The sequence below is a fragment of the Carcharhinus amblyrhynchos genome, chromosome 14, assembly GCF_965287045.1.
Source record: "Carcharhinus amblyrhynchos chromosome 14, sCarAmb.v2.hapA, whole genome shotgun sequence".
NCBI lineage: Eukaryota > Metazoa > Chordata > Chondrichthyes > Carcharhiniformes > Carcharhinidae > Carcharhinus > Carcharhinus amblyrhynchos.
The window spans coordinates 33,686,086-33,807,981 of NC_137337.1; the positions used below are offsets into that span (position 1 = coordinate 33,686,086).

Sequence of the window (121,896 nt, forward strand, 5' to 3'; positions counted from 1 at the left end):
CATCAGGCAAACTAGCCTCCATCCATTGACTCTGTCAATGCTTCCTGCTGCCTTGGAAAAGTAGCCAGCATAATTAAGGACCCCACGCACCCCAGGCATACTCTCTTCCACCTCTTCCTTTGGGAAAAAGATACAAAAGTCTGAGGTCACACACCAAATTACTCAAGAAGAGCTTCTTCCCTGCTGCTGATAGACTTTTGAATGGACCTACCACGCATTAAATTGATCTTTCTCTATACCCTTGCTCAGATAGTAACACTACATTCTTGCACTCTCTTGTTCCCTTCTCTATGATGGTATGCTTTGTCTGTGTGGCGGGCAGGAAACAATACTTTTCATTGTATGTTAATACATAGGACAATAATAAAATCAAATCAGATCAAATCAAAATCAATTGTAAGTGGGCTGGTACCTCCCTCAGTGGCCTACTTTCCACACTGGTCACCTGCCACCACCCCTCCCGCCCCCCCGACCCCCCACCACCAACAAGGTCTAATCTGCATAGGTGCTCCCTCCCTTCCTGTCCTCTCCACCAATACTTCCACACATCTCCCCACTCCCTGGACCTCACCTCCCCACCCCTCTGTGAGATCACTGACACTTACCTGGTCCTGAACTCCAGGACTTAGATCTAGGGACTGTAGTTCCCAGTCCTAGCCACTGATCCCACTGGCGCTACTGGAATTACAGATTGGGTGTCAGCTCTCTGAGGTGAGACTTCCTTCCTGCATGAGGGGCAGTAGCACCACTTCCATCCAATTAGCACTCATTGGAGCCTTGAATGTATCATCGGGAATGCAAACCTCACTGGCTCTTTGTATGTCGGAGAACAGGAGACTCCACCTAAACCTCCTGCTCCTGTCCCTCACTTTCAACCTATGTCCTGTCATGACAGACCCTTCAACTGAGGGGAACAGCTGCTCCTTATCCACTCCATCCATGCCCCTCTTAATCTTGTACACTCCAATCAGGTTGCTCCTCAGTCTTCTCTGCCCTAATAAAAACAACCCAAGCCTATCTAACCTCCCTTCATCATATAAATGTTCCATCCCAGGCAGCATCCTAGTGAATCTCCTCTGCACCCCCTCCAGTGCAATCACATCCTTCCGATAATGTGGTGCACACAATACTCTGGCTGTGACCTCACAAAAGTTCTATACATCTCAACATGACTTCCTTGCTTTTGAAATCTATGCCTCAAGTGATAAAGGCAAGCGTCCCACATGCCTTTTTCACCACCCTATTAACATTCCCTTCCGCTTTCAGAGGTCTGTGGAAAACACGCCAAGGTTGTTCCCACAGAACTCTTAATGTTCTGCCATTCATTGAATACTTTGTTGTCAAATTACTCCTTCCTAAATGTATCACCACACACTTTTCAGAGTTAAATTCCGTCTGCCACTTATCTGCCCATTTGAACATTCTGTCTACATCTTTTTGGGCTGAAGACACTCAGTCTTTTTTATATTCTTCCCTTTCTCCTTCCACTGGCTTAAAAACTCGATACTCGGTTCTGATGAAAGGTTATTGACCTGATATATTGGGTGGACTTTTCCACTCTGGACCCTCCTGTTTGTGGTGGGAATTGTCATGGGTGGGATGGAATATCTGACAGACCAGCAAAAGGTCAATTGATTTTGGATGAGAATTCCTGGTCCCAATGTTGACAGGCCTGGAAATTCCTGGCCTAAATGCTGTGGTGGGCAGGAAAGTCGGCGCAGCAACAACTGACCAGCAAGGCAAGTTGCCGCACCAGATCGCCAGATTTTCACCTCATCATATCTGTATAAGCAGGGAGCATGTCCTATCTTGTGGCAGGGTACATATGTGCCAGGTATAACAAGGCCAAGACCAGAACTGCACACAGTACTCTAGCTGTGGCCTCACCAAGCTTCTATACAACTCTATCATGACTCTCTGCTTTTGTAATCTATGCCTCGAATGATAAATCATGTGGCTCACCCATTCCCCACAGGTTCCAAACGCCCCACCATTTCTCCCCACTCACCCTGGTTAGGTATGTGCCCTCGCCTTTGAACAGATTTCTCTAGATGTCCTGATGCCCCATGTCAGTGAGACCCCTCCCCATTTCGAGGTCCTATTCACATTGACTTACCAAGACTCACCCCTCTCATAATGAGACCGTCAGGTGCCCTCTGTTAGTTACCATTATGCCTTTCCCAACTGTGACTGTGCCATCTTCCATTTAGTACCAACCCTTCAGCCCTCCATCCTTAATGTGTGAGGGATTGACCACACTCTGCACACCATGCTGCGCTGGGCAGACACGGCACAGACAGACGCTCCCTCTCCCTGGACTGGAACTAAGACACGTGTGCCAGGTATAACAACATAGCATGCTGTGCACTGCCCCAGGGCTGCCTCCGACCTATCCCTCCTATTCCTTTAATAAACCACCACTCCCGCTCCCACCCCCCTCACCCCCATCAGCGAAAACAACCCGAGCCTATCCAATATCTCTTCATGACTTAAACGCTCCATCATAGGCATAATCCTGGTAAATCTTCCCTGCTCCTCTCCAGTGCAATCACATCCTTCTGATAATGTGGCGACCAGAACTGCACACAGTACTCTAGCTGCGGCCTCACCAAACTTCTATACAACTCTATCATGACCTCTCTGATTTTGTAATCTATGCCTCGAATGATAAATCATGTGATTCACCCTTCCCCTCCCAGGTTCCAAACGCCCCACCATTCCTCCCTCACCCATCCCAGTTAGACATGTGCCCTCCAGCCTCTTCCCTTCACTTCTCGCTAGTCTTGTCTGAGCAGTCTTGGCACAATGTCAGTGCAGCTTTAAGAGCAGTGCGGTGACAGGTAAGCGAGCACTGTGCATACAAACCTCAAAATCACAGGTAATTACAGATTGTCAGGTACACATCAACCATATCCAGTCTAATTATCCATCAGTATGGCGATTAGATTGGAGTGGGACAGTGATTCCATGGTGCTGCGGTTATGAATGAGCACTCATGAGACGCAAAGGCAGCAAATTCGGGTGAAATCTCACCAAAGAAAATGGCAGTGTTGTTTCCATGGGAAAATCAGCATGTTTCTCTCCAGAGAAACCGGTCAGTTTTCACTCCAGATTTTATGACATCCTGCCCAAAAAACAAATCAGGAGTGGCATGTCTCACAAAGTGATGGGGGCGTTTGCGGGGGGACCCTCGATACACCAGCAAAACCCGGCTGCACTGACACCGCAACGCCATGTTTAAAGGGCATTCCAATCAGAATAGAAAAAAAAACTTCCCCCCAACACCCACAAGAGAGTTCTCAGGCACCCCACCAGGACTCCCCTCTCCGCCCAATTGGATCCTGCATTCATTCCAACCCTCCAATCATCGGTCCCTTCCCAACCCCGCCCCACAATCATCACACCTCCCCCCCCCAACCCATGTCAAATGGCCATCACTGACATCCCCCTGCTCCTGTGTCCATTCTGGCCCACCACCACATGTAAATGAAGCCCCCCCAACTCGACCCCCCCCATGAGGTTCCCACTAGGGACTGCCCCTTGGCACAGGTTGGCATGGGTACAGTGCCAAACTGACACTGTATCCAAGCCAACCTGTGCCAAGGGGCAGTTCCAGGGCACTGCTTGGCCACGCTCCTCTCCCCTGGTGGCAGAACTCACCTTTATTCCCCTGGGTGGGGTGTAGGGGGGATCCCCAATGACAGATTCACATTTGGGTGAACCTGTTGCAAACCACACCAGCGTGATGTCACATTGACAAGGTACAGAAATATGGCAGGGGAGGGGTCAATATCTGGTGAGGGGATTGTTAACAACATGCAAATATATGCAAATGAATGTAAATCAGGCTCATACCTGTTATGACATGAGTCTGATGACATCACTGGCGAGGGGCGGGAATGATCCGGCGAAATCTGTGACTTCCAGATCTTGAGCTCCTGTGGGCATTATCATGGACAGCCAGAGGGGGCTGAAGATTGCCCACTGCGGTTCATGACATGGCGCAGCTGGCAATTCGGCCTGCCATGAATGTCAGGCAGGGAAAATTGCAATCCATTCTACCACTGACAGAAAGCTGACTCTGAGCTGCACTCAGAATTTTCCAGTCCCGCTCATTAAAATGTCCACTACAATATCTGACACAATCCCTGACACAATGCCCACGCCCAGCACAATATCCGCCACAATATCTGCCACAATGGACACCCGTGCCCACCATCGGGACAGCAAGGGGAAGCTGAATAAGATTATTTATTTGCTACAATACCCATATCCACCACAATACTCCCCACAATATCCGCCACAACGCCTGCCATTGAAGGCACCAGGAAATCCCACCATTAACTTTTGTTTCTCTCCACAGATGACGCCTGGTATACTGAGCATTTCCAGCATTTTCTGTTTTTATTTCAGAGTTGGAGCATCATACTACTTTACTGTTGTTCAAAACTCCATTTCCGGGGGCGAAGGAAGCTAATCCTTTAAAGGAGAATCTTCCCGTTCTGATACATGTTATTGTTTATTGTACATTTTCTAAATTCGCTTAAAACCATTAGGTTTTAAAACACAGGAAGAAGCCTTCAGGACTGCTGTGGTCGAAGCTCTTTACTGGAGTCCCCCATCCTCCCACCTCCCCCTATCTGCCTCTGATTCAAATACTTATTCAATTTTCCTTTCAAAGTTGTAACGTTCTCTGCCTGGGGCAAAGTGGCCCTTGCCCTGTATATAAAAAACTGGCAGTTAAAAAAAAATCATAACAACATTAACAACATCTTCTAAAATCTGTCTGCAATACGTTCCACAGATCCTAAAGGCTAATGTCATATGCCGGTAAATTCTGACTGTGCTTGGAAAAAAATGTAATTAATGATTCATTCTCTCTCTTTTTTGAAGCACTCCAAATGTAAAATCTTACAGTTGATGAATAGCCCAAAGTCAATTCAATGAAATGTCCTTTCAAGTCTACACATCAGTCTAATTCCACAAAATGTGATTGACATTCAATGTTATCTGAAGTAGCCCAGCCATCTATTCTGTTTTAAAATAGTTACAGAGGAACAGAAACTGAAGAGAAGTATAAAGTTGACCTGTTAGCATCTACCCAGGTGTCAGATCAGGATGAGACAAAGTTAATCTCTGTCCAGTTAAACCCACAGAATCCTGAGGAACCAGTTGGAGAACAGTCCCACAAACTAGTCAAGCCACTGCCTGACATTCTCCATTTTGCAATGCAGTATCACTGCTATGCAAAACGGAGCAGACTAAAGATCAATCCAATAACTGGGTTTCTATGAGATCATGTGGGCCAACAGTAGCGGCAGCACTGTGTACAGCCACAATCTCTAACCACAATCTATATCAATGAGGACAAAGTAGAAATGGTCAAAAGCTTCAAATTTGTAGTCTCCAGCAACCTGTCCTGGTCCCTCCATGCTGATGCCATCGTTAAGAAAGCCCATCAATGCCTCTATTTTCTCAGGAGACTAAGGAAATTTGACATGTCCACTACAACTCTCACCAATTTCAACAGATGCACCATAGAAAGCATTCTTTCCAGCTGTATCGGAGCTGCTCTGTCCAAGACCACAAGAAACTTTAAAGAGTCGTGAATGAAGCCCAGTCCATCACTCAAACCAACCTCCCGTCCACTAACTCTGTTTACACCTCCCATTACCTTGGAGAAGCAGCCAGCATAATCAAGGATCCCACGCACCCTGGGCATACACTCTCCCACCTTCTTCCATCGGGAAAAAGATGTAAAAGTCTGATATCATGTACCAACTAACTCAGGAACAGCTTCTTCCCTGCTGCCATCAGACTTCTGAATGGACCTACTTTGCATTAAATTGATCCTCTCTTCATCCTAGCTGTGACTGTAACACTACATTCTGCACACTCTCCTTTCCTTCCCTCTGTAGAGTATGGTTTGTCAATATAGCACGCAAAAAACACTTTTCACGGTATGGTGATACATGTGACAATAATAAATCAAATCCTAAGTTTCTATAAGTTTTAAGTTTATTTATTAGTGTCATAAGTAGGCTTACATTAGCACTGCAATGAAGTTACTACGAAACTCCCCTAGATGCCACATTGTAGTGTCTGTTTGGGTACACTGAAGGAGAATTTAACATGGCCAATGCATCTGACCAGCATGTGTTTCGGACTGTGGGAGGAAACTGGAGCACCCGGAGGAAACCCACGCAGACACAGGGAAAATGTGCAAACAATAACCCAAGGCTGGAATTGAACCCAGGTCTCTGGCACTGTGAGGCAACAGTGCTAACCACTGTGTTGCTGTGCAATGGTTTAGTGAAGATACTACAGAGTTATCTAGACACCAAAAGGGCCAAGTTAAAGCTATCCCACAACTAAAAGATTGGAGCAAAACCTAGTGGCTTTGCATAAACAGTTGAGGTGATGTTAGGACAATCAGACAACTAATAAGGGGGAAGGTGGAGGGGGCAGAGGAAGGCTCCAAGAACCTCACTGTCCTCAACAGTGGAAGTTAGTGGATGAGGAGACAAGGCCATGTTTGTAAGTATCTGTAATCAAGACTGCCAAATGGATAATTTTGTTCAGCTTCCTCTTGCTGTCCCCATGGTACATGCCATGTCCAGTCAATTCAGTTCGCTCTGCATTATCTCACAAAATGCACCATGATGGCTATGGACTCTGCAATCATTCTATCTGTTGTGTTGTTGACCTACCTACTCCTCACCCCTTCCCCGTGGTCAAGTTATTCTAGTACAGCTATAAATCTGGTTCACATGTAATAATGTGGAATATTGCCCAAAGTACGACCTATTCACAAAAAGTAGGACAAATTGAACTCAACTAATTACTATCCTCTCACCATTCGTCCAATCATCAGTAGATGTTGGAAGGAAACTGAGACTCACATTCACTAATAAGCTGTTCACCAACAAACAGTTCAGGATCCATCAGAACCATTTTTCCTGCCGTGCTCGCCCCATGACTGGAAACTCATACCTGAGGTCAATGCACTTTTGCATTGTCCGCCTCCGCCAGTTATGATTTCCGTGGTGGGCTGACGGGAAAATTTTCGTTCTCGTCCTTGACTCAGGCCAAAGAACAGGAGTTAACTGCAAAGGGATCTGGTCTCGGCATCAATGTAATTGCCACGAATGTAATGAAAAAGCCTTTGGAAAACTGCGATCAATGGGAGTCAAACAGGAAAGCTCTCAGTGACTAATCCTGATTGGTATCACAATACCTTTAAATTTAGCTAGTTAAATCTAAAGCTTATACTACATTGAATATCAGTGTGTTTTCTTTTACATTTACAAAAGCTTAAATAAGATCAGGAGCACCCTTTATCTAAATTAAAGACGGTTCAAAAGCTCAGCCATGTAAGAATAACTCAGAAGATCACAGGTTCCTATTTATAGATGCAATTAAAATAAAAGAAAGGAAATTTCTGTTTCAAGCTTTAAATTTGCACACACCATCGTCTATATTTTCAATAACAGTATGCATGAACCAAAGGATGTTTTTTTGTAAATAGTTTGGTGAAACTATTACCATATAATTTCCTTATTTTTAAACATGTTTCAGCAAAGTAATTACTGTAAATATAGCGGCTGGTGATTTAAAGCACAAGACGCATAAAAAAAGTATTCTAAACTTGGATCATCATCTTAAATCATATCGCTTGTACATTGATCAATGAATGGTTCTATTTCAAAGTTCTTCCGCCTGCCCGTTTTACTGTATTATATACAACAGCACTTACAATTAAACCACAGAGGCATCACCATCCAACCAATAAAATGATACTGCCTTCTATGGTTGGCTTTTATAGATTATAAATCAGCAATGCATTTTTATAACCCAATCTTTTATAGCTTCCAAATCTGTTGTAAACAAAAGAAAACCACATACCTTGTTGTTTTTGAATCTTTAGTAGCATTCTTTCAGTCATGTTGCCAAATACCAATGGTTGAATATTCCTTTGTGAACCATAAAACAGGATTTAAGACTTATATAATACATGGTGAAACAACAGGCAAAGTAAGATCGTACTTACTGGAATAGAAAATATGTAAAACCATGGAACTAAACATATTTGTCAAGTATGGACATTTCACATGCTTCATTCTTTATCAGGAACATTTTACTGTATAGTTGATTTGTTCTTTGCTGGTCTCTTTCTACACATCTAAAGATGGCTTTGCTAAATAAGTTATACCTCAACCACTCACAACCAAGAAAATCTGCTTAAAATCCATGTAATCCAATCATATTAAAACCATGAACTTCCTCTGGCTGAGTACACCTGGTCTGCTTACTCAAAATAGGAAGGTAATGTGCATTTTAATCTGCACTGCAGATTAATTCAGGTCTACTCTTGAAATATTATACTGCAAGAATAATAATGGTAACGTGCTTCCTCCAGTTCTGGACATCTTGCTTGAGGAAGGATGTGAAGACATTGAAGAGGCTACGAAGGAGTTTCACAAGAATGATTCCAGGGGTGAAGAATTGTAACTATGAGGATGGATTGGAGAGATTGGGGTTGTTTTCCAAAGAAGGCTGAGAGGAGACTTGATAGAGGTTTCCAAGGTTCTGAGGGTATGGATAGGGTAAATAGTGATAAACCGTTCCCATCCAAGAGCTATAAAGACTCAGAGGGCACAGATTCAAAACAATTGGCAAAAGGAGTAAAAAGAGGTGTACAGAAAAGTGGGTGGTTGGAGTCTGGAACAAACTCCCTGAGAGGCTGGTGGAGGTAGGTTTGATCAAGGTATTCAAAAGGGAATTTTATTGCTACCTGAAAAGAAAGATTGTGCAAGGGATAAGGCAGGGGAGTGGGATTAGGTAGAATGCTCTTTCGGAGGCCAGTACATACTTGATGGGCTGAACAGCCTCCTTCTGCACTGTTGTGATTCTGTGATTCTAAGTTGTCCAAGAGCAAAACCAATTTTTCACAATCACCAATTTCTTGAAATAAACTTGGGAAAATAAAGTTTTATATGCAGCAAAGATGCCGCCTGATTCAATCCTTTAGTAGATCCATATGTGAAATGGAAATAAATTGACCTCATATATACTGTTCCAGTGTTACACTTCTCCAAGAGGGGAAATGGATTACACATCGTGCTACCTCCTCTGGATGCTGATTTCATTATCCAGACCTATCTTGCTAACGGAAGATTCCACAGAGTCCAATGAAAGTAAAGCAAAATCATGTATAACCAGGATATTTTAGACATCTGCCCCAAATGAGCCAGAATTTCCGAGTATGGCTGCATTACATGTTCAAAGCTGTCATAAAAGGCCCAAACCATTTCAGGTGAATTAGAATGGGCAATTAATGTTAGACATGCCAGCAATGCCCATGTCCCATGATAGACTAGCCAGAAGGTTCAGACTTCATTTAACTACATCTAATGAGTTGCAGCCACTGAGCACGTGCTCTACTTCCCACTTACTGGAATCTGGCCACATCCTGCACTGAACCAGCAGGCAGATTGAGATTGGTCGAAAACAACCTCATATATGTGAGTGCACAGGCCAGTAGCAGACCACTTCTTTTGAATCAGAAGTGTGTTAATTGTCTACCTGCCTCAGAAATGTAAAGCAAAATGTTTTGAAGCCCTTTTACTACCAATGGTCCATTTAGGGATCACTGATGAGGCCATGCAAACTGGTCAATTAACACATGCATCCATGCAGAATCCCTCCACTTATACTTCAAAACTGCAAATAGGAACCCAATTTACATAATTAAATAGCCTTCCATCCAAGAGAGTCAGATTTACTGTTTGCCCATTTACAGCTTACCTAAAAATTGCATCAGATGAGCACTGGACTTCCAAAAGCTGTCATGATGTGGAGATGCCGGCATTGGACTGGGGTAAACACAGTAAGAAGTCTGACAACATCAGGTTTAAGTCCAACCAATTTATTTGATAGTAAACTCACAAGCTTTCGGGGTTTGCCCTTCGTCAGGTGAATGAAGAGTTCTGGCCTCAGGCAGAGCTGTTATATGCAGACAGAGCCTGTGCTGTTATATGCTCTGTCTGAGGCCAGAACTCTCCATTCACCTGATGAAGGGGCAAACCCCGAAAGCTTGTGAGTTTACTATCAAATAAATTGGTTGGGCTTAAACCTGATGTTGTCAGACTTCTTACTGTACTTCCAAAAGCTGGCCACTGATACCTTTAACACCCACCCTATCCTGGTTTTCCTGTGACAGTCACCCAGTTCCCAAGCAAACCATTCAGCTGTTGAAAATCGTTCTCATGGCTACAATTTTGTCAGGCAAAGCTGGAAGTGGGTGCTCACCCCTCAAACAGACCGGAATTCTCCAACCTAATGCATCCCATTTCTGCTGTCTGCGAGAATTTGGCACTCAGCCAAATCTCCATACACAGCAATGGAACAGGAGGATCCCGAACCGTGGACGAGGTTGGAGAATCCCGGCCATTGTCCCTGAAATATTCATTACTTTCTTAGGCCAAGACAGAAGATTATGCACTTAGACAGGAAACCACCTTTTGCGTCAATTTGGAAGGAGGAAATTGCGAGGCATCTTGAAGGGAATTGCTTGATAGAGCAGACGCAGCACGGTTTCATTAAAGGGAAGTCGTGTCTGACAAATTTACTGGAGTTCTATGAGGATGTGTCTAGGGCGGTCGATAGAGGAGAGCCGGTGGATGTGGTCTTTCTGGATTTTCAGAAGGCGTTTGACAAAGTGCCTCACAAGAGGTTATTGCAGAAGGTCAGGGGACTTGGAGTTGGGGGTAGGGTGTTAGCGTGGATAGAGGATTGGTTGTCAAATAGGAGGCAGAGAGTGGGGGTCAACGGGTGCTATTCGGATTGGCGGATGGTGACTAGTGGGGTGCCCCAGGGGTCGGTGCTGGGGCCTCAGCTTTTTACCATTTATATAGATGATCTGGAGGAGGGAACCGAGTGTAGGGTGTCAAAATTTGCGGATGACACCAAGATTGAGGGAACGGCAAATTGTGCGGAGGGTGTGGAGAGTCTGCAGAAGGATCTAGATAGGCTGGGCGAATGGGCCAGGAAATGGCAAATGGAATTTAATGTTGGCAAGTGTGAGGTGGTCCACTTTGGTAGGAAGAATGGTAGGAAGGACTATTACTTACGGGGCGAAAAACTGCAGCAGGCGACGGTGCAGAGGGACCTCGGGGTCCTTGTGCATGAGTCGCAAAAACCCAGCTTGCAGGTGCAGCAGGTGGTCAGGAAGGCGAATGGGATGCTGGCCTTCATAGCGAAGGGGATTGAATATAAAAGTAGGGAGGTCTTGCTGCAGCTGTATAGGGCATTGGTGAGGCCGCAGCTGGAGTACTGTGTGCAGTTTTGGGCACCGCACCTGCGCAAAGATATTTTGGCCTTGGAGGGAGTGCAGAGGAGGTTTACTAGGCTGATGCCAGAGTTGAGGGGGTTGAGCTATGAGGAGAGGCTGAATAAACTAGGCTTGTACTCGTTGGAGTTTAGAAGAATGAGGGGAGATCTCATTGAGACGTATAAGATGATGAATGGGATGGATAGGATAGAGGTGGAGAGACTCTTCCCACTGAAAAAAGACAGTAGGACTAGGGGGCACAGCCTCAAGATAAAGGGGGGGCGTTTTAGAACGGAGTTGAGGAGGAACTTCTTCACTCAAAGGGTGGTGAATCTCTGGAATTCTCTGCCCGTTGAAGCGGTGGAGGCTGCCTCGCGAAATATTTTCAAGAAGCGGGTTGATGGGTTTTTGATAAGAGAGGGGATTAAGGGTTATGGGGAGAGGGCGGGAAAGTGGAACTGAGCCACGACAGATCAGCCATGATCTTATTGAATGGCGGGGCAGGCTCGAAGGGCCAGATGGCCTACTCCTGCTCCTATTTCTTATGTTCTTATGTTCTTATGATTCCTCAACACTGGGGGCCAGAGTAGTTTCTCTTCCCTAACTTAGAGCAACATTTAGCAGTAACTGCAGGGTACACTAAAGAAAAAGCAAAGGCACTCACAGGTATATTCTGCTTTGGGCTAGTTTGATTTACATCTGATACATGTCCAATCAGTACTGGTAAGGTGTAAATACATAAAAAGCTCTTATGTTGTCCGCAAGGACAAAAGACAAAGAACTGAGAAATTCATCATGTGGTATTCTCTTTTCAGCTGAATTATATAAGGTCTATGGCCCATCTCTTCTGAATAGTTATTTATCACTGTCTAAGAATTTCCTATATTAAATCTAGGAGAGTGCTTGCTTCAATTTGGCATACCCATTCTTGTGGTTTGACCAAATTGTTATCAGTTTGTTCACATTCTCTGTAAACTCATCCTGTTTTGTAGCCTTTGTGAGCCAATCACATCTACTGAGAATAAACCTCACAGCAGTGACATTGGTGCTACTGGCAGGACAGCACAGAAGCAACAAATTGTTCAGCAGATTCATTACTGAAAATAGGTCTCCTTACAATGCTTATCGTCTACTAATAGACCTTCTCATCTTTGGCCTAGTGGTATTATTGCTAGACTATTAATCCAGAAAGTCAGCTAATGTTCTGAGGACACATGTTCAAATCCTGCCATGGCAGATGGTAGAATTTGAATTCAATAAAAAGTACCTGGAATCTACTGATGACCATGAAACTATTGTTGGTTGTTGGAAAAACCCATCTGGTTCACTAATGTCCTAAAGGGAAGGAAATCTGCCATCCTTACCTGGTCTGGCCTACATGTGACTCCAGAGCCACAGCAACGTGAGGTTGACTCTCAACTGCCCTCTAGTGTTGGGCAATAAATGCTGGCCCAGCCAGCAACACCCATGTAGATAAAAGGAAATTTGGAGGACGTCATGATTGGGAAGCTGGGGAAAGCAAGTTGGCACCAAGGGTGAAATTTTCCTTCTTTTTCTTAGTATTGGACCAGGTGTGAAAACGGGCTGCATGGTTGACTTTTCTCTCCATACTTGCCAGCATTTAGTAAAAGCAAATGTTGGAGGTGTGTCTCACACCATCATGCTGGTAGGACAGAGACTCATTGTGCTGGCAACGTCAGCTGTCCAGAGATCAGAAAGGCCACCCTTTTTAAAGGATCTTAAAGAGACAAAAATGAAAAAAATTCTCCCCCCCCCACAGAGATGGTGATTCCCCTCCCCTCCCATGCACATGCCCCATCCCCTCTCAGGGGACATATCCACATGGAAACCCCCAGCCCGCAGATACAAGGACCCCGCCAGGGGACAGTGCCAGGGTACTAACCGGCCATGTTCCTCCATACCCACTTAGGCGATGATTGATATCCTTTGCCACTATTCCGGAAGAGGAGCCATTGCTCCCTGTACACTGATCAACATATATCATTCAACCATGTAGGGGGATTTCCTGACATGGGCAAAGGGACATGGCCTGCCCCCTGGTTGGGAAACCCACAAATAATATGTTAATGCATTGAAATGAGGTTCCTGACCTTCTTGGGCACAATGAGATCTCGCCGACAAAGTTCCTATTTTTCAGCTCTCACGGGATTTTGTGTCCACAGTGCCAATTGTGCTCACAGCTGATGTGGACACAACCCCTCCAAACCCAACACTCCCAAGCCGCCATCCACCTTCCCATCACTAAGGTTTATATATGGGGCTGGGAGGAGTACTCCCATTCCTCCCAAAACACAGGGACATCAATAAAATAAATTGGATCCCCATTTTTCTGGTTTCACCGCCAGTCTGCTGTCAGTACCTAGCAGAGAAGCTACCATGGTTCAGTGGCAGCACTGTGACCTCAGTACGAAAGTAATGAAGTCAAGCCCCACTCCGGGGCAGAATTTAAGGGCTGCTCCCACCATCAAGATCATCCGCTCCTCCCCGAGGTTATTGGACTTTTGAGCAACTTGCTGGATTTTCCAGCCCCGCTTCCACCAAAATGGGACCGTAAAATTCGGCTCCAGGAAGGTAGCATGGCTTATAAACTCAGCTGACATTCCTGTGTAGTATTAAGGGATTGTTGCACTGTAGGAGATGGCATCATTCAGATGTTATGTCAAACCGAGGTCCTATACGCCCACTTAGGTGGTGATTGATGTCTTTTGCTACTATTCCGGAAGAGCAGCCTGTACACTGATTAACATATATCATTCAACCAACACTAAAACAGTCCACGAAAACAGAAAATGCTGGAAAAATCTCAGAACTTCTGACTGTATCTATGAAGAGAGGATAGAGCGAACATTTCGAGTTTTGGATGACCCTGAGTCCAGACTTGAAGCATTGGCTCTATTCTCGCTCCACAGACCTGCTGAGATTTTCCAGCATTTTCTGTTTTTGTTTCAGATTCCAACATCCGCAGTAATTTCCTTATTCCAAAACAGTTGAATTGTCATTGTAACTGTACTGCACTCAAAAGTAATTAATTAACTGTGAAGTGCTATGATCCAAAAGATGTGAACAATGCTACATAACTGAGTGTTTTTCTCTATTTCATTTTTTCCAGCAGATGGATGTTTGTGTGATTGTATCTATCTGAATTCTTAATCCACGTGCTCCGGTTCTTCAACTATTGTTCCTCTCTAATATCTTCCGCTTCCTCTTTAAATATTATTCCTCTCTAATATCTTCCAGTTCAACCTCTACTGAAATATTTACCCACCTGATATCACTGCAGCTACTGCTGAGTGTTTGCAGCGTCTTCTTATTTGAGGTTGACAACATTGATGTTATTAGAATCTTATTGTATGTCAGTTACAGGCAGCAATTATCTCCCGCAGTAGTACATTCACTTCACTGCAGCTGAAAACTGGCTGAATCTCGGGGACCCATGTGCTTTCAACAAAATTCCAAACACTGCAAATAATTGCTGTTAATAACCTCTTAACAGCCACAATAGGATGCCAGCCAGCAATCTCCCATTATCATAAATTTTTCGGTCAGGAAGGCTCTGGTCTGCCACTGGAAAGGACTACCAATGCCTCTTCTTTCTCAGGAAGCTAAGGAAATTTGGCATGTCTGCTACGACTCTCAACAACTTTTACCGATGCGCCACAGAAAGCATTCTTTCTGGTTGTATCACAGCTTGGTATGGCCTCTGCTCTGCCCAAGATTGCAAGGAATTACGAAGGGGTGTGAATGTAGCCCAATCCATCACGCAAACAACTTCTCATCTATTGACTCCGTCTACACTTCCCACTACCTCGGAAAAACAGCCAGCCCAAAAAGGACTTCATGCAACCTGGACAATTTCTTCCACCTTTCTCTGTCGGGATAAAGGTATAAAAGTCTGAGGTCATGTACGAACCGACTTAAGAGCAACTTCTTCCCTGCTGCCATCAGACTTTTGTGTGGATCTACCATATATTAAGCTGATCTTTCTCTACACCCTAGCTATGACTGTAACATTACATTCTGCACCCTCTCCTTTCCTTCTTTAAGTATAATATGCTTTATTTGTATAGCGCACAAGAACCAAAACTTTTCATTGTACACTAATACATTTGACAATAATAAATTAAATCAGATCAAATCAAAGAGTAACTGCTGCAGAGGTTAATAATTGAGAAGATTTCTCCTAGAAATTCTGCAGCGAGGCCAGACAAGGCAAGAGGTATTGATACCTGCTGATGGTTGAGTGCTGCTCGGGGAAATAGGTCCCCTGTTTCCAGAGGGCCATCGCGTCCGGTCAGGAGAGAGGAACATGGCATGAGTACCAGCAGCATGGCACTGTGCTGGTATGGACACATGGATGCAGCATTGGGGCTGTAAGACTGACAGATACTTAAAGAAGGCACAATGCAGTGCACAGGTTGCGCAGATAAAAGCTCAGCTTCCTGGATCTGTCACAGCATCACTGTCTCTGAAAACAGATGCTTGCTGACCTATGCTGAAGGAGGAGATGTAGCCACTGGAATGTGATGTGGCCATGCAGGTAATTTTAATGCTCAACCTTTTCATTCCAGGGTTATTCCAGGAATCGTCCAAGGATATTAGTGAGATCTCACAAGTGACTACCTAGCATTACAGAAGGCAGGTGATGGATGTTTTGGTTGTAGGACAAGGAAGTAATAAAGTTCTGGACCAATAAATCATCCAATTATAGAATCCCTATGGTGGAGAGTGTGACCATGTGAGCCAAAAACCACCCCAGTATCGGGAACCTGAGGCAATTAGCAAAATCCAGCCCAACATTCTTTAATTTCTCTTGTTCCGCAGAATTCCTCAACCAGATAGAAGTACAGCCTTTTTTTTATTAGTTAAGGATTGATTGTCAGAAAATCAATAATTTTCTATTGATGAAAAGAGCAATTAAAAACCCACTTTTATTGCTCATTGAATTTTATAAAATTTATGCCTGAGTTGGGGCATTGCTGGCAAGACCAGGATTTATTACCAATCCCTCAAATTAGCCACTCACATAATCAAACTAATTAATAAGTGATTAAATAGGAAGTATATAACTAATTCCAATAAGAAGGAATAGTTATATGTGTGGGGTTACAGAGATAGGGCCTTGATGGGATTGTTGTAAGTGCAAACTAGATAGGCTGAATGGCCTCCTTCTGCACTGTAGGGATTCTATGATTTTATGACTCTCCCTCAGCTGCTGCAGATGCAGCAACAGAACCTGGGAATGCCATGGAATTGAACCAGTGCTAATCACTGTGCCACCATGATAGCTGTGCCCATAGTTCATAGCCCAAAAGAAAGAGCTTGAAATTATGCAGTGCCATTCAAATTCACCCATAGCATTTCAAAGCCAATTCAAAACTTCCTGACGTGTACTCATTGTCATAGGTTTACACCAAAAAAGGGAAGTGGACAGAGGATGGACGAAGGAAAATGGCTATGTAAAGGAAGATAAAATTCAGGAAAGACGATTATATGGAAACCAGATCAAAACATGTTTAATCTAATTTTACTTCCCTTATTTCTTCTTGTCCTGCTGTTTTGTTTACTTGAGAATGTCTGGAGAACAGACTCAAATGTCTAAAAACGAGTAATTATCTTTTTGCCTCATCTGTTTCTATCCATAGATAATTCTTCCATCTGACATTTTCATGAGTAGGCTTTAGGATGATCTTGTATAATTGCAATGCTCAAAATCTGCAAGGGATTTGGTGAAATGATGAAAGGGAGGGGCTCCGAAATAAACCAGTCACGAACCAGTTGTCCGATCAGAATGTTGACATGTCAGTTCCTTTTTCTGCTTAAGAAACTCCTCAAACTTATGGCATCTTGCATTCTTGACTTTTGAGTTCATTGGTGAAACACGGGGTGGGGATAGTTTTCTCACCCCGCACACTATGGGAATCGTAGCGGGTGGGAGGAGGGGTCGAGTCATGCGAAGGTCTGTTGACCTTGAGAGGGATTTTCCAGTTCTGGGGAGAGAATGGCTGGAAAATCCCGCCCCACGTGTGCGAGGGTGTGATATGATGAAACATATAAAAGGTGCTAGTTCACAACCAGTTGTTGCAACAATGTCATCCCATGGTCAATCAGGATTTTAAAGCCTTGACGATGTGACGCTGAAATTTTTACAATGAAATTTATTTTAATCAAATATCAATACGTGTGGGCAAGAGTACTGAAACAGATGCATTGCTGAAAGAAAATATTCAAAGGTTCTCGCTCATTCTATTTGCTACAGTTCAGCTGCAGACACAGAAAAGCTGCTCCTTCATAAACAATTGGTTGTATCTCTCTAGATGAAAATCAGTAAAATTCCTGGAAGAAATAATGTAGCTCACCTATGATACATGAATGATAACAAATCAAGAATCCATTACCATGAATCTAGTGTGTACGTCAAGAGATAATGCTTATTTTAAGATGCAATACACATCAGTGTAATTTATATAACATGTGCATGAACAAGGATACCATTTGCAGATCAAATTTTATATTAATCATCATAACTCAAAACAAGACCGTTCCTAAACTTGTGTCTCACCCCAATTCAAGAAGCTTTCAGAATATAAATAGAAATCCCATTGTATGATAAAATCGCTCTAAAACCACAAACACAGGAATAATCAAGATCTTCTTTCCCTCTGTATGATGTCTGGAAAAAGAGAGCTCCTAATTTTAGTAATGCAACTTCCAGTCTATAGAATTCCATTTTTTCCAAATGGTTAATATCTTAAATATATAACGCATATATGTTAAAGCTCTGAGTTCTGAGGTATCTCCTGAAGAACTATTCCACAGCCAGATATTAGGGAACACTGGGCTTCATTCAACCTACTCGCTCCACACTCTAAATGTTGACTACTCACTCAGGCTGGTTCCGACCAGCTCACTGCACTCCCCTGGTCACATGACCCATTCCCTTAAAGAGGCTTTGTCCCAACATACATAACACGTGCTCATTGATACAACTGTTAGATTATGGGATTATTTTTAGGTTTCTTATGAAGTTCCCAATGGCTTCATTAATTCAGACAGCGGACCCAGATCTCCCCTTTTTCATCCCGGTATTGAGTGGAATGCTAATTGGGATGGTGCACTTAAGCCTCAGTATGTCTGGATTGTGGAGGGATAATCACTTTTTGTTCCTACATCTGACTGCTATGGAGTGACTCCTGCAGGAAGGATATGTATGGATGTGGAGGAAGATCTGGATCAGGCTCAGGTGCAAAAGCTCCTGATGTTGACCACCCCGTCTAGGCCCCAAAGTAAAATATTGGCGAGTTTGGGAAGGTTACGGAACCACCTTCATGCCATCCGGATGGTTAGAGAAGAGCAGCCAAAATGTTCCATGTCCAAACATCCATTGATCCTTGCAAAATAAAAGAATATAACCACTCACCTTGAGCCTCTCCCTCTAACTCTTCAGAAAGGGTTCTAGGTTGGAGGGCCACTTTTAGTTTTCTTCAAACCCCGTCCACATTCAACCTCTCAGCCAGTCTGGGGTAATTTTCTCGCAAAAGTTTACAATGGGTCAGGAATATCTTCCTGCTCTCTGATTTCTATGGGAAATTGGCTTGTACATATTTCAGTCACAGGTCCAAGTCTGCTCCTTTAGAGGAATGCTAAGAGTAGGAAATCAGTTGCATAAATCTTTGTTACAGTGCCTAGAAAATGAACATTCTCTGCGTGCTGCAGTGAATATTATCAGGGCTTACATTCCATTCACCACACACGTGTTGTGGTTTTGTAGGAGAAACAGACACGGAAACACCCTTTTGTGACAGAAGGCCAGAAATGAACTAGCATGCAAAACTCCAAGCGCAGTGCACAAAGCTGATTCTAATCAGATTGCACATGTATGGCAAGTTACCAATATTGGCAAATTGATGCATGTTAACCTTTTGCACAGATCTGCTTCATTCATATTTGAGCTTTGAAATGACTGTGGAGCAAAATTGCATTCAGTTTTCTCTTCACATTTTGTGATCAGGTAATAGGAGTAGCAAAGGCTGAGTCTTTCGATAGCTTATTGTCAAGCAGGTCAGCCCAGCTGAGTATATCTTGAAGTTACAAAGCTGTTTCTCTTTTCATTTTTAGCATCAATGTACGTGGGAGGAATTTTCCCATCCCGCTCACTGTAGGTTCCCTGGTGGGTGGGAGAGGAGAATCTGGAAACAGGAAAAGAAATTGGAAACCCACCAGGGTAAAAACAGTTTGCAATTTTCCCGATGGCAGGATGATGGCAGGTCAGTTTTCCTGCCAACCGGTGCCGTGAATGTTATTTGCATTCATTAACATCTCATGAATGCTCATTAAAACAGCTGCTCGCCAGAATTCCATGACATCCGTAACAGGCCAAAGGGCATCTACTCATTGACCAAGAGTAACAGATTGGTCATTAGTAATCATATCTGAAATTGGAACAGAGTTACATTGGGTCACTCATTGCATTCACATCTAATCATCCCATGCAGAGTTCCAGATGTTACATTTCTGGGATGCCATGCTGGTCACCTCAATGTTTGTGCCAGCATCACAGGGATTAAGCTGCATCAGCCAACATGCAAGGTGGACAAGAAAAGTTATAGATCCTCATGGTTGTCATAAGTTTCATATTAAGAGCTTCACTTTAACCATTAATATCTTTAATGTTACATTGCCGAGAGAAGGCAAATGGACTAATGGATCCAGGGCTCAATGCTACATTTGTCAGGGTGATAATACAATGGAGGAGGGAAAGGACGGAGAGTGATGCCAAGTACAGCTCCAGCTGGAGACTCCATTTGAGGAATATGGTCAAGGACGGCCAAAGCATGAAGACATAGTCAGAAAGACAGTCCCAAAGCAATGGAGATTCACCATTCCTCGCATATATCGCAGAAGGATTTCCTATTCACAAATGTGAGAGACATTGCCAGGCACATCTGTGCTTGTCACAAGCTCCGGTACATCACATACGGCAGATTCTTCATGAATCTGACACCACATGGGGTTGGGGGCTAACCCCCGCCAGTGGCTTTGAAGCTGACAGCAATGTTTAATTATTTGTGTCTTGCTTTTTGCAGGAATCAGCAGGAGTTCTGCATAGCAGCTCTCAGTTCATAAGACACAGCTCATCAAGAAGGTCACTAGTGCCCTTTCATCATAGAATCATAGAATCCCTAAAGCACGAAAGATGCCTTTCGGCCCATTGAGCCTGCACTGACCGCTGACAGAGTATCTTACCCAGGCCCTCTCTTCCATCCTATCCCACTCGAGTGAACCACTCCTGGCGGGGGGGTGGGGGGACACTAACAGGCCAGAAAACTTCAGTCCCAGGCCCGCTAATGAAATGGAAATCACGATTTCCATACTGTAATCAGCTCCACACTGGAAGTCTAGAGATCTTAGGCTGGGAGACTCATGGACGTTGTGGCGCCCAGCGGGAAGCCCTCAAAATAGCCTCTGCTGATGTATCCTAGCCAGCTGCGCTGCTCAAGCTTGGAAAATCGCCCCCGTGTTGTCTACTTTAACAAATTTGCAAAGCAGTACCAATATTTTCCATAAAAACATTTAAAAAGGTCTGTCATTCTTTACTTTATGGTGTTTTTCTGGCTTTGTGATATTCTTGAAATTAGATCAAAGAGCTATTCGGGAAATGGGATGTTCTTTTCTAAAACTTTCCCTTCCTGCCATGCCCAGTCAGTTGAATTGAAGTGTGAAACAAAGTTAGCTGCAATACTGAGCCATTGCAATTGGACGAGAGGCTGTTTGTTTTTCTTTCCCATATGTAAAAGTTACATGTGGTCAGCTCTGACTCCCCAACACAACAGATTTATGGAGTTCTACATCAGTGAAGTTTCTTCACATTAATAATACCTAAAGTGAAGATGTGAACTTTAATCATGTGTCTTTGTTTAGGCTCGGGTGATGCCAGGAGTGTGTGTGTGTGTGCGTCTGTCATGGTGGCAGGGTTGGTTCTTGGAATTAAGTGAGGATGAAAACAATGTCATTTTGTGGTTTCTTAATCCTGACAAGTTAAAACAGGTTGTCCAGACTTGATCCAATTACTTCATTTATGTATTTCCTGTGAAACTCTCTACCCACGGCACTTTAATTTAAGGGGATTGTCCTAACTCTTGGAATAGGCTGGTAAAGCTTTGGAATGACATTCCATGGGTGTCAGTCTTATCTCAAGCCTGAGGCTACTGATGTGGTGGGGATGGGGGGGTATTTTTCGGTGAGCGGAGGGGTCGTGGGATAGTCAGATTGGCAGGTAAATCCAGCACTGGGGATCAGACATACCTCAGAAGTCAAGCACTGGCTTTGGAGCCTCAGGACTCAGATAGCAGTTTTTTAATAAAAAGCCTATCTTTAGTGTCACAAGTAGGCTTACATTCACACTGCAGTGAAGTTACAGTGAAAATCCCTGAGTCACCACACTCCAGCGCCTGTTCAGGTACACTGAGAAAGAATTTAGCATGGTCAATGCACCTAACCAGTATGTCTTTCAGACTGAGAGGAAACCAGAGCACCCATAAGAAACCTGCACAGACATGGGGAGAATGTGCAGACTCCACAAAGACAGTGACCCAATCTGGGAATCGAACCTGAGTCCCTGGCACTGTGAGGCAGTGGTGCTAACCACAGTGTCTTTGGGTTCTGCTCTTAAAACTAAACTCTCTCAAGTAAAGTTCCTGAAGATCACCTCGAAGGATAAGAGACAGCTAGCATTGGCTGTGATGGAGACCACAGCCATTCTTTATTCTAATACACAAGGTAGATTCAAGATGGTGAAATGTGTGGCTCCTCTGCACCTATCCTCCATTAACTGAGCGATTTGCACAACAATTAATGACTTCCACACAGGGGCAATGTTCTTCTGGCCTTATTAGTGTCACACATATGCTTACATTAACACTGCTATGAAGTTACTGTGAGAAATCCCCTAGTCGCCATACTCCGGCACCTATTCGGCTACATCTAACCAGCATGTCTTTCAGACTGTGGGAGGAAATCAGAGCACCTGGAGGAAACTCACACAGATATGAGGAGAATGTGCAAACTCCACACAGACAGTGACCCAAGTCGGGAATCGAACCCAGGTCCCTGTCACTGTGAGGCAGCAGTGCTAACCACCGTGCCATCTGTCAAACTGGATTTGCTTCCATTTTCTTTTCTGTCATCATTGCTCGTGGATACAAGGTGGTCAATACATTTGCTGGCCACAGCACGCAAAGAATGTGCCAATAATATCACATGACCCACTTTTCATATCATTTGCACTAGTTTCTCTGCTCAAGCATTAAACAGTTCCCTAGAGAGAAGGCAGAGAAGGGTTTAAAGAACCTACCCATTACTTATAGATAGCTTCGTTATCAAAGAGACGTTTCTTGGTGACGCCAAGTGCTTAAATATCTGTCAACTCCATTATCTGACTCCCACCCCTCACCATTTCCCTCCTCATTTCACCATGAATGTGTTGGATTCTTTAACTCTTTATTTTTTTCAGAATACAACGGGAAGCAGTGAAAGTGTTCTCATAGGAACGTGGGATTTTGGAGCGTGAGTAGGCACTTTAGCTCTTCGAGCCCGCTCCACCAATCGATATGAGCATGGCTGATCTCCATCTCATCCTAGTTCCATTTGAGTGAGAGAGAGACTGGATACAGGTACCCCAGAAAGCATGGCATCTACTCACTGTCATCCCCATCCCCACTAAACTAAGCAGACAATGTAATAGACCTACTGTTGTCAGAGACCTTATAAGGTTTCAGGAGTCTTGCACTGTCCCTGAAGGCAGGAACAAAGTTGGCAGCAAAGCTTTGTCTCAATAATTCCAATTCAAACAAAGTCAAATTCTCAAACAAATGATATAAATAAATGTTGCAGTTTAACATGGATTAAATCACCCATGTCGGGACCCTCAGCAGAGCGTGCGAATGATTCATTTCAAAGCTTTGATCTTCGAGTTACTCACTCTCTTTCTTGCTCTGTCTTGTCTTGTTTATTCTCCACTCTGGGTGGGGTTTGTCCCACCCTGTGCAAAAATTCTAATAACCTATTTCTTATTCAAAAATCTAAATCATCCCCAAACAGGAACAGTTTCTGTGGTTGTTGTTAACCTTATATATGTCAGTAAGTAATGCCCTTTGTTCTGTACTCTGGTATCTTAATGCTTTTGCATGTGGTGGCGCCTCTTAGAGAGAGATATTTACATTCCATTCAGACATGAGCAGTTTTTCAGACAGTCTCCAAAATTCCAGCCTTCTAGTACCAGCATGCCCTTTTAAAATTTGACACAAACTCCCAAAACCCCTCTACTTTGGAATCTTTCCATACTGTGCCCCATCTGTAAATTGCACCTCTTTGCAATCCAACAAAGGAAGGTGTCTAGCCAAGTCAAGGCTGGGATTTTCCAGCCCCCCCCCCACACCCCCCCCCCCCCACACACCCACCTCCACCCCTACCCACCGCCCCCACCCCCCAACACGCCCACCCCACCCACACCCCACCCAACGCCCCGACTCCACCCCACCCAACCCCCACACCTCACCCCCACCCCACCCAACCCCCCGACTCCACCCCACACCCCACCCAACCCCCACACCTCACCCCCACCCCACCCACCCCCACATCCCCCCAACCCCCCACACCCCACCCACCCCCACCCCACCCCACTCCCCACACCCCACCCACAACCCCCACTCCCCACCCCCCCACCCACACCCACCCCCACCCCCCCACACCCCACCCACAACCCCCACTCCCCACCCACCCCCACACCCCACCCACAACCCCCACTCCCCACCCCCCCACACCCCACCCACCCCCACCCCCCCACACCCCAACCCCCACCCCACCCCCCACCCCACCCTTCACACCCCCACCCACCCAGCCCCACACACACCCCCCAACCCCCACCCCACCCCCCACCCCACCCTTCACACCCCCACCCACCCAGCCCCACACACACCCCCCAACCCCCACCCCCCAAACACCCATCCCCCAAACACCCACCCCCCCGACACCCACCCCCCACACCCACCCCCCGACCCCCACCCACCCCCCCGACCCCCACCCCCCACACACCCACCCCCCACACACCCACCCCCCCGACCCCCACCCCCCACACACCCACCCCCCCGACCCCCACCCCCCACACACCCACCCCCCCGACCCCCACCCCCCACATCCACCCCCACCCCCCGACCCCCACCCCCCACATCCACCCCCACACACCACACACCCCACCCACCCGCCCCACACACCCCCCACCCCCCCCACACCCACCCCCCCAACCCCCACCCCCCACACCCACATCCCCCACCCCCACCCCACCCACCCCTCACCCCCACCCATTTTTGGTTTTCCCCTGGGGTTTTTGGAGTAGGGTTTAATCAGATTGATTAGCAGAGGCAGACTGGGTGGAGCAGGTAGATTCTGATTGGGGCTGCAAGAAGCAAGAGGTATTGTTCTCTCTCACTCTGGAGGTTACTGTTTGTGTATCAGAAGACCAGTGTCTCTCTCTCTCTCTATCTCTCTCTCAACATTCTAGGACTAGTAGCTATGTAAGCCTGTGTTTTTTGCTAACTGATTTTGAAGGTGGTTTAATCACATGAGGAATATTGCTTAAGTTTGAACTAATAGAAATAGGTTAGCTGCTAAGAATTGTGTCTTGTCATGTTTAAGTAATTCAATTGGTAAAAGTTAGGTTAATTAATTTGTTATTTTCAAACTTTACTATTAAAAATAACTTGTTTTGCTAAAAGCTTCCCAGTGGGTCAATAGAATCATACCTGGAGTGAAACGCTTTATCCTTACACTAACGCCACCATTAAAAGATAGTTGGGGTCTAGTCTAATTTCACAATATATCTTCGAGTACCTGAACTGGTCCCGAACACCTTATCTAGTCATCTTTCAGCCTCTGCAATGGCCTGTGCCAAAGAGGATGTGTTACTTCAGGCAACAGTGTTTCCACTGCCTGTCAGGTTTGTCACCCAAACTTAATGATGTTTCCCACCGATGCCACAGCAGCAATGCTATCTTCCAATTCCAAAAGTGTAAGCTCCCAATCAGATATGTCTTTCTCAATTTCACTGCATTAAACTTTCAAGAGTCTTTGCTCCTGGGGTCACTGAGCCCATCAAACTATTTCTCTGAGATAGATGGTTCACAGTGCATATAGGTAATGAGACAAGTGCCTGGAGGGAACAGGCCAGTGTAAGCCTAGCCCCAACCGTTTCCAATCTCTGTATCAATTATTTGCCTTCAACCCTGTATTGGAAGTTCACCAATGCTGCTGTTAGCTGCTGTGGAACTCAGGCTCAGATTCTTTCTTAATTAGAGGCAACACTAAAAGATGTTGCAAAGCTGGCCCACTGCAGTAAAACATGGTACCTTTATCCCAGCAGCAGCAAAACAGTCTCCCATATATTCCACCATATATATGCCAGTGCCAAGAGAAAACTCAGCATCTGTTAGAATGGCCAAGAGACTGAATCACAAATAGTATCTCAGTGTTGCCCTTGACTGAACACTGACATATAGATCATATCTGAACAAGACAGCAGCAAAGATCTAAATGTGAAACAACCTCCTTAGCAAATTTGCTGGCTTGTCATGGGTTGAAGATGCTCAAAACTTTAGGACCTCAACTCTTGCCTTTGTCGACTTGACTGTAGAGTACTGTGCACCAGTATAGTACAACTCATCCCAGAATAGTCTTATAGATACCCAGCTCAACACAACAATGCGGCACAGTGATTAGCACTGCTGCTTCACAGCGCCAGGGACCCGGTTCAATTCTCGCTTTGGGTGACTGTCTGTGCAGAGTCTGCACATTCTCCAAGTGTCTGAATGGGTTTCCTCCAGGTGCTCCAGTTTCTTCCCACAGCCCAAAGATGTGCAAGTTAGGTGGATTTGTCATGCTAAATTGCCCCTCAGTGTCTGAAGGTATACAGAATTAGTGGTGTAAATATGTGCTGGTTATGGGGATAGGGTCTGAGTTGATGATTTATCAGAGAGTCAGTGAACATTCAATGGATCAAATGATCTAATTCTGCACTGTAAGTATTCTGTTCTATAATACATATTGTCCTGGGTCCCCACCAATAAACTCAGCTCCCCTGGCTCCCAGTCCTGAATAACATCCCACCCCCTCAGGAGAGAGATTGCACAAAGAAAGGTCCTCAGGAAGGTTTACATCAACCCAAGCCTGCTGTTACACAAGGACCTTACCAATCCACCTACTGCTCACCTCCCATCATACCAGTCTGTAAGATCACTGTGCCAAGGAATAACAATAGAGACCCTGTGACAGCAGGAATGGAACCAACACACCACCATTAAAAAAAATCACAGCCCGCCCACCTGGCTTCAACCTGCCACGCCAACACTAGGCACTTCTCAACCTTTTTCGCACTGACCAAGGGCTTTGTGCAGTAAATTGGCACAGTTTGGGCTGAATCGTGAACCCAGACTGCAACCCAATCACTGACTCAATTCACTGAAAACTGCCCCAGACAAAATTCAGCAGAGGGATTAAAGATCTCCATTGTACCACTGCAGAAACCACTGCCTAATTAGGTGATTACTGCACACAAAATCAGTGAATTAACTTGTAGGCCAAAATGAGATGGGGTAGAACTAATCATCTGAATTCAGTGTTGAGACGGAAAAGCTGTAATATGTCTGGCCAGAAGGTGAGGCGCTGTTCCTTCAGTTTGAGTTGAGCTTCACTGGAACATTGCAGCAGGCCAAGGACAGACATGTGGGAATGGGAGCGGGATCATGTGTTAAAATGGCAAGCAATGGGAGAGTCAGGGTCAGTAGGTGATTGCGCACAGAACATTTACTGTGTGATCCATGTGAAAAAAAGAAGAAGGGGTGTGAAATAAAGTCACGCTCAGAAGTAAACCAACACATCAGCGACGTAAAAGGTATTTTGAAAGGTGATGCTAGGCCTATGCCCCACCCGTCTGATTCTTAACTTTCTCACTTATAATTATCACAACACATTTCCAAATAGATGATAGCACAACAACACAATTCAGAAGCTCTGAGCAATGCAGAGGGTGAGTTAAATAATTTAATGTTTGTATTGTTAATATATGAAATAAAAAAATCTAATTAAAACAGCATAAATAATGCACAGGCTCCAATTAATATTCGGCACACATCACTTTATTTTTAAATCCTTTAAGAAATTTGATTTACTCAGCAACATCTGATTCTTGTGCAGCCCTCAGAGTACGGTGTGGGGAGGGAAGGTGTGAAATTTTTACAATAAAGGATGGAAAAAGAGAGTGCAGCAATTCCATTTTCAGGTACAAGAATTGTTTATTGTTGCATATCTGATGAATATATGCTGGAGTGCAGGAAACAGTTGCAGGCTTGCCAAAAAGGAGTTATTTCTGGAGTTATTCAAGGGGTTTTTTGGATTAAGGAGTATCTCCACTGGTTCTAAAATACACATTCCTATTTAAGTCTGCAATATGGGCTCTGAGGCCTGGATTTTCACTCCCACATTGGGCACATAGATTCAGGAAATGTTCAGGCCTGGTGCACCCACCTCGGGAGAAACAGCCCTGAATGGTGGGATATTGGTTCTTTGGGTGTAATCCCATGCTGGGCATCCCCCAAAACATGTTGAGGCAGCCACAGGGCTGGCCGAGGGCGGAAGTGCAGTTGAAAGACCCGTCTCGGTGCTCTGTTGTATGAGGTAGTTAGGCCGTGAGGCTCCTCATCCTCAGTAAGGAGGGGGGTTGGGAAGAGGGGGGCAGGGAGGGAATAGGGCAACGAGAAGGGGGCACCAGAGATGGGAGGGGCAGGGATGGATGTGGCAGGAAGGGGAGGGGTAAGGAGGGCCACGACAGGGAGCTGCAGCTCAAAGGAGACACTAATGAGGAAACAAGCTCAGTTTCTTTGACATATCCAAATTGCAATGTACAGGATGTCACATGTAACAGATATCTACAGTCTTTTAGAAGCATTGCTGTTGCCTGTTTGTCTTACTGAGCAAGCTCGACCAACAAAGTTACAAATGATCTCTACATTTTTGCTTACGGATCCTTCCAGGGTTTTTTCATGGACATTTCCAGGATCTTCCAGGCAGCTGCCCATTAATACTGGAGACAGGTCACTGATGTCCTGTTTCCTGATCTGGAAATTACATTAGCTTTGCCCATGCTGATATCAGGCAGATAGGGCTGACACTAAGCTTTGTGGCTCTGGTTGGCTGCAGCCAGGTGTAGCACACCATCGACTGCTTACACTGACAATCTGAGCGTCCCCATGCTAGCTGGGAGTGTTCATCAATTCATAGAATCATAGAATCCCTACAGTGCAGAAAGGGGCCATTTAGCGCATCAAACCTGCACTGACAACAGTCCCACCCAGACCCTATATCTATAACCCCACATATTCACCCTGATAATCCCCCTGACACTCAGGGGCAATTTAGCACGACCAATCGATCTAACCCACACATCTTTGAAGTGTGGGAGGAAACCAGAGCACCCGGAGGAAACCCACGCAGGCACAGGGAGAAAGTGAAAACCTCACACAGACAGTGACCTGAGATCGGAATTGAATCTGGGTCCCTGACGCTACGAGGCAGCACAGCATCTACTGTGCCACTGTGCTGCACTGCAAGAGTTCCCACTCCATCAAGTGCAGCTGAAGCCAAACCACAAAGAGAAAAAGATCTGTAACGTGGTTGACTCTTAAATGCCCCTCTGGAAAAGCCTAGCAAGCCACTCAGTTCATGGGCAATTAGGAATGTGCATCAAATACTAGCCTAGTCACATGCAATGAAAGAAATCCCCACCCCAGTAGGAGACTGCACCCACCATCAGAGCTGTGCTGCACCTTTTTTAAATGTATTTGGGTGCTGAAAGAGGATATACCCGGAAGACAGCTCCATTCCATTCTGAGGTGCTGCCACACGAGACCTTACCAAACTGAAAGGTCTCTTGAGGATACCAACACCAAACCGCATGAGAGGAAGTGGTTGAGAGCATAGCTGTGTGTCCAGTTGTTAGCAGAACTTGGAAACAGGCCAGAAAAATAATTGTCACTGACATAAGTGTGCTGTGTAGAGATTTAGCTTCCTTTCACTATATTTTACACGGCACCTCAGCAACGCCTTACTGTCAGCCTGTCACTGCACGCGAGAAATGATTAGCTAGCACCCTACTAACCACACAGGTAACAACATGTCCAGCTTTCACCAAGACACATCCACACCACTGGCAGGAGAAGCCAACAGCGTGGCGTACAATTAAGTAAAGCAAACTTTAAGGATCAATAAGGTGTAGGGGCATAAGCAGGCCATTCAGCCTATCGAGTCTGCTCTGCCATTTAGTAATGACTGATCTGATAATGGCAATTCTCAATTCCACTTAGCCCTATAATCCTCGGTTCCCTTACCAATTAAAAATCAGCCTCCCTTATTAAAAATCTGCCTATCTCAGCTTTACACATACTTAATGATCCAGCCTCTCCACCAACTACTAACACAATATGGGGTGGTAGAGAGTGTGGTTGCGGTGGGGTCAGGCGGGGTGGTGGGGCGGGGGGGGGGGCGGGAGGGTGGAGGTGGTGGTATGCAGAAATTTCAACCCCCAAGAGTGAGTAGAAAGGGGGTTGGGACTGGATAGAAAATAGTTGAATGCTTCAACCCACCAGCTTCTTTTACAAGGAACAATACAGCACAGGAACAAGCCCTTCGGCCCTCCAAGCCTGGACCAATCATGGGTTCCTAACTAGACCATCTGTTTGTATCCCTCTATTCCCAGTCTGTTCATGATTTTTTTCATGGGACATGGGCATTGCTGGCTGACCAGCGTTCATTGTCCATCCCTAGTTGCCCTTTGAAGGCAATTGAGAATCAACCACATTGCTGTGAGTTTGGAGTCTCATGTAGGCCAGACCAAGCAAGGATGATAGATTTCCTTCCCTAAAGGACATTAGTGAACCAGATGGGTTTTTCCTTACAATCAACAATGGTTTCATGGTCATCAGTAGATTCTTATATCCAGATATTTTTTATTGAGTTCAAATTTCACTATCTGCTGTGGTGGGATTTGAACACAAGTCCCCAGATATTTGCTGAATTTCTGGCTTAATAGTCTAGTAATAATACCACTAGGCCATTGGCTGTCCAGGCCATCTCATGTGAGTAACTCACTCACCACAGTCAGGATATTAATCAATGCAAGTGGGTGGATAGTTACTGCAGGAATTAACATTTTTTATTGTTTATCGCTAAATTTAAAATTTTACTTGCCAATTGCTGAAGGAAGGTGGGACTGGTGAAATGGAACAGGCAAGTGCTTTTCACCGCTGTTTATGAGCCAAGAGGAACTGGAAAGATTCCTCTTGGACTCCCAAGCTATCCTAGCAACCATCCATCAATATGGCTGCCTTGATTGAACTAATTACTCCATCCATTCCCATAATGTCTGATCTCTCCCCTTCATTTCTGACCCTCTCCTCCTCCTGTGCTTGATTCCCTCAATGTTTCAGCTTCCCTCAATGTTCATGCCCCGCCAGTGTCCACTTCCAAAATGTCCTACTGCCATTATTCAACACCTCCATCGAAAATTTCCTAAGTTTCAACGTTCCCAACCCCCCATTGATGTTCCACTCACCTCTTGATCTCTCAAGTTCAACTCAGCTCCCCATCCCCGGCATCCAACTGGTCTTCTGACCTCAAATGGCCAATTCACTACCCAGGCCCATGTCCAACATACCTTTGCATCATTCTGGAGAATTTGGCAGGAGTCCAAAAATCACTTTTACAGTGGCGTGAATTTCCCCATGGTACCTTCAGCCAGGTGCCCTTCATGGCAGATCAGGAATCCCACTGATGGCTGCCCGGAAACTGATTTGCATCCCACAATGGGAACTATTCCCCCTCTCCATGCCCAATTGTCCACAATACCTATGGGAAAACATGCCAGTCTAGAATATGTCTGGAACGACGTGGCATGCAGAATTTGGGACTCTCCTGCACAATGCCTAGGGTGGCCTCTAGAGGTCAGGATGGAGGATGCCAGTGATGCCCTGGAACACCAGCACAGCACTGGGTAAGGGTGAGAGGGGGAGTATCTATCTTCCAGCTTCAGGTGCCATGGAGGAGGTCTAACTTCTGGCCTCAGTGTTCCTGAAAATCCATCTCCCTTCTCAGGAGTTCCATTATCTTCCTTCAACAGTGGGGCACTGATGTTGGACACCTTTTCAATATGGCATCCAGGTATGATAGTGGAAGGCATATTATCAAGCTCGCTCTGCCATGGAATAGGTGCTATTCTGCCAGATGTCTAATTAATGAGGTCTGATCAGATGTATGGCATGGTTCCCAGCAATCTCCACAGCGGAAAATACTCCCTATTCCCGCCACAGGACTTAGTCCCAGGTGAGAGAATTCTGCCCCTTCGACTCTGGCGACCACTTGCAATCCCGGTCCTGTCCACCGCAGCTTCTGGTGCTGCTGAGGCTAGAGTGCTGCCAATCAGATTGGTCAGTATTTCTCCGAGGTGAGACTTCCTCCTGGCTGAGGGACACAAATCCCATCTCCGGTCAGTTAATGCTTATTGGAGCATCGGGTAGCTACAGCACAGCTAGTATCGGTGACATCTCCATCAACTCTACAGGTGGGCGACGGGGAAACCCCACATCCATATTATCCCGGACATGGCACCATTCAATTGGAGGAATTCAATGTCACCCAGGTGATGGGCTGGGAGACAGGAGGCCATATAACCAGGCAGGAGGTTACAGGCCCCATTGCCTTGCTAAATCCCCCCAAATACATATGGGGCAAGAGGGCATCCTTGCCAGCCAGGTGTTGATTGAGACCCTTAAGTGGCCTCTTAGGGGCCTCACCTCACCAAAGTTTTTATTCAACCAGAAACAAGGGGAGGCCCTGCTATATTGGCAGCCTGCAGGTAAACCTGAGAAGGTATGTTCAAAGCCTAGTGGAGGGAGTTCCTTCCTACTTGCACATCCCAAGTAGGAGAGACCCCGCCAAGAGAAGAATCCTGCCTGCTCTTAGAAAAACTAACATCTCCTCAGCAGCAACCCCCAACTTCAGCCCCCACTGCACCTCCCCCTCAATACATCCACCCCCCCAACCCCACCCACACACACACACACACACCCACTGGCCTTGACAAGGCCTGGCTTCATTCCTGATTCTAATGATGATCGGGAAGCCCTGGATTCCTGCAATATCAGCAGTGGTCCTGCAATGTTGTCATACTGGAGGGGTTCTGGTCTCTGATTAGTTACCACCTCACAGAGGTGAGAATTGGTGCTGACCACAATGAAGACCCCATGGCCAAACAGCTAAGCGACTGACCGGTGTTAAGCTGGGCCACGGAGACTGAGAATGGCTGCAATAGAGTTACCACCAGCCCTCCAACTGGTGCACAGGCCCATCACTGCGAACGTTAAGTTCCACTCAATGTACTGGCAGCAAAATGTGTTTCACAGGTAGGAGCATTTGATTGCCTGGCACTGTACACACAGTTAACGAGCGCCTACAAAATGCCCTTATTTGGTGTGGATCCTTTTTCAAAAGCTGCAAATCCAAAGATATTTTCTCAGGGGAAATGTCCATATAGGCAGTACAATATGGTATGTTAGTGGAAACAGATGAGCAAGCTGCTAACAATAAAGTTCTTCATCAAAAATGTAGCACAATCTCAGTTAGAGGCCAGAGTGGATGGCAGTGTTGGAAATAAGCCCAAACATGTTGGAAGAGCAATTACAGGCTTGAAGAGGCCCAGAAAAATAGGTTCTAAATGTTTATTTTAGCTTTCCTTGAGGACAGGAGGTGCAGAAATGTTTCCCAGATCTCACAAGTAATGTTCTACCTTTCCTGAAGCCTCCCCAATCATCATCTCTCCCCAGTATCATACCCCACTGCTCAGCAACACTTACCTAATGACCAAGGATTGATTACAGAGGGTTCCTGGCGATGGCCTCCTGCCTGTGCCATTCCAGTACTGCCTGTGATGGATCTACTCCCCACTTCAGGTTGCACCGATCCCCAGTCTACCCCCTTCCCTTCTTCTGTGTTAATAAATACATATGATTGTTTGAAATATTAGAAATATTCGCAAACATGAACAATGCAAAGCATTGGTTTTGCAAACTGCAGTGTTAAGGAAGGAAGAAGTCCAAATTCCAAAGATGTCCAGATTAGGTTGATTGGCCATGCTAAATTGACCTCAGAATCAGGGGAATTAGCAGGATAAATGTGTGGGGTTACAGGAATAGGGCCTGGGTAGGATTGTGGTTGGTACAGCCTTAATGGGCCGAATGGCCTCATTCTGTATTTAGGGATTCTATGAGTCTATGAAATGTTACACAGTGATGGAAAAGTAATCGTACAATAACCAAGGGACTTCATAGGATTAAGGTAAGATTCTCTGACCTTGACTGTAGCTGGGATTCTCCAGTCCCACTGACAGTGATGGCACAGCATGAACATTTGGAGAATTCCAGCCTTAATTTCCTTAACATCTGCCTCTCAGGGAGGAATTCTCCCATCTGGGACTAAGTTCAAAAGTGGGTGTGGGAATATAGACTGGTTCCTGTTGTGAAGGCCAGGAAAACACTCAAATCTTCTGATCCCTACCCTCAATAATTATGGACCCAGGGATTTTGCAGCAAATTCCATGGTGTTGTTGGCCTGATGGTGCCTATCCACCCTTCTATCCGGGCTTGATATTGAAAAGGCATCCAACATCATTGAAGAAAGGAGACGTACCTCCCAAAAAAATGATGGCATGCTGAGGTTGGAAGATGGCTCCCCCCCCCCCTCCCCACTTCCCAAAACACCAAATCTGGAAGGACCACCTGTAAATGCTCCCCCCACTATCCACAGTGCTTGAAGGTCCAAGGTTGCTGGTGGTCTCCATCCTGAGTTCTGGAGGTGGCCCCAGACATTGTTCAGGTGAGTCCCCACATCCACACACCACATTTTCCAAACATGCTTTGCACCGGTGTGTTTTCCCACTGGCACTGCAGAGAATTGGGCGTGGGCAGGGGGAGGCATGAGATTCCAGTCAGGCCTACATCTGGATCCCCATAGCAGGATGCAAATGAGTTTCATGCCAGCATCCGGAGGATTTCCAGATCTGCCATGGTGGGAACCAGTGGAAGATTCCGCCAGGAATTCAGGCCGGAGTAAGATGGATTTTTGGGCCTCCTGCTGAATTCTCCTGATCCCCAAACCCATCGACTCACTTCACAAACTCACCTTCTCCCTGGCTTCTCAAAGTGGCTGGATGTTTGAACTCATCTGATGGACAGCAGCTAATGCCATTAATAACCTTTACTTCTGACCTGGGCACCCACTGTCACAAGGCCTCAGGAACCCACTGCCCTACACTGTCCTCTCCTGGCCTGAGTGGGAAGGTTTGGCAAGAGAGGAGTGGCTTCATTTCCAGGTAAATAGAAAGGAGCAGAATGGCAATCTGAATCTAATTGACACTCTGCTGGAGCTGCAGGCTTTCATATTTTTATTTAGTATTTTCAGTATTTATCTTATTTTTATCCCCAAAGGAACATTGGAATACACCAGGTGTGAGTAATAACCACCATGACCCCAGGGTGACGTGGAAATCAGACAAGATAAACACACTCATGAAAAGGAAACTCATGAAAAGCTGGGCACCATGAGTGAGAAAGGAATATCGGTGCAGTTAGTTAATAGCAGGCCAGTGGTACCAGCTCACTGTGCTAAGTGCTGTTTCTGAAATGTGGTGGAATACAGACTTTGATGGACGCTTCTGAAAGAAGGTTGTTATGAGTAGCCACTTACCTCATTGATCACTTACTCCCCTAATTCAGGGCTTGAACACAGAACTCGAGCCCAACAATCCAGTGCCATACTGGGTGAGTGCTGCATTGTCGTAGGTGGCAGCTTTCAGATGAAATGCCAAAATGTGGCCCCATCTGGTCTCTTAGGTGGATGCAGACAATCTTATGGCATCATTTCAAAGAAGGCCAGGATTTTTCCCTGTTGTCCTGGCCAATAATTATCCCTCAAACAACATCACTAAATCAAATTATCAGATCATACTCACTTTGCCGTTTATGGAAGCTTACTGAGCTTGGTTGCAATGTTTCCTACTTTACAACAGTGAAGTGAATTTCAAAAGTACTTCATTGGCTGGAAAGGATTCCGGGACGTGCTGAGGTTGGAAAGGGCGTGATATAAATGCAAGTCTTTCTTTCTTTCCAGATTTGAAACCTGTCTCCTGATATCAGCTCCAAGTCAAGGACACTGATTCTTGGTATTGCCATTGGAAATGTGATAACATTTATGGATGAGACCTCACTTGCACAGGCCATCAGCAGAGTGGAGATATTTTTGTACCTTTGCTGCATTTGAGGACCTGTATTCCAATTACAAGGTGCAGTCATCACCATTCATTCCCACCAATATTAGTAGTACTTTGATGATATGCAGTTTAATGATCAAACTACATATTGTTAAAGGCATGATAAACAGCTTAATTATATTGATTTAAAAAGTAAACATAATACACTTCAACCACTTATTTGGATCTTTAGGTATTAGTAACACCTGAAACTCATCTGACGTAAGTCAGTCATTAAATAATATTAAGCAATTTATAAATAATGCTAATTAGATTAGTTGTAATGAAATTATAAGAATAAATTATTTATAATTACATGACAGTAGAATATTTGAATGCAATGTAAAGTATTTCTGAGTTTGGCAATTTGTGTCAATGTCTTCAGGGTCTGTTTCTCTCATCTTTAAGTCTGTGAGTTGAGGACGAAACTGCTCCCAAATATTTTCATTTCAAAGTAAAATGAGCAGATTGCATGCCGGACACCATCTCCCACTTTAACTGAAATCAGCTTCTTCTAATCAGATTCACTGAAGACAATAGTGACTGGAACTTCATTAATACTGGATTTGGAAGCAGGTATAGTGACGTTATAGCCATAAGCAATACGTTCTTATTTGGAAGTGCCTAGGCTTCTTATGCGCTTGTAAGCAATTAACATCCACAAAGAACAGTACAGCACAGGAATTGGCCCTTTGGCCCTCCAAGCCTGCCTAAACTAATATCATACGCACTTACAGAGCCTGCATCCTGCCATTCCCATCCTATTCACGTGTCTGTCTAAAGAACAAAGATAAAGTCAACTTCAGTTTCCTAACTGGATAAAACAATACTGCCTTCAGCAAGTCATTGAGGAAAAAAATAGGAATTATCAATTCTAATAGGATTTTTCATCAGGTTTACACGCACAATAAAAAAGCACAACATATTTTTACTCGGCTGTTTATGTTCAATCTTAAATTAGAACATGCAGTTCTGAGATACATTATGTATGTTGGGGCATAGTCCCTACTAAGGGAATGGTTCATGTGACCTGGGGTGTGAGGTAAGCTGATTGGAGCAGCCCTGAGGGGGCCATCAATGTTTGGAGTGTGGAGTGAGTAGACTGAATAAAGATCAGTGTTCCCTGATGCCTGGCTGTGGAATAGTTCTTGAGGAAACACCTCAGTATTCAGAGATTTAACACCATGTTACTCTGAGCCTCTAGATACAGAAAATAACTACAGAAAAACAAAATTATATTTCCCAATATTTTACGGAACTATCATTTCAGTGAGAAAGCCACGGCAAAAGTTTATTTATTTATTAGTCAACAAGTAGGCTTACATTCACACTGTAATGAAGTTAATGTGAAAATCTGCTAGTTGTCATACGCTGGCACCTGTACACTGAAGGAGAATTTAACATGGCCAATGCATCTAACCTGAACATCTTTGGACTGTGGGAGGAAACAGGAACACCCAGAGGAAACCCATGCAGACACGGGGAGAATGTGCAACCTCCACACAGACAGTGACCCAAGCCAGGAATCGAGTCCAGGTCCCTGGTGCTGTGAGGCAGATGTGCTAACCATTGCGCCACCGTGCCATGAAGGGTGTTTTCAATTTGGAGGAAATCTTTGACTTTCTTAACTTGCTAAATGCAGATTTAAGGATTCCAAGGACAGAGATTACATGAATTGGATAGTGCAAATCAGCTCTTCTTCTTCAAAAGAACTACACAGAAAAATCAATCAATTAATGGAGCAAAGTGAAGCAAAAGGCAATTAAATTAAAAAAAAACTAAGCAGACTTTAGTCAGCAACTGAGTCTGCCAATACTCCTTAAAGAGCCTGATCTAACATGCTAAATCCAGACCCAAATATTTAGTTAATAATGCAAAACATTATCCAGTCACAATATTCAACTGGGAGCTAATTTTCATATTGGACATTAGATTCAACAAATACAGGTAAAGCTATTTAATATCTGGTGCCCAAATATTTCCAAGTTTTACCAGAAATTTTAACAGCAACATAATAAATATATACGTAGAAATCAAAAATAATCGCCGAGGACACTGTGGGCCTGATGTTACCGGTACAGCCATCCCACAATTAGGACAAGCAAGCCTCGCAGAATGGCATTCCCCTTTGGCCTCGGGCATAATCTTATGAGCCTTGGGCCATGCCAGTAAAATGAGGGCCTTTGCCTCTTTAAGAGCTGCAGACACTTAGCACAGGATTCCTGTTCTATGGAGCTCTGCATTGTTCTCTGTCTGATCATCCACTTCTATCTTCTGTCATCAAATCCTTATCTCTTTTATTGCCTAACCGATTGGAACCTCAGTGGTTTATTGCAACACTCGGGAGAAATGATGATAAAAGAAGGAGGTTTCTGAGGCAGAATGAAAAAGAAAAATGTCTCACACTTGCAAAAGCCCCAACATGAATACTAAATGGAACTTTGCAAAGCAGAAGGCAGCCAATTTTTGGACTTGCAACAGCTACAACCTTAATTGTGTGACTGCAATAATTTTCCAAATGATTCAGGCAAAATTTTCCATTCTGGAGACTAAGAGCGAAATTTTGTGAAAAAGACTCTTAGTGCCGAATGAGTGTCAAAATGAGAGAATCGCGCCGATTGGGCAAGTTCCCAGTCGCAGTCATACAGTACTCAGGAAAATAAAATGCCAGGATATAATTTTTGCCAGTGTAGCCAGCTGCTCAGCTCTTTGGGCATCATTGCACAGGTGCCCACTGGACATTACCCCCTTGGCCAATCATTACCGCTGTAGAGTTCCCCCAAATCCCGACTGATCACCACCGCACCCCCACACCCCCCACTCACCCTCCCCCCACCCCGCCCAGTCAATCATTACCGCTATAGAGTTCCCCCAAACCCCCACCAATCACCACCACACCCCTCCCCACCCTGATCACCGTCTCTGCAGAGTTCCCCGACATTGCCCTGGCTGATTACCACCAGTGCAGACTCCCCCAAAACCTCCCCCCCAATTACCACCCCTGCAGAATTCACCGAAACTGCACCCCCCTCCGATTACCATCTCTGCAGACTTCCCGAAACCACCCCCCCCACCGATTACAATGCTGCAGAGTTCCCCCACACCTCCCCCCATTACCAACCCTGCAAACTTCCCCAGTCACCATCCCTAGAGAGTCCCCCCAAACCCCATCCCTTGGCCAATCACTACCACTGCAGAGTTCCACCACCACCCCCCTACCCCTGATTGCCACCCTGGGCATCGTCCCCCTCCCCTCACCCCTTCACATTTAATTAATGTTATAAATATTGAGGGCGCAAAGCCAAATTTGGGGGCAAATCAGTGCCGATAAGATCACAAGAGGCAAATCTTCCCAAGTCTCCATGACAATTGGCTGGTGGGATGAGCCAGTAAGATTACAGCCTGAGTATGGAGGAAGGCGTAATAGTGAGTGTACTTGTCACTGGGCAGCAGGGCAGGTGAACACATGATCTTCCCCCTATGAGCTCATTGATTATTCATCCATGAGAAGCTTGGGAAATTTTACAGTGGGGTAGGCAGGAACCAACCCCCATTACCTCATGGGGTCAAAAATCCTGGCACCATATTTAAATAACACCTGCTCAGACATTCACTCATTGCAGGCCAGAAGCTCCGCACTACTCCTCCAGCATCCTTATGCCTGCAGCTCATACTGGAGTAACTGGCAGATCTGAGCAACCAAATCCAGTGACTTACAAAGGCATCTCCAACATTGTCTTTTGCTGAGCTCTAGATAAGAGCACTGCCAGTAATACACCATGGCCTGACCAATGCTCACAGCTGCAATGGTCCATGTTCACCAGTCTCCTGACCTTAGAAAGGTCCTGCTGCCTCTTCGGCTCGGAGCCTTGCTTCTCAGGGCCTTTGCCAACTGGCAATGCACCCTCCTTCTCCTGACCGGGTGGCACGGTGGTTAGCACTGTGATCTCACAGCTCCAGAGACCTGGGTTTGATTCCTGGCTTGGGTCACTGTCTGTCTGGAGTCTGCACATTCTCCCCATATCTGCGTGGTTTCCTTCAGGTGCTCTGGATTTCTCCCACAGTCTGAAAGATGTGCTGGTTAGGTGCATCGGCCATGCTAAATTGCTCCTTAGTATCCTGGGATGCGTGGGTTAGAGGGATTAGCAGGGTGAATATGTGGGGCTGCAGGGATAGGTCCTGGTTAGGATTGTTGTTGGTGCAGACACAATGGACCAAATGGCCTCCTTCCACACTGTAAGATTCTATGATTCTATGATCTAGATGGCAGTTATTACCAAGGCAGGGTTCCCTGCAACCTGCATCTTCGATGCGTCAGGGGATATGTGAACAAATTGAAGCAATACATTCAGTGAGTGCATCCTTTACAGGTTTCCCCCAATCTCAAAGGCAGTGGGCAAGTGCTTAGCCCTTCACCTGGCCTCCCTCCCAGCTATTAGCAGTTACATTGTGTCCATTTTATAGGTCGATGCTTCAACTGCAACTGCTTCTTTCTCAAGATATGCTTTTTGTACTTTGTATTTACTAACATTAATATATTTTCATTCTATATTGGACACAGTGGGGGCAACCAGAAGTTGGCAAAGTGTTAGTCCTGGTGGGAAAACTGGTATAAAGTTCTTCAGCTCCAATAACCAGTTTTCTCTCCACATTTTGAGCCTCATCGTCTGGAGAAAAATGAGTGGGCGTGGTTTACACTTTTAAAGGGTGCCACAATTGGAACACAAAGCTTACTCCCCTCCTCCCACCCACAATCATCACCAGAGCCCGCTCCCCACCCCCCACAAGCCAGCATCTCCCCTCCCCCTAATTATCGCTGGCATCCCCATTCTGCACCCTCCCTCAATCCACAATCATTGCCAGCGCCATTTCCACCCTCCCCCATCCCATGATCTTTGATGGCCTCTCCATTCCACACCCCCCCTTCCCCCAACACACAATCATCACCAGCATCCCACCCCTCGATTTTTGATGGCATCTCCATTCCACACCCTCCCTCCTCCCCCCATCCACAATCATAGTCGGCATCCCCATCCACACACCTCTTAGGAGCTCACTTCCCCCCCACAGCACAAATAAATGAGCCTCCTACAATGAGGCTCCCCCTAAAGCCCATGCCGGCACAGGATGGCAGTGCCAACCTCTGCCAGGGGGTATTGCCAGGGATTGGCCTGGCCATTTCCCTCTCCCCCAGGGGTTATATTGACCTTTCGCGCCTTTGATGGGATTTCCCTCAATAGTCTACACCTGGCCAAACCTGTCGAGAATCTCGCTGACATGGTGAATATTTAGTGAAGGGGGATAATTTGGTGAGGGGATGAGATAATTATATTTAAATTTATGAGAACCTATTAACATCAGGTTCATGCCCGTACCTTGCTGGCGAGGGGCAAGAGAAATCAGAAATCATGAACCACCAGTTTTTAAAGTTTTAAGTTTTTTAAAGTTTATTTATTAGCGTCACAAGTAAGCTTACATTAACGCTGCAATGAAGTTACTATGAAAATCTCATAGTTGCCACACTCTGGCACTTGTTCAGATACACTGAGGGAGAATTTAACATGGTCAGTGCTCCTAACTTGCACATCTCTGGACTGCAGGAGAAAACCAGAGCACCCAGAGGAAACCCACACAGATATGGGGAGAAGATGTGCAAAGATGTGCGGGTTAGGTGGATTGGCCATGCTAAAATTGCCCCTTAGTGTCCTGAGATGCATAGGTTAGAGGGATTAGTGGGTAAATAAGTAGGGATATGGGGGTAGGGCCTGAGTGGGATTGTGGTCAGTGCAGACTTGATGGGCCAAATGGCCTCTTTCTGCACTATGATTCTAGAATATTCAGACTCCGCACAGTCAGTGACCCGAGCCGGGAACTGAACCTGGGTCCCTGGCACTGTGAGGCAGCAGTGCCAACCACTGTGCCACCGTGCCGCCCATGGTTTTCTCCGGATTTTGCACCATCACTGGCAATCCCACACATGGAGATTGCGGGCTCAGGATCCGCCCATCGAATTAGAATTCACGCCACAATTCACCTCGTTCATGCTCTCTCGGATACAGAAATTATTGAGCGGAGAATGTTTGTATGTTTCAGAAAGCCCCTTGAATAACCCTTACAACACAGCAAAAGGATAATAACCTCATTTACATCGTCTAACAATCCACTAGCAGGAAAGTCAAAACCATTTGATGTTTCTTTTTCTATTCCTGAGCGCTTAAAGTGCAGTAGTCATCACATTCCCCACTTTTCCCAACAACCTAACACTGACTCATTTCCAAGTCACCAGAGGAATCAGAGTGTCAGCATTAAAAAAATGCTCAATTGGAAATTGTGTTTGCTCTAGCCCTTCCTGTGAAACATGACTCCTCAGAACCAAGGCTTCATTTGAGAAGAAAATGCTTTGTTGCCTAACATATCATCACAGATTTGACTGGTTTTAGTCAATTTACACATCAGGCTTTCAACTCTGAAAAGAACATTCTTGTTCAGTGCTCAGAGCCGACAGTGTGGTGGAGGTGGAGCCAAATGACTACACCCTAATGAGCAATGCAGCTTGCTGTACTGAGTCGGCTGCTCGGGTAATGCACTAATGCAGGATAAATGACCCAGAGGAAACTACTTACAAATTCGATTTTTTCAGAAAACTAATGACTGCCACTCGAACAATTAGCATTTATTGGTAAGTAGCTGGATTCTCTTGCGTTGTAACTGCGATGCCAAAATCTAAAGAAAATGTTTAGTTGAGATTCTATTTTGATGCTCACTTATACCTAAGTCATCTTGTATAGATTGTACAGTTACTTTGAATAGTTCCGTAACAGTTTACAGCAGAGTTGATTAGTTTGGAGGTTTTCCAACACCAAGCTGGTGCTTTCCTTTTTTATCCGCTTGAGAAAGAATGCTTTGTACAGAACTTCACCAAAAAAACCACGCCCTACGAGTGACTTCTTGAAGCAGTGCAGAACTCTCCTTTACAGTTTACATGTAGTTCACATGATAAGTTGAAAATGAAATGAAGTATCACTGGTACTCAATTATTGCTGGCTAAAATGTTGGCCGTGATATCATAAGAATGCCCTAATGTTCTTCAAGTGTTGACATATCTCACCAGTTAAGTGCACAAGTGGACAAGGTTAACACCTGATTTGAAAAGTGGCACACACCCTGGATACCCCAGGGAAATGTTACCCCAGCTTCTGTGCTCAAACCCTGGATCTTCAACCTTCTGACTCCAAAAAATGAGCGTGGACTGAGTTAACTTTGGGACGGCATGGTGACACAATGGTTAGAACTGCTGCCTTACAGCAACAGGGACCCGGGTTCAATTCTGGCCTCAGGGGTGACTGTGTGTGTGTGTGTGTGTGTGTGGGTGTGGAGTTTGCACGTTCTCCCCGTGTCTGCATGGGTTTCCTCCGAGTGCTCCAGTTTCTTCCCACAGTCCAAAGATGTGTGGGTTAGGAAGATTGGTAAATTGCCCATTCGTGTCCCGCTCAGAAAGGACAGTAGGACTAGAGGGCACAGCCTCAAGATTGGGGGGGGGGGGGGAGCAGTTTAGAACGGAGTTGAGGAGGAATTTCTTCACTCAAAGGGTGGTGAATCTCTGGAATTCTCTGCCCGTTGAAGTGGTGGAGGCTGCCTCGCTAAATATATTTAAGTCACGGGTAGATAGGTTTTTGACAGACAAGGGAATTAAGGGTTATGGGGAGAAAGCGGGAAAGTGGAACTGATCCACCTCAGATCAGCCATGATCTTATTGAATGGCAGAGCAGGCTCGAAGGGCGAGATGGCCTACTCCTGCTCCTACTTCTTACGTTTTCTTACGTAATGTGCAGGTTAGGAAGATTGGCCATGGTAAATTGCCCATTAGTGTCCAAAAATGTGTAAATTGGGGGATTAACGGGGCTAATATGTAGGGTTACAGGGATGCTCTGTCAGAGAGTTGGAGCAGTCTTGCCGAATGACCTCTTACTGTACTGTAGGGATCCAATATTTTAATTATTTTCCGCACAAGAAATGCAAATGGAACAAATACAATGAAGCTGGATTTACATTACCAGCATTAATTTGCAGCATTGAAAGTCTGAATTTATGAAAAATAACTCCACAAATAAAGATGGAACAGGATGTATAGGTTGAGCGACCCACCCAGCACTAGGAATTCTTAACTGTTAGTCAGTCTGTAACTGGTATAATTACTTTTAACCACAATTGCAGCTTACGTTCCTCAAGCGCGTATGTGTGTGCACGATAAAAAACCTTCAGTCGGCAGCAGTCCATCAAAGTCAGCTGAGAATGACATTTATTTCTGTTGTGTCACTTACCCCGTTCGATAGCAAAGCCTGGGCAACTTCATTCAGAAGAGATTACGTTTCTGCTTGTGACAAACTGAAGATCATCTGAAGCAGTTTTCTTGTGACTTGCTCGTTTCAAAATAGTGTATTGGCGAAGCAAGGTTTGCAGAAGGTTCAGTTTCGAATCGTTGTATCCTAAGTTCTGATTGAATAACTTTTCACCACGCTGACAGCATTCAGAGGAGTTGACGAACTTAAACGTCTTAATTGGTGGGGTAGGAATGTGTTGTGTGTGCAATGTGTGACTTGTTAATTCAGCCATTATGAAGCGGATTCCAAAATAACATAGTGCCGTGCGTTATTGTTTAAACTCAGCTCACCTTTGCTGACTAATGTAAAGATTAACACAGGTGTTGCACAGACACGCCTTTGTATAGTAAAGCAACATTCTTGCAATATTTATACAGCAGGATGCGAATACTTTTATTCTGCTCTAAGAGATACTTTTGAACCTTCCAAACATGTCCATCCATTATAACAATTTTGCCGTCAATGCCACATCACTATAAAACTCTCATAGAAATATCCCATTGTGCTGCCAATATTCACCTAACAGTTTCCTGCATTTGGACCGATGTAGCAATGGGTACTTCCCCACAGCATCACAAAAGTAATAGATATTGCACTGTAATTCCCTGAGCTGATGGTATATCAAACCAGTTCATCTGGAATGGAAGCAGATAAGTACCTAGTTACGGAAGAGGGAGATGATCACATTCTCTGCCCGTTGTACCTCTGGTCCAGTACTGGATCTGGTGACATCTTCTACACTACAGGGGTGACGTTAGTCATGGCCTGGGGATGCAGAATCATCTTTTCTACCTGTTGAAGTTGATGCAATTGTCTATCAGAGCGTATGATAGGTGACGGATGTGATAACCGATTGAGGTGAAGTTGAAAAGGAAGAAGTATGCTTATGACCGGCAGAAAGTTCAATGGTGCATCAGGCCCAATTTACAAGGACCAGAGAGCAAGTTAAAAGACTAATAAGAAAAGCAAGAAGGGAGCATGAAAAGAGATTGGCAGTAAACATTAGCATTAAAGAGAATCTCAAGGTCTTCCATAGACATATAAATAATAAAAGAGTGGCAAAAGGAAAAGTAGAGCCAATTAGGGATTTTTAAAAAAGGGGATTTGTACTTGGAGGAAAGAGGAATAGTGGAGATATTAAACAAGCAATTTGCAACTGTTTTTGCAAAGGGAAAATATGCTACCAGGGTCGAGGAAAGAGTGAAGGTAACTGGCACACTCAAGGGATTTACAGTTGAGAAGAAGGAGATGTTAGAAAGGTTGTCTTCACTTAAAACCAGTAAGGTACCAGGACCGGTAAGAGGCTTCCAAGGATACCAAAGGAAGTAAGAATGGAAGTTGTACAGGCACTAGTGATAATATTCCAGTCTTCCTTAGACACAGGGTTTGGTGCCAGAGAACTGGAACATTGTGAATGTTATAACCTTGTTCAAAAAGTAATGCAAGGATAAAGCCAACAACTACACACCACTTTGGTCATAGGGAAACTCCTGGAAATTACTATTCAGGACAAAATCAATTGTCAGTTCAACTGTTCAGTTAATTAAAGAAAGCCAACATGGATTCAATAAGCAAATATCATGTTTAATTAACTTGCCAGAGTTTTTGAGAAGGTCTCAGGGAAGGTCGATAAGGGCAATGCCATTGATGTTGTGTACATGGATTTTCAAAAGGCATTTGATATAATGCCACACAACGCACTTGTGAGCAAAATTTTTGCTCATGAAATAAAAGGGAAAGTAAGCATTTGGATAAAAAAACTAGCTGAGCGATAGGAAACAGAATGGTGATAAATGGCTGTTTTTCAGACTGGAAGAAAGTTTGTAATGGATTTCCCCAGGGCCAGTGTTGGGAGCTTTTCTCTTAACGACCCAGACTGTGGGTAGTCTGGGCATGATCTCAAAATTTGCAGATTATGAAAAACTGGAAACATTGTCAACTGTGTTGAGGATGGTCTCAAACTTTTAAAGGACAAAATGTTGGTGGATTAGAGAGACATGTGGCAGATGAAGCTCGATGGAGAGAAGTGTGAGCTGATTCATTTGGACAGAAAGAATATGGAAAGGCAGTATAAAAGAAAGGGAGAAGCTCTAAAGGAAGTGCAGTAAGAGAGGGACCTCATTGTATCTGTACATAAATCACTGGAGATGGCAGGCCATATTGACAGAGCACTTAGTAAAGCATGTAGTATCTTAGACTTTATCAATCGGGTGATTGAGTACAAGAGTAAGGTCATGTTGAATTTGTATAAGACACTAGTTAGGCCTCATCTGGAGTACTGCATTCAGTTCTGGACAACATACTTGAGGAAGAATGTAAAGACATTAGAGAGAATACAGGGAAGACTCGCAGGAATGATTCCAGAGATAACAAATTGTAACTACGTGGATAAATTGGAGAGGTTGGGATTCTTCCTCAGAGATAACTTGGTAGAGAGATCTGAGGGGTATGAACAGCATAAATATTGAGAAACTGTTCTCACTCAAGGGACAATCAAGAACTAGGGGCACATTTCAAAGTAATTAGCTAAAGGATTAAAACTGATGTGAGGAAAAGTGTTTTCACTCGGAGGTTGGTTGGAGTCTGGAATGAACATCCTGAAAGGGAGGTGGAGGCAGTTTCGATTGAGGTATTTAAAAGGGAATTGGATTGCTATCTGAAAAGGAAGCATTTGCAAGACTATGGAGTTAAGGCAGGGGACAGGGACTGAGTGGAATGCTCTTGCTGGCAGCCAGTGGGGACTTGATGGATCAAATGGCTTCCTTCTACACTGATGTGATTCTGTTTAACTTCTCCACACACTTCCATTTTGGCCTCCCATATGATAGATTGGGATTGGATGCTCGAGAATGGTTTCTATGGTTGGCCTTAGGTTCATGCAAGTAATTGCCTTGAAATAACAGGGCCCTATTTGAATTCAGATTGCAGGACAGTTCAACTTGTACACAGAAGTAACATTGCGTGATTAAAACAAAAGTATTAACAAAGCAAATGTAACAAAAATAATCAGAACACATCAAACACAGAGTGGTTTTTGAAACTGTAGAATCACAGAATTATTACAGCACAGGAGGAGGCCATTTGGCCCATTGTGTCAGTGCTGGTCCTCTATAGGAGCAATTTATCTGGTGCCACTCTCTCCCCTCTCCCTTTAGCTTTGCACATTCTTCCTTTTTGGGTAACAATCAAGTTCCCTCTTAAACGCCTCACCTGCACCTGCCTCCGCCACACTCAGACAGTGCATTCCAGATCCCAACCACTCACTGGACAAAAAAGATTTTCTCTCATGTTGCCATTGCTTCTCTTGCCAATTATCTTAAATCTATGCCCTCTGGTTCTCAAACCTTAGGAGCAGTTTTTCCTTATTTACTGTGCCCTCACCCCATTGCAGCTTACTTGGAAATCCTGCAGCAATAATCTCCCACAGGGTGTTGATTAATCTGTTTGTGGGCTGCATTGTTTGGAAGAACATTAGCTAGAGAATGACCAGAACTCGGTGCTCCTCTTTAAATTATCTTTAATGTCCACTTGTACCAGCGGAACAGGGAGGGACAACACCTCTTAAGTTCCAACCGTGTAAGGCATTCACTCAATTACCTCTCCACTCACCTGATGAAGGAGCAGTGCTCCGAAAGCTCGTGATTCCAAATAAACCTGTTGGACTTTAACCCGGTGCAGTGAGACTTCTGACTGTGTCCACCCCAGTCCTATGCCAGCATCTCCACATCCTCACTCAAAACTGTGCCAGAAATAAACAAAAAGCAAAACAAAAACAACTGGAAATGTTAGAAACCGGAAATGAGATGAAGTGAAAGAGACCATCTCAATGTCTGGCAATAAACTGACAAGTTGACACCTGAAATATTAACTTGTTTGTTGGCCTGGAATGTTCCCTGGAATGTCTGCAGGTCTCTGAGGTTAAACCACTGAATTGAGTTGAAACAGCCCTTTGGCATGTTTTTCAGCGATGCGGAAAGGTATTCCAAATTGCTCTCATACATTCTAGCTGACACTGTCCTGCTGAAAAGGCCAGTGGCCCTGGTACTGTGGCTATTTGGAATATTTAATAATTATTTAACACGCAAGTTTGCTGCCACTTAAATTTCAAGACTTCAGCCTTCGCAACTGAAACACCAATAAGAACAACTTACCTTTATATGGAGACTTTAGAAAGTCTGAAAATTTCACAGAAATTGGATAAAAATTGGATACCGAGACAATAAAAAGGGACTTTTTAAGAGGATCTTAATGCTGGTGAAGAAGCTGAGGTCTCATAACATATATTCAATGGCTCGGTCACACAACCTCAACAATCCTCTAGGGGACTTGCACAGTAACTTCATTGCAGTGTTAATGTAAGCCTACTTATGATACTAATAATATAAACTTTTAAACTTTATCTGTGCATACTGTTCTTAGTTATACTGAAGAATAAGGACCTTACTCAGAGCAACAATGCACTGATGTAGCACATTTATCAATATTTTGGTTGTAAAATTTCTAAGCTCAGGAATAAGTTGATTTTTCTAACACTGCAAATAAAAACTGTAAAAAGACAATAATTCCATTGAGGTCAGTGCTAAAGTAAAATCATTTATGCATTATTTCTACGGAGTATATGTTCATAGAATCCCTACAGTGCAGAAGGAGGCCATTCGACCCATCAAGTCCGCACCCACCACAATCCCACCCAGGCCCCATTCTCGTAACCTGACATATTTACCCTGCTAATACCACTGACGCTAGGGTCAATTTAGCATGACCAATCAACCTAACCTGCACACCTTTGAACTGTGGGAGGAAACTGGAGCATCTGGAGGAAACCCATGCAGACACGGGAAGAATGTGCAGACTCCACATCAACAATGAACCGAAGCCAGGATTGAATTCAGGTCCCTGGCACTGTGAGGCAGCAGTGCTCACCACTGTGCCCCCATGACCCCCCAGCCACTGTGATGTCCCAAGGTTCAGAGTGGAACATTTCTTTCCCCTCCCCAAATCTCTCACCTCTGCATGAAACTCAGGGTCCAATTTTAAGTCCAGTGGTTTTCAAGCAGATGTGTTGATGGGTTAGTGTAAGAGACACTTGTTGGCCCAGGCTGACTATTTTAACTCAGAGGCCAGTTCAGTGTGGTGTTTATCTGTCAGAAATCTCTTCCGAAAGACGTGCTGGTGATCTGAACAGGTGCTGGAATGTGGCGACTAGGGGAATTTTACAATAACTGCATTGCAGTGTTAACATTATCCTTGTGACTAATAAATAAACTTTAAACAGTCTCTCATCCAATTGCAATGGCTCAGTATTGCAGCTAACTTTGTTTCACAATTCAATTCAATTGTCTGGGCACAACAGGAAAGGAAAGTTTTAGAAAAGAACATCCCATTTTACGAATAGTCCTTTGATCTAATTTCACAAATATCACGAAGCCAGAAAAACACCATGAAGTAAAGAATGATAGATCTTTTTAAATGTTTTGTACAGAAAATATCGGTACTACTTTGCAAATTTGTTCAAATAAACAACACACGTTTCATGGTCTGTGATGGACAGATTCAACTCCATGATTCCCTGTCACGATAGCATTGAGAAACTGAGGAGAAACACATTCTGCAGCTTAATGACATTCGGCTTTTCTATCTGATGCAGTCTTCTATGGATTCATCATTTTTATGAGTTTTGCTAGTGTGAAAGTATATTTCTTAGTGTCACAAGTACGCTTACATTAATACTGCAATGAAGATACTGTGAAAATCCTCTAGTTACCACACTCTGGCTTCTGTTCAGGTACACTGAGGGACAATTTAGCATGGCCAACGCATCTAGCCAGCACGTCTTTCAGACTATAGAAGGAAACCAGAGAACCTGGAGGAAAACCACGCAGACACGGAGAGAATGTGCAGTCTCCACACAGCCAGGAATTGAACCCGGGTCCTTTGCGCTGTGAGGCAGCAGTGCTAACCACTGGAACCTAAACTTATTTTTAATCTGCACTGGAGCAAATGTAGCTTTTGCTGTCCTGAAAACCATGAGAATTCAGATTTTCTTCTTCATATTTCTTTGTTAGTTAAGCAATAATGAATGCGCTTTGCAGAAAGTGAAGAGGGTAGAAGCTCATCAGGCAATGTTTACTTACACAGCAGCTTTTATTTATGCTAAACTGGCTGGTAACCTTTGTAGACATAAGAGCAGAAGGACAATTCTTTACAAATTTTAACAAGATCACACAACTTATAATGACAACTGATAACTGGTTCATTCAAATGGAAAAGTAAAGCATTGCTATCATCGCACTATATGACACAATAGAATACGACATTATTGTTGTTAAATCTTGTCAACTTCTCCTTTCCAAATAATTCAAGTCCCAGTAAGGTTACTCTGTTCGAAGTTACAAGGGAGATTTAAAAAGATACTTTACAAAATACACAATGTTGATGGTCAGGGAAAGACTAGCCAGTCCACTAAACCTGGCTCACGGTATCATATTGCAGTTTAAACATCATGACTTGAATGCTTTCCATCCACAGCCATATGATTCCCTGGCTGAAGCAAAAGAGCACCTGACAACAAACACAAAGCCAAGTCAGGAAAAAAGAATTGGGAAATTTCTCTCTAGCTCCTGAAGGTGATCAACAACGATTTCATAGTCATCATGAGACACATCACCCAACGGGCAAGCAATGGCCGAGTGGTACTATCGCTAAATTATTAATCCAGAAACTCAGCTAATGCTCTGGGGACCCGGGTTCGAATCCCGCCATAGCCGCTGGTGGAATTTGAATTCAATTAAAAAAAAATCTGGAATTAGGAATCTATTGATGACCATGAAACCATTGTTGATTATCGGAAAAAACCATCTCATTCACTGATGTCCTTTAGGGAAGGAAATCTGCAATCTTTACCCAGTCTGGCCTACATGTGACTCCAGAGCCAGAGCAATGTGGTTGACTCTCAACTGCCGTCGAGCAACTAGGACTGGGCAATAAATGCTGGTCAGCCAGCGATGCCCATGTCCCACAAATGAGTATTAAAAAAATCCCATTTTATACACAGCAATATTAGCGTCAGCCCTCAGCCAGCTCTATTTCAAACCCTGACATTAAATCACTGAACAAGCTGTCAATTTGTTCCAACATGGCCATCAGTGAAAAGGAAAACTTCCTGACATTTAACCTAATTCTATGCTTACTTAACCAATGGGAACACTATTACTATATCTGCTCCCCTCCAAGTCACATACCATCCTGACTTGGAAATATAGCTTCAATCCTTCACTGTTAGTAGGCCAAAATCCTGGAACTCCCAACTAGGGTGCACCTACACATATGGACTACAACAGTTCAAGAAGGCATCTTGTCACCACCTTTCAGGGGCAATTATGGAAGGGCAATCAATGCTGGCCTAACCAGTGATGCCCACGTCCCATGAATGAAAAAAAATAAAGTTACCTCTGTGAACGTAAGTTATGCTAAACACATAAATACCAGTATACCCTACTTAAAATGATCTCTACTTCCTATTACTGATTGTACATTTTCATTGTAGCCAACCAGTCTAATTTAAATAGTTTATTTACATGGCTAACGTTTAGGCCATTCGGTATTTTAAAAACTTCAACTGAATTTCCCTGAGCTCCACCCTGTCATCCTTTCAGGCCTGATTTGATGACTAAACAGGACAGATGTGACAGTGAGGAAAACCAAGCAGTCACTAGAGCCACAAAACCTGAGGGCAGCAAAAGATTTGAATGAACTGTCCATGAAACTACATAATTAAACAAATAACCTTCAGCGGTGGGAAGGAAAGGCCTAGATTTACTGATTACAAATCCACCTGTACTGACATACATGTAGATTTCCATCTATTCACACAGCAATCATCCCCAAAAATCTCATTCTGCTCGAGTTACAGTTTTACAAATTTGTACATCCACTGACTTCCAAAACTACAAAAACCAGTAAACAGAAACTAGAAACAGGAGTAGGCCATTCAGCCCTTCAAGTCAACTCTGCCATTCATTTTGAACATGGCTGATTATCACATTCAATATCCTGATCCTCCCCTCCTCACCGTCCCCCCCCCTCCATATTCCTTGATCTCTTTAGCCCCAAGAGCTAAATTTAATTTCTTCTTGAAATCAGACAACATTTAGGCCTCAACAACGTTCTGTGGTAGTGAATTCCACAGATTTACCACCCTCTGGGTGAAGAAATTTCTCCTCCCCTTATCCTCTAGCTCTGGAATCAGCCACCATCAGAAACATTCTTTCTGAATCTACCCTGCCTAATCCTGTTAGAACTGTATAAGTTTCTATGAGCTCCCCTTTCATTCTTCTAAGCTCCAGTGAATATATTCTGAACCGACTTTGTATCTCCTCATATGACAATAATATCAAAGAACGTAACTTAACCTTACCCACTCTATCATAATGATTATTGATTGTGTAACTTGGGCATAAAATCATCTGGAACACAGAATATCACATCACGTAAGTCCTATTAGAAATTATAATGCACATATCCTGTAAAAAGTCTTGAACAATGAAAATATACAATCAGTAAAAGGACATAAAGATCATTTTAAGTAGGATATATTTGTATTTATATGTTTAGCTTAACCTATAGTTTTTAAGTTTTAGTTTCACTTTGAGAAGGGGCCTGTCAGTCTCTGAGTTTGTTTAGATGCCAGTCTTTTAATGAAGGTTTTACAACTTTAAAGCAAACACAGGATATAAGAAGTAGGCTGTTGTCGAGTAATTAGAGGCCCACGGAAGTAGCAATGGCAGTTTGCATTCATTTGGAACAAGGTAACCCAGAAACAAGCAGCTTTTCAGGGAAACTGCTGAACAGGGATGAAGAGAGGCTGCAGCCAGCAGGCCCCAAACTAAAAAAAAACAAAGAATGCCCAGAAACCAAGGAATGGGAGAGAGGAAAGTTCCAGGAAGATTGTGAATTCATTGAACAAGGAACAGAAATTAGGAAAAAGAATTTGTTCTGTTAACGTTAAGAGTGGGGAGCAGAGGAACTCCAGGTTAAAGATAGGGCTGCAAGGTGCAGACCTGGGGATGTCAGCTTGCAAGAAGCCAGATATCCAAGGTGATTCAAAGGTTGGTGATAGCTTAATATAGCCTGTGAAGCAGCAATGTTCTATTGACAAGGCTGGATGTCTAAGAGATTAAACAGAGCTTGAATGTGCTTTTAGGCTGATTGGAGGTAATAAATTGTCCCTAAATTAGTTTTCCCTCAGTGTGGAATGCCGTAAGCATTGATAAGGGTCATGGGTGGAGGGGGACTGCTAATGTTAAAATGGCGGCGCAGGCTCGTTGGGCCGAAGGGCCCATTTCCCGGGCTGTTTTTGTTCTTTGTTCTTTGTTCTTTGTTCTTTGAATGCAAATAGTGATCCAGGGTAGAGAAATACCTGAAGGAGTGGTTGAAACCCTGGAGCTGGATCCTTGGTGAAGACTCCTAAAATAGAGTGTCACTTGGGAGGATAAAATCCAGTGTCCCTTCTCAGACCTCCCTATCACCCATGGGAGGAGCCCAAACTGGTACAGTGTACTAGATGAGACCTAATGTTTTGTAAAAGGATGCATATTACTTTATGTCCTAAGAATACATCTGAATACTTTATTAGCTTTTCCTATATTCAAGTGACCCTTTTAAAACCCCTATTCATCACCTAGGTCTCTCGTCTCCTGATAGGACTAAAGTTCAGAACACTGATTGATGTTAGCACGTACATGGATGCATTTATTTACATTAAATACTGTCTATAACAATGGAGGCAATTCCACCACGCATCTAGAACTGCCTATAGTCTTTTCCTCTTCTCCTAGGTTTAAATATGAATATAAATCTTTGTGATACTTGCAGATTTATAGATAGTTCTCCCAGTGTCTTTAGAGTGAAGATTGGTGCAATGTAGCTATTAAGACCTCTGTCATGTATCTATTGGGTGCTTTCCTGAATCTGCCCATGAAATCCTTTAATAGGCAAATATAGTCCATTATTTCCCTTTGATTTCCAGCTTTGATGCTCTGCGTCACTGACAAAAATAAACAGGGCAGCTAGAGAAAATAAGAAGAATTAGAAAATCTGTGGCAAAGAAAGAGGCTTTTCAGCCAACTGTGTCCCTACTAGTTGACAAAAAACTATTCAGCCTATTTCCAGGTCTCAATTGGTCTATGACACTTCAAGATCCTCTCAAAACATTTTTAAATGTGAAGAGGATTTCTACCACCATTTCAAAAACACCAAACTTTCAGACCTGCTACCACCCTGTGGGTGAAAACAGTTGTCATCAGCTACCCCGACCCTTCCTGCCATATCTACACATGCTCCTATTTCTTGTCATCTTTATGCTAATTACTTTAACTCTGGCCAAACTTTTCTGATCTTCTTCACCAGGTCTTCCATTTTCCAGTCTGTCGATGACGACACCCATCCTCCCCCTCACCCCACCTCTGTGCCCACTACAGCATGTTCCTGGTGACACAGAGTGGGGAAAATGCAAAATTTCATAAACATCAGTGGGACTGGAAGATCCCACCACCGGCCAATGGTGGGCTGCCTCCAATGCTGGAAAATACACCATGGGGTGGGAGAACACCAACCTCACCCTGTATAGGTGCCAAGGCGATATGGTGGCAGAGTGGTTAGCACCGCTGCCTCCCAACCTGTGTTCGACTCCCAGCTTGGGTCACTGTCTGTGCGGAGTCTACACATTCTCCCTGTGGATTTCTTCCCAGTGCTCCAGTTTCCTCCCACAGTCCAAAAGACGTGTTGGTTAGGTGCACTGGCCGTGCTAAATTCTCCCTCAAACCCCCGAACAGGCGCCAGAGTGTGGCGACTAGAGGATTTTCACAGTAACTTCACTGCAGTGCTCATGTAAGCCTACTTGGGATACTAATAGAAAAAACTTTAGAAATCTTACAACCCAGTAGGTCACTCATAAATTTATACAGCTCAACTAAATCAGCCCTCAACCTCCTCTGTTCCAAGGGAGACAACCTCAGCCTTACCCCTCTTCTCACCTGGCTAGAATTCTCCAGCCCTGGCGACATCTCTCTGTACCGTCTGAAATGCGACCACACCCTTCCTGTAAAGTGGTGATTTGGACAGTACGCAGCACTCAGCCATGTCCTAACAAGTAGTTTGCACTGTCCTAGCCTCTCCACTCTTACACCTTAGACCTGAATAAAGGCAGATATGCTGAATATCTTCTTGACCATCATATTTACCTGTCCTGCACAGGGATCTGTGCAAATTAAAAATATTAATATTCAATTGCACTGATCACAAAACACTAATGAATAAATGGGAGAGGGTTTTTCCCTGTTTTTATTCCACCCTCTCGTGAAAGATAAATCAACAAAAAACGCTTGCATTTTTTTGTTGCTTCATACAAGTAATAGGATATGATGCCTCGTGGGAAAAAGTGCTAAGAATTTCTCAGTAATAAGTAATGGTTGATCATCTTAAAGGGGAACCACCCACATTAGGAGTTGCTGACACTGTGCAAACAAAATTCTAAAAAATATTTTCACTGGAGACAGGAATGTCTAATTTAGCAGAAATCTGGCAGACATCAAAGTAAGCGCCACTGACTCCACTGAATTTTCTGAGATGAAGGAATCAGGCTAGTTTGAGAGAATTCCCACCCAGTATGTGAAGCCGATCTTAGGAAGAGAGGAAAGAGGAAATGGCAATTTGAAGCCACAGAGTGGATCTTGCTCTGTGATTACAGATGTAATGACTTCAAAGAAGCCCCATGAAGGTGTTCTCTTAGAATCTGAGCTCCTTGATTGGGATAATGCTTCTCTGACCAATCTGGAAGTCTCACTTGTGTATGTATTGAGGAGTGTCAGGGCTATTGGCATTCCAGATTCTGACTAGTAACTGAAGACGTCTTAGGAGTGGAACTGAGTTTGTAAATAAAGGCAATCTCGTTAAAGGGACACCTGTCTCTGAGGTGTTATTTCAAAAATGAAAAAGGTGTTCAAACTCTTTATTGATTGTTCTCAATTTGCCTTTCGTAGGGAGTGAAATTGTGCCACTCGTGCAAGATTAGAAACGTTAAATGCCCTCCCGCACGCTATCACAATACTGGATGCTTACTGTGCCTTAAGTCCAGTGTTTTTGTCATTGCCCACTTTAAATTCAACAGCCATCGTAATCAGTGAAAGAGAGCTGGCAGAACAGCTGCCTGGCACACATCCCACCCTTGTCTGCCCCAGACCCAGAACTCATTGGATTAAGAGCCAGTGCAAGACTGGAGCTTTGGAATGAGTTTTGCATGTTAAGTATACATTTTGAGACTTTATAGTTTCATATTTGCTTTTCACCATGTTTCCTCTTTGCAAACTATTGCTGAAAATTCTGCTCCAAAGCAAAAGCCAGGAAAATGTTAAAATGAAAATTCTCATCAACTCAAGTCTGACATGAAGAAACTTTTCCATGAGTTTATTTTTCTAATGTTCCACTGAGCAGTGGTTTCTATCACACTGATCACATTTCCAAACATTGCATCCAGTTTTATCCTGCTTGTAAACTGGGAAGCAACACAGTGCTCCAAAAGGCAGAAAGAAACAGAACTGACAATCGTACTCTGCTTTGTTCTTGATTACAATACCCAATGGAGCCAAGACATGTCCCAGAGAAATATAAGGGGTGATGAAAATGGAGCATGACTTTCCTTCACATTTGAAGGAGTTAGTGAAGCTCAGAGCAAGTCACGCAGCCTTACTTTTTCTTCTAGATGTCACAGTGAGAAAGAGAAGAGAGAAAGCGAGCTTTAGTCAAATTGTTGCCTCACGCAGGCCATGTTTGATTGACAAACACAATACATAATGTATGGCATGAATGAAATAACACACAAATTGTCATAACCCCCTAGGACTTGCGTGGGTAGGTGTTGATTGCCCTCCCTGTCGGGCTCTCTATACGAGCTCCCTGATTACTTTACAAGGTGGAGCACGTCTACTGAGCCCTACAAGGAGGTCAGTCAATGATTCCCCCTGCAAGTGGCAGAAACAGTGGCAGGAATACAATCCATCAAATGTTTTATATCTGAATTTCTCTTTAAAATAGAGAAGTATGGGAAATAGGATGATTTGGTAGTTCTGAGAGCCGTGTAGTTACAATGATGGGACAAGTAGCTTCCTTCTGTTCCATGAATTTCAAAAGTTTCCACATGAAAATCGGATATCATCCCAGGACTATTGCTGCTAATTAAATCCATTATTTCCTAACATGTTGAATAAGGAATTTTTTGTCTGAATCATCAACTATCTTTTCCCTGCCATACTATCTACTGAATAAGGTAACACACCCTAATTTCTGCTAATCATCAGCATTTCATGATAGACATAGCACATTTAGGTGTGGTTGTTATTCTTCAAATAGGATAAATGAAGTGATTGACAATACTCCTGGGGATTAAAGGAACTATTATATTCTTAGAGAATTTGGTTTACCCAGACCTTGATCCTTGTAAAATATTAATTAGGTTGGGAAGCTTTAATAGGTCGGAGTCTTGGTGTTGAGATTCTACAATAGCCTTGATTCGCTTCTACTTGCAAAACACAAAAGAAGAAAGGATAATAATCAAAAGGCAGAATACATTGTTTTGGCCTAAAGCTGACTGACTTAGCCTCGCCTCAGTGCTAGGCTGAGGGATTTATCTGCAGAATGTGCTTCTCTTTCCCAGTGAGCTGGTGGTACATTCCTGTAACCACATCCTGCTGTGATAAACTTTCAGTAACCGACTACATCACAATGCCAGGGGGCACTCCCCAAGTGGAGGATTGGCTCACTGTTGCAGGAGCCCAAATGCAAACGGATCACACACACACTCAGTCGCTCACACACACACACACTCAGTCGCTCACACTCACGCACACACACACTCAGTCGCTCACACACACACGCACACACACACACATGCACTCAGTCGCTCACACACACACACACACACTCAGTCGCTCACACACACACGCACACACTCAGTTGCTCACACACACACGCACACACACACACACACACACTCAGTCGCTCACACACACACGCACACACACACACACTCAGTCGCTCACACACACACGCACACACACACACACACACACTCAGTCGCTCACACACACACACACACACTCAGTCGCTCACACACACATACACACTCAGTCGCTCACACACACGCACACACACTCAGTCGCTCACACACACACACACTCACACTCAGTCGCTCACACACACACACACACACTCAGTCGCTCACACACACACACACACACACTCAGTCGCTCACACACACACACACTCACACTCAGTCGCTCACACACACACACACACACTCAGTCGCTCACACACACACACACACACTCAGTCGCTCACACACACACACACACACACTCAGTCGCTCACACACACGCACACACACACTCAGTCGCTCACACACACACACTCAGTCGCTCACACACACACACACACACACTCAGTCGCTCACACACACACACTCAGTCGCTCACACACACACACACACACACTCAGTCGCTCACACACACACACACACACTCAGTCGCTCACACACACACGCACGCACACACACACACTCAGTCACTCACACACACGCGCACACACACACACTCAGTCACTCACACACACGCGCACACACACACACTCAGTCGCTGACACACACACACACACACACTCAGTCGCTCACACACACACGCACGCACACACACACACTCAGTCACTCACACACACGCGCACACACACACACTCAGTCACTCACACACACGCGCACACACACACACTCAGTCGCTGACACACACACACACACACACACACACACACACTCAGTCGCTGACACACACACACACACACACACACACACACACAGTCGCACACACACATACACACGCACACACAAAATCAGTGTTTTCCAACTGGCGAATGGGGTGAGGGGTTTAGATGAAGGAAGGGGATGGAGTAAAGAAGAGGAAATGGGGTGAGGAGGGAAAGGGGTGAGGGGGGAATGGGTGAGGGGGAATAGGGTGTCGGGAGAGAAAATGGGGTGAGGGAGGGGGAATGGTCTGAGGGAGGGGAAAATGGTGTGAGGAAGAAGGGATGGGGGTGAGGGTGGAATGGGGGAGGGGGGAATGGGGAGAGGGAGGAATGGGGAGGGGGGAATTAGGGGGAAATGGGGGAGAGAGGGGAAATGAGGATGAGGGAGAGGAAATCAGGGGAGGGAGGGAAATGGGGTAGGGAGAGGGAATGAGGAAAGAGGGGGAATGGAGGAGAGAGGAGCAATGGGGAGGGAGGGGGAATTGGGGGAGGGGGTACTGGGAGGTGAAGGAATGGGATGAGAGGCGGGTGGGCTAAGGAAGGGGGTGAGAGGGGGGGAATGGGGGAAAGGGTGGAAGGGGTGAGGGAGGGGAATGGGGGAGGGGTGGATGGGGTGAGGGAGGGGGAATGGGGTAAGGGAAGTGGATGGGGAGGGAGGGGGAAGGGGAATGGGAGTGTAGGAGAGGGAATGGGAGTTTAGGAGAGGGAATGGGATGAGGAGGGGGAATGGGAGTGTAGGAGGGAGTGTAAAAGAGGAAATGGAGTGAGGGAGGGGGACGGGGGTAAGGGAGGGGAATTGGGGGTAAGGGAGGGGGACTGGGGGTGAGGAAGGGGGATTGGGGGTGAGGGAGGGGGATTAGAGGTAACAGAGGGAGATTGGGGGTGAGGGAGGGGGATTGGGGGTGAGAGAGGGGATCTGGGGGAAAGGGAAGGGGATTGGGGGTGAGGGAGGGGGTCGGGGGTGAGGGACAGGGATTGGGAGGGGGATTGGGGTGAGGGAAGGGGATTGGGGGTGAGGGAGGGGGTCTGGGGGTGAGGGAGGAGGCCTGGGGGTGACAGAGAGGGATTGGGGGTAATTGGAGTGAAATTCATTCATTGACCTTCATTTTACACAACATAATCAATCCTTGGGCTCCACTGCTCACAAAGAGTAATGGCTGTCTGCGCTCATTTCCTTCATGGTCCTATCTTTGGAAGGCTTCCTAGCCCCTGTGTGAAGAGGATCTTTCTCTCTCCTCCTGTCCACTTCCTGCATCAAGGCCTCCAGTACCACATCTGAGAATCTTGAAGCATGCTCTCCAGTGTTACACCCTTTGTGCTCCCCTTCCTGTTCAAAATGTCTGGAGTTGGAAATGCCCCTCCTCTTTAAGAATGCCTTCAGGTAGTGCAGGCTAACTCTGAGTGATATTAGCTGCACATGAGCTTAGCTTCCTTGATGAAGCACACATCCATTCAGCAGTATGTGTAGCACTGGGCTACATGTTGCTATCAGTTATATTAGTGGGTAGCATAAAGTCTGCACGTTCCTCTCACATCCTGATCCGCGAACCCATTTTCAGGCTTTAACCAATTTTTCTCCCACATCTGGAAGCAAAGATATGTTATACTCTCCTGCGGAGCAAGTTGCCTTGTTGCATTTATTTTTATCACAACAAAACACCATTAGGGAAACAGGAAGGAAATAATCTCATATGCCAGAAAACTAAGGTCAATATTATTTCCTTACAGGGATTATCATAGAATCCCTACAGTGCAGAAGGAAGCCATTCGGCCCATTGAGTCTGTACCAACCACAATCCCATCCAGGCCCTATCCCCTTAGCTCCATATGTTCATGCTAGCTAGCCCCTGACACTAAGGGGCAATTTGTAACATAGCCAATTAACCTAACATACATCTTTGGACAGTGGGAGGAAACCAGAGCACCCGGAGGAAACCCACACAGACACAGTGAGAATGTACAGACTCCACACAGACAGTGACCCAAGCTGGGAATTGAACCCGGGTCCCTGGCACTGTGAGGTTGCAATGTTAACCACTCTGCTACTGCGCTGCCACAAGAGAGGAGGAGATTTTTAAGAAAAAGATCATTTGTAATATAGCATTTTCAAAATGTGTGGCAAATGTGCTTCTGTGCTATGCATTTATTTTGTTTACAGCAGGCATATCAATGTAAAAGTTATGAGTACACGATAGTGTTTACTCTGACTACTTCCGTATGTGAGATTTAAACAGATCCATGGACCTGTGTCCATGTAAAATACATTTGTACCGAGAAATGCCAGAACTCAATTGAATTTCAATTGAATACTAAACTTCACTAACTCATCATGCAGTGATTATGGAGACTGAAATTCCTCAAGAAATGGGAAGCAGTAAAAATGCCTTCCCTCGAGTGGGAGGGTTTTTTGAATAAGACAGACAAACAGCTGATTAAAATTGACTGTCAACCACATGTTAAACGTCATCCCTGCCCTCTGACAGCACAGACTTAGGCAGGGCCAGTAGCAGAGAACATCAGCATTAGTCATCATTGCAAAATGGGAACCAGAATGAGGTAAAATAATTGTTTCTCTTAGTCACCTATTTACATATATATTTCATTGATCTATCATGCCGGTTGTGCAAAGTATAACAGGCCACAACCAGTCTTGGGACTGAGTCTTTCTGGGACATATTGAAGTGCTCCACTGGATTTTGACCTGCTCAGTGGTTGCTCGAGTTGTCGTAAGATATCTGTTGTATCGCCCTTCTTTATCTGTGCTGGGATTTCTCACAGGCATAAGTAGCCATTTCTTTAGTCGGTAGCTTTTACCAGCTAATATCCATCCTTGAAGACATGTGGAGAGCCTAAAAAGATGTGGCACCCAGTCTTAGTATGTTGGCATTGTTGCAGCTTCCTGGAAACCATGCACAGACCATTTGCAATGGTCACAAGAGCAGTTGTACACTGAGTGATTGGTAGCCTGTCCTGTTGAAGGCCGTCATTGTGTGATATGCAGGAGCCTCGAGGACCACATGCATGCAGCTAATCGCTCTGAACCTGGTGGGATCCAGTGATAGCCCTGAATTCTATCACTCTCTTAACCTGACTCTCTGGACGGGTGAAGAAGCGGACATACTTGTTGGTCCCCTTGGACATCACATCAGTGACTATCCTGATGCAGCTGCAGACTGGGAGACCCCACAAATCTCTCCAGAAAATCTCTTGTATCGTCCTGAGGCAAGGAAATTCTGCAACATAGTGACCTTCAACCATTTCCCATGAGGTTCAGCTCACCCACCATTACTGTGCACAGCTCACAGACCGTCTCCCTAGACCACCTTCGGTGGCACTGCTGCTTGGACATTTGCAGGAAGTTGAGCCTTGGGCAATAGACTCTTTCTGAGAGGCATCATCTTCTGAGTGCCAGAGATGGCCCTCTTCACTCTTCTCCTTGTTGCCCCCTTCCTGCCTCATGCTCCGAGTGTCTTATGGCTACCACTGCCTCATTCACTGTGGCCCTCTCCCCATGGCTGTGGCCACCATGCTCCCATAGCTGCAGTGCTTGATCACTCACTGGAGTTCTGGAAGGCTGAGTAAACAAGATCCATGGTAAATAGCTGCAGTCAGTGCTCTGTGCCTTCCATCCCCTTTACTCTGTACTTACAAATAACAAGCCTGAGAGAACATTCAAGCAGTAGGCCTATGCTGTGCTAACTAAGTTTGTCCCTGTTCCTGATTGTTGCTGCGTACACAGTTCCACACTCCCTGCCAGGCTGCACTGTCTGCAACCCATGTCAACCAACTTACATTTTGGAACTGGCATTCAGACTTAGGATTTATCCAAAGAACAATATTTATCCAAAGAACAATATTCAAAGCAGTCTTCTATAAACCTCCAGGCCCACAATATTCAGACAAAACTGACCAACACTGTCCTGTCTGCCAGGGGGAATTGTAGTGGGGAGGGGCAGGGGGGTGTGGGGCTGCAGACAATGCAAGGATCTATTGATCTCGGACAGTATTTTCCAGTTTTGGGGTGAGCAGGCAGGGAAATCCCACCCTATGGTCCAGAGAAGGATTGTGTTATCAGGGCATGGTGAGCAGGATTGTTATGTCTTCAGGGGTTGTTCACATTTCACTGTGTGTAGAAGTTGACATTATCTCCACAGGCTGCGTGTCTTGTCAATTCAGGTAACAATGAAAACTGTGTGTCTAATAAGGCTCTTTTTGTGGCTTGGCACTGGAACTGTGAAAAGGATTTGGCTGACTCATCAACAGAAAAAACATCAGGCAACAATCAGGTTTTGAGTCTTTTTTAAAGCTCTGCTCCAGTAAAAAGAAAAGCACCCACTGAAAAAAAATACAATTAGAAGAAAAGGATTAAATATTCTATCACAAAGTTTAAACCATTTCACTGCTTCACAATAAAATGGCCATTTTTATCCCAAGTTCTTTGATGGGATTTCACAATGACAAGTGGAGCTCAAAGTTCACTTTAAGCTTATTAGCAAATATGAAACTGCTGGATTTTCCACTTTAGAACCATAGAATTCCTACAGTACAGAAGGAGGACATTCAGCCCATCAAGTCTGCACCAACCACAATACCACCCAGGAACTATCCCCATACATTTACCTTAGCTAGTCCCCCTGACACGAAGGGGCAATTGAGCATGGCCAATCCACCTAACCTGTACATCTTTGAAGTGTGGGCAGAAACCGGAGCACCCGGAGTAAACGCGCACAGACATGGGGACAATGTGCAAACTCCACCTGAGCCGGGAATTGAACCCAGGTCCCTGGCATTGTGAGGTAGCAGAGCTAACCACTGCGCTGCCGAGCCATCCACTTTAGGACATGTGATTATTGAATCAAAAAAGCCTCTGTGCCAAAGCTGAAAAGAACAGCCCTCATAGTTTTGAGATTAAATCCAGCTCCGGAATGCTCTGTCACTTCTCTGCTTTGTTTGCCACGTGATTTACTGCATCCAGTTTCTGAAAGAAAAATGGAATCTATTGTATAATAGAAACGTTAATGGGCATGTGGCTGAAACACACTCTGTACAGCAGTAATGAATTAGGCGTTAACTCTGACAATGGTCCTGTTGAGATGAGTATAACAGTCTCTCAAAGCTGCTACGGAGCTACAGTGCAAAAACTCCCCAGCAAAACCTTGTCCCAGAGGCCCAGCACACAACCAGCACTATTTACACAAAGAATGTTTAATCTCTCAAATTAAGAGGCCCTTACAAACAAATTTACTTTGCAAGTAAATATGCCTTAAAAAGATTTATACGTGAAGTCTGCTGACTTTTTCAGGAAAGGACGTAAGTTGATCTCTGCCAAAATACACATACAACTGCTGAGGAAGTTCCCTTCTTACTGAACTCTTGCTCAACCAAAATCTAGAAAAGAATAGAAGAATGAGTAACTCTTGCAGATGGTGGGGATTCATTTGACTTAATTTCCTTTTGGAGGTGAGGCCTGATAAGTTAACATCGCAGTTTCTCATTTGTTTTAAAATAAAAACTATCCATCTACCCCTTAGAAACCCAGAAATACCGATTTCATAAACTATCATGGTGGCATCGAACACAAGAAATCATTGGATTGCTGAGGAGGGGGGAGAGGGGGTTAAAGGATCACAGTAGGTGACCAGGGCTTCTAATCATAGGGGTTTATTGGGATGGTTGCTGGGCATGAAGAAGAATCTCCTGCGCATTGTATTGCACTGTAGTGCCAGCCTAAGGGAAAATCACAGAAGTGCTGTCTTATGTATGAGAAACAACGTAAAAGGTCCCAATGTACCACCTGAAGAAGAGCAAGGGAGTTCTCCCACAGAGCCGGGTTTACAATGAAACACATCATGCACTAGCACAGGCCCTCCAAGGGGCAGGGGCCCCAAAATGATGAACGTGTCTCTCACAGACAATCAGGGGCAGATCTACTTTGAAACCCCTTCCAGCATTCACATGTCAATCACTCTGTTGAGCCAAAGACAGGGGGAGGACGGGAGGGTTGTGAGGGGTGGGGGTTCGTGGCAGGGGTGGGGGTGGGGCGGGGGGGGTGGTGTTGGGGGGCACGGGTGCAGCTCTCTACCGACAGAATCACCGGCCGGAAATACATTACAGCTCAACGCCCTCTGTGCTTTTGCATTGGCGAGCAGCAGAATGCAGATGAAACCCAAACTCTAGCTCCTGGTGGGAGCTGTAGTTGTGATGTGCACAGCATTCGTTGGCAGCCACTGGCACCCAGCTTTCAGGGTGCGTTGGTTCATGGAAATGAGTCATAGAGAAGAAAAATAAATTTATTCACTAAATAGCAATCAAATGCCAAAAAACACATTAGGGAAAAAGCAACTGAGCAGGCTGTTTTCCAATGGTAACACTTCATAAGTTCTGCTAGTGGCCAGAAAAGCCAGATAGGTCTTTTGAAAAAATTGGTATGGTAGTGAGGATTGAGGAATGGGATACAGCTGAAATGTAAATGTATTTATTTTGTATTAAGTTTCACCATTGAAGATTATACAGCAGTAGATACAAATGCTTTAGATATTGACTCTGTGAATGTGAATGGATAAATGGACATGGCTTTGTTTGAGGCACTGAGGATTGATCAGTTTGCTGGACTGGATACCATTTAACAAAGAACAATACAGCACAGGAAAAGCCCTTCAGCCCTCCAAGCCTGCACTGATCATGTATTCCTAACTAGACCATCCGTTTGTATCCCTCCATTCCCAGTCTGTTCATGTGGTTACCTAGATGAGTCTTAAATGATCCCAGCGTGTCTGCCTCAACCACCTTGCTTGGTAATGCATTCCAGGCCCCTACCATCCTCTGTGTAAAAAAAATCCCCCACATATTTGTATTGAACCTTGCCCCCACCTTACCTTGAACTTGTGACCCCTTGTGTTTGTCATTTCTGACCTGGGAAAAAGCTTCCAACTGTTCACCCTATCTGTGCCCTTCATAATTTTATAAACTTCTATTAGGTTGCCCCTCAACCCACATCTTTCCAGGGAGAACAACCCTAGTTTATTCAATCTCACCTCATAGCTAATACCCTCCATACCAGGCAACATCCTGGTAAACCTTTTCTGCACTCTCTCCAAAGCCTCCACATCCTTCTGGTAATGTGGCAACCAGAAATGGATGCAGTATTCCAAATATGGCCTAACCAACATTCTACATAACTGCAACATCATACGCCAACTTTTATACTCTATGCCCGATCCAATAAAGGCAAGCGTGCCATATGCTTTCTTCACCACCTTTTCCACTGTGCTACCACCTTTTCGGATCTGTGGATTTGCACACCCAGGTCCCTTTGTCTATACTCCTGATGGTGCTGCCATTTATTGTATAGCTCCCCCCTACATTTGATCTATCAAAATGCATCAATTCGCATTTATCTGAATTAAATTCCATCTGCCATTTCTCCGCCCGATTTTCCAGCCTCTCTATATCCTGCTGTAATCTCTGATAATGTTCATCGCAACTTCAGCAATCTTTGTATCATCCGCAAAATTACTAATCAGACCAGCTACATCTTCTTCCAAATCATTTATGTATATATATCACAAACAGCAGAGGTCCCAGTACAGAGCTCTGCAGAACACCACCAGTCATGAGTTAGAGGTGCCAGCGTTGGACTGGGGTAAACACAGAAAGAAGTCTCACAACATCAGGTTAAAGTCCAATCAGTTTATTTGATAGTAAACCCACAAGCTTTTGGGGTTTGCCCCTTGCCCCACTCACCTGACGAAGGGGCAAGCCCTGAAAGCTTGTGGGTTTACTATCAAACAAACTGGTTAGACTTTAACCTGGTGTTGTGAGACTTCTTACTGTGAACACCACCAGTCACAGACCTCCAATCAGAAAAAGACCCCTCCACTGCTACCCTCTGTTTTCTATGGCTAAGCCTGTTCTGCACCCATCTAGCTAGTTCACCTTTGATCCCGTGAGATTTAACCTTTTGCACCAGCCTGCCATGAGGGACCTTGTCAAATGCTTTACTAAAATCCTCGAATACTATGGAAAATCAGAGCAGTACTATGCCATCCATTAATTTAGCTGACTAATAGTTCTTTCAAATCTGGTCTAATTTGAATCGATTGGGCAAAGGGCTTGATGCATGAATGCTTTCACTCATGTGCCAAGCCCAGTCACTGATATCCAGATAGGAACATACAAACAAGAGCCGACCATTCGGCCCCTTAAACTTGTTCTGTCATCCCAGCTGTTCTGTCTTTTTTATCCAGTTTGTTTCATATCTTGTAAAGTTCTGTAACTCATGTTTTCATAAGCTTGTCTTACATTATTATACTGTTGCATAATGAATTTTGAGCCATACTAAAGGCAAATGATTTAATAATTTAAAGTTTGATATAAAATGCTAACCAGCACAAATATTTTTCACTTAGAAAGCATAGCTTTCCTGACACTTGGGGACTCAAGTGATTAATACATAGTAAAATGATTAGTACTTAGTAAAACAATGTTATGGTGGATGGAGAAATAATTTAGCAAATACGTTTTCTTAGTGCACCACCACATCACAGGTGGTGGGGGTTGGATGGGGGAGTCAGGAAGTGTGTATGAAGTGGGCATGGGGAAGAAAAAGTAGGCGTGAAGGATGGGGAAGGGAGGGCAAGCAGGTGGGCACGAGGGGTGGGGAGGGAGGGTGAGCAGGGTGAGGGGTGGGGAGAGAGGGCAAGTGGGCATGAGGTGTGGGAATGAAATTAAAGCTAAGTACAGGGTCCCATCTAGTATAAATCCACCTCTGTTCTCCCCATGTCCTGACCAACACCTATAGAAACTTCATCTGGTCATTTATTCTTGTGGGATCTCTCGTGCAAATTGAAAACTGGTTCCATTACTGCTGTAGTTACACTTCAGAAACATTGCATACAAGTGCAAGCTTTTGAGTTCTACCAGTTTATAAGTTCCTATGTGTGGACTGTTAGTTTGCACAATCTTGTTCTGTTTGCATATCCTATAATAAGGCTATGCATCAATTATAGAATTGCATGGGAATAGATTATCTGGCTCAACCAGTCCATTCTGGTGTGTGCTGCACACTAATCTCCTTATCCAACTCTTATCAGCATGACTCCCATCTTCCTTTTCTTAAGGACTAGTGTGTAAATGGTATGAAATACAAGCAAAGTAAGGGAATGTCTCAAAACAATGAACTGAAAAATATTATCCAAAATATTGTAAAATCGCCAAGTAACCAGCTGGCAAATGCAATTTTTTTGTTTCACTGTGATGGGTATGGATTCAGATATCATTAAGAATCATAGGGTGCAAGGCAATATTCAAAGCAGGAATCCATACTTGGAAGAGAGAATTATCACTATAGAGCCCTTTCTGAGGCACTCACCCTTTAAAATAATATCACACAGGAAGCACGGAAATGTGCTTTATATCTGCAAGGTAAACTCCTGTAATAAATTTTAAAGATACTTAGTCAGATGGATAATTGTAAGTTGGCCTTGCCAACAGCAGCCGCATCCTGTGAGTGAAGAAATGGGAAGAGATCTAACAAATTCGGACTCTATTATGCTAATGTTCACTTAGTGCTTCTCAAGTGGTTTCCACTTCAGCTTGTCAAATAGCAGCCAGCAATATTATTTCAGGTCTGAAAAGCAGGAAGCGAAAGAACTGAGGTGGATAGAAGCTTCTGCATCCTGATACACTGACCCAACTGCTTCCTGGAGTTGAAATACTGGGTTGTCGATCGAGGCCAAAGTATTGTTCTGATGTCTGAATAATGAGTGGCAACAGGATAAATATTAAAAGGAAGTAATATCTTAGGGGGAACCCCATTATGTGCCCTCAATGTCCAGACATCTGCACTGAAAACATGAATGTATCTTAAACTACAATCCCAAGTTTTACAAATGAGATTGCTATTGAAAATTCAACTTGTACTCAATTCTTGATTAGTTTGGTTCAGCTTGCTCTTGAACTGATTTATTCAAACCTCTTGTACTTATTTATACAAACACTCAAATCTTGAGATTTCTTATGAGGGAAAACATATTGTAAATAAATTCAGTTTGTTTCCACATTAGGATTTTCCCACAGTTTACAGCTCATCCACCCAAAGTGCTCCAGAGCCACGGCTCTCAGTTGATAAGTACTTGTGACAGAAACGCGGCAAACTGTCTAAAAGAGTTGAGGGAGTTGGTGGTCTTGGAAACACTCTCCCACCACCAAATCAATCAAGATAACAATTGCAGCAAGTTGAGTCTATAAACTGCCAAAGAACTCAGTTGCTGTGTCTTAGTGGGTGGACCAATTCCTTGTTGTTTGAATTTACTACTGTAACATTTTTCTCTGGAAGCTCCTTAAGCATGATGTAGAGATGCCGGCATTGGACTAAGGTAAACACATTAAGAAGCCTCACAACACCAGATTAGAGTCCAACCAGTTTATTTGATAGTTTCATGGTTTATTTGATGGTTTCATGGTCTATCAATAAACTGGTTGGACTCGAACCTGGTGTTGTGAGTTCCTTAAGCACCAGAATCATCCAAAAAATGTATGATTACTGCTTTCAATCACCCTTTACTTCTACACATCTAAACAGTGAGTGGCTCAAAGAAGGATGTAAACCGGCATTGACCTTCACCCCTGTTTTTCTGTCACTGTGATTCCATTGCCTTTAGTAGCAGAAAGGATTCAGAACTTTTGGACTCTGGAAATTATCAAGCTTTTTTATTTATTCATGGGACATGGGCATCGCTAGCTGGCCAGCATTTATTGCCCATCCCTAGTTGCCCTTGAATGGCTTGCTAGGCCATTTCAGATGGCAATTGAGAGTCAACCACATTGCTATGGTTCTGGAGTCACATGTAGAGAATCCAGTCCATCAAAGTAATAAACGTTTTGGAAATCATGTTCCTGAAATTCTAGTGTACAGAATAGGTAAGCTTTCTGTCATTGTGAAACTACTCTGAGGAATATGACTGAATCCAGTGATGGTGCAAGATAGATGAGCAACCATACATTTTTTTATTCATTCTTGGGACATGGGCATCACTGGCTGGCCAGCATTTATTGCCCATCCCTAATTGTCCTTGTTCAAAAAGCAGTGGAGAGTCAGCCACATTGCTGTGGCTTTGAAGTCACATGTAGGCCAGACCAGGTAAGGCCCACAGATTTCCTTCCCTAAAAGACATTAGTGAACTAGATGTGTTTTTCCAATGATGGTTTCATGGTATCAGTAGATTCTTAATTCCAGAAATTTTTATTGAATTTAAATTTCCCCATCTGCCATGGTGGGATTCAAACCCGTGTCCCCAGAGCATTAGCTGAGGTTCTGGGTTAATAGTCTAGCGATAATATCACTAGGCCATTGCCACCCCTTGTACTAACAAGTCCTCATTCCATTTCACAGGTGAACAAAACATGGCTGGAAAGGCGGAAGGTGCACAGAGGAAGTGGGCTCTCGTGAAAGAGAAGGTCACCCCTGCCGATACGGACAACACAGAGGCCAACCTGGAAAACGCTGAACCTGAACTTTGCATCCGGTTGCTACAAGTCCCAACCGTTGTCAATTATTCCGGCCTAAGGAAGCGACTGGAAAATAGCAGTAATGGCTGGATGGTACAGTTTCTGGAGTTCAGTGGACTTGATCTACTGCTGGAGGCCCTGGACAGGCTCTCCGGCAGAGGTGTGGCAAAGATCTCAGATGCCCTCCTTCAGCTCACCTGTGTGAAATGTGTCCGGGCTGTGATGAACTCTTCAAGTGGCATTGAGTACATTGTGAACAACGAAGGCTACATTCGCAAACTATCCCAAGGTATGGAGCATGATTCAGTAGAGTTTTGGTCTATGGGGAAAGCTCAGTCATTTTTTTCCCTCATCTGACCTGAAAGCTGCAGCCAAAAACATATCAGAGTTACATACTGTGGGAAATGAAAACTAGGATTAATAAAAGATATAACAGAAGGAATAAAGAAGTTGGTCCAAATGACCATTATCAGCTATATTATAATCAGTTAAAGAATCTAATACTCAATAGAAGTGATTAATACATAAAAAAATTAGTTTACTTGACAATGGTGAAAATTGTAAGTCAAAATAATAACAACATAGGCCACTTTTACCATAATGTTCCTAACTAATAGGAATTTTAGAGATTTTCAAATAAACATTAGGTGTGAATCCTATAAATCAAGTAAAGGGAACGCCTACAAAAAAATCCTGAATTTTCCATTGTCATCCACTTTGTTTAAGTTGCATTCACAATCATATTCCCCTTTGCATTCAGGAGGGGTCGAGGGCAAGGTCATTCCAGAAATGAAGTGAGCACAGTCATTCCAATAGTGGTGTTGCCAAAAGAAGGAGGATCCTCTGTTTATGATTTAAATGAACATGGTTCTGCAGTTAAGGTTAAGATGTGAATCAGGCTGCCTCACAAGAATCTGAAAGCAATACCCCTAAATGCCAGTTCACCATCTACAAGATTATGAGGGGCATGGACAGAATGGATGGTCAGAAGCTTTTTCCCAGGATGGAAGAGTCAAGGTATAGGTTTAAGGTGCGAGGGGCAAAGTTTAAAGCAGATGTACAAAGCAAGTTTTTTTACACAGAAGGTGGTGCGTGCCTAGAACTCGCTGTCGGGGGAGATAAAGGAAGCAGATATGATAGCAACTTTTAAGGGCCTGTTCCTGTGCTGTAATTTTTTTTGTTCTAAATTTGCCAGACAACTGTCCTTTCACAAAACCAATGTTTCACCATGCACAATGGTTAAATATTGATGTTTAAACATCTCGATTTGCTTTAAACTGTACCTTAAGTAACATCAATTTTTCCTTACAGCACAGTACCAACATACAATGTACAACATTTATCTTTAACTTATTAGTCACCTTCAGCAGAAAATAAGAAATGTGATGGTTTTTAAACTTCATTTCCACATGTGGGTGAGTGCCATACAACAAAGCCTTGTTCCCCCTCAAGAGGCTCCAGTTCTCTTCTTATTACCAATTTTGGAAAGTGAATAGACATAAAAATAAGTTGTTGCCCAATATAGTGCTGACTGAATGTCATGCTGCAAATTAACATTTGATTAAGGCTCTATCAAAAGTACCGGAAGGCATTATAACCAGAAACAAATAAATATTTCTGTTGTAGTCATACATCAAAATACAGCCAAGCAGACTACATTTTCTTGGCATCAGTTACTTCCCAAAGGATCTAAGATAAGACTTGTTTTAAATCCAGCCAAATTTAGACCAGTTTCACGAGAGTTCTATCCTATTGGATGGCAGATATCTATTCGGGATTTAGTGCCAAAGAGAAGGTTGAGAGGAGATTTGATAGAGGTGGTCAAAATCACAGGGGATAGGGTAAAACTGTTCCCATTGGTAGAAGCATCGAGAAGCCAAAGGACACAGATTTAAAATGATTGGCAAAGAACTAATAGCTACACCAGGAAAATAATTCTCTGTGGTGAACACACATGATCTGGATAGATTGCCCAACAAGGTGATGGAGGCAGTTTCAATCGAGGCTTTCGAAAGAGAAAAAACACAGGAAGGATAAATAATTGCAAGACTTCAGGGGAAAGGCTGGGAAAGTGGGACTATATGGATTGCATTAGCATGGGCCTTGATGGACCAAATGGCCTTCCTCTGTGCTGTAGTCATTTTTTGATTCAATAATGCTAAATTAGTCAAGCAGCTTCGGAGCACTACACAGGGCCAGGTCTTGCACAGCTCAACTACAAGGCAGTCATAGCAAAAATTCGCTGACATCCACTGGACCAACATCTATATTAGTTCATACCAGCAGCAGTCTGCTACATGAAAACAATCTGATGCTTATTTTACCTGTGCCTTTTCTGTTGACTACAGCATTTTAAGGTACAAGGGCATTTGATTAGCTACCCATGAAGTTACCTAAGACATGAATGTTTTTCAGTTAATTGACTAAGATTTAGTATCATGAGTTTTTTTTTAACTTTATTAGTGTCACAAGTAGGCTTACATTAACACTGCAATGAAGTTACCGTGAAAATCCCCTAGTCGCCATACTCCCGTTAGGGTACACTCAGGGAAAATCTAGCATGGCCAATGAACCTAACCAGCATTTCTTTCAGACTGTGAGAGGAAACTGGAGCAGACACGGGGAGGAGATACAGACTCCGCACAGACAGAGACCCAAACCAGGAATTGAATCTGGATCCCTGGTGCTCTGAGACAGCAGTGCTAACCACTGCAGAATAATGGCCTGAATTTTACTCCCTGTGGCAAAGAATTGATATTTGCCATTAATTTTGCTGAAAAATGCCCACAGACTTTGAGGTTTGGCATCAGACACGTCCCTGAATCGAACATCTGTGTGCCCTCCACAGGGGATCTGTACTCCTTTGTGAATATAGCAAGTAATAGTGAAGGTTTTCAACCAATGAAATAGAAGAATCCTCACTGAGTTGAACTCTGCAGAGTCCAATCAGCAGTAAAAATGCAGGAAATAGAAATACATTTTCAATGATAAACAGGAAATGAAAACAGTGGGAAATAAAGATAGGATTTAGGGTGAGTGATAAAAGACAAAAAAAGATACATTTCCAAGACCAACTTTGTTCTGAAGGAATGAGACTCCAATTTCTCGGGGCAGAGAGATCGTTCAGTAGTTATCTTCTAATGTGCCATTAAGAACTCACTCCCAATGCACCAGCCCAATCCTTGCAGCCATTTTTAGTGTAGCTTTACCTCAACTTCACACCACTGCCACCATTTCAGTACAGACACCATAAAAACAACTTCAACAACAACATATCAGACAGGAACGGTTACACAGTGGTTAGCACTGCTGCCTCACAGTGCCAGTGATCCAGATTCAATTCTTGAGTCATTGTCTGTGTGGAATCTGCACATTCTCCCCGTATGTGCATGAGTTTCCTCTGGATGCTCTGGTTTCCTCCCATAGTCCAAAAGACATGATGGTAGGTGCATTGTCCAAGCTAAATGCCCCCTCAGGGTTGGCCTATGAGGACAGACTAAGTAGACTGACACTATATTTATTGAATTTATAAGAATGAGGGGAGATCTTATAGAAACATATAAGATTATGAAGGGAAAAGATAAGATAGAAGCAGGGAAGTTGTTTCCACTAGCAGGCAAAAGTAGAACTAGGGGGGCATGGCCTCAAATTAAGGGGGAGCAGGTTTAGGGCTGAGTTGAGGAGAAACTTCTTCACTCAAAGGCTTGTGAGTCCGTGGAATTCCCTGCCCAGCGAAGCAGTTTAGGCTACCTCATTGAATGTTTTTGAGGTAAGGATAGATAAATTTTTAAACAGTAGAGGAACTAAGGATTATGGTGAGTGGATGGGTAAGTGGAGCTGAGTCCACAAAAAGATCAGCCATGATCTTACTGAATGGCAGAGCAGGCTCAAGGGATCAGATGACCTACTCTTGCTCCTAGTTCTTATGTTTTTATGTACCTGAACAGGTGCTGGAGTGTGGTGACTAGTGGATTTTCACAGTAACTTCACTGCAATGTTAATGTAAGCCAACTTGTGACACTGATAAGTAAACTTTAAAACTTCAACTTTAAAAAAATTCAGCAAGATATCAGACAGGAAATTTGACTTCTTTATTGAACTGTGCATATGCATACACCAAGATTTTGCCTTTGGATTTTCTTCATTATGTCATTGCGAATGCTGAATGCCCGTTATTACTCTCATTGCAAATTCCAGACCAGTGCTTGAATTTAGTTAGGTGGGTAGTTAAAAAATAAGATTTGGATCTAAACAGTTGCAAAGAACGAAAAGAGTCAGCAATATTAAGCAGGTTTAGATTTTATTGTCTTAAATAGAATTTTTCTTACATCCAAAATAATGATAATGTCAACTTTTGATTTGCAGCTTTGGACACAGCCAATATCACAGTAAAGAAACAAGTATTTGAACTGTTAGCAGCACTCTTTATCTATTCATTGGAAGGTCACGATCTGGCTTTGGACGCACTGGAACACTACAAGGCAAGCTTTCTCTTTTGTAAAAATCGCTGTTCCAGACCCATACTGCACTCTGACATGATGGTACCTGTAAAGAAAGCCTGGGGAGGCAGTGACTTGGCAATATTGTCACTGGACTAGTAATCCAGTGTAATGGTCTGGGACCTGGGTTCAAATCCCACCATGGCAGATGGTGAAATTTGAATTCAATGAAAATCTGGAATTAAAAGTCCACCAATGACCATGAAACCATTCTCGATTGTCATAAAAACTGGTTCATTAACATCCTTTAGGGGAGGAAATCTGCCGTCCTTACCCGGTCTGGCCTACATGTGACGCCAGATCCACAGCAAAATGCCCCCAGGGATGGGCAATAAATGTTACCCAGCCAGCGACAGTCACATCCCAAGAATGAATGTATTAAAAAAAAATCAGTAAACTGATCCTCCGATGAAATTATTTGGCTTTAGCAGGAAAGGAGTGGCAGCATTTTTAAAATTCCTGTCACTCATCTACAGACAGGATCTTCAAAGGATTGTCAACTACAAAAAAAGCTGTAATAATCACAATTAAAAACTTGCCTAAACGAAACACCACCTGCACTCAACATTTCGTTATACTAATTGAAAGAATCAAAACGGGATCAGAAAATTAATGTCACTTATGATATCCTTCGAGCTCACTCCATGTAAAAATGTGATGTATCTGTCTGTGACAACAAGAGAAGATCTCAAATTCTTCTGATTATCAGCCACATATGGAGCGACACAGTGGCACAATGGTTAGCACTGCTCACAGCCCCAGGGACCCAGGTTCAATTCTAGCCTTGGATGACTGTGCGGAGTCTGCACATTCTCCCCATGTCTGTGTGGGTTTCCTCTGGGTGCTCCAGTTTCTTCCCACAATCTGAAAGACGTGTTGGTTGGTTGCGTTGACCCGAACAGGTGCTGAGTGTGGCAGCCTGGGGAATTTCACAGTAACTTCATTGCAATGTTAATATAAGCCTACTTGTGATACTAATAAATAAACTTTAAACAATAGCTCAACTGACACGCTGTCTTATATGACCAATCCATCTTTACCAGTTTAAATCAATTGACTGCGCAAACAATCAATTGACAATCGAACAAATAAAAAAGCCAAACACCCATTCCCAAACACAACTGTTTATTTCGTTTTAATCAGCATTTAATTCCTAAAATGCAAAACAAGTGAATTTTGCAATGTTAATGAATTCAATGCATAATGAATTCCTTTGGTCCATTTCTAAACACATTCCGATTAAATACTATGTGCAAAATGATCAAAGAGCATTGTGATCATGTGATGGAAAACAAACTATCACACACAGTGCCCCTTTCTTTTATAGTAACCCCAAGAGTCAAGTGACGTAGTGTTCTCATTCCACAATAAACAAGTGGGTGGCACAGTGACTAGCACTGCTGCCTCACAGTTCCAGGGACCTGGGTCACTGTCTGCATGGAGTCTGCACATTCTCCCCATGTCTGCATGAGTTTCCTTTGGGTGCTCCGGTTTCCTCCCAACAGTCCAAAGATGTGCCAGATAGGTGGATTGGCCATGCTAAATTGTCAAAAGATGTGGAGGTTATTTAGATTAGTCATGGAAAATGTATGGGATTACAAGAATACAGTAAGGGAGAGGGGCCTGGGTAAGATACTCTGTCAGAGAATTGGTGCAGAGTAAATGGGCTGAATGGCCTTTTCTTCACTGTACAGATTCTATAATTTGTATTTTTTCTTTCATTGTTGGTGTCAGTTATGGATTTCAATGCCCCCTCCCCCCATACCGTGTATATTTGAGAGGCAGGGAACATTTAATTAGGCTTAAGGGTGTGGGTTGAGGACCCCGCTACTTTCGCACCAATTAAAATGAGTTAGGAAGGCTTGGGCTGCCTTCCCACTCCCAACATCAACTGAGGCCCTAAAGTGGGAACTCATTACCCACATATCCCACTGCCACTGGTATTGAACCAGCAGTAAGGCAGTGTAATCATACAGGGAACCTTAAAAACAAGTTTGCTTGCATGCTCCGTGGTAAAGTGGAGGGGGTGGGGGTGATCTCTCATTGGGAAGCACTCACCACCTGATTGAGGGACCCAGCATCAGGATGGGGATGGGGGCTCTGAGAGCCAACCAACCCCTCCCTGCCCTTTCTTCCAAACCCCTTACTTCCCCAACCAGCCAGCAAGCCCGCCAGCCCAGCCTGTCCTACCCATCTGTGGCCTGGGTCTCTCACTGACCCTGGGCCTCTGCTGGGCGCATTGCTGACAGCTACCCTCACTGCACGGGAGAGCTGTCAGCCCCTGACCAGCCAAGAGCTCTTGGGGGATGGAATGCCCATCCCTGGGGTCCTTAATCCTGAGGATGGCCTGTCGCTGACCATTTCCTGACAGGCACTCAATGGGCTTTCCCTAGAGAGGGAAAAGCAAGGTTTTCACCAACTCCCCATCCGCAGGTAAGTCTGTCACCTGGATTTAATGATTGCTGCAGTTTCCTCACCAAACGCCCAGCCATCAGACTGATCTGCCACGTCACTTAGCCTCTCTACGCTCAATGTGCAGATTACAAATCCACTCATCTGTCACCCCCTCCTCTTTGGTTACCTCAAATATCCATTATGTCGCTGACCCAGTCATTATGGGGTCAGAAGTAATGATTCAGAGACTGGAATTCAAATTCAGCCGCAAATAGCTGGGGAATTTAAACTCCGTTAATGGAATAAAATGAACATGACTAAAATGCTTGTATTAGTCATAGAATCCTACAGTGCAGAAGGAGGCCATTCAGCCCATTGAGTTTGCACCGACCACAATCCCATCCTATCCCCACAACCCCATGCATTTACTCTAGCGAGTCCCCCTGACACTAAGGGGCAATTTAGCATGGCCAATCCACCTAACCCACACACCTTTGGAGTGTGAGAGAAAACCAGAGCACCTGGAGGAAACCCACGCAGACACGGGGAGAATGTGCAAACTCCACACAGACAGTGACCCGAGCTGGGAATCGAACCTGGGTCCCAGTCATGGTAACAGTGTGACTAGTGGTTGATTGTAAAAACCCATCAGGTTCGCTGGAATATTTACTTGATCTGGTCTACATGTGAATTAGGAATTAGGAATGGGCAACACGTGTCCTTGCTAGCATCCTGTGAATGAGAAACAAACTCACTTGCACTTTCACTTCCCTCTGCAACAGTCACCAGAATAATCTGTTGCTCAACTTACTTAAAATTGGACTTTAAAAGCTGTCAGCTATCATCGAACTTCACAAGAATGATCCCAGGAATGATCCCAGGAATGAAGGGTTTGTCACATGAGGAGCGAACATTTTAGAGCAGGTGGAGTCTGGGTCTATAGGCAAGTTCCGCACACATGAGGACGGCCTCAACCAGGATCTTGGGTTCATATCACACTATCTGTAACCCCCATGACTTGCCTGGGCTTGCAAAATCTCACTAACTGTCCTGTCTGGAGACAATACACATCTCTTTAACCTATGCCTAATGCTGTGTCCACTCACATTGTCTGCACCTTTAAGGCTTGAATAGCAGATTAGCTGCAAAGACTCGCATTCTAATCAGTATTCTGTAAACTGTGTGTGCCTTTATATGCTCTGTCTGAGACCAGAACTCTCCACTCACCTGATGAAGGAACAGCGTTCTGGAAGCTAGTGGTGTTTACTGCCAAATAAACCTGTTGGACTTTAACCTGGTGTTTTGAGACTTCTTACTGTCTGTAGGCCCAGCCAGAGTGGAACTGGGGAGGCTGTTTCCACTAGTGGGAGAGACGAGAACTTGAGGGCACAACCTCAGAGCAAAGGGACACTCCTTTAAAACTGAAATGAGGAAGAATTTCTTCAGCCAGAGGATGGTGAATCTGAGGAACTCATTGTCACAGAGGGCTGTGGAGGCCAGATCATTGAGTATCTGTAAAATAGAGATAGATAGGTTCTTGATCAATAGGGGGATCAAGGATTATGGGGAGAAAGCAGGAGAAGGGGGATGAGAATCACATCAGACATGATTGAATGGCAGAGCAGACTCAATGGGCCGAATGGCCTAATTCTGCTCCTTTATCTTCTGGTCTTCCATTTGCTGTGCTCTTTTTGATATTACCAATTTATTCAACCATTTCCTCACTTCCACCTTTGATGCTTTCATCACTTGTAAAAGGATGTTTTTCTCTTTTCTTCCTGGTCATGTCTCCATTGTGGCTTCAAATCCAGAGGATGGAAACTTGAGCATATCTTGTATATGGCTACTATAGTTAAGCATTATTCGATCAAGACAACAAATGCTATTGGACATTGTTGTCCTCGCTCAGAACTGCTCCCTAATCCAGGAACATCCTGGAGATCAAAGATAACCATGGGTTCATATCTGACAATAAAAATTAATCATGTAACGTTAAGCCTCTCGTCTGCATCAGCCACGGACCAGAACCCACATCTTTTTCCATCTTCATCCATGCCTTGCCCACTTCATCCATCGCCTGCTCCTTTATCATTTCATAGAATCTCTACAGTGCAGAAGGAGGCCATTTGGCCCATCGAACCTGCACTGACAATGGTCCCACCCAGGTCCTATCCTCATAACGCCATGTATTTACTCTGCTAATCCCCTCAGGCAATTTAGCATGACCAATCCACCTAACCCACACATCTTTGGACTGTAGGAAGAAACCAGAGCACCTGGAGGAAACCCACACGGACACAGGGAGAACATGCAACTCCACACAGACGGTCACCTGAGGCCGATGCTGTGAAGCAGCAATGCTAACAATTGTACCACTGTGCTGCTCAAAATTATTTTATTGATTTCAAATTTCACCATCTGCTACGGTGGAATCTGAACCCAGGTCCCCAGAGCATTACTCTGGATTACTTGTGCAATAACAATACCACTACGCCATTGCCTGCCTCCCCCTTTGACCCCATTGTCACTAGATAACCAGCCAAACTCCCCTTCCTGACACAACACTATCTGCTCCCATAAATAATTGCCTCTTCCCTCCTAATCTAAACCATCTTTAATAGAGAACAAACATCTGATTTTCCTTGTTTTTTTCTTGATAGACTGTGAAAAGACAGCAATATCGATTTAGCGTGATCATGAACGAACTCCGGGCCACAGATAATATCCCATACATGACAACCCTAATGAGTGTCATCAACGCCATCATCTTGGGTGCGGAGGAACTGACATTCCGTACACAACTTCGGAATGAATTCATAGGTACAACATTCTTCAATTTAATTACCCGCGGTTTAACTTGCATTGTGCGTCATATTCCCAAAGCCACAATACAAACATAAGTTTCTTTATGGTAAAGAAACTGTCATTTACTGACTTCAGACACATGGGGTGGAATTTTCCCATCCCGTCCACCACAAGAATTACCACAGGCGGGACACAGACCAAGCCCAAGGCCTCAAGCAGGACTTTCTAGCTGTGGGCCAAGCGTGGCTGGAAGATCCCACCCATGACGTATGGAGAATGCTAGCTCAGCACTAGGTCACTAAAAATTTGGTTTGAGGGGGTCTACAATAATTGCACACTCCACAGTCAAGGTCTGATTAATTAGCTCCCTAATTCCTTAAGAAGTGCTGATAGATTAGTGGAGCAGATGCATTGTGATTAGGAGAGAGGAGCCAATAACATTTATTTCTCAGCAATAGCAGTTGTGTTGGCTCTTGTGATCCTCTTAAATGGTCTGTTCATTTTATTTTTTTTTAAAAAGGAGTATTTCAAGCTCCGTAAACGTTATTTCACCTGTGAGTTTTCGGGGAGTAGGGAATCTATAATTGTGTTAAAGGAAACAGTACCCACCACTAAATTAAATGTATAAGTGGTGCAAATTCCTTGAACAATTATATAAAAGCCCCAATTAATTCTTTAAAAAATTGAAACTAACATGCAAAAGATTCAAATGATGTTTGGCTGTTCAACTGATTTCTTTAAACTAAAAATGACATTTTCCAACTTCTTCCTGTCCTGTTAACAAAATGAATTGTCCTCTGGTCAGAACTCAAAGTAAATGATACACAATTTACCTCAAAAGCTAGTTTTCAGGGAATCCACAGTCCCTCCCCACCCCCCAAAATTCCACTTCCAAAATGGATGACAGGATCTAGAAAACATCAACTCAGGCAAGTAAATTATTTTAAAATGTACATATTTTAGTGCAATTGAAGTAAAAATAATGTAATTAAGAAAAGTTAGAATGAAGACAACAAAGAAACATTTTAAGCTAGTGTTATATTAGTACAGTTTATTTTAATACCTTTGGAATAGAACACAAAAAGATTGAAACATAATTTATGGATGACAAGCTTGTATCAAAACCTAGGAATTTCTGGCTTTTATTAATTTTTGAATTAGTCATTTCAGATTAAACACTGTCAGAATCTAATATTCTATTTTTGTACCATTGTTTTTTCACTTCAATAAAATGTTTCAATACTTTTACTTTGAAAAATGTTTCCTTTTCCAGACTTAGCCATAGCAGAGATATCTATAAATCATAAGATAAAAGCAAGTTACTATGAATACTGGAATCTAAAACAGAAACAGAAAATGCTGGGAAATCTCAGCAGATCTGACAGCATCTGTAGAAACGGAACAGAGCCAATGTTTCGAGTCTGGAGGACCCTTCATCAGAGCTATCATGTTACCTAAAACACAGATCTTAAATTCAAAACTTAAAATCATCTTTTGCAGAACGTTGCTCTAACCTGTACAAGTAGACATTATCTATTAGACCAAATATAACTCAATTTTTACTTTTTACAATTAATGCACATTTATTTTGGTGATTTAAACAGGGAGAATTTATTTATGTGTTGAAGACACTTTCAAACCTAGCAGGCTCTCTGAATCCTCAACTAGGCAATAATACCTCAGCTGATTTCCTGTTGGTATTCAAATAAGGCTTTGGATTCTGAGCAGGTCATGAATTGTCTCTGACCTTTTTCATTGGTAGCTTTCCTTAAAGAGACATACATGGTAGCTTTCCTTCAAGGGACACACATTCTTAGTTATTGTAGATTTTCACTGATGATTGTTAAATCAAAACCTATTTTCTTCTGAAAATTCTTCTTATTGTACAAAGATATGGATAAATAATGTGCTATTTCAATACTGGATATTTTTTAAATGCATTGTGAGGCAAGCAAAATGTCACTTTAAAGGTTAGGAAAAAAGTATACATTTGTGCAGATAAGTGACACCTGAGAAGTTTTAGGACTGGTTTGTCTTGAATTGCGCACACTAAGTTAGAGCAGTTTCTTGTGCACAGCACTAATTGCTTATTTCAAAAATTACCAAATCAATATTAGATATCTTCAAAGTCTTAGCTTCCACTACTTTAGCTAAGTTAATTTCTTCAGCAACAATGATCTTTTAAGGCATTGTTTCTTTTGTATATTGTTTGTACCTTCAGGTCAAATGTGGCTTCACAAGAAATGGTTTCAAACCCCACCACGACTGCCCAAACCACATTAATTGAATCAAATGTGTGACACTTAGATTGTGTTTGTTGTATACCAAATAATTTTACACATTTGTTGCTTTCAGGTCTCCACCTGTTGGACTTACTGACATTATTAAGGTATGGGATTGCTGCAAATATTGCCCAGTCTTGGCAAATTTAGTTTCCTAAATTTGGCTTCAATTCTGCTAATCACAGCCCATCAGTGAATGTATATCCTGGACTGTGCTTTTTATGTGATAGTTAGAAATAAGAACAAATGTTTACGCGTTGCTTAAGCAGTAGAATGGCACTATCTGATCTTTAGAAATGAGGTTGTTGCTCTCTTGAGAGATATGTACAATCTTAATCAACATGATTATGTGTTGCTCAAGGGAAAAAGATGATGAGGATCTATTGGTTCAATGTGTCACCTTTGAGGAAGCCAAAGGAGATGATGATGAAGAATTAATGAGAATCTATGATGGCATTGATATGAACAGTCACCAGGCAGTATTTGCAGCATTGTTCAATAAAGTAAGTACTTGGTTTGCTAATAATTACTCTTTAAAATCTGTACCGTTCACTGCTTCTATTTCAACGTGCATCATTATGTCATATGCAAACCTATTTTTCAGTGAGATTAAAATCATAGAATCCCAACAATGCAGAAGGCGGCCACTCAGCCCATCAAGCCTGCACCAACAACAATCCCTCCAAGGCCCTATCCCCGTAACCCCATATATTTACCCAACTAATTCCCCTAACGCGAAGAAACAATTTAGCATGGCCAATCCACCTAACCTGCACATCTTTGGAGTGTGGGAGGAAACCAGAGCACCTGGAGGAAACACTCTCAGACACAGGGAGAACGTGCAAACTCCACACAGACAGTGACCCGAGGTCGGAATTGAACACAAATCCCTGACACTGCAGCAATGCTAACCATTGTGCCACCATCCTAGAGTCCCAAGATATCGTCCAAAAAAATGGTATTGATCTGTTTGACTTGAAATCTTTAATTGCTGCCATTCTAAGTTAAAGACATGTAGGATGCTTGTTGTAAGGTAATCAATAACATGACACTAAGTTATACTATTTCAGTAGCTAAGAAGTTAGAATCAGAGTCTTATTAGTTGCAAATGCCCTTATCCTGTGAGTTTCTGAATTTTGCCTCACCGTTCTTTGTAATGAGCCACTAAATGTGGCATGTGTGACAGGTGCTCCATTTTATATTTCCATTTCTAACTTGTCCAACGTGGAAAATTATGAATTGCCCCCTGTGGCGATCCACTGTTGATTATCTCCTGGCAAAATTGGAGTGATTGCACTACTATTCTGTGGGTGCCCTAACATGACCCTTTTTTTAAATCAAGCATTTGCCTGCAAATATATCTCACATTTTTACAAATTGAAAGCATATTTCTAGAGAATTATGAACCCCAGAGTATAAAGTGGCGCTGTCATTTTGGAATTCAGCTGATTTACAGTGAATTGCTACCCGAGCTGGAAGTTAAATGTACTACTTTGATCTGGGAAGAGAAATGGGTGATCACAGACCTTGAATCATGAGATTCCCAAGCCTTTTCTCTTTACGGCTACATAATTGTGTATTATACTCACAGTTTAATTCCATGTTTCCATTCATTCTGTGGCTGATGCTGCTGATACATGAATATATCACAGTTATCTATCAACAAAGTAAGAGTAATTAAGACAGCTAATTCTCCATAACATTCAAACAGGATGAACCAGCAAATAAGAAATACAAGCGCGAGACTAGTTATTTTGCTCCCTAGAGCAGAGTGGAATGGCTTGGGACCTTCCTTGGGTCTCAGTTGAACATTCTTCTCCCCAAATGAAAAAAAACTATGACTGGGCTAAAGAAAAAGATACAAACTTGTATCTTCAAAATGGGATTACAGGTGGAAGCAACCATGAAAAAAATAGAGATTCTGGATGTTATAGATAGAGGCCTTGAGTGCAGATGATGATTCTTTACATGGCTTTAGGCCACATTATGTGCTTTGGATGCATTCTAGAAACAGTGTTAGGAGTGATGGGAAAGGCAAATTGTGATTTACTTGGATGAGAGGCTATGGCTTAAGAGAAATTTGGAAACATTTTGGCTGTACTCACAGGAGCAGTAAAGATTAGGGGGGAGTTAATCAGAGTTCAAACTTCTGAAAGAATTTATTGTGATAGAATACCCACAGTGCAGAAGGAGGCCATTTGATCCATCGAGCCTGCACCAACAACAATCCTGCCCAGCCCCTATGCCTGTGACTCCACGTAGTTACCCTGCTAATCCTCCTAATCTACACATCTCGGGACACTAATCAATGTAACCCTCACATCTTTGGACTTTGAGAGGAAACCTACACAGACATGGGGAGAATGTGCAAACCCACAGGGACAGTCACGCAGTTCTTTGGTGCTGAGAGGCAGCAGTGCTAACCACTGTGCCACCATGCCACCCCACCGGGAGAAAACGGAAAGATTACCTCCTGAAGAATTGGCACATTTCATGTCAAGGATTGTTTTAGAATATGAAGACCAATCAATCACAACTCTTCAGAGAGAGTTTGATAAGTTGGAGTAAATGACATGCGGGGAGGTATTTCTGGGGCAGCAGAATGGATTTGAAATGGCCTCCTTCTGTGATTAACCATCTATAATTTTACTTAACTGTATTTTCACCCATTTGTGTTTAATTCTAGGTGAGCAGCTCACCATCTTCTACCCAGCTGCTGTCAATTCTCCAGGGGCTCCTACAACTAGAACCATCAAACAGTAGCAGTGCCGTGCTCTGGGAAGCCCTGGAAGTCTTGGTGAATAGAGCCATCCTAATTGCTGATGATAGTAAGGAAAGATTTCTTCACAGCATGTTCAAAAAATATTTAATTCTTAGACATTTGGTGGGTACACAGGATGGGTGAGATGGGGGTAGGGAAAGAACTAAACTTGACTCTTACCAATGATTTATCAAATGGATAGACATATTTCTGTTCACAGAGAGGTCAATGATAACAGATTTGAAGTAATTGATGGAAGGGTTGGAGGAGATTTAAGGGGTCATAATTTTACCCAAAGAGCAGTGGGAGCCTGGAATGTGAATGGGTTATAGAGGCAGGTACCCTTATCCTTTCTTTATATCATTTGGATATGCAATACAGATCAAAAACTGGAATGTGGAATCAGGTTGGATAGTACCTTGATACCATGGGCTAAATGGCCTCCCATTGTGACGTATGTTTTTCTGAGGTTAACGTAATATATGAGCTGTCCCCACTATCTAATGAGCAAATAAAGTACCCAGAGTGGGATTGAATGTTTAGGCCAAGTTACTTCCTCATGAGGTCTAAGAATTAACCTTGGCCGTAATAGCAAGAGGAGCCGCACAACTATGATATTATAATCTTCCATGATTCTATAACTAGAATCATGGGTCCTGGTCTATGGTGTGGAGATGCCGGCATCGGACTGGGGTGGGCACAGTAAGAAGTCTCACAGCACCAGATTAAAGTCCAGCAGGTTTATATGGAATCATGAGCATTTGGAGCACTGTCTTTCATCCAGTGAGTGATGATCCCACTTACTGATGAAGGAGCAGTGCTCCAAAAGTTCATGATTCCAAATAAACCTTTGGATTTTAACCCAGTGCTGTGAGACTTCTTACTGGCCCTTGTCCATTAAGGGGGGAAAAAATCCAATAGGTTCCTCTCCCTGTTACCATTATCAACCTCCCCTTGGAGTGCATTTGATTGGTCAGCTATTCCCAAGAGAAATAGCCTGTGTTCATCTCTTCCCGTACTCATGTACTTACCACAGGATGTAGGGTACTCCCCAATATCTGTGGACTCCTGACCTAGTATAAGTCACTTTCCTCAGCAAGTTTGGGGGCAAACACTTTCCGCAAGTAACTGCTACATGCAAAACATTAATCCAGTTCTTTGTTCTGTTCTTCGTAGCAAATGAAGATGATGATGTTGGCCCAATCATGGAAAGACTTGTAGTGAAGAAGTTAGGAAAGGATCAGCCAGTGAAGCAAAATGCTAGTAAGAAGGCTGTTGATAGAGGTGTACAGACAGAATTGTCTGAGTCTGCAATACCCACTGAAGTAAGCCAAAAGTTAAACTCATCAGTGCCGGAATCACTTCCAGCTAACCTGAAGCTGCAACCTCCTCCTCCCCCAGCTCCCCCACTTCCTCCATTTCTAGTTGCAACAACTCAGCCGTGTATTCCACCACCACCCCCTCTTCCAGGCACTGGTACCATGCCCCCACCTCCCCCTCCCCCGCCTCTCCCTGGTGCTCCCGCTATTCCTCCCCCTCCCCCTCTCCCACCACTCCCTGGTGCTGTCGGTGTGCCCCCACCTCCCCCTCCTCCCCCTCCTCCGCCTCTCCCTGGTGCTCCCGCTATTCCTCCCCCTCCCCCTCCCCCGCCTCTCCCTGGTGCTGTCGGTGTGCCCCCACCTCCCCCTCCCCCGCCTCTCCCTGGTGCTCCCGCTATTCCTCCCCCTCCCCCTCTCCCACCTCTCCCTGGTGTTGGTGGTGCACCCCCACCTCCCCCTCCCCTCCCTGGTGCTGGAGGTGTGCCTCCCCCTCCACCGCTTTTCCCCAGTGGCATTCCTCCCCCTCCACCACCTCTGGGTGCATTTACCAATGAAGCGCCCATAATGGCTCACCAAGCTGGCAACCTATCGTGTTCGTACGCTCTGCCGAAAAGACCTGTTCATCGGCCAACGTTACGGATGAAAAAGCTGAACTGGCAGAAAGTCCCTGCAAAAATCGCTTCGGGTATGTATAAGGAATAACTTTCTCCAAAATATATTTTAGCGTACCGGTGAAGGATAGCACATGTTGTGTTAATGGAATTTAAGAACTTTATGAGCAGGAAGACAGTGCAGATCTTACCAACACATCAATAAGCTGGCATCGTGACAAAGCCCTACATTTTGCCAACCAATTCATTTACAGTTTTTCATCACAAGATACCGGTCCTCATCTATCGCCACGGCAAGATTTAGCTGCATTAAATCATTTAATTTTAGTGTCATAAGTAGGCTTACATTAACACTGTAATGAAGTTATTGTGAAAACCCCCTGATTGCCACAATCTGGCGCCTGTTCGTGTATATTAAGGGAGAATTTAGCATGGCCAATGTTACTTAACTAGCACATCTTTTGGACTGTGGGAGAAAACCAGAGCACCCGGAGGAAACCCACGCAGACACAGGGAAAATGTGCAGCCTCTGCACAGACGGTGACCCAAGCCGGGAATCAAATCCAGTCCCTGGCGCTGTGAGGCAGCTGTGCCACCATGCTGCCCAATGTCCTGGTTTTGACTAGCCTTCCTGACAACAAACTGTATTATGTTGGTGGCCGTCCCTGTCTTTCTTCAGGATGAATTTCAAAGCTTGTGATCAGTTTCTTGTTTCCATCCTTTTAACGAGATCCAATTGATGTTCCTAGTTCATCCCACTAGCGTGACAGCAGACACATTACTCTTGTATTGCGGTGACCCAGGCCATACACAATACTCCCAGATGTAACCTGTGCATCACTCTTTACAATTTCAATTGAATTATTAATAAATACACTTCTATTTGCTTTATTTACTGTTACTTTGCACAGTTTGAGTCAGGTAAGGAGCACAATAGACAAAACCTCTGACCACTACGTTGAGAAGCTCTATCCTGCCCATAAATTTGGTCTCTCTTCCTTCTCCCTCAATTTGGTGCCTATTATATTAAATATTTGACAAAGACAAAATTTGAGCCTCCCTGCGCCACAACATTTTGCTTTTCCTTGTTCCCTGATATCCATGGAATGTTATCTTCTCAAGGAAATAAAAGTTGGAGGCTGAACTAGACTGCAAGCGTATAGGCTGTCAATTATCAGGTTAGTTTCATTCAATTCGTCTTTCATTCCTCTTCTGGTTATTGACTTCATTTGTATTTCAACTATTGAGGTCAGGCCAATGTGCCTGTATTCTAAGATACATCACTATTCTTTAATACAGGAACTATATTGTCCATTTGCAGTTTTCAGAACTTCATTGACTCTTGAAACATAACAAATCTCTGAACATCTGGGAATATAGTTCATTGTTGTTCCCTTAGCTTCAGTAATATTAAAGTCCCAGAGTGCCATATGTGTTTGATATGAGATATATTGTTGATATCTCTCCCTGATTTGAAAAGCTCCCAAAAGTAGCTATTAATGTGTTTATTGTTCTTGTTTTCAATTCCAAATGGATCCGTGAGGGTTTGACTTCCTCTTTGGGAGTGCTTTGCTTGCAATGATGAAGAATCTTTTATACGTTTTCGGCTTCTGTGATATCTCATTACAGTTCCATCTTTGTGCACCTTAGTCTCGTCATCATAAAGTTTCTCCATAGTTCTGTACTTGTCTTTTCCTCTGTTCCCTTTACAAGTTTTGTGAATTTACCTTCTGCTCCTCAAATTCCTTTAAATGTTATTGCTGATCTGCTTTGAGCACTTTATTTATCTTGCTTTTATTACTGTTGAGTAGGAATGTCTATTGGTTTTTCATTCCCTCCCACCTACAGCCATCACCAAGCCTGACCCACAAACACTAAGTTTGCCTTGGCAGCGTTATTTAGCTCCGTGCCTACACTGTTCCAGTTTGAATGCCACTGTGCTACAGATATTAGGCGAGATTCTCCAGCCTCCCAGCCGTGTGTTTCCCGCCAGGGTTGTTTGCTAACAGTGGGATTCTCTGGTCCCATCACTGTTCATGGCATTTCCCATTGGCATCACCCCATGGGAAACCCACTGGCAGAGGTGCATTGCCAGGGAAACCAGAGAATCCCATCAGCTTGAACAGCTGCAGAATTCCTGCCCCTATCTTTTATAGTTCAATTATGTGAGTCATGTTTGAGTAACTCCAGCAAAATCAAGCCTAGGGTGTGGTAGGTCGGGATTTTCTGGTCCAAAACTCCCATCCTAAGTCACTGGACGTTTGGCTGAATTTCCCATGACTGATCCAGAAAATTCAATTCTCCAATGCACTAAAGTAGGAAAGTACTAATGTATTAAAGTGGCAGGCTGCAAGTTATTTTATGTTTGACTTATTTGAAGTCTCTATGTGACACATCATTCTCCCTACATTGTCCAAGCAGACCAAACATTATCCTAAATAATTTCTTGTGCTACGTGCCTAGTTGAAAGACTTCAAACCACAACTCCTGCTGTATTGTTCATTGTACTATCTTAATAAAAGCAAATTACTGCGGATGCTGGAATATGAAACTAAAAGAGAAAATGCTGGAAGATCTCAGCAGGTCTGGCAGCATCTGTAAGGAGAGAAAAGAGCTGACGTTTTGAGTACAGATGACCCTTTGTCAAAGCTTTGACAAAGGGTCATCTGCACTATTTTAGCCTCCCAAATGGCCCCTGAAGATATAATTTGGGCAATAGTGCCATAGTGCAAATGTCAATGGACTCATAATCCAGACTAATGCTGTGTGGATACGGATTCAAATTGCCCCATGGTAACTTGTGGAAATTTAAAAGATGGCACAGTGGTTAGTACTGCTGTCTTACAGCGCCAGGGACCTGGGTTCGATCCCAGCCTCAGGTAAATGTCTGTGTGGAGTTTGCACATTCTCCCCATGCCTGCATGGGTTTACTCCAGGTTTTCTGGTTCCTCCCAAAGCATCCAAAGATGTGCAGTTTAGGTGCATTGGCCCTTGTGGTTAGGGGGAATAGCAGGGTAAAATGTGTAGTTATGGGAATAGGGTTACAGAGATCGGGTAAGAGTCAGTGCAAACCTGATGGGCCAAATGGCCTCCAACTGCACCGTTGGGACTTTATGAATTTCTGAATGTTGATCAGATACATGCAGCTGTGAGAGTTTCAGAGGGAAATATTTTGTCACTGAAGAGAAGAAGGGGTAACTGGGTGCGTACATGGGGCATACTTGGTATCAGTTGGTCTGAGTGCCATTGTAGTAAACATGTAAATAGGCCAGCTGTAACCATGATCAGGGACCTTTATGTAGCATGAAGAGGCTAATAATAGATACAACAAAAAAGACAATATTTCCTCCTTGCTTCATCAATTTTAATGAATTTGGATAGTGAAATCTGGCTTTCCTTCTCTCCTTTGACCTGTCCTTTTCCTTTCCTCCTCTAGGGGAAAATTGTTTATGGTCAACCATTCGAAGAACTGTGGAAGAACCTTTGGATCCTGATTATGCCAGTATTGAGCAACTCTTCTGCTTTCCAGTGTCAGACTCGAAACAGAAAGAGAAAACTGTTGTCAAAAAGGAGATCAAAGAGGCAAGTGGTACTCGGTAGAGTCTTATGTTCTCGCTGGTGATGAGCTTGGAGGAGGGAAGGGCTTGTATTTAGGCGGGATGGTAATGGGCCTTCCCATCCTGCCATCACATGAGACCCTTAAGTGGCAGGTTAACGACCACTAAAGGGTCTCACCCTGGGTATTAACCTGGCTGCAGAATGGTCTGTTGCTATGCTGTGTGCACGACAGGTAAACGTGTAGGTTCCTTGTCATCTCCATTGGTTGGGTGCTGGTGATGGTCCATCAATTAAAGATCTAAGACACTCAGTGGCTGATTGAGAAACTCAACATCGATCAGTAAAAGATGGTCCCTACCCTGTTGGCTGAACCTTGCCCTTGTTGCTGTTTCATACATGTACCCCCTCTTCCCCCTCCCTCTCCCCCTGCCAATCTCAGACCCTCACTCCACAGGACCACACTGTCCCCGCACCCAGTACGTAATGCTGGTGCACTATGCCAACACCAGCAGCCACTGTGTCCCCACTGACAATGCTGAGCAGCAGCATTAGATTAGCTAGAACTCTCCATTCACCTGACGAAGAGGGAAACCTCGAAAGCTTGTGCATTTACTATCAAATAAATCGGTTGGACTAAAACCTGGTGTTGTCAGACTTTTTACTGTGTTTACCCCAGTCCAACGCTGGCACATCCACATCAGCCCTCGGTAAGACAGACCCTGGCTTTTGGTTCCCAGGGAAGGCCAGCCGGTGGCCCTGCCACTGCCTGACTGGTTGTGGTTTTGATGTGTCTTCCCCACAAAAGAGGCAGTGGAGGATTCCCGCTGGTCCTCCGGGTGAGACCCTAGACCCCTGAACAAGATTCTGTACAGTGAATCTAAACAGTAATTTAAATCCAGCCTCTTCCACGTATAACTCTCTTTCTGTCCTCTGCCCAACACAGATCACATTTCTAGATTCCAGAAAAAGCCTTAACTTGAACATATTTTTAAAGCAATTCAAATGGTGAGTTACTGATTTTACATACGTGTAACAACTAATGTAAGCATTTGGTAAAATATCAAATGGTTAAACTGCATTTAATGTTTGTTTTGGCTCTTGTTGCACAACCAGTTGGTGATATACCTGAACTATGTTTGCCTGACCTTTGCCCCTCCACTGTCCATAAATCATTTAAAAAAAACAGAACTGTAGCTCTTGTCACTTTAGCTGTTTGCTCGTCAGATTGTGAAACATAAGGTGATGTCAATTTTTAACAATTAGCTTTTTAAATGAGTGCCACCAACATTTGTTACCCATCACTGGCTAACCTGGGAAAGTGGCTGTTAGCAACTTAGTCTGGGTTCACTTAGCAAGATATTGTATTAACATCAACAGTCACGGCAGTAATTGGGAATGGAGTGACCTATAGGCCAGACAGGGTAAGGATTGCAGATTTTCCTCCCTAAAGTCTATTAATCCACCAGCTTCATGGCCATTTCTGTAGATGTCACCTTTTTTATTTCCAGTTTCTACAAACTAAATTCATAGAAAATAGGAGGAGGAGGAGACTGTTCGGCCCTTCTAAGATACTCTGCCATTCATTATGATCATGGCAGATCATTCAACTTCCAGCCTGATTCCCACCTCCACCCCCCACCACCATATCCTTTGATCCCCTTCACCTCAAGCACTATATCTAATTGCTTCTTGAAAGCATACAAGTCAGGATGCTTCAAAATAAAATTAAGTGCTCAACAAGCAGGAGAATCTCATGCCCGTATCTTGGGTGTACTTAGTGGAATGAATCTCAGGCATTCAGTGCGTCACAGGAGTGTCACAGAGAGATTCATGTCAGTAAGCCGAAGGCTGAGGCCTCATCCTGCTGGAAAGGCTAAAATCACCATACTGAGCAAGCCACTGTGCATGTGCCAATCTCAGTGGGGAGATCTGTGCACGTGCATTCACCTTGCCTTCGCTGGCCTCCTGATCACTAGCCTACCAATTGTTGCCAAATCCACCCCATCACAGTTCTTCCCAAAACACCACCAATCGGTTTCACCCCCTTGGCAGCGCCAGGGTGCACAATGGGCAATGCCAGGGTACCTGGCTGGCACTATCTGAGGGACACTCTAACCACTGCCCTTGACCTACGAGGGGGGGCCTCAATGGCCTCTGTCCCCACCAGCAAGGTGAGTAGAACTGGTCCTCATTGATGGGATCAGTTGAAAACCCCTCTAATGGGAACCTGTCCTGGCGAGGGTGGGTGTGATACTAGAGGGCCTGGAGATTATCGTCTTGGGCTCGCTAATGATATGGAAATAATGATTTCTATGTGGTAATCCGTGCGTTGATTTCCAGCATGGGGCTCTTTGCGTGGAAAAATAGGTCCTGGGAGACTTGAGATTGGCCAGACACCAGTTGTGAGTCCCGCTACATTCCCCCCACTGCTGACTCCCGGCCCACTGCACTACTCAAGCTGAGCAGATGGCTAAGAGAGTCCGGCCGCAATGTTTTTACCTCAACTTCTTTCTGTGGTGACAATTTCCATCGGCTGACTATCCTCTGGATGAAGAAATTTCTCCTCCTCCCCATCCTAAATGGTTTGCTCTATGTCCTCAGACTGTGACCCTAGTTTCTGAACACCCCATCGTTGCATCTTCCCTACAAATTTCAATGAGGACCTCCAACCCTCTCTTTCCCCATTTTTCTGAACTCCAGTGAATACAATCCTAACTGACTCAATCTCTCCTAATACATCAGCCCTGCCATCCCAGGAATCAGTCTGGTAAATCTTCTCTGTACTCCCTCTGGAGCAAGAGAATTCTAGTTCTCAAATTGCCATGATGCAATTTATACTCCTTTCGCTGGATTATACTCATTCAATTACATTACCATATTGCTATAAACTTGTGAATAAAATCCTAACCCTGGCATTTGAACCATTGGTTCCAACCTTTCTTCGAAGAAGGGGAACACTTGTCTAAGCACCAGTCCTTGCTCCTTCTTTAATATTTGAATTTAATGAATGCATCATCTCCAGTGAAGGGTGCTCAATATTTTCCCGAGTGCTTCATTAATCTTTCACGTCACCATCAGTTCTGTTACTTGTTTGCAGCAAGTGAACAGGGCAAGAATCCCACTACTGCTTTGCCTCTCTTTGCAAGGATACTCTTGATCTTTGGTCCCTCAGGTGACGGCTTTGAGGAGCCAGATGGGCAGTTTTAACTCCTATGTGTCAGTCAGTGGTGTAAAGATATTGAACTCATTCCTTAGCGAATTACGTGGTTTTACTCTTGGTTAGCTCTTCCAACCAATTGGATCCAGAGCTCAACAGAGCAGGCTTTCTTTAAATTCATTTGTGAGAGATGGGCATCGCAGGCTGGCCAGCATTTATTGCCCATCCCTAGTTGCCCTTGAGAAGGCGGTAGTGAGCTGCCTTCTTGAATCGCTGCCGTCCATGTGCTGTGGGCTGACCCTCAATGCCGTTAAGGAGGGAATTCCGAGATTTTGACCCAGCGTCTGCGGAGGAACAGTGATATATTTCCAAGTCAGGATGATGAGTGGCTTGGAGGGGAACTTGCAGGTGGTGGTGTTGCCCTGCTGCCCTTGTCCTTTTAGACAGGAGTGGTTGTGTGTTTGGAAGCTGTTGTCTAAGGATTTTTGGTGAATTGCTACAGTGCATCTTGTAGATAGTACACACTGTTGCTACTTAGCATCAGTGGTGGAGGACAAAAGTAAGGAGAAAAACAGAAATGCTAGAAAACCTCAGCAGGTCTGACAGCATCTGAGGAGAGGGAGATAAAAAGCTCATGTTTCAAGGTTAGATGGTCCTTTGTCAGAGCTGGTGTAGGGTCATCCTAACTCAACATTAGCTCTATTCACTCTCCACAGATGCTGCCAGACCTGCTGAGATTCTCCAACATTTTCTGCTTTTGTTTCAGGTTCCAGCATCCGCAGTATTTCACTGTAGGGACATTTACTTAAGGCCATGGAGATATTCTTTTGCTAATTATTAATTAGATTGCTTGCCTGGAAGTTAAATGTTCTTGAAACTGAACAAAGAGCAATGATATATAATACTGCCTCTTATTTTACTGAAGTTTAGTTGCTTCGAATTGTGTGGTCTTTTTTAAATGATGTGAAGTTGAATTTTGCATGTTTCATTAGTTCTCATGCGGAAGTGGCTGATATGATCAGGAGAGGGGACAGATCGAAATTCGATGTTGAGATTTTAAAGCAACTCAAAAAACTAATGCCAGAGAATCATGAGGTAAGTTGACAATGCATCAAATAACCAGCATCTGATAACCAAGTGGGCCAATATTTTTTCACTATAACCTTCCCTTTTAATTCGTTCCATGCACAGATCGAAAATATAAAGGCTTACAAAGGAGAAAAGGAAAAATTAGCAAGTGCTGATCACTTCTACCTTCTCCTCCTTGACGTTCCTTGGTATGTATTACTGGTGTCATTTGTAAATGTAAGGCCTGTTCTGCAGGACTTACATCAGATACAAGAATCTGTTTCTTTCAGATACAAGTTAACATTTGCTAGTTACTCATCCAATATTATCCATCTGAAAGTGTTGTCATCACACCCCGTGCCAGTTACTCATACAACAGTATCCATGTGACAGCACACCCTATGTTAGTTACTAATCCAACATTATCCATCTGAAAGTGTTGTCACAGCAGCTCATAAATGAAAGTTAATTTTCCCTAATCAGTATGATACATCTGATGTAATCGAGCACCTTGTGATATTAAAATGGGTTTTAAAACAAGGAAGTGTTGCAGCGTTGCAGCAGGCAAGGTACTGGGCAGAAATTGGACTCGAGAAAGGGAAAGAGCCTGAGCAAAGTGACAAGAAGAGGAATGGGAAGGAATGACCAGAATAAATCAACACTGAGTATAGAAATAGATCCAAAATGCAGTGTACATTTTGAATCAAAAACTGAAGGGAGTTTCCCCATTCTGCCCGCCACAGGAATAATCGTAGTGGGTGGGGTGGGGTGGGCCATGCCAAGGTCTGTTGACCTCAGGATGGATTTTTCGGTTTTGGGCCGAGCGCGAGCAGAAAGTCCTGCCCTGTTACGTCTAAATTTCTATTAAAAGTATCTACTGGAACCTCTATCTTTTTCCAACTTGTGCAATGAAGGGGGAAAGGATTTCTCAGTTTATTTCTAGTAAGCATACATGCTTGAACGTAAAGTGCCACTTGATGAGGTTTGCTGTACATAATGAATGGCAGAAACCTTTCCTCCGTTATTTACACTCCATTAGAATTTTACAAGTGCAGACAGCTTGCTGAAAGCTTATAAATGACAATTAATACTTACACTTTTGATGCAATGGATATATAACCTAGTGGAAAACATAGACGTAATCAAAACAAGAGATTGCCAATGTTAGATAGCCCTGATATGCAAAGCAGCTAGAATATTAAACCTGGAAGTTGCACATAAAATTCAAAAGAAGTGTGTATTATTACAATTAACTTGATCAATTGTTTTGAATGCTTTTTGAATTATTCTTTGGGTCAGAAACATACACTTATCTGCAGTAGTCATTGTTTCTACCATGTAGCAACTTCAGTTTCTCCTTTTACAGAAAATGCATAATATACACAAAACCAAACTGTGATAAAGAGTTAAGTAAATATTTGCATAGAGACTGAAAGAAATGGGATGTACTGTCATTAGTTTGACTTGATGGAAATTATTTTGGGAAGACGTTAGTGATACATTCCTCCTTCCATATACAACAGCAGAAAAGTTTGCAAATTTGTCCAAATCTCTCAAACTAGTTTTGTCTTGGACTGTATCCAATCCATTTAACTTCCTGAGGAAACATTTTGTATGCTTTTTGTCCTGATCTCTAGAGGAAGATGAAGTAAAATTTAAATGTTGCTTTCACGTTGTGCATTTATGGATCAGTCACCATAAATGGTGTAATATTTCTATGGTTGGAACAACAGGAAAGCATTGTATTCTTGGCATTTTCTGTGTTTTTATTGTTTGTATTCTTGATGAGGCTTTTTTACTTTTTGTTAATGTAGTTTAATCCACTTTTAACTGTTTTATTACTAATATCTTGTACCACCACATTTTTCTGGTCAACTCTTCAGTAGTTTTCATATCTTAATGAAATGAGAGGCAAAGATATCTCCTTGCCTCACACTTGCCTGAGGTTTATTAACGTTCTGCAACTGTTCTCTACTTTTACAGTCTCCACTCAATTTTGTTTATTTCTCTGACCCACTCTTCCACAGCTACCAGCTAAGGATTGACTGCATGTTGCTATGTGAGGAGGCTACTGTTACCCTGCAAGTGCTCCAGCCAAGGGCAGAGCTAATAAAAACCGCTTGTCAAGGTAAGTTTAGTGGTAAATAAAAGTGCTTCACAGGCTGAAATGTTAAGCTGCAGAGCACCACAAGCATCTGAACAGCATTCTGACTGATTAGAGATCAGAAAACAATGCAATCGTGCATCTGAGTCAATGCAGTGTACTCCAGCATTGACTTCAAGATAGCATCTCAGCTGCTGGTTGTCCATCATGATGTAGAATCATAGAATCCTGGAGTGCAGAAGGAGGCCATTCAGCCCATCAACTCTGCACCCACCACAATTCCACCCAGGCCCTATCCTCACAATGCCTATTTAGTCTCCCTGATACTAAGGAGCAATTTAGCACAGCCAATCCACCTAACCCAGTCATCTTTGGACTGTGGGAGGAACCGGAGGAACCAGAGGAAACCTATACAGACATGGGGAAAACGTACAGACTTCAAGTGACCCAAGCTGGGAATCAACCTGGGTCCCTGGCACTGTGAGGTAGCAATGCTAACCGCTGTATGCACATCTTCCTCTTCCTCTGTTTCAATGTTGCAAAACAGCTCTTGTGGTTCTAAGTATCACACATTTCTTAGATTTTGTTTCCAAGACTGTTATCTGCCTCATGTTTTTTTGGTTAGTAATCATGCTTTTGACTTAATCATCAGATCGCTAATCAAAAGTAAATGTGTAATAAGATTTTAATGCTATTACATGCACTCTGAAAGGCAAATACGAATGTTTACTGACCAGGCGTACATGTTCATAGCTAAATTATTAATTGGTGTTTGATGATGTATTTTCTTGTAATTGTGCATTGCCTGCTACATAACAAGAACTTGTAATTAATGACCTGTTTAACACAGTGAAACACAAGATGCTGCATGGGATTGCTTTTCAAACATCAAACTACAGGGTGGCACGGTGGCTCAGTTGTTAGTACTGCTGCCTTTCAGCATCGGGGACCTGGGTTCATTCCTGGTCTCGGGTCACTGTCTGTGTGGAGCTTGCACATTTTCCCTGTGTCTGTGTGAGTTTCCTCTGGGTGTTCCTCTGGGAGTTTCCTCCCACACTCCAAAGATGTGATGGTTAAGTTGACTGACCATGCTAAATTGCTCCTTAGTGTCCAGGGGACTAGCAGGGTAAATACATGGGATTACGGGGGATAGAGCCTAGGTGGGATTGTGGCCTGTGCAGGCTCAAAGATCAGAATGGCCTTCTGCACTGTAGGGATTCTACTGATCTATGATACAGCAAGCCAAAAGTTTGTTTTCAGTGAGTTTCTTCGAGGAGTAAGGGGGCGAAGATGTTTATGGAGGAAATTTTGAATCTTAATGCTTAGGCAGCTGAAGACAGAACCACCAGTGAAAATTAGTGATATGCGAGAGACTAGAGAAGGTGGAATGCAGAGGCCTTGGAGGATAGAAGGGCTGGAGGAGATAGTAGGGATAGAGAGAGTCAAGGCCATTGAGGAATTTGAAAGCAAGGGTAAGAATTTTAAAATCTAGACATTTCCTGACTGGGAGCTGACAAAGGTTAGTGAGCACAAGGCTTAAAAATAATGATAAACTCCAAAAGAAAACAATATTTGCTCATTATTTTACATTTTTAAAGAAGGATTTGCACAATGGATCATCATTGTGTGACCTGCCAAGATAACCAAGTCAATTATAATCATGCACTTAATATTAGCAGGATGAAATATTTACAACTGTTCTCTGCTTTTGAATAGATCTTCTTTCTGCTTCAAGACTACCCCTGTTCTGTGACCTAATTCTTAAAATTGGAAATTTCCTGAACTATGTATGTATTCTGTGAACTATGTAAAGTCTACCGGTTTACACTGTGTCATCCATGAAAATACTTTGCACCAATTAACCAGAATTAATTATTAGAAATATATAATAAACAGGTTATTAGACTAGACTGTTAAAGATTGTTTTTTAACATAAATTTTGCAAAAATTAATTTCTTTTTCCTTGTATACTAATTCCAATAAACCAATAGAAACACAAATTGGTGTGAAAAACAAAGTGTACAAAATTAGAAAAGATAGCTCCGATAACATGGTACATGACAAAAGTGTTCACTGCATGTGTGTATATATTTTAATGTATGCTTTGTTTCTTCTTGATCTTCCATTAGGGCAGTCACACAGGAAATGCAGATGGCTTTAAAATAAATACCCTACTAAAGCTAACAGAAACGAAAGCAAACCAATCTCGGATCACATTGCTCCATCACATGATTGAGGTAATATCTGTTGTAATGATGCTGGTTATAGAACGTGTCTGTTAAAGAAGTCTTCATAGTCTTTTGCATATTAATAGCAAGCCTTTATTAACTATGAGGGTACCAGGAAGGAACGGTTCCCATGTCCAAATCTTAACACGTCACTAGACAACTTACAGACCATAGCTCTGGGTGGTTTTGCATCCAATCCTACATCTCCCAGATACTTGTACGACAATGTCTTTCTAATTTTATTTCTTTTTTTTATATTGGTTAATGTCTGACCTTTTTTAATTTTCAAGGAGATTGAGAAGTCCTATCCAGACCTTCTGAATCTTCCTGATGACCTAGAGACCATTTCAAAAGCAGGAGGGTAAGAAGACCAATTGAATTTTTTAAATAGCTCTCTAGCATTAGCTCTTGTTTCTTTAAATAACATCCTGGTGGCAACCTGCTTCAGTAAACTTAATTGAAAAGCAATCCCCTTTTCACAGTGCTAAAAGATTGAATTTCAACAACATACAACAGTCTTTGACAAAGGGTCATCTGGATTCGAAACATCAGCTCTTTTTCTCTCCTTACAGATGTTGCCAGACCTGCTGAGATTTTCCAGCATTTTCTCTTTTGGTTTCAGATTCCAGCATCTGCAGTAATTTGCTTTTAACATACAACAGTTTCTATTAGTTCTAATATTAGTCAATTGACTGTTGGTTCTCCAAAACATTGTTATTTGATTTTACATATTTCTGCTAGAAAACTCTTGGCGCTACAGTGAGTCATAGAAATATACAGCACGGAAACAGGCCCTTCGGCCCAACTTGTCCACGCCAACCAGTGTTCTTAAACTGAATAGTCCGATTTGCCTGTTTTTGGTCCATATCCCTCTAAACCTTTCCCATACATGTACCTGTCCAAATGTTTTTTCAATGTTTGAGAATAATTAAAATACCTCCTTTGGAGAATCCAAAGTATTGTTTAACATGCAACTTTTGGGGCCTTGGAAGGAGGTCAGAGTTTAAAGCTCAATCCCACTGACACTTCCAGCTAGTCCACAAGGGAAATGAGGGTTGCCTGAGTTCTCTAGCTGATTAAGGGAAAATTGGCATCGACAGGTTGCATTTGCCCTGGCATGTCCCCAAAGAGTAGGATCTAAAATGGCTCCTAGAGACAGGAGTGGAGTAAGAGAGAACAGAAAGGAAGATCAACTGTGACAAATCGATTGCTATTTTATGCCATGCATCTTCTTTTCCCTTTCTCATATTTCTCATCCTGCATCTTACTGTGTTAATTCCACACCATTCCACTATTACTTTTATAACTTGGAGACCATGTTTACTGACAGCTTGAGTGTGGACTCGCTTCAATCAGATGCAATCAATCTATTGGAAGGTCTCAAGAACATCAGTCGTAAAGTTGGGTCATCTATAGATGATGTGAAATTACAGTTTGAAAAACCTATCCAGGCAAGTAAGACATTAATTGTAAATAATTGAGTATCTAAGCTGCCTGTTGTGAAATTTTAATGTTTTAAAAACTATTATTTCAGGAACGACTATCGGCAACAAATGATCTGAAGGAACTTCTGGAAGATATTGAGTCAGAGAGAAAGAAACTGGCTGAGTACTTTTGTGATGACATTAGTAAATTGTCACTGGAGGAACTATTTCTAACCATTAAAACCTTCAGAGATTCTTTCCTCAAAGGAATGAAGGTAATTCTTCATAGCTTTAGTACAAGGCATAATGTTTTCTACGTTTTATGACCCTGGACTTCCTGGCTCCCCAGCGTCAGATTTGGAGGGTACCCAAAGATGCACTGGGGAATCCCTCTCAGAAGTTTCCAAGTAAGGGTTTACGTGGCAATTGCATTGTGCTTAGGAAACCATCCGTCAAACCAATTAGCCCTTCCCCACCACCAAACCACCTGTCAAAGGATTCCCTGCCACCCACATCACATCTAGATACTTACATTCTCCTGGCCTGTTACTTTCAATGAAAACTTTGAACTCACCTGCTTAATGACAGGAAGTGCTGTTTAAAAAAGAAAAGGGGCATGTCCTCTTTCATTCTGCTTCTCTTATGCTTCAACGCTGAAACCAGGGGCTTGCTTCTCTGCCTGAATCTCACTGGGCCAAAGAGGAAGGTTGAATTTTAGCACAGCAAGTCATGGCCTAACCTGTTAAGGACCTTAATTTTAGGAATAGTAAATTGATCTCTTGCAGTAAACTCTAATTGTTAAAACTTGTAAAATTGTTAAAATTTGAATACTAGCTCAATCTCTTGTAATCTTTAAAGGGCATTGCTATTTCTTCACAGCTGCAACTGTAAATAGCAGATGTTTTATGACATCAGCCAGGTACTTGATATTCCAAACCATTTTGTTTTAAAAAGAGTACTATTCCTATTTTTATTTCTTTTTTTCCATGATGCCCTCCATTAAAAGTCCTGAAAATTGCCGTTACGGATTTACAATCCCTATGCAATTGTGAGTGGCCATTATTCATGATTGAACTTTGCATCTTGACAATGAGTTTTTCCACACTACGTGATGCATTCATGTTTTGAACTTGATCCTACCTCATCTCAACATGCAAACTTCCAGCAGATGTTTCTAGTTAGCAATCCGATACGGATGTTGGCAGGATTTGCTCTGGTTCCCTTCTCAAACCTCAGGCTGACAAGCCCCAGCTAGATTGAATAGCCTGATGAAAGCCAAAATAGGAATTGGTACCTTTTCTGTTCTATATAACTCATCCATTCATTGCATAAATGTGTTTAATCTTCAAAGGAACATAGTGGGGTTTATGAAAGACTCAGTAAATATTTTATTGAAACTCAACTTTCAAGGTTCTATCTTGGGGTTGCACAGTGGTTAAAACTGCTGCCTCACAGCTCCAGCGACCCAGGTTCAATTCCCAGCTTGGGTCACTATCTGTCTGGGGTTTGCATGTTCTCCCTGTGCTTCTGTGGGTTCCCTCTGGGTGTTCTGGTTTCCTCCCACAGTCTGAAAGACATGCATTGGCCATGCTACGTTCTCCTTCAGTGTACCCTAACAGGTGCCAGAGTGTGGTGACTAGGGGATTTTCACAGTAACATCATTGCAGTGTTAATATAAGCCTACTTGTGACTACAATAAAATTTTTTTGCATGCATTCAAATATGCTTGTGCAACTGATTATTTAAGTGACTAAAGCTATCGTGTTCCCCAGTTGAGGACTATTTTTAATTGGATAATTTACAGGTAGCACTGGGTCTCCCTGTGACATGTGGGCCATCTGGGAACCCCTACAGGGCCCTCTGGGTACTAGCAAGATATCAAGAGATACAGGCAGCCACAGTAACCCGCTTCCCCTGACCTGCCCATTGGATCGCCTGCACCCTGAATCTAGGTCACTGTTTGAGCCTAGCCTCATTGTTTCCATGTTGATGCTGGAAAATGAGTTTCTTTTCTTTCCCCACCATTTCCCCCTCCCCCCACCCTTGTGATTAAAGGAAAATAAACTCCGAAAGGAACAAATGGCAAAGGCAGAGAAGAGGAAACAAAAGCTTCGAGAAGAAGAAGCTAAAAGACAAAAAGGAGAGAATGGACAAGCTAGTAAGTGTGGCTCATGTTGAGGAATGCTATCTTCTCTGATTTAAAGACTAACTTTGTACTTTTAAACATAATTTACTGTTTATTTCTTACATGGATTGTGTTTATTCACTAGAACAGATCTTATGGAACTGCTCATCAAACATCAGTGTTAATGTAAAATATGCCAAAATGAAAATAGTCATCCAGATGAATTGCTGATTTAAGCTTCAATGTCATATTGCTGCATCATGTGTCAAGCTTCTCCACTTAATGCTGGCTTTGTTTTGACTCAAGAGCTTAAATCTGGTCTGAAATGTGTGATTATCATTGGAGAAGCCGTAGTAAATTGTGACTGCTTTGTTTTATAGTTCATAAATCACCCATAAAGCAAGAGGAGGGATGTATTATTGATGCTCTTCTGTCAGACATAAGGAAGGGTTTTCAATTGAAGAAGACTGCTAGGAGCAGGTGCGAAACTCTGTCTGCTCCAAAACGTTCTATAACTGAAAAAAGTAAGGGGAAAATATCACTGGGTAAGAGAACATGCCTGCCTGCAACTGACATCCAACTGTAAGCTTGGCTTGCTTTTATTGAAAATGGCATTATTCCCACACTAACCTGGTTGTCACTTCAGCATTTTTCTTGGTAGATGCAGGTACTGGCGACCTGTTATTTTCAATTCTTGCAATGGGCAAAGAAAGAACAGCCTTGCGTAACCTGAAAGGGTTTGAAACTTAATTCCATACTGCTTGATGCTTAATATACCACAGTGCATGTGCTTTCAAGTTGCTTGCTGCGATAGGCGGACCCATGCACACCTACTGAAAAATAAATGCAGGCTTTGTGGAAGCTTGAATTTGATTACCTCTACAAATCCGTCAAATCATTTTGGGGCCAGTACAAAGATTACATGATAACTTAAAAATGTTTTGAATACATTTGTCATACTCCAGGACTTCTCTTGTTTCAAGGACTGGTCGAATTGTGCTTTTTGGTTTTGTCTAAAAGCTGCGTCCAATGGAAAATTGACCTTTTATTTTCAACTGAGAGAAATGTGACCCTTCACAATTGGGGATTTGCTGCCATTCATTTTGAGATATGAAGCAAAAATGACAGTTCACCTTTACTTACAGGCCTGGGGAGCTTGCCTTATTCCACATTTGAAAACTGATTGAAATTACTTGCCGCAATGGCAGATTTACTTTTTTTGCGAGATTTACAATTGTTTGCAGTGGGATTGCCATCTTATTTTATGTTTTTGATTGACCAATGAATACAAAGCTAAACTGGGAAGGCTTTAAAACCTTGCAATATTCAAAATGGTGCTTTAGGGTAAGCTATCAAATCAGGGGGATGTGGGGTGCCAAAATTCTAATCTGGCTCAGGATAAGACTGGAAAAAAAGATACATAAGCTGTTTGTGTCATTTTCTTGTCTGTAATCTACGAATCCCTATGATGTGGTCACGCTAAACCAATTCAGTCTGCTGTGTGGTTTCACTACATAATGACAATGTATTACTGCAAAGCCAGTTTTACCACTTTGGCTCATACATTCATATATGTGCCCTCAAGTCTAATTTCCAGTCTATTAATTTCTTGCAAAAATAATCCACTGAAGTTTAGCTAAGTTTTTTGTTTGAACTTCATCTATTCATGTTCTCACTGTAGTTTTGATGTACGTGATCTATCTAGTAAGTTTAGAGGAAATTTTAGTTGCATAACTTTTGCATCTTCAGCAACCTGCTATATATTAACTCCTTTTCCTGCTACGTTGATCTAACATTGTGATATATTACATGTAATATCATGCATTTTCATTTCTAATTAAAGAAAACTTTTGGAAAGATATTTCCCTAACTGATCAAGCAGTGTCTTTGCAATTTCAGTAAAATTAAATATATTTTTATGTATTGACAACTGTTGTGGTGATAGATCTTTTATTTTTTAAATGGGCTTGGGGAGGTGGGAGTGGACACACCAAGGTGATTCTCAACATTTGAACTAGTCAAAGCACCTCTATCAACGACGGCACAAACTCTGGCTTTCATCGATGCACAATATTTTATTTATATGTATTTACAGATGAAAGTGCCCCTTCTGCAGAAGACAAAGAAAAAGCAATGGCTCCTCAAGATACAACTGTGTCAAAAACTTCAGATGATATTTCAGTTCCCGTGATAGAGGCAGTCACCCAGCAAAAACCTGCTGAAGAAGTGCCTACTCAGAATGATGCAGTACAGAATACCACATGCCAGTTGTCTGTTGAACACATGTCCAACCGTGAAACCAATGCAGCTGAAGAGGTAGCAGTTCATAAGGATGTGACTGACAAAAATCCTGCCCTCTCAACAAGTGAAGTAGATAAAGAGAATATTTGCAAAGGAAGTCCCATATCTAATTCTGAAACATTATTTTCAGAAGATGAACAGATATCCAGCCCTGCCACAAATGCATCTGAAGCAGTTTCAGTTCATGAGGATGTGGCTGACCTCCCCACAGCTGAAGTAAAGAAAGAAAATATTTGCAACGAGCGTCCTAAATCCAACTCTGAAATTTTACTTGCAAAAGACCATGAACAGTTGAAACAATATCACAATGAAGATAAAAACACAATGGACAGGGAAGAAGACAATCTTTCTCATAACACTAGTGTAGATGGGAATTTACCCAAAGCTGTTAATGATATAAACTCCCAAAATAAAGATGATGTCACACACGTTGACTCGACACTTACTGTGCTTGCGTCAGAGGCAAGTACGGATACTGAAATGACAACATCACAAAATGTGGACCAAACCATTCCTGACACAAATGTCACACATCCTAAACCAAACCATAAGCACGCTGGCAGTATATCACCTGCCACAAGATCAAAAACTCGTTCTCGTAGATCTGCCTCATGCACATCTTCAACAAAATCATCTGCCAGGAACTCAATAGATGAAAAAAGTCAGAAAATCAGAGGTAATTGTTTTCCATTTTTTCCAAGCATTCGCTCCATCACCTGAACATGTTACACTTTCTAAAAAATATATGAAACGTAAAAAAGCCAAATTCCAGTTAAAATGTGAAAATACAGGTCCTGTTTGTAAAGCTGCATTATCTCTCCAGAATGACCTGGTTCAAACAATTCCCTACAACCCAAAGAGTTGGTGGCCAATGTTGTTGTCTTGTTATCCCTGGGAAGCTTCACTGAAAGCACACATCAGGTGTCCATGTACCTCATGACTTACTGCCCAATAACGGATAAATGATTGGGAAAGTGTACACCTTGATTCTATATTAATGTTTGGTGGACAATGTTCTTAGAGACAGACATGACTCATCCTACCTATGCGTTTATCAATTGTACTTATTTCAGCACACACTACCAGCTTTCTTGAGTGTACTGTATACATATATTTGGGGTGGATTTTGTTTTTTTTTTAAGAGCAGTTAGGAACACAAATGTACAATTGTATGGAAGAGTGATAGAAGAAAGTTAGCATAGAGAAATGCTACACATTCAATGAATTATAAAATGGGTATTTTTTTTAATTTGGGGAATGTGGGCATTGCTGATCAGGCCAGTATTTATTGCCCATCCCTAACTGGCCTTCAGTTCACTAGCATATTAAGTCATTTCACAGGGCATTTAAGAGTCAACCACATTGCTGGGAATCTGGAGTCACATATCGGCCAGACCAAATAAGGACAGCAGATTTCCTCCCCTAAAGAACACTAGTGAACCAGATGGGTTTTGACAATAATTGTTTCATGGTCATCATTAGACTTTTTTAATTCCAGGTTTTACTGAATTTATATTTCACCATTTTCTATACATCCTACATACACTATTGATGCTGTAGAATAATAAACTCGTACCATATCTGCCATGTGATATATTAACATCCATTTGAAGAGGTAATTGAGGGCCTTGGGAGGCACAGTGGTTAACACTGCTGTCTCTCAATAATAAGGACCCATGTTTAATTCCAGCTTTGGGTGATTGTCTGTGTCTGTGTGGGTTTCTTCCGGGTGCTCCGGTGTCCTCCCATAATCCAAAGATGTGTAGGTTAGGTGGATTGGCCCTGGTAAATGAGCAGGGTTATGGGGATAGGGCGGAGGGAGGACCTGGATGGATGCTGTTTTGTTGTGTTGGTGCAGACTTAGAGTGGATGGCCTCTTTCTGCACTGTAGGCATTCTGTGGTTAATGTGTGTGTGTAAAAAAAAACAGCACCTCACTCCCTTAATAATGCACTTAAGTGTCAGCATAGCTTGGATGCTCAAGTCTTGCAGAGGCCTTTGACCTCCAATCTGCTTCCTCAGAGGCAAGAATGCTACTACAGAGCCAAATTGACCCTAAGTAAAAATGAAATTGAATGTGATAATGGTGATGATTGTCCTTGGCATCTCAAATCAATATTGTGTGGCAATATCCAAAGAATGAAATGTTGGTACTGTACTAGTAAATCAATTAAATATACAGCAGAGAAAGATTTGCTGAAACCTTGAGCATTGAGTCCAGTTTGATTGCCAGAACATGAAGGATGCATTCTGACCATTAAACTGATGTCAAGAGACAGAAAGGGGTGGACGTCTGGCATAGAGTGAGGAAACTCTGAGGCTCTTCAGAATTGACTGAGTTGGAACCTTATGCAAAGCCAAAGCCTACAGTACTGCTTCAGGGTGAGCTAAGTCAATAACAGGATGGGCTAAAACTCTTGAAAGAACAATTTAACATAGTCATAAACTCATGCAATAAGTTGTCAATGTATTGAAAATGTAAACTACATAAATACATTCTTGATCCAATTAAATAAATTGGAATGAGGGAGGGAAAATAAGTTTTTCTTGTCCCAAGGCTACGGGCCAAGGACTAGAAAAAGGAATTTGAGTAGAAAGGTGCTTGATGGCCGGTGCAAACATGATGGGCTGAAGGGCCTCTCTTTGTGCTGTAAAACTCTATTAGAGGAATTTTCCTGCCCCACCTACCAAGGAATCATAGTAGGCAGGACACGGACCATGCAAAGGTCCATTGACCGCGGGTGAGTTTTTCCGGTCTTGGAGTGAACACCGTCGGAAAACCCCATCCTATGTACTTATTTTGTAATTCAGATAAGTTTTCATTAATTCCAGGTCTTTAGAGGTTATTCCGTATACTCTGACTATAAAAGCATAATCCACTTGTCCTAAACGTCTAAGAACCAAACCCCACAACCATGAGCAGCACAGCAGCAGTTTAATTAATTCGAAGAATCTTGAGTTATTTTACTCTGGGCGTTTTCTCTTCTATTCCGCCTCTCCCACCAGCCAGTAAAGCAATGAGGCAAACTGCTCCCTATTTTAAACTGTCTGTCAAATGCATCCCTGTTTGTAGAGAATCTGTGTCTGCTGTAGTTTAATTTTTATGGAAACGTTCTAATCTTGCCCCAAAAAAACACTTTTTTGTGTTGCTTGGGACAAACACTTGTCCCAAAGAATCGGGCAGCACGGTAGCACAGTGGTTAGCCACACAGTGCCAGGGACCTGGGTTCAATTCTGGCCTTGGGTGACTATCTGTGTGGAGTTTGCACATTCCTCCCATGTCTGCATGTGTTTCCTTCAGGCACTCCAGTTTCCTCCCACAGTTCAAAGATGTGCGAGTTAGGTTGATTGGCCCTTGATAAATTGCCCCTTAGTGTCAGGGGGATTAGGAGGGTAAATATACGGGGTTACAGGGATGAGACCTGGATGGGATTGTTGTTGGGGCAGGCTCGATGGGCCGAGTGGCCTCCTTCTGCACGGTAGATTCTATTTTTATACTTATGGTTTGGTCTTGATTTTTATCTGAACTGTAATTTGTTGCAGTTTGATAGTTACTTTTTGTTTCAAAACAGATGATGACCACCCTGAAAATCGACACAAGAAATCGAAAAAAACCTGTGTACTGCACTGAGGTATGAGTGAGTCAGTCGTACATCTTTTACTGAAAACCCCAACACGTTTGATTATTTTCTACTTTGGAACTTGGTTAATTGAAAAGATACTTACATGTAAATTGACTGCTATCAGTGAACGCTAGTACTCAACTGCTTCATTACTGGTCCTTACAACTGGTTCAACTCCGTTTCTAAGGATATTTGGGGTAAAATTGGACTTTGGACATGGATGTAAAGCAGGTGGTATCACCTCAGCTTTCAGCCACTGTACCAATATTTAATCCCATTCCTTCCAGTAGAACTCAATTTAACTAGCTCCAACCTCACTTGTGCCCCCTGTCCACGACCCGTTTCACCATCCAAATATTCATTGCCAACTAAGTTTTTTTTTAAAACACCTGCAGGCCATTTTGGATCAAATTAATTTGTGGGACTTCCAACTATTTCTGTACACTTTCATGTGTTTTTACTTCTGAATTCACACCAGAGTGTGGCCAAATAGTGACCGAAAATGGGGGTTTAATGGATGGAGGCAGGCAGGAAGCAAGGCTGAGGCATTGAATGAATACTTTTTACCTGCTTTTCCCAAGGTTGAAAATTGATAAGGAGAAGATATTGGATAGAGTGTCTGAAACTAAGAGTTGGTGAGGTCCCAGAACCCAATGTGTTGCGTTCAAATTGCACTGAGGGATGTGTGAGTGGAAATTGCTAGTCTGTTGACAGAGGCTATATAGCTTGTGGGACCCCACTCCACATCAAGCATGGCTGACCAGTGTGTTGTCCACTCACAACATTGGCGCGTAGGAAGGATTTTGTAAGTTGATACATAATTTGCTAGTTGTTCTTTGGCCTTCAACTCCTGGTGTGGGATTCGATCCCAAAGCTTCTGGGTCAGAGGCAGGGTTGCTACCCACTGGAGATGAGACTGTATCTGAAGAATTTTAGCACAGGATACGGATACGGAATGGCAATCCCAATCTGATTGTCTGAGGAAGTTCTGGCTCTATACCTTTGCATAGTTAACATTAACCCCTTTGTATTCCAGGAATCAGATTATTATCTGAAAAGGAAGAATATATGGGGCTTCGGGAAGAAGGTGGGGGAATGGTGCTGGGGCAATTGTGCTGTCAGTGTACCAGCATGAAGAGAATGGGCCGTATGACCACTGTCTGTGCTATAACCATAGCCCTGAGGAGGTGAACCACAATAATCTGACCTGTAGCTACAGCAGCATTTTTTAGTCATATGCAATACCCTTACACCAGCTCCCAAGTTGGGCCATGCATACATCACAGCCTGGTACAGAGCAACAGACCAGCAAGTTTGATTATAGGCTAGTGAACAGCAGCCACCTTGACTGATTTTCTCCTCCCCCCTCCAGGGAATGGACTTCGAGTCCAAACAGATATCAGCAATCACCTCAGTTATCACAAACTCTGAAATTCTCAACCTTGTCATGGTGATCAGCTAATCTCAGTTGAAGCAATGGTGGGCAGTACAATGGACCAGATAAAGAGAAGTAGAATTAAGAGAGGTTCCGCCTTCTGGTGTATTTGGAGACATGAAACTCGAGAGCAATTCAGTAAAAACAAACGCAACTTTAATCGTGGTGTGTGTTCACTCTCGTGTCTGCTGCTTCTCTGTTTCCCGTTCAACGGACAGGTTTTTCTGGCCATACGCACCCTGAGCGGACCTCTGCATGGTCCATGTTCTGCCTGCTGCGATTCCCAGGGCAGACGGGACAGGAAAATTCCGCCTTGCACCAACCACGCAAGTACACTAATGTGATCAAACCTCACAAGACTATGTCCTTGCATACGTTATTACAGCAGAGATCTAAAATGAGCTAAAATACAAATATGTAACACCCTCTTAAACAAGTGCCTTAACTCAAGGTGCCTCTTGCTGGGAATATACCTATACGGACATTGGTGAATTTGCTGCACTGCTCATATTCCAAGAACGGCTACTTGAATGATGTAGTGGAGGACTGTGAAACCATCTCACCAAAAAATAAGCTACTGAAATTTGATCAATCGTTCGATCCAAAACTAATGGATTTAATAATGTTCCACTGTACGGATTATTGACCTATAGTCGCAATAAACATCATGCATTCCTGCTCAGGTCAATCTAAACTGTAAACCAGCTGACTTAGTTTTATTAATCTTACTTCATACACATCCGACATCCTAACCCAAAATTGAGCATTCTTTGTTTTGTTTATATATGGTACAGTATTCGCATGCCACACCCAAGTGTCTCAGTTACTTATTTTCCTGTGCAGTGAGATCACCTTTTTAAATGCTTTATCTTAATAAGCAGGAATTTAACCTAATGAGTGATGCAGTGTAATAGCTTATCCCCCTGCATTTTCCTTGGCAAATCAATGTAACCTATCCACCTTTGGATTGTGGGAGGAAAGTGGAGCACCCAGATGAAACCCACGCAGACACGGGAGAATGTGTAGGCACCACATAGACAGTGACCCAAGGCTAGAATCGAACCTGGGTCCCTAGTGCTGTGAGGTAGCAGTGTTAACCACTGTGCCACCCAAAACCCTCAGTTACCTCTTCAATGGACATTTAACATAATCACATGGCACCATTTAAATAAGAGCATCTCAGGGTCGTCATAGTGTCCTGGTAAATGTCCATCAGTGAACCAGTACTGCTAAAACATAATTAAATATAACGTTATCTTATTTTCCATCTGGGAAAATCCACGGTGCAAATTGACCACTCTATTTTCCTATGACCGGAATTGACTACGCTTCAAAAGTCATTAATTAGTTTTAATTGTTTTATAACTCGAGGAGGTAGCAGGTGTGATATAAATTAAGTTTATTTTCTACAGCATCAATGGTGTACATAGGATGTAGGGGAGATTGTGAAATTTGAATTCAATAAAATCTGGAATTAAAGTCTAATAATGGCCATGAAACAATTATTGTCAAAACGCATCTGGTTCACTAATGTCATTTGGGAAGGAAATCTCCCATCCTTACCTGGCAAACGTGTGACTCCCGAGCCATAGCAATGTGGTTATTCTTAAATACCCTCTGAAATAGCCTAGCAAGCCACTCAGTTGAAGGGCAATTAGGGATGGGTGATAAATGTTGGTCCAGCCAACAATGCTCACGCCCAAAGCCAGAATCAAACCCTTGCCTCGGGCATTAGGGCAGTGCCAACCACTGTGCCATTCTCTGCTAGTAAGCCCTCTAGTTAGGGTTAACTATTAAGGTTTATACTTGAATAATGGCCAACTGGGTGGATATTAAAGGACACTTGGCATGCCCCAATGAAGGAATCAGGGCCTTAAGAAAAGTAGGTATGAAACCGAAGGAAAATGGACCAAAACTTTCAAGTCTTAAAAAAAACAGGTGAAATAGCGAAGTCATTTGAGTTGCTTGATATTATCTAAAAGCTATAAATTTTTTCTTTTTTTCAGAGGAACAGAAGAAAATGAGAGACATCAAAACTAGTCCACATTTGAAACTGTTTCAAGAATGTGTTGCCTGAAACAAAAACAATGGAACTGTTTATATATACAATTACAGACTTTTTCTAAGCATAGTAAAACATTTATGAGAGATGAAAAGATGCAATATTATTGAATGGACATATTTCAGAATCGGCATTAGTTTTGTTTGTTTCTCACTTAAAAGACTCAAAACCTTTTGGAAACATTGGAAAGATCTGAAATGTCTAAATGGGAGCTGGTTAAGAGAAATGTCGCAAGTGAGCTGTGCTCACACAGGCCCTCCACGCTCAGTGAGCATTGTGTTATTATCAAGGAATAAGAGACTAGGGGTGGAGCCCACTCTCACCATCCACGAGAATGCCAGCAGGGGCTCAAGATGCAGCGAAACCCAAAAGTCGCGGATCTCGCTGGCGAGATCATGACTTCTGATTTTTCACCCTCCCTTGCTAGTGACACAATCAGGTTCACGCCCATTTCATTAACCCACATCCCCTTTGCTGTATATTGCCCCCTGCCGTATATTCACATGGTGCAGTTTATAACAGGTTCATCCAGACATTAACCTGTCGTGGAGATTCCCCCCAGTTGTGCCAACCTGTGTTGGGGACAGTGCCAGGGAGAGACCGCAGTGGGATCCTCATGACTGGGGTTACCGGGGTTTGGGGGAGTTTCATTTGTATGATGTGGTGTTGGGGAGTGGACGTAGGAACTGGGGATGTTCTGATGATGGCCGTTTGGTGGGGATAGTGGCAGCAGGAGGTTCTTCATGTTCCCATTGGGAACATAACATCCCAATCTCCATACAGCCAGGTTTTGCTGGTGTGCTGAGGCCTGTCCCCCTACATGATGGTGTGGAGCTTGTCCAGCTGTTTTTTTCTCTTTATAGAGTAAGAGAAGATCTGGAGGGAAAATCAACGGAAACACACACTCTGCCAAATTCTGATTAGATTACCTCCTTTCTAGTCAAAGAACAATACCCTATCATTTGTCTTTTGACATTGGCAGCTGGAGGAATCGCTTGCCCTTGACTCTGACACATTTATAAATGTAAATGCAGCCTGAATCTGGAATCAGAGCCTGATAGAGGATAAGATGAAAGAAATGAGTCTTCAGGAAAGGTCGTCTCATTCAGTGTTACTTGGACTCAGTTAAGGCTCTGTTGCACAATTTACAGTTCATTGGTCTAGGGTTGGCACAAAGCCAAAACTGCTGCAGACACTCAATTGACTCCTTATGTAAATGCACCGTAAAAAAGGATGTAAAACTATTTTTCATAGGCTCAATGCAAACTGGAACATAAAAATGACGGATGCTGTCATATGGTAGATAAGTCATAATGCCAATTGTATTAATATTCTGAAGTTCTTGCTTATCTTGCAAGGAAAGGATTACACAATGACAACAGTCAAGTGTCCAGTTATATTGGGACAGCTAACCTGCAAATACAAACAACGTAAGTGTCTTTTGGAAAGGAGAAAAGATAATCAGCTATGCAATCTTATTATTATTTAGTTACCGTTCCTTCTGAGTTTCATTTTGAACTTTAAAGTGGTTGCAGGAATTGTCATTCTAAGAGATTTTTAAACACTTGCTTGTTTATTCTCCAAGCAGAATATTTACATATTTTGATAGCACATTTTTGCCGGAGATACTCTTGCATGTCTCAAATAAAGCTGGTCTTTATCAGTTTCAGATCAGTAAAAAAGCAGATATTTAAATAAGCTTGTTCATTGCATGGTTTAGCAGATGGCAGCTGGTTACAGAGTAGAATATGTAATCTCTCTGCTAATGGACAAGGGATAAAATAAAGCTATAGTCACACTGAAACATCAAATACACTTTCTGTAATATGCTTGTAAATTATTTTGTAAATCTAAGTGCAGACAATACAAAAATGTTGTATAAGGCATACTGCTTTCCCATTAAAACAATCAAATCTTTATAATAAAGCTCATTTCTACAATGACAATAAAGTTAGAAAATATGTTAACACTGCTGCAAATATTATCAAATGAAGAATGTGTGGAATTTGCATGTTCTCTCCGTGTCTGCCTGGGTTTCCTCCCACATTCCAAAGCTAAGAACATAAAAAGTAGGAGCAGGAGAAGGCCATTTGGCCCCTCAAGTCTGCTCCACTACTCAATAAGATCATTGCTGGTCTTTTTGTGGATTCAGCTCCACTTACCCGCCTGTTCACCATAATTCCTTTACTGTTCAAAAATGTATCTACTCTTGACTTAAAAACATTCAATGAGGTAGCCTCAACTAATTCATTGGGGAAAGAAATTTTACAGATACACAACCCTTTGGGTGAACAAGTTTCTCCTCGACTCAGTCTCAAATCTGCTCTCCCTTATTTTGAGGCTAATTCTAGTTTCACCTGCCATTGGAACCAACCCCCCTCTTTCCACCTATCTCTTCCCTTCATAATCTTATATGTTTGTGTAAGATCCCCACTCATTCTTCTAAATTCCAATGAGTATCATCCCAGTCTGCTCAGTCTTTCCTCATAAGCCAACCCTCTCAATTCTGGAACCAATCTAGTGAATCTCCTCTACACCCCTTCCACTGCCAGCGTATCCTCTCTCAAATGAGGAGACCAAAACTGTACACAGTACTCCAGGTGTGGCCTCACCAGCGCCTTATACAGCTGCAACGTAATCTCGCTGTTTTTAATCTCCATCCCTCTAGCAATGAAGGAAAAAATTCCATAGGTTGATTGGCCGTGCTAAATTGTCCCTTAGTATCAAGGGGATGAGCAGGGTAAATATGTGGGGAGACAGGGATAGGGACTGGGTGAAATTGTTATTGGACTTAATGGCCTCTTTCTGCACTGTAGGGATTCTATTCTAAGAATATATGTAAACTTTGGAAACACTTTGTTCCAAAAAATTTTTAAAAATAATCTACAGCTAAATATTATTGATACTGAAAGACAAATCATAGGGTATGTTTTTTTCTGAAAAATCTAAATCCAACTGGGATTTATTTTAAGAGATTACTTACTAAATGCGTACTTTTTCATTAGTGAATTTCAAAGTTGAGATGTCCAATTTTGAAAACAAAATATTTACAGAATTTAAATATTATGATTGAAAAGTCAGATGTTTATTATCAATCATTTTTTTATAGAGCCATTTTTAATAATTGCACTGAACATACAATTCATTTGGCACAAAAAAATGTTCCCCATAACTAAAATGAAACCCACTCAGTGTGGAGCTCAAGTCATTGGAAATGAATATGTTAAATATAGACTTGGAAGCCAGAGCACCCAGCTTACAACCTGCACAATTCTCCATCTATCAAAATGAACATTGGTAAAATCCCAGTTGCTGTTAATACTGAACAAGGCAAATTCCAGAGTGAAACCTGGTCTGATGGATCCTCACTTTTTAGAAATGTGGAGGAAAGTTACTATACAAATTCACAAGAGTCTGCTGCTGAACTTTTAACACAAAGGGCCCGATCCTCCCCAAAAAATTGACATGAACAATGGCGTAACTCACGATTGCTTTTTCAGTGGAAGTTCAGACCTGAATATGCAGAGGTCACAATTGTGAATATCATTAAAAACTCGGGGTGGTGGGGAGACCTATTCATGCTGGAATCTGATAGTTCCAGGCCTCTGTGCACGCGCAGTGGTCCCAAACAATCAGACTGCAGTTTGCTGGCCAGTGCGATCACTGGCCAAGCTGGGACCCTTGCAGTGCTACCCCTCGTGATACCCACATGGCCCAGTGGTGGCCTGCCCAAGCTTTCCCGGGCCAGCCCATTCTGGAGCATCACAATCTCTAGCCCCCTCCCCCCATCCCCGAGCACCACAAATTCTAGCCCTACCCCCGCCCCCCACCCTCCCCCCCCCCCGAGCAATGACGGTTCCCCCTCACCCCACTGTGGGAGGCAGACCCCCCTGCAGAACTCCCCCTTCAGCCTGCCCTAATCACTGGCCTCCCTCCAGCCCGACTGGTCCTATCTGCAGAGTGGCAACGGACTTTCCCCATGCCCACCAATCACGTCTAGGCCCTGCCCACAATAGGCTCCATGCCCTTGGCCTTGCTTCTTAGCCTCATCCCATAGGCCCTGCACCCTTGGCACAGCCCGATGCCCAATGGGCAGTGCCAAGGTGCCCCCTAGGCACGGGCACTTTGCCCCTTGGGCAGTGCCAGAAGGCACAAACTGGCACTGCCAGAATACCAATGCCTAAGGGGCACCACCCCTCACCGCCCAACTCCCTGTGGGGCCCCAATTCCCTCCCTTCACTCCGGCAGGGTCTCCCACTAATTCCCCGCAAGTGGGGAGCTACTCTAAATCCTGCTGGAGTGAAATACTCCTGGCAGGGTGGGAGATGTTGTCAGACCCAATAATTGCATTTAAATATGATTAAAAACAGATTTAAATCACTTACCTCTCTTCCCGCCAGTTTGCAGCGCAGTCCTGACTGCGCCTGCTCTCCAGGTGGGGGAGACACACACGCGTCAGGAATGCATACACGAATCCCACAAAACGCGCGCATCTCCCAAATTGACGCGTCAAAAAACATGGGATGCGTTGGGATGGGAGAATTGGGCGCAAAGACTATAAGATTTATGAAAACAAGAAAAGTGAACTTCACTGACTAAAAGATCTCAATACAAAGGACAATTCAAATTTCTACTATTCCTTTACACCAGCAATATCTTGACAGACACATAAACCAGTGAAGAGTTATCACTGGCTTGACACAAAAGATGGGATTTTCCTGCCACGCTTGTCCCAAAACCAGAAAATCCCACCCAAGGTCAACGGACCTTTCCATGGTCTGCCCCCTCACCTGCTCTGATTCCTGTGGAAAATTCACCCCAAGGGCTTTTCTCCCTTGGGACTGGCACAGTTGCAAATAGTTTTCTTCTGGTGAACTGCCTGAACGTTCAATCATGTTCCTCACCCAATTCATATTTCTCCTCAAAACACCCAAAAAACACACTCTAAACTCACTGGGCAGAATTCTATGGCTTTTTCCCCCCATCGAGTGTTGCCTCAGGTGGGAAAAGCGAAGGCTAGTCCATTTGTTGCCTTGTTGGCTTTTCCCACTCACAACACCAAACTGGTGGGATGGGCTCCACACCATCAACCTTGGCCCCTGACAGATCAGTTTGGTGCTTTTAAAGTACGCCCCGATCTGAATTAAAAATCCCCTCAAGGAAACAGAACACCCCCTCCCCATGGACTCAGGACCACCTCCAAGGGAGCCCACCCCCCCCCCCCCCCCCCCCGCCACTCCCATCTCACCCTATGCCTTCCCAATGGAAGACCCCAATGGACCTAACCTCTTTCCTGCCCTCCTCCCTCACCCTGAACCCCCCCAATGGAAGCACACCCGGGCAGTGCCTTGGCATTGTCCCCAGGGAAAGTGCCAGGAGGCAGTGCCTGGGTACTGCCTAGGCATGAACCTCTTCTGCCTGGGAGCTGTACTTACCTCTGCATCCTGGCACAGATCGTTTGCCAGGTTACCCATAAGTCCAGCTCTGTTGTAAACCACACCAGTGTAATGCCGGGGGAGGAGAGGGGGTTGGATTCTTCACATGAAGGAAAATACAGTGGGAAAACCAGCCAGTGACATTTAAATATCTGATAATGGGTTCTGGACCTTTCATGGTGGGAATCCCATTACATCATTGATGGAGAACAGGGACAACGTCAATGGGAAATTCTATTGGCATAAAAATGTTTGGGGACTGCTTTCAGACACTCCGTAACCACCAGCTTTCCCGCCCACCAAAAATGAGGATGGAAAATTCCTCAGCTATAGAGCAAAAAAATGATTTGTAAATTCTATCTTCCAGTAGCACCTCTGCTGAACTGTTCACTTTATTGAGTCCTATAACCGGTTATTCAACTACTCCTGTTCCAGCAGCCTTGCCTGTCTTCTCTCTCTGACACAAACTCCAGGCAACATTAAAGCTTTTGCACTTTTTGTTTTCTTTCCAGAATCACTGAACTTTCAACCCCTCTTAAACTAACTCTTGACCCTCAGGGTTGATAAGACCTTATTTGAGAAGTGCAAATACAAATGAAACCAAAAGACCTGAAACGTTTTAGTCACAAGTCTAAAGACTCTCTGACACCAAGGTTCATCAGCAAAACCCAAATGAACTGAAACCATTTTTACCTTTCTTATCATACATATATGTATGATACAAATTGAATTCAAAATTATACATTGTTCATAATAAAATCAAAAGTTAGAAATGTGAGCTGTGAAATCATTCTGACCTTCACTCTTCATTTCCATCATGCAGGCACCCTGCTAGGATCCTATCATGGTTTTGGGAGGCAGAGGAACGGTTGAGAGCAGAGGTGTGGGTTGGACACGGTTGAGTGCTCTGTCAAGCACAGTTGAGGGAGCATGGGTGGTAATTTTGGTTGAGGAAAAGCGCAGACATGTGAAATTAAAACAGAAATTGCTGAAACATAGTCACAAATACCTGAAAAGGAGAAAAGATTGAGTTATGTTTCAGATCAATAATTTTTCAGAACAATCATTCCATTTGCTGATCTTGCATATTCCACAGCTCCCTCTCATGGAGATTGCACATATCATTCAATTTAACTTTTTTTATTAGTGTCACAAGTAATTAACAATGATAATTAACACTGCAGTGAAGTTACTGTGAAAATCCCCTAATCGCCACACTTCAGCGCCTGCTTGGGTGCACTGAGGGAGAATTTAGCATGGCCAATGCGCCTAATCAGCACGTCTTTCTGATTGTGGGAGGAAACCCACGTAGACATGGGGAGAATGTGCAGAATCCACACAGACAGTGACCCAAGCTGGGAATCGAATCCAGATCCATAGCACTGTAAGGCAGAAGTGCTAAGCATTGTGCCACCATACATTTTATGTTGAACATAATTAAATAGAATCTGCAAAACACACACTGGCCATTTGGCCCAACTGGTATTTATGTTCCACATGAGTGTACCAAGCAAAATTATAGCGAAGACAACAAGTTTATGATGATTAAAAATGGCAAATTCCATTTCTGTCCCATGGGATTTCTGTGATTTTTACCAGTACGTTTGGAATTACATCCCTCTATTAGACTATAAGACAAAAGGAACAGAAGGAGGCCATTCAGCCCATTGAATCTGCTGGCTTATAATGACTTAAGTCAGTGGCAAGGGAAATCCCGCAACTCTGAATTGAAAGTTGATTATCTTAGCTTACACCACAATCCATTCACTCATCAACCCCATTTTAGTTTAGAACCGTTTTTCTAAACTAAAAAACAGTTTAGAAAACTGTTCTAAAACAGTTTTAGAACTGACCTGTTCATTGTGCAACAGCGCCTCAATTTCAAAATTTCCATCATTATATTCAAGGCCCTTTGTGGCCTTTTCCTAACTCTGTAATCTCCTCCAGTCAAGCAACCCTCCAAGTCCTCCAACTCAGGCCCCTTTGACATTGCAATTTTCATCTAAGGAGGGTTAGGAAGGGAATAATTATAGGAGGATGGGCTCTTACCTGTGTCACCAGTAGCTCAATTGGTAGCATCTCTGACTGGGCTTGGGATTCAAAATAAAGGTTAGCACTCTAGAGTAGTGCCGAGGGAGTACTGCATTATCAGAGATGTCATCTTCCAGATGGGATGTTAAACTGTCAACTTGGATCATTGTAAAAGATAGCGGGCGGAATTTTCACACCAACAGGATTTTCTGGTTCCTATGCAGTGAAAGGAGATTTCACTGAAAGGCCCAGCACCAAATTCCTTATCCCCGCTTACAGCAGCAGCTGCACATAAACAGCTGGAAAATTCTGGCCCTACTATTTTGAAGATAGTGTCTGATCCAATATTTATCAACATCACAAGAACAAGTCATTATCACCTTTGGAAATTTGCTGTGTGTATGTTGGCTGTGATCTTTCCTACATTACAACTGTAACTACATTTCAAATGTACTTAATTGCTGGTAAAGTAATTTGAGACATTCAGTGGCTGTGAAAGCACTACATCTTTTTAATTATTATTTGCTCCTGGGACATGGGCATCAGTGGCTAGGCCAACATTTATTGTTCAACCCTCAAGAGTCAAATACATTGCTGGTCTTGCATGTTCCACAGCTCCCTCTCATGGACTAGTTGATTGCTCGTATCAATTCGATTTACATTTTACACTCACCTGATGAAGGAGCTATGCTCCGAAAGCTCAATGATTCCAAATAAACCTGTTGGACTTTAACCTGGTGTTGTGAGACTTCTTACTGTATCCACCCCAGCCTAATACTGGCGTCTCTATCACATTGCTGTGGATCTGGAGTCACATAAGAAGAACAGATTTCCTTCCTAAAGGACATTAGTGAACCAAATGGGTTTTTAGACCAATCAACTCATAGTCATCACTAGACTTTTTAATTTCATATTTTTATCGAATTCAAATTTCACCATATGCCATAGTGGAATTTGAACCCGGGACCCCAGGACATTACCCTGGGAATCTGAATTATTAGCCCAGCAACAATACTACTACGTCACTGCCTCCCGTAAATGCTAGTCTTTCTTTAATTGAAGGTGCAACTGAGCAGCAATAGGATATCTTACAATGAAGATGAACACTTAGGAACTAAGATAACACATTGCAATAACCCTTGCCATGTTACCTTGCTCCTGATTGCTCACCTCCAACATCCACGTATCCCACCACCTATTCTGCATGTCTACCAAGGAACTGAAGTGGTTTCCCCTCATGTCTGATGACTGTCATTCCTCCACAATTGCATTTTCTTTCCAAGAACATGGTCCAGCTTTTGGAATGAGAATACAGGTTGAGGAAGTCGGCTGTTTGGCACAGTGTTTAATTTAGTGGAGATGTCTGCAGACATCCAATAGTGGAATAATGGAATAAGAATGTGTGTGTGTGTGTGTGTGTGTGTGTGTGGAGTACACAAGATGTCAAATGGATATTAACTATCACATTCAGTCACTGTTTACACTTTGAGAAAATGGTAAAAAGTGAATTGAGTTGAGCTTCCATCATTCTTTGGCTCGGATTTCAAGGTTATAATGACAGCAAAACTGTTCGTGCACACGCTCATTACTCTGAGGGGAGCTTTCCACCCCACTCTTTGCGGGTGGGAATGGCTGCAGAGATGGAGAATGGAGGAGGAGTTCCAAAATGGGATTTCCCCACTCGATTGTCTCTGCCCACGCTGTCAGTGACATAACGAGGGTTATGCCAAGCAATGATGGGAACCTCATTATAGGAACATAGGACATTACAGGAACATAGGAATTAGGAATAGTGTAGGCATATTCAGCCCTTTGAGCCTGCTCTGCCATTCAATCAGATCATGGCTGATCTCTCCCTGGTCTCAAATCCACCTCTCCACCTGTTCCCCATATCCCCTTATCCTTTTTAATTAGAACTATGTTTATCTCCTTCTCAAAACATTTCAACAATTCAGACTCCACCACAGAGTGGGACAGCGAGTTCCACAAATTCACCACGCTTTGTGAGAGGTAGTTCCTCCTAAGCTCAGTTTTAAATCTACTGCCTTGCAACTTATATCTGTGACCTCTTGTTGGAGGTTGACACATGAGAGGGAACAGTTAGTCTACATTTACTTTATCAATGCCTTTTAAAACTTTATATATCTCAATTAAATCCCTGTCATCCTTTTAAACTGCAACAAATACAA

General features: G+C 43.3%; 1 protein-coding gene across 3 annotated transcripts; it reads left to right on the plus strand.

Moving 5' to 3' along the window:
- Positions 1–42,264: 42,264 nt before the first annotated feature.
- Positions 42,265–114,162, plus strand: LOC145352570 (inverted formin-2-like). 3 transcript variants are annotated; one of them, XM_080202603.1, is made up of 23 exons: positions 42,265–42,432; positions 70,371–70,775; positions 74,852–74,967; positions 80,040–80,199; positions 82,540–82,573; positions 82,828–82,969; positions 85,153–85,294; positions 86,404–87,231; positions 90,594–90,739; positions 91,659–91,720; positions 94,865–94,967; positions 95,064–95,149; positions 96,968–97,068; positions 98,761–98,831; positions 99,174–99,281; positions 99,563–99,633; positions 100,603–100,723; positions 100,807–100,971; positions 102,752–102,854; positions 103,202–103,366; positions 104,917–105,798; positions 108,694–108,753; positions 112,186–114,162. In XM_080202603.1, exons 2-22 carry the CDS (start codon positions 70,382–70,384, stop codon positions 108,750–108,752), a joined length of 4,059 nt encoding a protein of 1,352 aa, XP_080058729.1. In that variant the 5' UTR covers positions 42,265–42,432; positions 70,371–70,381; the 3' UTR covers position 108,753; positions 112,186–114,162. The 3 variants fall into 3 exon arrangements, with proteins under 3 accessions (XP_080058729.1, XP_080058731.1, XP_080058730.1); XM_080202605.1 differs by having other exon boundaries at positions 103,202–103,345; XM_080202604.1 differs by lacking the exon at positions 42,265–42,432 and adding an exon at positions 43,904–44,319.
- Positions 114,163–121,896: the final 7,734 nt, after the last annotated feature.

Bases quoted from the DNA above. Each gene is read 5' to 3' on its own strand.
- LOC145352570 (XM_080202603.1), top strand. From the start codon at position 70,382: ATGGCTGGAAAGGCGGAAGGTGCACAGAGGAAGTGGGCTCTCGTGAAA. The intron at 82,970-85,152 runs GTAAGTACTTGG...GTTTAATTCTAG, and splicing joins TTGCAGCATTGTTCAATAAA to GTGAGCAGCTCACCATCTTC. The intron at 97,069-98,760 runs GTAAGTTTAGTG...GCTTTTGAATAG, and splicing joins AATAAAAACCGCTTGTCAAG to ATCTTCTTTCTGCTTCAAGA.